Here is a 142,213-nt window from a genome sequence, read left to right as displayed (position 1 = left end):
AGCCCTCTGATCCTGTATGTTTGTCCTTGAGAAGCAGATCAGAGCAGCTGAGCAGATTCACACGTCGTATTTCAGACATGGTATTTTGGATGTTTCAATGTATGTGGACAGGAATTGTACCATTCTCTTGCCTAACTGCTCTGTTATCTGTCAGCAGTTCCTGCATGGATCTAGCTGGCAGATTGACTATGCATCTCTCTCTTTCCTTTGTACTCTCTTTGTATATGGAGGTTTTGATAAAAATAACAGAACTAAAATAAATATGTTTGATGTAACATCATGTTCTAGTCAGTTAAGGTATCTTTATATTTTGTTTTAATGTAATTTTAGATAGTTAATTTAGAAAAGTGTGCCAGATTGGAGGGGATGCCTTTTCTGTTTGGAAGTTTTGAGAAAGAAAAAATGTAAAAGATGAGTGAAAATCAGCACTGTAAAGAGCGACCTTCTCGCAGCACTGAACAAGTGCAAGGCTTTTCATTGCTGTAGCTGGTGGGATGCTAGTGTTCACAGTACATTATTTTAGCAGCTGTTTTTGACTTACATTTATTTTCAAGCCTAATATTGGTTCTGTATTTTTATGCTTTTTCTTCCATGTATCAATGTTCACTTAACTAAAATTGCTGAATTAATGAATTACAACATGATCCCCCCTCCACCCCTTTTTATAAAGAGATGTTGTTTTCTATCCTGCATTGGTGTTGTCAGAGGTGGCTGCAGAGTGGCTGATGCGATGGGATGCTTGAGGTGGCTGTGCCAGACCCCAGGTCCTGCCTGGGTGCACGTGCTGCATGCTTAGAGCAGTGATGTTCCAGTCTTAATGCACCCGCATTTGTCTTTATAGAGCAGGTGGTAAGATTGAGACAGTTGGTCCCAGTAATGGAAGTCCCCATGGGAGATTTTTGGCATGTTCTTCTCTTGCATTCATTCCATTTGTGTTTATAGTATAATATGATTTACACTTTTGGCCATTCAGCCTATCTTGTTATTGTCCAGCTCTCTTTAACTTCATGTCAGTGAAAAGTAATGTGGCTTCACTGTGTCCCATGCTACAACTTCAGATTATTGAAGGAAAACTGCCATAGCTTTTCCATAATAAAATGTTGGGGCAAGAGTTGGTGGCCAGCTAGCTAAGATGCCATAAACCCAGTGGTGGTGGAAGGCGCCTGTCAGTACCCTCCCCGTCCACAGAAAACAGGCAACACTGCCTGAGCCTCCACTGCCCCGAGCCCAAAGCAGCATGATGCTGGTAGCTGGTGTTTTTATACAATAACAACTTTTTGGACAAGGGGGGACTAAAGAGGCTTCTCACAGGCCAAGCCTCACACTCTCCACTGATGTGTCCTTGCTGTAGGAGCCCAGGCTGGGAGACTTTGCCTCGCGGTGCTGCCTGCAGCCTGTACGGTCTCCAGAGAGGTTTGGGAGTGCGAGAGCTACGTGGGGCGAGTTGTCCTGGGCAAGGGGCAAGGCTGTGGGACTTGGGGTGGTGGCGCGGCATGGTTCTGACCCTCCTTCTGCACTGGGAGCTGTCAGCAGAGCACCCAGGCAGGGAGGGAGGCGGAGGGGAAACAGGGCTGACGCTGCGGAGCTGCAGCAGCCAGCAGCCGGCGGCATGTGGGTGAGGACAGTGGGTGCCTGCAGCTCCTGCACTTCTGGGAGGCGCTCACAAGCTGCCGGCACTGCCAGAGTCTGCAGGACATGGCATGGGAGCCTCGGTGCGGTACAAAGTCCTTTGGGCTCACCCAAGAGAAGGCCTCAGGGCCAGATCCCTGCTCGAGGACCTGCAGAGAGCCCCTTGTGGCATCGGTGCCTGCAGCACAAAGTGGTGAGAGCTGCAGCCAGGAGCACCAGGGGCTGCTATGTGCTTGGCAGAGCTCTGCACTGCTTTAAGGCCTTTGCATGCCTCATTTACCTCCGAGGTGTGAGGGAGCAGCCCAAGCTACACATCAATTTTTTTTAAGAGCATATACTGAAGACATAATTGTGATGGAGAGCATAGAAGTGCACAGGCCCTGTTAAAGAGCGCTGATATGAAAGTGTTTCAGAGCAGGCACGGGCACAGGAGCTGTGCAAGAAGACTGTGGTGCTTGTGGGAATCTTGCATGAGCACGATGCCTATTACAGCAGAGCATTGCTTGCTTTTCTCACGGTATATTTTGACAAAGAAATCTGTACTTGATTGTTTTGCTTTATTTTAAACTTGTGGTTGATATAAACACATTATAGCTTCTGTTTTATTTCTTCTGTGATTGGAGCAAGAAGACTTCTCAATAAAATATATATATATTTTTTTCTTTCAAAGTTGTTTTTATTATTGCCTTTTCCATATCAATTGCGTTACTCATTCCATGTGGTGCTGACATATGAGGGCCTCAGTGCATTGTCTTTGTGTGAGACAGTGTATCTCCACTGCTGCCTGGCAAGGAACAATGCAAAAACTTAAACCATAGATTCACAGTGTCAGAGACGGAAAAGTCTATGGTCAGATCACTACTGCTAGACAGTACTTCATCAGTACAGTTGTTCCCCACTAAATATCCCTGTTACACACCAGCTACCTGAAGCTCACACCATTGCAAAGAAAGGGAGGCAGCAAGCCCCTTGTAGCAAACAGTATTGTCTGCAGGAATTGTTTTCCTGTTATTTCCTACAGAAACTTTGTATTTACAGCTAGTTGCAGGGAAAGCAAGCAGGTATCCTGGAAACTCCTGCCCCCTTTGGCCAGGCAGTCCTGGCTGCAGCACTCAGTTATTTTGATCAAAGTAATCACCCACCCATCATCTGAGAAAAAAACAGCTGGTATGAAGGCATTAAAGCCTGGGCTGGTGTTCAGGTGCATGGGAAAGGCTTGATAGCTGGGGGGAAATGGAGGAGCTCTCACCTTATGGTGCTTCTGGCCAGAGACATCACCCCCCAGCAGCAGCATGATGTGACCATGAGAGCAGGTAAGGCCAGCAGCTCTGCTCCGCTGTCTTTCTCATGGTTCAGACTTGGTGCCTGGGGTAGTTGGGTGGGTGAACCTGGATTAAGGCTGAGCTGTTTCCTCTGTGACTTCCTGGTGCTGGATTTTCATTGTGGCTTTTTCTGTAATTATGGATTAAAACATAAGCATCAGGTTTGCAGAGATGCAGGAAGGTAGTCAATGTGTTTATCAAAAATTTACAAGCAGGTCTTTTACTAGCTTCTAGTAAAGTTTGATTAGAAAAGAAAACTGTTAATTCCTGGAATATTTTTAGCTCATGTAGAAAGCAAGACTCGTAGCCGACTGTTGCATTGGGTATGTTTGCTCTCCTTGTAGTTGTTTTGCTCTCCCTGAAGAGAAGGTTACTGAGGCTTGAAATGTGGTAAGTGTAAACTGTGGGGAAAAGATGTGTGAAATGAGAGTTATGTTTGTGCAGGTTTGTGTGGAGGAGCGAACAAACACTTATTGATATAGGAAAGCATGAAAGACTGCTTAAATCAGAAGTTGGGTATCTGCCGACTTAGTGGTCCTGGGAGCAGAAAGACTGGCATTTGTGCAGTTTGAGGATGTATGTTACGCTAGAATTTGTTCAAATACTGATTGTTATCGTGAGTTCTATTTATGTTACAGTGTTCAAATAAATCTCAGTCTAACTAAGACACACCTCTTTTAGCTGGGAGACAACGTCTCTTTCTGCCTCCCTGGGGGGTGCTTGAGGAGGGGAATGTGCTGCCTGCAGGGTGTTGTGCTGTGACTGTATTATCTCGAGTCAGATGTATCATCCTTTTACTTTACAAGGCTCTGCTCTGTATAACAAATGGGGGCTGAAATTCAGGTCTATTTTGTGTACCCCTTGTGCGTGAATGCTTTCAGTGACATTAGGACTGGGCAGAACATGCTGTGTGCTGAATGCTGGTGGTGGAAAGAAATGCCTGAAGTTAGGGCAGAACTTCAGATCTATGCTGATCCCTGAATGCGCTTCATTTTAGGCTCCCATTGTCAACTCGGAGACGAATCTGTCTATTCAAGAGGCTGAGAACGAGACTTGGTGATGCTTGGGTCTCGCACAGCAGTGCATCTATCATGCCTGTGTGTTGTCCTCCATAGAAAACTGCTTCTAACTTGTTTGAGGGTTGCAGCCGCTAACCTGGGATGACAAGGGTGCTCAGGCTTGCTAACAGCCTGCTCTGGGCTTGTCCGAAGTATGAATCTTGCATAAAGTAAAATATCATCCTCCTGTGACTCAATTTATCCTCCCAATAATGTTTATCTTGTTTGATCCAGCATTCTTTCTGTTGAGTATTGCCTGTTAATTGAGTTTCTGGCTTTCAGTTTGTAGTTAAATTTTAAACAAATACAGTTTTCTTTTATGCTATACAAAAGTCATAATCTATCCCACAATTAATTTTTTATGTCACTGGCAGTCTGTGTTCTGCTTTGACCCCTTCTGGGGAATGCGTGGCTGGAAAGAGCAGCTGAGCAATTAGGGAGGATTTCTTCTCCTGGAGAAGAGCAGATACCAGCCTGGTGTGTCTGATGTGGAGCTCTATTAATATTGTGCAGGATGGGGAGGTGATGTGCCCCAGCTGCTCTGTCAGCCTAGTGACAGTGTCTGGAAGGGAAAATGCTTTCTGTGTTTACCTGCTCCTGGTCCTAGTGCAGCGCTGCTGCCCCCCAGGCAGGGTTTAATAGCAGTTCCTGTCAAAGCCCTCCTCTGTTTTGGTGGTGTTCAGCTTTAACTAGGACATGTGCTGATGCAGCCTGAAGCTGCAAAATGTCACCTGTCTGTCTTCACACTTCTGACTGAGGATCAGATGTCCTAGAGGAGTGGTAAAGAGCTGGTTTTTTTTTTTTTTTTTTTTTTTTTTTTTTTTTTTTTCCACAATTGGGAAGGATGTTTATGCTCCAACCTTGTAAAGCAAAGGGTGTCTTGCTTCATGTGGCCACACAAAGCATAGCCTGAGAGAGATGTACAGAGCACAAACAGGGAGCTAGTAATGTCCTGAGATGATGAACAGAACAGGAAGTGGGAAAGAAATGGTTCCTTTCCTTTCAGACACTTTTGTGGAAAAGACATCCATCAAGGATAAGTGAATAATCTCCTAGCTCAGTCTGAGTGAGCCTTGAGCCATGGGAGGGCACGCGGATGTGGGAAGTGCTGCTCTGCTCGCCCTGCTCCTGCCTCCCGCCTGAGCAACTGCACTTGCCTGGGCATCACTTGTCCCCGAGGAGCTTGGAGGAGCACGCTGCCCTGCAGACACGTTGTGTGCAGGCAGGAAAGGGTTTGTGGGTTGTGAGCACATCCACGGGCAGCATCAGAAACACCCTTTCCTCCTGCCCCAGTAATGTTACAAAGAAAATGCTGCGTGGTGTTTCAGTGGCTGCTGCTTTCTCAGTGAGCCGTGCTGGATGACCCTTAGGAAGGATGCACACACACGTAATTAAAGCCAATCTCCACTCCAAGGCCAGAGCTGTGTTTGGAAACCATTATTCCCTGACGCACAGTCTCTTTTTTCCATTCCAGCTAAGCAATGCCCAGCCAAGCCCTGTACATGCTGCAACTGCCCTGCTGCAGAGAAAGTCCTCCATTCATTGAAGTAGGGGAAAAAGTCTTCCAGGATCTTTTGCAAGTGCTTTAGAAGTCTATTTTGCAAGAGCTCAGACTTTTTATTTCCTAGCTGACTCCACCTGAGCCATGCTACCGCTTTGATAGTCCAGAGGTGATCCAAGCTACTTTTGAATACCCCTCTCAGGAGGGGAGCAGGGGGTCTGGCTGGCTCCTCCACTCATTTGAGACCTCTCGCCCCATGTGTGGGGCCCAGGGGCTCTGCAGCGTGCAGCTTCCCCGAGCAGAGCCACACAGGGCGAGCTGCAGGTCGACCTGTCAGGGTGGCCGGCTGTGCTGCGGAAGCCTCCCAGCCTTTGGAAAATGAGAGCTTTGTTCCAAGACCTTCCCGGCGGAGGCTGGAATCTCCTCTGGACCGGCCGTCTGCCACAAGAATGCTGTCTCCATTGCTGGCATGGGGTCTGCTGCACCCCTGGCTCTGGGGCACAGGAGGTGCCAGTGACCGCCAGAGCCCGCAGGAGGCCTGGCCCTGTCTCCTCGTGGTGCATTGGCGTGATGGATCTGTCTGCTCCTGCCAGCGCAGGGGCATCAGCGTTCTGCTGCACAGTGGGTGCTGCTTGCAGCCTGCCAAGATCTGGAGAGCCGCAAGCAATCAGCAAACAGTCCCGCTTTTCTGCAGAAATGTGCACAGCCTGGAAATTTGCTGGTGTCGGTAACGTTTTTGCTTTAGAGACAAACAGGAGACAGTTGCCAAGTCATTTCTCTGGCAAGGAGACGGAGGAAAGCCAGGATGTGGCTGGATGGAGCCATACCTGGTGGCAGCCAGCATGGGCTAGGGCTTCTGGCCGTCTGCGGGACCCGGCTCTCCACTCCTGCCTATACGCGCAGGGAGCCGCTTGGTTTGAGACCCTCTGTGGTTGCGCTGCATGCCTCGGACCCAGTTTACAGAAGAAATATCTGCTGGGAGCAATAGACAGCAGCATGTGATGGCTGTGAGTCACGTTGCACAAAGTAACCTCAGTGGTGTGCTCTGCCCTGATCCAGCATGTGTCTAGGGAGGATGCTCTAACCTGCCTGTCCCAACTTCACCCATGAACCTCAGATCACCCTAGGGCGTGCAACTCCCCGCTTTTGTGTGAGGAAGCCAAGTGGCCCTATCATGAAGTGCTTCCTAAACAGTAGCATGTGCCCTGATAAAGTGCTCTGGCTGTCCCTGTTGCTGGCAGGGTCCCTGCCAAGGTGGTGTCCCTCATGGGGCTGCCGTCAGCAACAGCCCTGTCCTGCATTATGCAGCACTGAAATGCTGACCTTTCCTCTAGGCTCTTGTCCATACAAATCCAAGTTTATGGGCCCTGATGGCCAAAATGGGATGTTCTGAGACCTCAGTCCACGTGTCAGACAAGTGCCACAGAACAGGTACTGATGGGCCATTTGTGTCTCAGCGAGGAGTGTTTCACAAGTAATAAGAAAGGAAGATAACAAAACCAGATGCATTGACAGAGGTTTTCTGGGTGCTTGTGCCCTTGTTTGGGTTCCCCTTGCTGGTCCTACACCACTGCCAGGAATCCTAAATGTGAAGGTACCTCGATACAGTCACTAAAAGTATTCTGTTTAGTTCAGCTTGGGGAACATTTTACTGTTTGCAACCTATGCCTTTGAGTTTCACTATCTTTGACTTTCGCCACACTCTTATGTTATTACTGTGGTTGACAGATTAATTTGCTAGAAGGGGTGGTGCTGTGTATTAATGAATTATAGCCCCAGCAGGATTGTAGAGAGCAAGTCTCCACTGTTTCTTGAAAAGAAATGGAGAGATTGGGGCATTTGTCTTTGGCAGGCAGGCAAGCACGTGCACAGGCTCTCACGTACAGTGCTCATAACTACATTAAACTACACAAAGAATGAACTACAATACCTTTAACCAAAGCAAATGATGCCTTTAAACCAGCTGTCCTCCAGGGTGGGTGATCACACCCAGCCCAGATGGTCTCTTTAGTTGTTGCACAGCAGGGGTAAATCATGGCTTTGGAAAAGACTGAGCTTGTTTGTGGAAGGTCCAAGGTAATTTAGTATGTGGCCATATGTGATTTAAAGTGGGCTTAAATCAGGGAGTAACAGTTAATCTCAAGCCTTGTTTCTGAGGGTAAAACTGAGATGAATGCTAGGCTTTTTTGGTTTTGAGGGTCATTAATTTTGGCAATGGTGTCTAATACGATGCACATCAAGAGGGATGGATCTGCAGACCCAAGTTTGATTTGCTTTTTAAGTCAAAGCCATGGGTTTATTTGCTGGGCAAGATGCTCTGTACCAAATGCAATCCCATTACTTAGGGTTTCCCAGACTGCTGCCAGGAAACTCTGTGGGTTGCTCTAAGGGGGTGCTCACATTCCTGGGAGATGTTAGGACATGGAAACTACCCTCACAGAAGCCGTAAAGGGGTGTAGTGAGGCAGGGTGAGGGGCAGTGCTGCCGGAGCAGCACAGAGCGTGCGTGGTGCTGAGGGTTGTGTTGTTCCCACCACCCTGGGGCATGGGCTCAGCTGAGCACCTGTGGGGATGGAACCTTCTTAGCATCCGGTGGTGTGGGGCTGGGGCCGTGGGGCTGCTGCCGGCCTGGGTCTGAGAGAGGCATGCCGTGACTGTGGGCAGCCAAGATGGCATGTGTAAGGTTTCATGTTAAATGGTCTCAATAAAATGTTAATACTAGGCTAAATGTTTATAAAAGTGTCTCCCCCTGAGTTAATACCTGCCAGAGAGCTGAGGCATAATTATGGGTGATACTACTTTAATTATTAAACATTGTGCTGCCCAGCTGAATTACTGTAGCCCCTAACCGCCTTCTCCAGAGTGTTTACAATTTCTTCACCATTTCATATTCTTCCCTCTCACTCACCCTAAATGTTTATTTAATAATCCTGAAAGACCTTTTAAGCTTCCTGGGTTTAATGTTTGCTAAACACCCTGTCACTTCCATTTCTATTGATAATTCCCGGGCTGCTGTGGAGCAGTGGGGACTCTGCTCGGCCTGAGGGCCTCTGCTGCAGGCTGGGGGCAGCCTCTGGCCCTGCGGCCTCCACCCCCGGGGGCTGGAGAGCCCTGCTCCTTCCCTGGGAGCAGGGCCAAGGGGGGCAGGGGGCGGGGCGGGGGGTGCTGGAAGCAGCCACACCAGCCCTGGGTCAGCAGCTCCGAGCTGCCCTGAGAGGTTCAGTGGGGAGGGAGAAGAGGCGAAGGTCCCAGTGCAGACATCAGTGGGCAGCCTCGCATAAGGGCTGTGCATGGAGCACCAGGGTACGGAGCTGCTGGCTGGATAATCTTGCTTTAGCAGCACATTACCTCAGTCTCTAAACTCTCTTTGGGCTCCGGCAGTATTGGTTTCAGCAAATTCATTTTCCTTCACAAAAGCTTTTGGTTACTTTGGGATTAGGGACTGTTAGAGTTCATTGTTTTTCTGAGCTGCCTTGTTTTGCTGTACTGTTTAGACGCCTGGTCTGTAGGAACTTAATCTCCCTTCTCCAGCGGTTCTGTTCTGTGAAAATCTGTTCTCTGCTCTGGTGCAAATTGTTGATGGGAGATAGCAGTGGGTCTTTCTGCTTCTATTTAACATGTCAGCAGAGAAAGACATCTGCTTGCAATTACGTGTAGAGCCTTGCTGAAGGATTGGCGTGGTAGATTTTAAAAGATAATAGGAAATCTTTATCAATTCATAATTCCTTGTGTCACACAAAGGAACATATTTCATTTAAAATATTCATCTTTTTATTTTATTTGTACAAAATTGAAGGACAAACCATGAGATTGATATCAAGGGAAAATGCTGTGTGCTCTGTGAAGAGCCAGCCTTGTGTTTCCCCCGCAAAAGCCCCGCAGAGCTGGAGAGAGCGGACCTGGGCTGCGGGAGCTCTGTGATGGCCTGCCGAGGCGCATTTAGAAACGTTTTGCTGCTTACAAGCACAGCTTTACAGCGTGCTCAAACGTGTAAACTGTCCCCAACACAGCGCTCAAAGCACTGCAATCTCCTAAAAGGGGCGAATGGCTGCAGGAGAGCTTCTGGGGTTCAGTACCTCTCCCAAGCCAGCGAGCAGCCCCTGCTGCACAGCCCGAGTGGTGCGGGACCAAAACTGTGCCTTCTCGCCTCTCCTGGCCCCACAGCTGGTGCTGGTGGCAGGGATGGATGGATGGACAGACACCTGGGGCAGCTGTGGGGAACATGCCCGGGGAGCAGAGATCGAAGCTGGGAATGCAGAGTGGGCATCCTACATCCAGCAGCATTGCGGGAGGCTCACCCCCAGCCTCCTCCGTCCTCCTGTGGTGTGGTGGGAGCCGCTGCTGGAGTGCAGCGAGGGGCTGCTCCCCCGGGGCTGCTCCTGGCCAGCTGTGAGCCACTGGCAGAGCGCTGTCAGCACAGCTATTCTTGGCCTTCCTTGGCTGATTCATTAGCCCCCTGGGAGTCTGCTGTAATATCCTCTGTGATTAAGGGTCTCTGGGCATGTTCAACACCATTAAAGATACAAGAAAATAATAATAATGATCTGCACTCAGGAATGCTCCTGAGTGGATTCAGAATTGCATTCACTGCCTTCTGGCTAAGAAAGCTACTCATGCTTCAGCTCTAGCAGATTAGCAAGAGCTGGATCCCCTGGCTTGGGGAGCTTTCTGTGCTTTCTCCTCCATGCAGCACCACCACCTATTCCCCACAGTGTGTTCCTCTACTCGCACATAGATTCTCATCTTTGGGGAAAGGTGGAGGGATGTGTGGGAGGTGGAGGGATGTCTCACAGCTTCTCTCTGTGACAGTGGGGAAGAGACAAATGCCATTGCCAGGAGATACCATGAGGTCCAGGCCCTGGCATCTGGTCTCCTTGTTGATGTGCAAATGCCCTCCCTGTTCCCAGTGCATTCAGACAACAAACATGAGGCTGCCCCTGGGCCAGATTTTGAAGAGTCTAATTTTTTGGGGCACAATGGGAAATTCTGAGGCAACAGGCAAAAGTGCAAATTTAGAGCTGTGGGCCAGTCCATTACATTGTCCCATTTTGGGGGACAGCAGCAGCTCAGGCTGAGGCTACTGGCACAGGGGCAGGAGCCTCTGGTGTGTCCCCTTGGCCCTGTTGGTATGTGACACAGGCTGCCAGGCTCCCTGTGCCGAGGATGTTCACTTCTTGCAGTGGAGGAACAGTCTGGTTTCATTTTAAGCTCCCACATGTTGGTCATGTTACCAACATTTCTTTCTACTGAAGCAAATTCAAAACATCTATTTTTCTTTAAGGTCTCAGACGTGAGATGTGGAGAAGCTCATGTCTGTACAGCTCGTGACCACAATGTAGAGCAGCCCTGTCCTGGCTGGGGTGTGCTGTGGCATCCTGCCTGATCCCACCACCTCCCCTCTGGCTCGTGCATGGGGTCTGTGGGACCGAGCATGCTGGGGTGGGGTGGGCATGCCTGGGTGCACCCTGACCTCAGCTGGGACCCCTGCCCTGGGTGCGGAGGCAAGATGGACGTGTCCCCAGCAGTCCCCTCCAGCTGCAGCTGTCTAAATCCCCACCTGCCTGTAAACCAGGGCCTTGGAGCTTGGCTCCCGAGTAGGCGCCAAGGCTGTGTAATCAAACTGCATGGGGAAGATGATGCTGAGGGGAGACCCAGCCCTAAAGCAGGTTCATGTGGTCTTGCCAGCTGATGGCTGCAGGACTCTTAAATAAATGTATTTCCTGTCTGTTTCCTTCTGTCTTTGATCACGGTGAGGCAGAGAAGAAGCTCATAAAATCTTTCTGCCTGGATGGGATTAGTGGGAACTGCCTTTCTGTGCTCTTCCAAGGCCTCTCACCAGGCAGCTTGACTGCTCACCCAATTCCTGGCTGTCCCATATCATTCTGCAGAGCAATCAGGAAACTTGTGCCTCCAACCCAAGTCAGAAACCAGATTTCACTTTGGTCTTAGTGGAGTCTTGGGCATTTGGGCTTAGAAAGTAAAGCCTAGCTTGTTCCACCTTTGTGCTGGGCTGTAATGTTGTAGGATGGTGATGCAAGATCCAGGAAATCTCCTCCTCGACATCCATGCAGACCCATCTGCAGCCAGTTCATCAGGTTTCACACGCACGGATGTGCTGTTAAACTGCTGGCCCAGATGTGTGGAGTAATGGAAATTCAAAGCATTTTTCATGGGCCCATTGGAAGATCATTATTGAGCAATTAGTTTTTGCTAAGTGCTTGGCCATGGGGCTACTCTATTTCCCCTTCCCTACAGAAAGGCAGCAGTGAGCGTGCACAGCCCCATCTTGCTGTGCTCTCAGGAAAGCTCCAGACTGTGCTGGAGAAGCAGCTTCTGCATTATTTCAGGAGGTGTAAGTTTTGCTCTACTGTTTGATCTTGATACCACCAACGCAGCACTGGATCCCTTTAGTTTCTTGCTGCTCAGCTGAGCAGTCACTGAAAAGCCGAGCAGGCTTTAATGTTCAAAGGGACTGTGAACTCCTTCCTGCACCACTTACACTCAAGTGCTCAGCTGGCAGGGCTTCCTTCAGGACACAGCTACATTTGGGCAGGTTTTTATTTTTTTTATTATCACATAAAGACAGGAAAACCAGGAGTGGAAGCAGACAATTCTTTGCAAAGCCCAGCCTTGCTGCTTAACCCCTTGCCCGCTCCTGCAGTCTTGCCAAGGCTGTGCTCCTTCTGACCGCTCCCATGGGATGAGGCTGCTGGGCTCTGCTCACCCTGGGTGAAATGGGGCGTTGGGTACAGGCAGCCGTGAGGCCTGGGGCAATGTGCCTGGGGAAGGCATGGGCTGGCATGCTTGCTAGTGGTCTCCTGCTGGCTTAGTGCATTAGATTACGCAGGATTGAGTTTGATTTCTTCCCCCCTCCTTGGATTTTTAGTAGCTGACAGTTGTTACCAGCGTGAGGTACTAACTTTTTATTTTGAATGCATGAGTTCAGGCTTGTTAATCACTTCCAAATGCCCTCCATCTAAAGGCTATATTGTTTCAGTATTCAGCCACTAATTTTTTGAAATCTCTGAAATAAGACACTGCTCTCAAACATGTGCCGGAGAGTTGTTCCTTTCCGCTGTATTTTAAAAATATACATGTGGTTTAATTCAACAAGAGGACTGGAGGGGACATTTTTCCACCAGTTCCCTCCTCCCCTTTTTCTTTAGAGTTGTCTCTGCCAAACCACCAGGCTCTGTGCCAACAGCAGCCCCTTGGATGATCCCAAATGCATCTGGAGGTGAAAAAGAGTGCTTCCAGTGAAGCCCGGAGTTGCTGTCTTACAATATGTGACTTGATGTGCCCTGGGGGCTGTTCAGTCACCTGCTGGCTGAGGACAAATGCCACCAGTGCTGGGATGCAGATGGCAAAGAGGAAAAAGGTCTTTGGATGGGGTAGGGCTTCTCAGCTCAAGAGCCCCGCAGGCTGCCTGGCTGAGGCAGAATCAGCTGGACTGTGCCCAGGGCAGGGCAGGTTCTCTCAAGCCTCTGGGACCTGAGATGAGCAGTGACAGCACAGCTGGGCAGGCGGATGCCTTTCCTCGCAGGAAAGAGCTGACGTTGTTCTCTTTTCTCTGTTGCTGCTGTTGCACAGGGATAAAGCCAATGAAAGGAAAGTCCCTACCCAAGGGCATCACAATGCAGATGCTGGCTGCTGGTTTTGGAAAGACAGCAAATGCTGTGAAACTAGGTGAGAAATGACAGTGCCTTTTGGAGAGATCTCACAGCTCAGGAAGACACTGGAAACCACTGATCTGTCAAAACAATGGGTACCATGATTCAGAAAGCAAAGTGCAGGGAGGGTTTCTGCCAGCCCTAAAGCTCTTAAAGAGCTTGGTTGTGTCTGGGCTCAAGGTTCCCAATTTATTTCTGTGACTGAAGTTGCTTTTATGCTCCCTAGCTTTGGTAGGACTCTTGGATAGAACTTGGTGCTCAGTCTGATCTAGCTGAGCTGCTTTAAACTCAGCTGTTTCAAGAGCTGCTGGCTGGGCTGCATGCCTGCTCAGTGCTGATGGACCCTCCCGAAGTTGGCCCTTTGGGAGGATGCTCCTTTGCTAGTGGCTCTGCTTCGGGCAGATGTGCCAGGTGGCCAGACCTGTGCTGAGCTGGACAGCTGGTGGTGCTCCCAGAAATGCAGTTTAACAGCTTGAGTGGCTGCTGCTGGGGGGCATGCCCAGGACAGAAAGGGTGTGCCAGTTTCTCCATGAGTCACTGTTGTGGTTTAAGTCACTGATAACTCTCACAACCCCCCTCAAAGGCAACGAGCAGAGGAGAGAGCTGCTTTCGAGCAGCGTTTTGTGCGGTTGCTCAGGATCAGCTTCAGGATCAACTTCAGGAGCCAGAATAAGCGACCCCCTTTTACCAGAAGAACACCGAGCGAGGGGACAAGCGGCCCTGTGCGGGCACGGGGTGGGTCCGGCGCTCTGCGTCCCGGGGACGCTGCGACACCGGGTGCCGGCGCCCAGCCCGGAGCCGTTTGCGGCGCTGCCGGGGGCGCTGGGAGCGGGGCCGGGCCCCGCAGCATGGGCGGCTGCTGCCACCTGGCGGGGGCAGAGAGGAGAGGGCGGCTGCTTGCTGGTGGCGATCTGCGTTCGAACGGTGCCACTCCAAGTCAAGCAAAGGGTTAATACGAAAATCTCTGCGTCCGCTCATGAGAAGTGACCCCTGCGGGACCCTCCCAGAGACGCAGCTATCTTGTCTCCATGTTCTAGGAGACGCTACTTATCCCGAGCCTGACAGTTTGCTGCTGTCTCCAGACACTTCCCCGGCAGCTGGTTTTTGTTATCATCACTATATGGTACCTCATCTGATCTCACAAACTTGGCATGATAAGCTACTGAGAGACTGAAGGGGTATCACATAGCGTCCCCACCAGGTTGGAGAGGAGTTATTGAGCTGGGTGTCAGCATGGGAGGCTAACACAGCTCCTCTGTGCATAGCACTGGCTTATACCAGGTTTATGGTATAGCAGGCTTATGTCCCAGTGAATGGGAAACATCTGCAGGAAAAGCTTTTTATCCCTCTTGCAGCACTAGGGGTGCACAGGGTTGTGCAGCTCATTTATGAGGATTTTTGGAGCTGGCTTGGTGCAGCTCAGCTGGTGAACTCTGAGTGGTCCCCAGGAAGGAGGCTGGATTTGCACAGCTCCTTCCCTCTGCCCTGCCGCCCAGCTTCCAGAAAAAAACTCCAGTTTGGTGGAGAGTTAGCACAGACCAAACATCTCTAAACTCTTTGGGATCTGCCCTGCTGCAGGGATTCAGCCTGAGCATTCCAACTGCATCCTCTGAGCTCTGTCCATTGCTACTTCTCTGGTCTTTCTCAATAGCAAGTCCTGCTAGACCCATCTCTACCTGGAAAGGAAGGCTCATTGCCATGTGTTTGCAGTCAGACTTGCTTTTAAGCTGCAGAGAGCAGCAAAGGGAGAGGATTTCCCATCCACATGCCCAGGGGCTGTAGCTGGAAAGGCCTCTGCTGTTCAAGTGAAAGCTGAATGCAAGCTGAGGGAAAACAGATGGTTTCAAGATCAAGCCCATCACGTGAATGAGAAGCCAAACTGTTGATGGATAGGGCAGCATTTAGCTCAGGCATGGAGCCAAATATAATGTTGTCCTCCCTAAAGTGCAGGGTTGCTGATGACCGAGAACACAAACCCTTGTTCAGGTCCAGAGCAGTCCAGCTATAAAGAGAGCAGAACCCAGCTGGGGTGTGTGCTGGCCCTTTGCATTCCAGCTTGACTGCAGCACCTGTTACAGCACACTCCTGATGAACATTTTATGCTGCAGTCAAGTGCTAGCAGCTGGTGTTGGACCACATGAGGGTGATTTTTAGCTGCCCAGCTATGGCACCTTGACTCACCACAGGTCACCCTGCGGTGAGCTCTCAGCAGCAGCACACAGTGTGCAGCAGGCACAGGGCCTTGCAGGCATCAGGGTTCAAAGCTTCTTGTGGGCTATGCAAACTGAAGGGAACTGAAGGTGCCGCATGGTTACAGCAGCCTGTAGGTGGACACTGCAGACTTCTGCAGGCAAAGGAAAGGGCTGAGTGCATCGTGTCTATGCTCAAGATGCAAATGTGAGTAGGCACTGTGACCAGCTGGGCCCTTCTGGCTCCAGGCTGCTGAGTAGTCACTGTATTGCTGCACCAAGGCCCTGGCTTATACAGTGGCCTTTAAGAACAGGGAAAATGGCTCTATTTGGATGAACGCTGGATGTTGCACTTGGGACATACCATGCAGCAACGAATCCTTCAAGTGTTGCTGCAGAGAGGCTGCTGTGAAAGCACAGAGAGAGGAGAATGATTCCAAGAAGAGTAATTGCTTAATTCAATGCAGAGCCTGGCTGTCTTCCCACTGCCCACATGCCAAAGTAATTATTGGGCACAAGGCTGTCTTCAGCACATGCCCAGCTGTGGCAGAGTGTGCGAGAGGCAGGCAGTGTTGATTGGGAGGGAAGTGCCTGAACAGCAGCACACCTCATTTACAAGAGCAAAGGGGACTGCGGCAGGTTGTAACGGGCCTGGCAGTTACAGTGGTGGAAACCTTGGGCTGGAATGGAGCTGCAGGGAAGCAGAGGTGCATTGAACCTCCTCTTGCATGGCGGTGGTACGTGGTGACAGATGCACAAATTGGGCAGCATGGCTGTGGCATGGAGCTAGGACTTGTGCTTGCTCAGCGGTGCGCTTCACCCCCAGCCACAGAAAATCTGTAAGAGGAAATTGGATTTAAAATGGTTCTGCATGGCTCCAGGGAGAAGTCCAGGAATGGAGGAAGGCTGAGGGAGGGCTCACTCATCACCAGCTCATTAAACGCGGAAACCCAAGCCCCAGGAGCCCTGTGCTCTGAGGCAGCCCTCTGCAATGGGTCATCTGTACAAGCGCCTCTGCAGTGATGATTGTGCAGTTGTGAATGCACATGTGCTGTGCCTCGAATCCATGCGCAAATGGGAACGTTTTGATTATTTTTAGTCTTTCTTAAAAAGTATGCCCTATTTTCACCCTGGAGGACCAAATCTGAGGTATTATTTACTTTTGGATATAGAAATGCTTTGTTTCTGTAAGGTCTCTTGACAGAATTCTGTTTACATTTGCATTTTTCATCTATAACTCAGTATGTGCGTCATACAGAGAAAGTGAGCTTTCCGCTTGAGAATGTGCGTGGCCTGGGGCAGGGATGTCCCTCAGCAGACTTACTGTGGCCTGGAGGGGATGACAGTGGGCTGGGAGCTCAGTGGAGAACAGGCCTGGCAGAGAGGATTGACAGCGGTGCTGGCTGCAGTCCTTGTGTCCTGCTGGGGCAGAAGGGTGCACAGCAGGGCAAAGGCACAGCATGTACCCAGTGGTTTTCCTCATGTGCTTTCTCCCAGCAATGCCAGCATCCTGCCCCGGAGAGTTATTCAGCCGGGGAGTTGCCTTCTGCTAAGGATGTCCCATGTGCCCCCGTGAGCACCCTCCCCTTGTGCTGTCACCGTGTGGAGCTGCTTGCGTTTGGAAGAGGGACGGAGCTGTGTCACCCTCTGGGTCTCTGCTGCCTCCCTGCTCCCCAGTGCCCCGATCTGCATGTTAATGTGCTCTTTGTGGGGTGAATTCAGAAAAGCCACAGTTGCACTTGTGTATCCAAAATAACATATGGGCAGGCAGTTGATGTCTCAATCCATTTCCAAGGCTCACTACAATAAGCACTTAACTTTACCCATGCCCAGATGTGTGTGCATTTTATGTGCTGTGCATAAAAAGGCAGAAATTGCACAGGGTGGAATGTGTTGGAATTGGCACTTTGGAAAATGCACACTCTGCTGGAATGTGCTAACATCCAGCTCACACAGAAGGGCAATTAACTCTATTTATGTTCATGAGACTGAATCTAAAACTGGCTTCAGAAAGCAGCTCACTCACATTAAAGGGCTTTATAATCATTATGCTAAAGTATTTCTTTTGAAAACATTTTCAGTTTCTTAAACAGTTAGGATATTTATAAAATATGGCATCAATTACTACATATTTTTTTTATTCACACTGATTATACAACCTATAATTATACTTAAGCCTCTTATTTGTATATCATGGCAGCATTAAGAAAAGCTCTGTGATTTGTCTGCATGTTATTCTTTCCAGATAGCAGAGGGCTGCAGTCTCTCCCCTCCTTTAGAGAATTAACGTAGTTATGTTGCCCAAACAACAGTGCTCCAGGTGTCTGCTCCCCCAGCCAGCTCTGCACAGAACATACGGGCTGAGGCTTGCCATTTGTTGTGACAGGTAACATTCGGCTTTATGCTATTTGGACTCCAAACACTGTGTTTACAGCCAGCTTTTCACAGTAATTTACTCACAGGAAAACATTTTCCTGGATCCCTTTTGCTCGCTGTAGTACAGTCAGGAATAATAATTGGAATAATTAAACTCTTGTGATCTGTCATTAATAAAGGCAGCGTCCACCCTGCTGGTGCAGAGCTGGGGTCCCGGGGCTTGGTGCTCCTGTAGACCCCATGTCGCTGGGGTCCCACAAACCCTCAGGGGTCTCAAATGCGAGTCAGGGATGGTAAAAGTATCTCAGCTGCTGAAGTCTCACTGGTGATCACCTGGAGCCTCCCCGTTGTGAGTGGCTGAAAGTAAAAACCCTGCTTGAATTAGGAAAACCAAATGAGTGTAGGATTGGGCCAGACGGTGGTCTCCGCTCGGGTGGGTGCCGCAGGGGATCTGTCCCCGTAGCTGTGCTGTACAGCACTGCACTGTTTTGGGTAAGCTAGCACTTCCCCAGAACACTGTGGTATATGAACACACTAATGACTTAAAAGTCATAAGGGTTTTTATGTTTATGTTTATGACTTAAAAGTCATAAGGGTTTTTATGTTTAACCAAGGATTGTGGAAAGGAGGCAAAGGAGTGTCTATTTGCCTCACCCTGGTTCTCACCACGTTTTTCCTGTATGCATGTATGGCAGTGTAGGGGTTAAGAAAATGGAGCGCTGAAATTTCAGTGCACAGAGCAACTCCCTTGCAGTGGATGTACACAGCTTTCCTTGTTACGCTTGAGAGATGAGCAACAATAGACAATGAGTCAAAGTGGGGAGCTCAGGAGAAAAGCTGCTGAGAATTACTGGTGTGGCTGGGAGAGCGAAGCCCTCCTATAACAGAACATTGTTCCCCTGGCTATAAATCTCAACTGAAATATGAACACCAGACTTCCAAGGACTTCCCAAAGCTGGAGCGTGCATCATCAATTATCAAACCCAACGTGCCCTGCACAGAATCCTATTTATCACCTTTATGCTGAGGCATGGGATCCCCATCCTGCAGGGCTGGGATGGGAGGTGGGCAAGTCAGGGCCAAACAACAGGAAGGGCTGGTGCTGCCTGGACTCAAGCTTGCTGCTGGGATTTCCCTTCCAGTGGCAGAGGGAGATGAGTGAATAACAGACCAAAGGAAACCAAACGTTATCTTTGCTCTTTTCCCCCACAATAAGAAGCCATGCAGTGTGTTTGGTCCCCCAGATTGCTGGTGAAAGTTTTCAGTGCATAATCCTCACTCTGTAGCTGTTTACAGTCGGCAGCACAGTGACCATTCCCAGGTGGCAGTCTGGAATTTGTACTGTGCTGGCAAGTTACAAGCTATTGTTTCTCTCCTTGATAGAATGGCTATGTAAGTCCCAGCACAGCATGGGCTATGGATTTTCTTGTTCTGTTTATGACTGTAAAATTTTGCATTGTTTCTGCTGACCTCTCTGTGCTTGAAATGCTTTTCTGCTCTTGTGAAACTTTTGCTTGTCTTCTCAGAAAATTTGCAAGGTTGTACAGTGGGAGATCTAAAACCCATTTTAATTTCTTTCCACCATGTTTTCCTGAGTGATTGTTCTGTTCTCGGTGATGAAATGCTCAGTCTGATAACTGATAAACAGTGGGAGCAGACAGACTGGTCCAACTGAGAGCTTGCCTCTCTCCCCAAATCCCTACAGTGTATTTCCCAACCCACAATGGATCCTTGGACAGGGAAGACAAGACAGCAGCACACACAATATGAAGGAGGGTCACTGTTTGTCTGCAGATACCAAAATGTCTTAAGTTCAGTCTCAGAGAAGCACTGTTGTCTTCCTGAGTGGTAACAAACATTTGATCTGCTCCTCCCTTCAGCTTTGGGAGGGAATTCAAACAGAATTCCCCACAGAACACCTTACTTTACAGATAAGAGGAGCTCCTCCTGCAGTACCTGTGCTGAGAAAAAACTGGCTGGGAATGCTGTTGTTCCTGCACGCCAGGCCTGTCAGGGGTCCCGGAGCTCGGAAACACTTCCCCCATCCCGGCAGGGTGCTGGCCAGCTGGGAGCAGGGGTCTGGTTGCAGGTGAGCTGCTGGGGAATGGGCAGCACGCGGCTGGTAAAACAGCCCTAAGACAGCACACATGAAACCCTCTGCTTTATGCATGTCCCCTCCAGAATGCAGTTTTCCCTTTTTAAGGCATGCGGAAGGAAGTATCTTTTAACAGTGGGAAAACATGAGCCTCAGCACGAGCAGCAAAATGTGCTTTACCCTTAATTACACCGCAGCTGTTGAGTCAACCCCCTTATGCAGCTGGGGCTCGGCGGCTCGCACCTCCGGCCGGAACCCCCGAGTCCCAAATCCAGCCGCCCTCCTGCATCTCCCTCCTCATCTCCCCTTAGCCTCTGGTGCCTCCTGCCGACCAGGCTGCGCCGCGGGCTGCCGGCCTTAAACCCCACTCAGCCTCGCCGCGCCCCGCTCCTCCCTGACCCCCGCGCGTGGGGCGCTGCCGCCGGGGAGCGCCGGGGGCGTGCGGTGCCGCGGGGCGAGCCCCGGCCCCGTGCCCTGGGAGCCCGCGGGGTGGCGCGGTTCGCCCACGGACGCGCGGGCGCTTCCCGCGTGGCTGCCGGGCGGCGGCGGAGGCTGCCCCGCGCGGCCGGTGGGTGCGCTCCCGCGGGGAGCCGAGAGCGTCCTCGCGCCGGCCTGGCAGAACCGCGGGGCTTCTGCGGCTGTGTCTTCCTCAGCTCGGGGTCTTGATTTTAGTAAAAGTATTTTTGTTTTTAATTGCAGCTCTTGAGAGAATCTCGGCGAGGTTCAGCTCCCCTTAGTACTGCATGTTTTAAGAGTAAGTCAGAATGCGAGAAGCGGCTCTTTGCGAGTCCTCTGCCCAGATAATAATGTGTAAAATGATTTATGCGGAGAGCATCGTGGTGCTGGTGAGAAATTGCTTCTGAATTTTGCACATCTCCTGTTTTGCAGTATCAGGTGCAGCAGTCAAAAGCTTCCATTCTGGTCCAATTAGGATGGCACCTCTATGTGGCATAACCAGTCTGGGCACACAAGCTGCTGGTTTATTCATTTCACTAATTGCTTGTGTCTGTTGCAGCTTTTCATACAAAAAAAGAAGGGGAGGGGGGCGGCAGAAAATTTAGAAATTGATAACTTCATGTTGGAAGGAATGGAGATGAGAATACTTTTAATTTGCAATTTGCAATCTAATAAAAAATTAGGAAGGAACAAAAAATAATGGAAGGTCAGCTGGTTTTATTTAACGCTTAAAAGAGAATCCAAGTTGGTTATTTTCTGCAGTATGGCTTTAAGTGCTAATCACATGATAATTGAAGACCTCCCCATCACAGACCAAGGGTGAGGATGATGCTGCCTGCCCTGGGGGTCCCTGGTGAAGCAGCGCTGGGCTGTGGGTGTACAGCATGTGGGGAGAAGAGCGTGCAAAGGAAGAGGAGTGGTGGCACCTGCCTGGTGCTGGCATCCAGGTGCCTGCCCCAAATAGCAGGATGCTAAACAGGGAAACCTGGCGCTTTGGGAAGAGAGGGTGCTTCAACAAGGGACATGTCTCACCTGCAGGTCCAGGAGCAGCTTGTGGTGGTGATTTAGGTGCCTGGGACTAACGTAAAGGGATAGTGAGCTGCTTTATGGTTTCCATTTCCCTTAGAAGTAAAAGAAATGACTGTGCTGTCTGAGTCTGTGGGTTTCTGCTTTCTGCTGTTATGAGAATGTGCTGCAGTGGGTGCCCTGAGCTGGAGGTGGGGCCTGTGTCCCAGTGGGCTGCTTCTGTGAGCACCCAGCCCATCAGAGTCTGGCAGTGGGGGATGCCTGGGGATGGGCTGGGGGCAGTGGTCCCACAGGTGTGTGCTGAGAAATCCCTGCAGGAGCTCAACTGCAGTGTGCAAGTCCAGTGCCCAGCTCCTGCAAAGGCTCTTGCCTTCACCGTGGGACATAATGACAAATAGTTTGTGCTCAAGGCCACTACATTGTGGTGCTGGCTGGGCTCCTTGGAGTGGTCTCCAGCACCTCTCCAGAGCTGGGCAGAATCATCAGCACGAAGCTGGACGTGCAGCCTGGGCAACATTCCCAGGCATCCGTGCCCCTCTGGCATCCCTTGGGGCAGCCACGCATGCAGACAATAAAAAAATGCTTGCTGTGTGGGCATAGTGTACCAAGCTAAGACCCTGAGAAAAAGGGAGGGCAGCCCCTGAGACGTGTTGTGATTTTGATCCTTATTTAGCTCCATGTGTTGTTTTTTCCTCACCCTGTCTCTGATATGAATGTGCTCTTAATCTCCTTTGTAGAGAACAGGCTATCATACCAAAATTCATTAAGTTATGGAGCCTGGAGCAAGGCTTAATGATAATTTAAATTAGGAACCTGAGTTGTGGCAGTGTAACACTAGAGTGAATGCTATAATTAGGAAGGCAGCAATTTCCTTGTGACCTTTTATTTTTAAAGTGTTTTAAATGGACCAGTCTCATCTCCAAAGCACCCTCCCTCTGTTAGAAGTTTCTTTCTAATGTGGGTCATGCCTCTGCTCTTTGCAGGTGGCACAGTACAGAATCTGCATTTTGTTTTTCAAAGTTAAAGTGTCTTTGAAATATGATTTTGCATCTAATGCAGAATGTAATAAAAAGACTTTAAAGAGCTGCTGACGCCTCCTGGAAAACTGAAAAACATTCTGTTTGAGAAACAATTCTGCCGGGCTGTCTTATCTGCTGTTCCCTTTGCTCATTTTTGATAGCAAGGGGCACTATAAATATACATACTTATACATAAAAATGAGAAACCTTGGCAACCAAATGGAAGGTTAGTTGTTTTCTCGTGTTCATTTACTATGGGCAGGGGGGTGAGGGGAGGTGTAGTTCATCAGTTGGTATTTCATTTTTACAGCGCCGGACTGACGCTGCGGCTGTTTGAGTGTTGGCTGGTGCATCTGAGAGGCAATCATGTACCACCGAAATATTACTCCCTAGACTTATTTAGCCCTCTAAAAATAGTGGTAGTGGTTTCTGGGTGCTCTCAGAGGGTCGGTGGGGCAGCAGGAGGTGCTGGCAGCAGGATCTGCCATGTGGATGCGGTGACAGGGCGCACAGCCGAGCTTTGCAGCCTCCCCAGGGAGGTGCCGTGAGTCCGGTGCTGTGAGGCTGTGGGTGGGCAGCCCGGGGCTCCCCTGCTGTCCCCGTGTTGCAATGTCAGCATTACCTGCTGGGTGCTAGCTGGGGATGCCCTGCGGGAGCCCAGTGCATGGGCCCGTGGATCACACCCCTGTGCCACGTCCCAGACCTGCAATGATTCTTGTAGCCCTAGCTACACAACACAAGGCACTGCCTAGGGGAACTGATAGAATTGTTATCACCTGTGAGACCTTAAATTAAACCTGACAAAGAGCAGAATCTCTGCTGCAAAGATTTCCTTGTATTGTTTCCAAATGACTGGACAAAATAACTTGCCTGATCCCTTTCCTTCAGATAGCTCTTGCGAAGAAATGCAATAGGCAGAGCAAGGTTTTTGCCCAAGATGCTATTTCAGAAGCCCAGCAGATTTTGCTGATCTCAGTGCTAGAACAACAAATAGGAAACTTCAGGCAGCACGAGGAAGCCTGGCTTGTCTCTCTCTGTCACATTGGTGTGACCTGAGAATTGAAACTTGCACTGCTGCAAGTCATTGAAGCGCTCCTTTGTTGTGAAGTTTTCCAGTAAGTTTCCCAGACAAATTATGCACCTGCCATGTTCTCAGGAGAAAACATTTTTTACCTTTGCCATCAATCATTGAGAAAAATGAGAGTTATTTTGGCACCAAAATACTATGCCCCCATCTGAAACTGCATCTTGTTCATGCTGTCATAAATAGGAAAACTTAAAATTCGGAATATGGACAGATACTACCATCAAGTGTTGCAAGATGTATTTTCCTCCTACTGGTAGTTTTCAAACCAAGAGCCCTGCTACATGAATTCTTCCGTGCACTAGGAGCAAGCTGTGGAAAAGGCAAGTTTGGACAAAGGACAAATTGTTTCCAGCTCACGTCTGCAAGGACTGCAACAAGCTGGTGAAATGTGAGCAGCTGTGTAACAGTGCAGGGATCAGCCCTGCTGCAGGCTGGGTAGTGCAGGCTTGTGGAAAATACTCCTTTCCAGGAGGTCAAAGCAAGCAGTTGCCTAGTAAACAAGGAGAGCCAATTTAAAGTCGAGGGTTAATTGGGAAGCTGATATGAAACAGGTCTCCAGAATACTTAGGAGGATCAGTGTGAGATGGAAAGAATCACAGACGCTGTTTATGTGTAAGTGCAGCTCTGAGATGCCTCTCAAAACAGTTAGGATTCATTTTAGTAAGCTTGGGGTAGATATGGATTCCAGACATCTTGTTCAATATTAAGACATACATTTTTTGTCGTGCTGCACTCGTGCCTTGATATTCCTTGAAACTGTGAAGTGATGTACAGGTACATAGTTCACATAGCAATCCATCCATGCGGAGGGTGAGTGGGCTCAGAGATCTGCACGCTATCATTCCCCTGTCACCAACTGATGGTGGTATAATTAGAAAAGTCATTAATCCTTGCTCAGTAGTGCCAGAAACTATTTATAGCAAGGCAGACAAACAGTACCCTACAATACTGGGCTAGGGTGGGTATGGAAATGACTCCTGGTGCCATACATAATGGCAGTACACAAGTCGGAGGAAAGAATTTGTTTCTGGGAGGGCAATTCCCATTCCAGCCATACGCAGAGAGGTGCGGACTGTCTGCAGTGACCATGGTGTTGCTCTCTGTCCTTGCCGCACTTTGGACATCCTGTGTGATGCTGCCATCCTAGCTTTGTGGTCCCGGTCCTGCCTGCCGGGCCCCGCTGCTGTGGGGACCCTCCAGCAGCCAGCACAGCACGTGAGGTTGGAGCAGGTCTCTGTCAAGGAGCAATCATGAATCGACTCAACCCTTCTTTTCCTCAGTGTCCCTGGGGAAAAGCTCTGAAACCAAGCAAAAAAGCCCTTATGATAAATTAGCAGAGACAAACAGTATCTGACAGCCCCTTGTTGCTAATGAGGCACTGGGACTGGGCTGGCTCTCTGCTGGTGAGTGTTCGCATCCTGTCCGCGAGCTGGAGAGCACTGGTCAGAACTTTGAACTGCGTGGCTGCTGTCCTGGGGAGGGCTGGGGAGCTGGCAGCACGCAGCCACCTCTGCTCGTGCTCGGGGCTGGGGAGCCCTGCATCTCCCCACGTCTCCTTGTGCTGGCCCAGCCACTGCAAGCTCTTCTGGATGCTTTGGCAGGTCAAGGGCTGTAAGTCTCCCTTCCTCCTGTGCTGGGCACTCCAGCAACAGCCGTGTCTGTTCCACTGTGTTACCACTGCCTAACTCTGCATGAATGCTAGCAGTGTGGGCAGAGACTGGCCTCTGTGTCTCTAAGGCAGAGGAAAACTGGGGCGTTAGCATTGTTTAGTGAGCTACAGGCCAAGCAAGGCTCTTATTGACAGGCTCCTGAGCTTCTGCTCCACCTGGGGTAAGGTCCACGTTTTTCCTGTGCAGGAGTTGACACTTCTGATGGGCTTTCTGCTCGGGCTGGACGATCTCCTACTGCCTGCCTCTGCTGGGCCAGCCCTTGGCTGCTCAGCCGGTGGCTCCCAGCACAATGGCAGATTTTGTGCTACCCTTGTAAAAGGGGTGGGAGAAGCTCCAAACTTTCTGATGCAGCAAAAAGAGGGTGCAGAGAAGGACTACTGGGTGGTACGCAGTGCGTGAGCAGCTACAGAGCTTGCAAAGAGGTAAAATTTGCTGCGAAGCTGAGAGTTGCAGGCAGCTGCAAGAGTGGGTGTTGGCAAGGCACGCGGGGAGCCTGCGCTGTCGTGCTGGGGTCAGCTGAGGTGGCAGCATTCAGAGAAATGCTCCTGTTGTCAGCTAAAACACTTCAGTGGGTTTTGCCTAGTGAGGCACAAATTGCATGTCTGTGTGCTGGCAGTCAGGCACTGGGGAGACCACAGGGGAAATATGTTTGTCTGGGCTCGCTGCATCTTCTGGGCTTTGCTGTGAGGATTTCTCACAAGAAAGCGTAAAATTATTTTTGCCGGTGAGATTAGTGGACCAAGGCTGTATGTGCTCAGAGAGGATCTGAATCCCTCGCAGAGGCTTTGGGGCAGCTGTGTCACCCTGCCACAGCTCACACCCAGCACTGGGGTGCCAGCAGCAGTGGGCAAGGAGCAGTTGGAAAGAGGGTAGACACTGCCTCATGACTGCTGGAAGTCCCCAGTGCTGGCTTTGGCTCACAAAAGCAGTGTTCATGCTTTGCATCTTACATCTGGTTTGCCTGGATGATAAAAGTGACCTCGGAAATTGCATTTCCAAATATCTTCCCCTGTCTGTGCAGAATGGCATTGTTCCCAGTGTTTCAGGCTGGGGCTGCTGGGGGCTCTTTGTTTAAACTCCCTGGGTGCTGCAATTCTTATGCACAGAGCTAGAGATGTACTGTCAGAGTCTGGGCTCCTGGAAGGCGGATGCAGTTCAGCCTTTTGTTATCCCCCTGGATTAAAGATGGTGGCTGAAGATGAGCTAACAAAATCAAAGTAATCTATCTAGGGATATCCCGCAGGCATGTTTAACTGTGGGATGGAGCCAGGGTCAGCTGCTAGTTAGGTTGTTTCAAATAGCATGAGCTGGCAGAAGGGCCCACAAGCCTCAATGAAAAAGCACATAGTACTTTAAACGTGTTTACCAAACTTTGTTTTGCAAAAGGCCTTGCTGCTGCCTGTTCTGGTTTCTGTGCTGAACGTCAGGGAAGGAGAAGTCTAAAGGGCTTCGTGCCTCAGAAAAGAATTTGCATCACTGCTGTCTTGCAGCAGTGGGGACGGTGTGGCTGCCAGGAGGTTGCTGGCCCCTGCTCCATGCCCGGGCTGGGGCTGCAGGATCTGTCCCCAAGCAGTGCTCCATGAGCAGTGCTGCTTTGTGCTCTGCATGGGTGTGTGATCTCTGCTCTGACCAGAAGTGGGAACTGGAGAGGAGTGGTGGCAGTGACTGAGGCTGCTCTGAGTGCTGCAGCTCTCACCTGCCCGCAGCCCCTGGCACTGCTGGCAAACCGAGAGTGGGGGTTGTGGGCAGTGCTGTCATGTCCTGTCTCATTGCAGATGAGTTCCCAGTTCAGGCAGAGAGTTCTGCTGCAAGGACGTTTAATAAACAATGCTCAGGTGACCGTGCCTTTGCCTACAGTTTCCTTTCTCCTTCTCCTTTCCCCCCATGCCTTCTAGCTCAGAAGATGGAACGCAGATAACACAGCACAGCCCAAAGGAGGGAAGGGAAACAGCGAGCGCCGAGAGGAGCAGCAGATGCTGCTGCATTGCACAGTAGAGCATCATCTCTCCTGTCTCCAGAACTCACTCTGAGTCTACAGAGCGATGTCTGTAGTGTTAGTGGTGTTCCAGGGGAAAGCCTGGAACTGTCCTATGGACAGCAGAACATTTGCCACATGTCAATTGTTTTACTGGAATGAGAGAGGAAGTCAATTTTTTTAAAGTGCAAAGTACAGCTACTTCCAGCAATTCCCCCTCTGTCTGACAAGGTGACCTCCACCTTACCAGCCCTGGTTATGATGTGCTTGGGCAGATTCCAGAGTGTCCTTTGACATGCTCTGCTGTGTAGGCATTGAGCTGTGAATGCACACATGAGCTGGGCCAGGCTGGGCCTTCTGGAAAAAAATGGGTATTAATTTTACTTTGACTATTTCCTTTCCATCCAGTGCCTTTGCCGTGCCCCTTGACCTGTGCAGCAACTGCTAATTAACAAAATGGCTTTGAAGAGAGCTGGCTTCCATCTTTCCCCCCTTGGGGAAAGAGGGGAGAGCTGAGCATGTGCACTGGGGGCAATCGGCAGTCCCGCAGTGCCTAGTTCTTGTTTGCCCTCTGGCCACGCTGTGCCATGAGTCCCACTTCCTCGCTCACCACCATGCTAATGTGTGGTCTTAGCACAAAGGAGAAGCAAAGCAATGGTTTGCTCTCCTGGGCAGAAAGCAACGTGGGGCTGTGCTTACAACTGTGACAAAAATCTTGTTTATTTCTGGAGATTTTTGTAATTATTCACTGAGCTGTGTAGTGCCTTGGGAGCTGGATGTCACAGCAAGGCAGTACATCAGTAGCAGACAGTCAGACCCAGGGATTCTTTAGGAAAAATCTGGTTTCTGTTCTTTGCCAGGTCACAAGTCTGGCAGCAGCACCAAAGCAGGGGATGTTGGGTACCCAAAATGTGCTTGCGGTGGTGCTGAGCGCACTGAGGCTGGTGGTGCTGGGCTTTTGGGTCAGCCACGCTCCGGCAACCCCTGGTCTGTGTGTGAACAGGAGCTGCTTGCAAGAGCTCAGGTTCAAGCTGTGCATGCTGGCAAGCGGTCTGCCCATGCAGCAGTGCTGGTGGCATGTGCATCTCAAGAAGTCAGTCCAGTAACCTCCTTCCCAGGCAGGCAGCCTGGTGAGCTTGCTCATCTGTCTTGGTCTCCTTTTTCCTGCAGGCACTGCAGGAGAGAGCGCAGCCTGCTCAGAGCCCATCCAGGCAGGAAGGGGCCCTGACCTGGACTCTGCTTTGTTCTGTGGCTGCAGTTGCCTCTCCCTCCTTGGAGAACGAGATGTTAAGGAGATTTTGAGAGCAATCAAACCCTTTAGCTTCACTACTGTTAATCAATCACAGCTGCTGCTTTACTGCTCCATATTTTGATGCATTTCAGGTTGTTCCATAATTAGCAGCCCAGTTCAGGGCCAGTAAACACATTTCAAAGCTCTAGCAGGGTGCTGGGATGGAGCAGAGGCTTGAATTTTCCAGTGCTGCACTTCAGACAAAGCCAGGGCTGTCCAAGTCTATCAGGGAGAGCTGTGGGGAGTTATGCCTTTGTGCTTGGCACAAAGGAGGGCAGTAAAACATTACTCAGACTTCCCATTATTTTCTGCAATGGGAATTTTGCTGGGAAGCATTTCTATTTGGGGAGCCTTGAAGCGTACCACCCCTGAGCTGAGCTGAGCCAGTGCCACGGGGACGCTGCCAGGCTCTGGGAGAGCATTTGGGACACTGTAGCCCCAGGGGAGGGAATGGCCCCACACAGTGCAGGAGCCAGGGCAGCTGCTCTCCATGGCTTATTTCAGGGCTCTTACCCCTGGTCCTGTGCTATGGTTTCTGCTCTGCTCCCTCTGGGCTGGCTCGCTGTTTCCCCAGCTGCACTTGTTTTTCAGTACAGCAATGCATCACAGTGCCTTGGGGGCTGCTGCTGGATGCTGGTGCCTGGCTTCTTCCAGCAGCAGCCTTGTGCCCCTTTCTGCAAAGTGGGCAGCCTCGCTGGGTGCTTCCCGAGTCTGGGATTCACAAGCAAACCTGAAGAAAGGCCATTAGCGCTCCTTGACAGATGAGGGAACGTGCTGGGTGTTGGGAGGGTGCATCCTGAACAATTTCAAAAGAGTTATTATTTTGTAAGTTATTTCTAACGTTTTTTGTGCTGATGCTGCCATTAAAAGAGAGCATATGAGGCTCCTGGGAATTAAGTAATCCTTTAAAAAAAAAAAAAAAAAAAGAGGAAAAGGTTTAAGAAATATCTCTCCCCTGGATGGCAGGTGCATGTGTATCACTGCAAATATTGTCTGATCTGCCTTTCTTAGCACTGTAGTATCTGAGGCTCCAGGTGGCAGCTCTGAGGAGTTTGTGTCAGTTTTGGAGACTTAGATGCATGGCTTAAACCCCTAACTGTTAAGGAGCATTTGCAGCTAAAAAGCCAAGCAGGATCATGAGGCATCACAGCTTGATCAGTTCGTAAAACTACTGCCAGGCAGATTAAGCTGGAAATAGAAAAATTGCTGGTGAGGTCCTTTGGGTGATTTAAAGACCATTTTACCACCAAGGTGAGTGTTCCAGACACCCAGTAGCAAAAGTGCAGCAGTGTGGCTCAGCTACTTTGTGCGAGCAAAATCCCTGAGACCTTCTAAAAAGTGTGGTTAATAGAAACAAAACAAACTAAATCATCTTGCTTCTTAAAGGCACCACCTTACTGAGACCAGCAGTTACACAGAATCACAGAATGTTAGGGATTGGAAGGGACCTTGAAAGATCACCCAGTCCAGTCCCCCTGCCGGAGCAGGAACACCTAGATCCTTTCACACAGGAACACATCCAGGTGGGTTTTGAATGTCCCAAGAGAAGGAGACTCCACCCCAACCCCCCAGGGCAGCCTGTATCACTGTTTTGTCACCCTCACTGTGAAAAAGTTTCTTCTCACATTTAAGTGGAACCTCCTATGTTCCAGCTTGTGCCCATTGCCCCTTGTCCTATCGTTGGATGTCACTGAGAAGAGCCTGGCTCTGTCCTTACAGCTTCATCCTTACAGCTTCACTGCAGGAGCCCAGGCATGCTCATGCCCCATGTACCGCTCAGACCTGGCAGTTGCTCTCTTCTGTATGCAATATATGCTTTCTGGCAAGAAATATTACTTAAGATACAAGATTTTTATCCAGCTCTGGCAAAGGTGCTAGACAGCAGAGTTCTGTCGTGCGGAATGGCAGAGGTCTGTAATCTCTTTGATTAGCCAAATGTTCACAAAGGGAACAAAGCATGCTCATTTTTACCTGGCTTTGGAAGTGGAGGCATAAAGAAGCCTGTGTCAGCATGCAGGACAAATGGATGTGCCGAAGCTCCTCCAGGCCCTCTGCTGCCTTGAGCAGCTCAGGCCTTTGAGGGACTCAGCATGTCGGTCACTGCTAGGGCGTGTTCCAGGAATAGGGCAGGCAGAGCAGAGCCATGTTAGCTGCCTTTCTCCTGGTTGTCTGCATGTGCATCATGGGCTGTAAATATCACCTACCAAGGCTGGGAGCAGAACTCTGCCCCATCACATTCTCATTTCCTAGTTTGCAAGTGCTAAGGAATTGCCCTGACATGAGCCAACGATGCCATCAGATCAGGGTGATTCAGCTCGTCACCTATGCTGAACAAACCCCATTAATTATGGGGCTTTCAGAGCTCTTCATCTTTCTTCTGTCACTCCATAAAAATTCTGTTCTTCAGACCTTATTTCTACTGCTGCCTTTCCTCCTTGTCACGTCCAGGTGCCCTTCCTACAGAGTAACAGGTGGGATGGTAGCTGGGGGTTAACTCAAAGAGAAATTGGACTGCAGTGGAAAGAGGTGGACAAACAAATGTGGGCACTGTTCTGTCCTGCAGTGGCAAGCGCTGCAGAGGGGGACGTGGGAGGGCAACATCTGCATTGGTGACACCAACATGTGGGTTTGACAAGATGTAGCAGTCTTGTACGGTGCTGAGGAATGAACTTGTACCACTACTTCGCTACATACATCCTCTAAAACCAAATGGGCTAGCATGTCTCTGTCCCACCTTAGTGAGTTTTTCTGTCTTGATGAGCTGGCAAAAAATGTTTTCAACTTTTTGGGTGTTTCATGCAGAAATGAGCAGTCACAGTGCTCTGAGTGTCACTGTAACATTGTTGTGTATTTGAGGAGTTCTGATTTTAAATACAAATCAAAATAGCAAGAGATTTCTGTTATTTTTAAAGTGTATTTTCTAAGTCTCCAAATTAATTGGCCTGTGAAATACAAAAGGAATTATCAGGCATCAAAGAGAATATTTATGAGCTGCTGAGAAGGCAGAGGGATAAACAGCAGTTTGAGGACTTCCCTTAGCTTTCTGATCCTCTCCCAGATCTTGTGCAAGATGGTCTCTGGTCTCAGACGGGCAAAGCTATGGGGAGGGACTGTGAGCATTCAGAGACGCCAGTGCTGCTGGTCACCTGTGAGGCACCTCTGTGGGCTCGGGCACTGTTCCTGGGTCCCATCACACAGGCTCCCTGCAGTGTGTGGGGTCGGTTCCTTGCCGATGCTGCAGCTGCTTCAGCTGGAGAAGCTCCCATGCTGGTAAATGAGGGGCCTGCCAAGTCAGCCAGGTGGGAACAGAAACCCTCCATGGTACCCAGCCAGTCCTCAGCATCCTTTCTCCTTAGGAGCAGAAAGGAGGAAGGTGAGACAATGTCACCTCTGAGGTTTTGCATCGGCAGAAGGAAGCTGCATGGGTTGTGCTTGTGTATGCCTTGGTGTCCAGGTGTTTCAGCCTGAGCTGTGAAGTGCATTTGCCTGTAGGATGTTGTGCACAAAAGAATGAAAGTCCACTTTCCTTTTTAGATTACTTGGTTTCAGAGAGAGGAGATCTGCTTTAAGCCTGGCTGTGCATTACAGACCCCTGGGCTTGTGTGCTTGTGTGCATGGTGCTGCATTAGGAATGGTCTCCTCGTTGCAGATGGTTTGTAGGGCTCTGCAACCCCTTGGTTTCTCCTTCCCTTCTTTGTTGCCTTGCCCTCCTCTACCCCTGGCATTCCATGGTTTCTGCATCCCATCCGTCCTGCCCAAGGGAAACCCTGGGTTGGAGATGAACCCAGGCCATTCCCCCTGTTACCTGCTCACCTCTAGTTACTGCTTGGAGAAAGCTGCTCCTGCCCTTCATCTCTGTGCACGGTGCTCGTGGTACCCCAGTGCTATGCATGGCAGGGGCCTGTGGTGCAAGGTGTGTTTGCTGCATAAACCCGGGGTACTAAAGTAAGTGCATCATCTGCAAAACTGTGAATCTGGAATTAAATGTTTCCCCTGGAGCCTGCGATATCCTTCACAGCCTCTGCCCTGCAAATCAGATTTGCACATCCTTATATTCTCATAGTAAGGAAAATCCCTCCCAGGTGCTTTGATTTAGGCTGTACCACGTGAAGTTGGGCAGCTCTGCCTCTCCCTGACCTGCCAAGCTTGCCCCAAGACCAGGGCCTGCCTTGGACTGTGGAAATTGGTTCTGGGGAAGCTCCTGATGATAGTAGGAGCTGGATCCGGAGGGAGGCTGCTGAGGCCAGTGCAGCCTTGCAGAGCACCACAGAGCCAATCGCTGCTGCTAGGGGTGGAGCTGGAGCTCCAGCAGATGATCGCCGAGTGCCTTTCCAGCACAGTTGGTCTGGACGGCTGAGAGATCTGGTCGTGGGGAGAGGAGAGCTGTAATTGCAACTCCAGTGTGCTCCTTCCCCAGCAGCATCGCTGGAGCAGCGGCGATATCCTCTGTGCGCCAGCCCCACCAGCAACGCGAAGGTACTGCCCCCTCCCTCCCGGCTTGTGTGCTGCTTGTTGCTCGAATCTGTGTCGATTAGAGTTGGAGGAAAGTTTATTGGGAAATCAGAGCTGTGTGATAACAGTGCTTGTGGGAGAGCAGTGGGAGGTGATGCGCTGCGCTGCTGGGATGAGGTGCCAGGTGCAGGAGGCGGCTGGGGTGGTTTCGGTGCTGCAGGCGCCGCTGCCACAGCAGAGCCTGTGCTCAGGGTCCAGCCTGGCACCGGCTGCGCTGCCCTCGTGCCGCGGTGGGAGGTCAGAGGTGGCTGGCGCACAGTGTACTCGTGATTCAGATGCCTGCCGGGTGTCAGGATGCTTTCCTGCTGGTGGTTTTAGTGAACGCGGCATCTACCTGTTAGCAGGCGGCCAAACCCAAGTGGGCCCCTTGGCGAGGGCTGCCCCAGTGAGGCAGCTCGGAAACTTGGGGTGCTTTTACTGAATGGTCTTTGTGCAGTATTTCCCACAGCCCTGCTTGGGAAAGCAAGCTCCTCGGGCTGCAGATGAAAGTGTGAATATCTGCAGATGCAGGAAAACAGCTTATTCTCTCTGCTGCTTGTGAAGTTTGGAGAACTTCCCAAGCCAGCCCCACTTAGAGAGCAAAAGTGGGTTTCCAGGGAGGTAGCTTGGGGCTGGGGCTGCTGACCCTGGGGTAGTCCTGAACAGGCTCATTGCAGCAGCCCACAGGGAAAGCTGCTGCAAACTTGTGCTGGTGGCTGCTGCTGGAGAAGGGGCTCGATCTGCGTCCCCTGGGGCTGGCTGACTGCATGTGTCGCACCAGGGTTGTCCATAGGTCCGAGAGTCTGAGCTCTGGCTGTCCCTCATGCAGCATGAGCCAGGTGCCTGCTGTCTGGGGCTACCTGGAAGATCCTTTGTAATGGCTCCTGAGATGTCTGAATTGCTGGTGATCCCTATCCATTGACTAGTAATACCCGACCTGAGCAGTGCTTGTCAGCTCCTGATGGGAACGTGCCCGATCGCTGCCCTTCAGGCAGCCACATGCTCCTTTTGCCCTCCTCTGGTGCTGGAGTGACCTTAGTGTGCGTCATTGGGTGCAGAACAAGGTTTGTGAAGCCTTGAGTAGACAGTAAAAAATAACCAGTTTGCATTTTCTGCATGAGGTTGTGCTGTTGGCTCTCGTATGAGCACGTGCTATCCATCTGCAAAACACAAACAATCATCCCTGAAATGTGAGAGGGGAACATGGTGGAGCCATGGGGCAAAGCGGAGTTGGAGTGGGGTGGCAGGGGGTGCTGGGCAGAGGGGGACCCACTTCAGGCTCTTGTCATTGCACGGGAAAGGGATGGTGATGGGTGTCTCCTGTGGCTTCCCTGGTACTGTCCTGTGGGGTGGGAGTGGCAGTGACTTGATATAAACAATTTTGTAAGAGATATTTTGATAAAGGTTGCTAAACAGTGACTCATCTACTGTAGGAAGGGGCAGAGCAGGAGCTTTTTAGGGTAAAAAACCAAAAGGGTCTTCCCTCCCCATTTTGTCAGAAACAGTGATGGCAGGACTTTTTTTTCTTTCTTTCTTTCTTTTTTTTTTTCTTTTTTTTTTTTTTTCAGGAGAGTAGACCTGTTGATCAGAAACCTCCTAATCCCAGTGACCCTGCACCTGCTCTGGTGCCTTCTGCATCTCTTTCCCTGGGGAGGATACTGCCTTCCTGTCACATTCCTGGGTGGGACTGTGTTCTAAAAGCTGTCTTGATTTCCCCTCATCCCAACTGATTTTTTCTGACCAGTCTTAGTCACTTCTGAGTCACTCCAAATAATTAACCCTTGTCCCTAGGTAGCGGTTAGCCCTGCATTTCTGTGTGTACCCGGCCAACCTGGGCATGCATGTTTCAGAAGTCACTTTACTTTGGTCTGTGCTGCCCTGTTTTAACTTTCCTCATAATTCCCTTGTGCTTTGCTGCCCTGCTCTGCTCACTGTGCTGGAATCACAAAAAGTGCAGAACAGTTTGAGCACCGCATCTCCACTTCCTCAGGTGTGCTACAGAGCACATACAGCCCGGCAGGTTTCCCTAGCTATTCATGGCGTTGCTAACTAACCCTTCCTGAAAAGGTGTCATCTGTGTGTGTGGAGGCGTATTTGCCAGGATCCATTTTACTTGCTGCTTCCAGTTTGCAGCAGGATTGCCGCAGGGATGATCCTTGCTGTCTTAGGACCTTGCCACCGCGGGCAGCGCTGCCCTCTGGGTGGCTGCGCAGTCCTGTCCCAAGTGGTGCCCTCTCTCCATGCCCAGAGATTTAGGTGGGAGCATGAATGGCTGGGCTAGCCCAGTTATGGATTTGTCAACTCCCCGTGCAGCGGAATTGCTGTGGGGCCTGAGGTGTCCAGGCAAGGCCAGCACTGCTGGGGGCTTGTCCTGGCTGTGCGAGACCACCCGCGTAGCCTTGGGGCTGGGTGTTGTGCGTTATCTGGGTTGAGCTCCTACGGAGAAGGGTGGGACTTGAAACCCAGAACTGTCTTGAGAGATGAAAAGTGGGCCAATTTCTAGGCCAAAACCTGCCCGCTGACATTCCAAGGGTGGATTTGGGTACAGAAATACATAAACGTCAAGGGTCCAATCTCCCTCCACTGCTCAGGTACCATCCTCTGATGGATGCAGAGGCAGTTGTCTTCCTGACAGCAACATATGGAAGTTTTATTATTCCTTACAATGTGTGAAAAACGCCCTTTGCTGAAAAGTACAGAAGTCATATAGTGCAGAAGAGTCTGTCCCATGAATAGTAGCAGTTTCAGGAAACAAGGGAAAGGTTTACCCCCAGGCCGTGCCACCTTCCCCTCCATAGTGAACATTTGCTGTGTGTGCATCCACTAAAGGAAGGTTTAACGGAGCTAGGCATTGCTGTGTTGGTTTTGCAGCTGTGACCTTCAGGCAGCTTGGGCATGAGACTGGAGAGATGCTGGCTTAATGGGATGCTGCATATTTGCCCCTTCCTTTAAGTTCTTTTAAATGCTCAGGTGATGTGGCACCTGAGGGCTGCTGAAAGCCCCTTGCACCCTGGCCAGGATGCAGCATACACCGATGCCCAAAGGCTGTCTTGCTTCTTTCTGCAGCATACTTGAGCAATTTGGATAAGCAGGTGCTTTTCTGTAGGCAGATGTGGGTAAGTTTAAAAAGTCGAGAGGAATTTATGCTGGGCTGTGGCGTTTGTAGAAGTTGTGCATAGGAAAAAAAAGGATTTTCTAGAGGTCAGTAACACTCTGCTCTCTGCTCATGCCTACTCAGCCTGGCTCTTGCAGGAGAGCATTTGGGTCTTTGCGTTTCTGGTCACCTTGCAACAGATGCACGCAGTGATTTCTGTACTCACTGCCTTTGCTCTTTGTTCTGCTGACAGCAGCATTTCTCCTAAGCTCAGAGGTGTGAATGCTTCTACCTGCCATCACCTTCTGCTCCTGCCAAGCAGGAAGATGGCATTATGCAGGGGCTGGGGGGGGGGCATGCCATTCGCATTGTGTTTTATTAATTAGAAAGAAATAAAGTTGCAGAGAGATCAGATTTTGAGAAAGACCCTGAGTTCCAAAATGCTCCCAGAGGATAGATCCCTAATTGCTCTCTAATTGCATTAGGGTTTAATTTGTTTTTGTTTTTACTGTAATGTTCCCATTTTTCTCGACAGTTTGTTTTGTTCCATTAACTAGAAATGGCTGGAGATGAATATTCTCAATATTAAAACTTGCCTGTTGTGCAATGCTTGACAGCCTTTGTGCTGGCAGGAGATGCCAACGCTCAGCCCGGTCTGGCTGTCAGACTGTGTGTAGGGTGAATTCACGCATGCAGCGCAGCATTCGCCCCGTGGCAGTATTTTGCCCATGTGTGCAAGGTTCAGTCCTAGGAATTTTTGAAAGACTTGGCAGATCTGGTGACCCACAGGGTCAAGGACATGTCGTTCCCCAGGGAGACAGGATCCTGGTGAGCCATCCATCTGACCTGCTGGGGCCACGCGTCCCCCGCTCATCCCCACGTGGAGTAGCGATGGATGCAGGGCCTGGGGCTGGTTACCAAAACGATGCTGGTGCCAGGTCCCACGAGGGATGTGCAGGTGGGTGTGTGGTAGGTGAGGAGGGCCCCCACGGCAGAGTGAAGCCTCCCACTAAGGGATGCAGGGTCCAGCCCTGTCCCCCCCGGTGTCTGCAGGGTGAGGAAAGGCAGGAGTTCGGCACTGCTGGTGGCACTGCTGGTGCTGCTGGCGGTGGTCGTTATCCGCCTTCCAGCGGGCTTATCCGCCCTGCGGGGCTGGCAGGCAGCAGCACTTCAAAGGGCTCCTTTGATCCATGCCACTTGTGCAGGGAGGGAGAGCCTGGATATGCCAGTGGAGAGCTGCAGACAGGGCCTTCAGGAACCTGATTTGGAAAGAGGTAGGGAAGAAGAGTATCACTCTCTTTAATTCCAAAGCATAAATATGTTTATCTTGACTTGTTAAGGGAGAAATGGGGTAGAAGATGCGGTTAAGCTTGGACCTGCTTTTTGCCATTATGCGTTTATTGGTGAAACAAATTCTTAAGGCAGGAGAGTGTTAATAAACCTTTCAGGTGTACCAGCTTCTGCACTTGAGGCCCAGGAGGTGCCGCTCGCCTCCCCTTTTGGTCTACTTGCTTATAGATCACATATGCATTGGTGTGCCCCTGACCTGGGCCCTGGCTGCCTGGGAGCTGGGTGCGAGGGAGCTGCACGTGTGGCTCGTGAAAAGCGATATCAATGCTGGGAGGCACAGGGAGCTGCAGTGTGAACTTGAAGCTGCTCCTAAATTTGATCCAGCCACTTAAAAACAGTGGGTGGACTCGGTGGCAAAGTGAGACATTGGTATTTAAAGCTGTCTTGAAGGGTACAGCTACAGACACGACACACAGCAGCTAGCTGCTAATATTCAGCAGGCACTGGTTTCAAAATTACATAAAGAAAATGGGAAAAACTCTGAACGCTGGATCTTCAGCACCCGGAGCAGCTTGTCAGAAACCCCAGGAATGGGATGGAATTGAACACCCACTGCTTTTGAAGCCGTAAATTAATCAGTTAAACCCCCTGTTGTACAGGATGCTGTGCAAGCTCCTCTATTATTTGAAATATAATAAGCACATATGAGCTGACAGTGTTAGTAAGAGAGGCACAACCTCGCCTGGCCTCTCTGAGCTGGTGTACTGCGCTCAGGCTGGTGTGGGTGCAGCACATCAGGGCTGCCCATTGCCCTGTGCCTTGAAATGTCGGCTTTGCTCCAGGGTGTGTGCATGCACTTGTGCCCTCTTTGCAAGCCAGCAGAAGACTAGAGCAGTTGGTGTTTTTTTTCCTTCCGACCATGCAAAAAATGTCAAAATGTTGGTGTAAAATTGTGCAACCCAGTTCGTGGGATGGCAGATCTGCTTCCTGGTCTGGTTTTACATCACAGGGTGCTGGCATTTTCCACATACATGGTCACTGCCCCTATGAATTTTGCAGAGCTCTTGGCTTCAGTGGCAGCACGTGCCATTGGCAGCCAGTGCCTGGCTTGACTTAAAATGAAAACTAATTAATCAGTTTTGTATTTTCTACCTTACAATGTCACCGATGAAAGCATCAAGATGATAACTGGATCCAACTGTTCATTTGAAAATATTGAGCAATTATACAAGTTTATGACAGTTTTAGTTTTTGCCACCAGAGGTACTTCATGATACTTCTAATTGTAGGAATAATTAATCCACCCAGTTTCCAAAGGCTTGGCTGTAGTGCACAGGGCATGGTAGGGGCAGGAGCCACACAGAGTCTGGGGGTCTGTTACCTGTTGTATTCTCCTTATAACTGACAGGCACTCTCACTACCATTTCAACCCAACGTGCATTTTAGGCTTTCAGGTTTCCAAGCTGAGCGAGTTTTATTGCTGCTCTGCTGAGGGGTCACGGGGCTGCTTCATGTCACCCGTGGCTGTTTATGCAGGTCATGTTGAACCCCACTGCATGCAGCCTTCCCAGGAGTAAACCACGATTTAAGGAGTGTTTCATTCTGCAGCCCTGACTGTGCCAGATGAGGCTTTGCTTTGGGAAGCTGGTGTTACCTCATGGATGCTTTCCTGTTTCTCAGAAATCTGCTGCTGCCAGGTCTTGACCTCTCAGTTTCTGGTTTGTGTCTTTACTGCAGAATGTCTCTTTAGTCTGCTCTTTTGGCGAAGGCTGCACCTTTTTAGAGCTGTTGGACCTGTGTGTGTAACACAAAGGCAGTTGTATCCCTCCATCCCCCAGACCTCATGGATTTTTTGGTTTTGCAGAACACATGAAAAGCCCTTTCAGCCTTATTTTATTTTGCCACAGAAGAAAGCTGATGGCCATGACTGAAGGAGAACTTACAGCCCCCACCTTGAAAACTGAAGTTCTGTGAAGCACATCCACCTGGTTTAATGCCTTTCTGTTGTTTCTCAGTACCACAGGGGATGGCTGATAAATCCTTCAGTAATAGGAGTCCTCAGACTATGCAGAGAGAGGGAGACCTTTCCAACCCCTGGTATCAGCTCCGTTTCTGGATGGAGCAGGCAATGCCCAGCCTGGAGCCTGCCTGACTCTGGTCATTCTGCAACAGAAGTTTAATTTCTCACTGACAAAAATAGAATAGTTTGCATTTCTGGAGACCCTTTCACATGAGGAACTGGAGTAATACAATGGGCATTGATTAACCATTTCTCATTGCTCATCTGGTGATGAGGGAGAGAATAGTTTTTTTTTTTTTTTTTTTTTTTTTTTTTTAAATTATTATTTTTTTCTTCCAGAGGGGAAAATGTAGCATGAATTATCTGAGTGGCTTGCTGAAATGCTACCAAATACAAGGCAGGTCTGAAGTCCAGCTTGCTTCTGTTCTCTGTGGATGAGCATGTGAGATGTTCCTGCTTCTTAAAAGAATGCACAAATGCAAACAAAATAATTTTTTTTAGAATCAAAGATAGACAAAGAAAAAGAAAGAGCTGTAGGAGGGATGTAAATGCTTTATGTTTTACTTGAGATAAAGCTCGTTGCTGTTTGCTGTTGCATGCAAAGTTAATTGACAGATTACATGATAATATGAAGAAGTTTAATGAAATCTGCTGATACCCTTTAGAGGATGTGGAATTTGGAAGTGCAATTAATTTAGGCCAGAAGTTTAGCTGCTCCATGCTAACTAGGGGACCGAGATGCACAGCATTTGCATTCCTGGTGTCTGGTTTCTAAATCACTTCATTGATTATGAAAAGCTCTGCTATAGCAAGGGAGCTGTAGCTGAAGGGAATGGAGTCCATCAGTCATTATGAGAGTGGAGGGTTTCAGCCAGTGCTGCATGGCTACCTCAGGGAGGCTTGGGCTCTTATAAATCCTCTTGCCCGCAAAAGTGGCCTGACCTGTCCCCATGCCCTGCAACAGCCAGCACAATAAAACACACTGAGGCTACATGCTGTCTGGCGTGGCGTGGCACCGCAGAGCCGTCGGTTCCTAGAGCAGCGGAAGGATGCGCTCACGCACGCTGGGGTGTGCAAACAGAAGGGCAGCTGCTGACCCTTGCTGTGCCAGGTGGTCGGACGTGGGCAGTCACGGGAGGCTGGGTCCACGTGGGGTCCCTCAGTTCTGCAGCTCTGGCTGGCAAATATCAGCTGTCACGGACGGGTGGGGGAACCAGCCCAGGGAGGGGAGAGGAGCTCAGTCCACCCATCGGATGAGAGCCAGGGGAACTGGGAGCATCTCTGCTTGTGCTGTCACTAATTTTGTTAACCTGTGCTGGACAGGGAGCTTTTAGTGCCGTTGGGAAACAAGCGGTGACATTAAACTGATTTGGGGGTTGGTGCTGTTGAGACTGAAGCTGTTTTCTGTAAGAGGTGCTTTAGTTTAGTCAGTGAGGCCAACATATGCAGACTTTTATCAGGGAATCCAGTATTAAAATAATCCTCATCAGTGATGGACAGATTTGTTCTCCAAAGGATTCTCCTAAGCTCATTGCCACCTTACATGGCTTTGCCTCTTGGGTTTCTGAGCTGAAACTGATGGGGACTGACAAGCCCTGATTATGCAAAGTACCAGAGGCTATGAGCTGCAGGCACGGGATTCAGCTTCACTCGCTTCCCACTGTTTTGTACGTTATTAGGGAGCCACGGCAAAAAGTAGGTCCTGCTTATCCAAAAATAAAGGTGGCATCTTCATGGCAATCGCTGCAGAACGCTGCACATGTGAGCTGCTTGGGGGCTTCTCTGCCGGCGTGGCTCCGTGCTGAGGCACAGCCCCGACACCCAGGGCTGGGCAGCCCAAACCCACGCCCCGGGGCTGGGCAGCCTGGCAGCGCCAGCTGCCCTCCGGGGAGGCGCAGAGCCTATTTATGCATCTTTTCCTGAGAAACCATCGTCTCCATGGCAACCATGAGCATCACATGGTAGCCCTGGCTCTGCAGCATGCCATCCCGCCAGGCGCCTCGCTGCGCCCGCGCGCTGCTGGCCCCACGACGCCCGCGATGCCGGAGGGGTTGCGGTCCCCTGGGGGGCCAGGGCAGTGACTGCGCTGCTGCCTGCAGCACTGCTTGGAGCAGCCAGAAATGCAGCCCTGGGTGGTGGCAGAGGGGGGTCAGAAGGGAAAGGAGCCAGGGCTTTGTGCCAGGCTGTGTTGGAGCAGGGTTCGTCCCCCTGGTGGGGCTTGGCCAGGGCTTCCTCAAGGGGAATCTGTGTCTGCGGAGAGGTGCCAGGTCCAGGAGGTGCCTGGTTTCCTGCATCCTGGTGCGAGTCCTCTCCCCTGCCATCTGGCTGCATCAGCCCCTTCACCCTCAGAGCAAAGCCCCTGCCAGAGCCTGCTTTAGCCCTTCTTCTGAGAACGTTTCTGGGTTGCCAAGGGCTGAGCTGTGCCACTGGGCTGCTCTGGGGCAAGTGCCAAAGTCTTGTCCTTGAAGTGTGCAGGACACAGAATGAATGGCCTGAGACACAAAATGTGATTGCTCTTAGTTCTGTCCCTACAAACTTTAGTAAATCAGCCACAATATATCAATCTCTTTTTTAAAGATATTTTTATTCAAGTCAGCACGTTTGCAATTAAATCCTGCCACACCATGTAGTGTGAATAATCAAACTAATTCATGTGTATAACTGGATACACACATTTGTAGGGAAGGGATGGTGTCGCTCTCAAAACTGCAGTGTATCTCCCTTTAAACTTGGCAGCATCCTACCTCCGTCACCCCCTGCGGCAATTCATGGCACGGAGGGCTTGCTCTCTGCTGCATGCACAGGTCTTTCCTTTGCTCTCTAAGTCTGCGTTCCTGTAGTTTCTTTGTCTCACCCTTTGTTCCCACCTCAGGCAGGCAGTAGGTCAAAGAGGCACTGGCTGGATTTTACTGCTGCTCAGGAGCTTGCATCTCTGCTGTTCGCTCCCACAGGTGCTGAGCGTTGCCTTTGCTGCTTTTCTGCCTGGAAGGCATCGCCCACAACCTGTGGCTCCCCCCGGCCAGAGGGCACGGCCTGGCAGCTCCCAGGCTCCGTGCAAGGATGTCTTCACCATCTGCTGAGAGGATGCTGCTGCTGTCGTTCAGCTGCCCCTTTCTTTGTCCTGGCAGATGTCGAGGTGGGTCCCAGCAAGGAGCTGCTGGGAGAAGTCATGCAGAACTGGGTGTGTGGGGTGCTCAGGCTGGGACCCCTGTCTACACCGTGAATCCATCTCCTCCGTTTTGCTCTGCTCAGCCTTTCCTCTCTGTTTTGACACATGCAGCAGACACGTGCAGGATTTCTCCTGCTCCCCAGCTCATGCCACACACAATCTTGTTCTGATTTTCAAAGCTCCAATAAAGCGTGTCAAAATGCATCAAAGGCTGAATGCAGAAGTGAAGCAAATTGACTCTGGAGAGGATTTCAGGGGAGGGGAGTAGGGAGATGGTGGATGAACCCAGAGCCGAGAAAGAACTGCAGGGAAGTTGAAGCGTGGCAGAGATGTGGGCAGATGTGCAGCACAGTTTGAGGGACTCAGAGCGTCTTTCGTTTGGCAGGAGAACAGGGCAAGCTGAAAGTGGCATGCATGTCCTCCAGGATGTGGCTCATACTGGGCTGCTGCTGGATAGGGACATGCTGCTGTCACTGCCAGGATGTGTGGTTTTCCAGGTGCCCACATCCCACTTCTGCTGGGGCTGCAGAGTAGCACAGGCTGGTTCAGGTGCTCATACAGGCAGAGGCTGCAGATCCCCCTGCACTGAGCCTGTGGCCATGAAATCGAGAATCTTGCCCCAGGCTCAGGGTGGGCTGCAGGTCCCATGGTAGCAGTGGGATGGGAAATCCCATCCTGCCTGCTGCTCTTCGCTGGGGCAAGCCAGCAGCAGGGGCTGCTGCGAGCTGCCTGCTCCCCCTGCCCGCTCCCTCGGTGGCCATCGGTGCACTCTGTGCTGGAGCTGCTGTGGTCTGCAATGCCCAGAGCACTCCTGTCTTGGGGTGATAAGAGCCTAGGGAGAATTGAACTCATGGAACGGGCTCAACCATCCATTGTGCCGATAGTGCTGTGAAATAAGGCACTTCAAAAGGCAGTATTTTGCATTTATTCAGATGCCTTGTAAGCGCAGTGACACAGTTGCTGAAAGCACATTAATTATTAGCAAAGACTTTTTTTTTTTTTTAATTCCAATACAAATTAAACAACTGAAGATAACAGGAAGTGTTACACGAGATGTTAATCCATGGGAGAGTGACAGCAGCAAAAGCCACAAATCATAACATGAAAATCAGGGCATTTAATTTTTGGCTTCTTTGCATTTGGCATTCATGCACATGCTCAATTGTCACTTTTCTAGTTCTTCAGTACAGAGGTTTCAGAAGCTGTTAATTCTGGGAAAGGTGATTAAAGCCCTTGAGAGTAAATTGGATAAAGGACCATAATTTTTTTCCCCCTCTTGACTGCAAGAAGCCAAGTTGCCGAATTTAGTGCTTTATTGCATAGCATTCCTTGTCCTTGGTTGCACATATGAAAAATGATCCTGTGCAGAAATTCGTTGTGCATAGCACCAAGCAGGTGATCAAACAGCACCTTGGTGGCCGGGCTCAGAACAAGGCATTCCCTCACATCCAGCACAGGATGGTTGTGCCCCACTTCTCCAGTGGGCACAGCGCAAAATGCGCCGCTGTGTGCTGAACACGACGGGTGGACCAAACCCATGGGACTGACGCGCTCCCAAGTCACTAATATGTGCTGCTTAGTTGATGATGCAAAACAGGCCCTTAGGTCTGTGGGGCCGCATCGCAGGGAAGGAGAGGCAGGATGCATGGGGCTGGCAGGTCTGCGGTCGCAGCAGCCCAGGGAGCAACCTCTTTGATGTTTGCCTGTAACTTCTGTATGTATACCTGAGGCGTGTGTTGTAAAGTTTAGGCAGCAGTTACCCAGGGATTTGGCTCTGATCTCAGATTTAGCTCCTTTATTTGCTGTCTCCATTTAACATGTCCCCCTCTGAGCCGTTGTTCTAAGTGCCGTGGGAGCTGCCAGTGCGGGCACTTGAAGGCAGAGCATTTGGAAAGCTGCAAGCCGTCTGCTTTTGACAACAGACTAGTTAGGCTGAAGATGGTGCTGCATTTTCAAACTCCCTGCCCTGAAGTGATGTGAAGTCGTCTGCAGCTTTTTGGGTTTATCATGTTTTTCTGCTTATTGTTGTTGAAATATGGAAAATAATTGACAGTAAAAATTACCAAGGGTAGTCTGTGAAGGGATATAAAAGGCAGAACTTGGTATCAGAAAAAACATCTTATTCATGTTTAAGAGCTGGAATATGGGCCAGTTACTCTGGAACATTTGCTACCATTTGTGAAATTGCTGTTATTAAAAGAGCTTTTTTTTTCCTACTCTGATGAGCTCATTGCTCAAAAAGGGGGTAAAACATTTGATAACGGGGTGTGCAATAATAAAAATAGAAGCAGCTTGCTGGGGGAAGATTGCCTGAGAGGAGATCACAAAAATATTTATCAGAAAAATGAGGGAAGTATTTGCTAGGAGTGACTGCAGATTGTTCTTTGGCCCCTGTGCTGCAAGAGACGAGCTGAGAGCTGCCACAGCAGCAAGGGACAGCTGCAGCTCGGGGCTTCCAGCTGGCTCTCTGGGCATGGGCAGCAGTGGTCTCGCTGTCCCAGCTGGGTCTGCAGAAGCTCTTATTGCATGTTCACTTCCATTGTTCTCCTTTGTGACAGGCACACATTCAGCAAATGTCTGTGGCTGGTGCAACGCACCTCCTTAAGGAACGAATTCGGCTTTGAGTATGTCTCTGATGTCAATATGTGGATTGCTCTCCTCTAAAATTTAGTGCAACTTAGTTAGCATCTTTCTAGCTATTGCCAGAAACTGGAGTCCGCCCCATCAAATTGACTTTCATTAAGCTGTTATAGTCACTGAAACTGCTGAGAAGAATCGTCACCATATGGCACAAGGTATTCAAAATGAAGTCTCTTATGACAGTTTGCCTCTTCTGGAGGCGCTGAGCTGACATGTGCAGAGGTTACTGATCAGAAGCGGGGAGGAGGGACTCCAACACTATAGTGCCAATGTGAGAGGAAATAATAAATCATAAACCCACTTCAAGAAGAGGAGGAGAGGTGGGCGAGGTGATCAGTGTTTGCGGTGGGGGCACCACTGCTCCTGTCTCTACCAGGGGAAGATGCAAAGAGTTTTGGATACGTAGACCTTGGCTGTGCAGTCCAAGTGCTTCCACTTGGCTGAGTTGTTGAGTCCGGCTGGTGGGGGTGCGAATCACACATTAATTCCTCAGCTCTCAGCAAGAAAAGCCTTTGAGAGTGAGCAGGGAACACATCCCTCCTTGCTCAGCGTCTGCACTTCTCCTCAAGTGTCTTGGAGGCGTGTGGTGCTTTGCAGCCCCAGACGGGCTGGAGGCTGCTGGTGCAGAAAAGCCTTGTTTCCACTCTGCCTTCTGACAGACAGGTTACGTAGTGAAGATCAGCCAGACTAGTCAGTTCTGGGAACTGCTAGGCACTTGTCGGCAGCAAGAGTTAAAATGGAATTAAGTGGTTAGAAATACTTAAATATTAATTGCTTATGAGCTCCCTTTATGACACTTGCAGGTGGAAGAAGTTAATAAATCACTGCTGGCATTGACCCACAAAAAAATAAAGCAGAGTGTATCTGACACAAGGCAAGAGGAGGGGAAGGAAAGGAGCTTTTCTCGAGCTTGAGAAAGTGCTGTTTTTAGGTCAGGTAGTGACACAACAAAGCTGTTTCCTTTTTCCCAAGGCTTCATGTCTGGAATCTGCCTTTTGCTGCAGATGGGAGCCCTTGCAGTTATGCACAGATGCCATCAGCAGGCCACCTGTGGTTACCTTGCTGCGGTTATGGCATCGCTGTAGGAATCCCTTTGTAGGAAGGAGACGGGTCCCTCTTGGCTCTTGCATTGTTGCAGGCTCTACACAGGCTCCCAGGGAATACCAGCCCTGGGCCCCACAACGGGTGGGGTACCCTGGTTTACATGGCATAGAGTGGTGTGTCTTCATCCATCTGCTTCACTGCATATTACCTTGATGCCCTTTTGATGTCCTGCTATAGCATGTTATCCTAGAAGGGAGAATATAACAGTACAGGAAAAAAAATATTAAAGAAAAAAGAAAAAAAGGCAAAGAATCCAGCTAGCAGCCACCAAACATAAAAGCTTTATTCTGAGCGAGCAGCTTGCACCAGCCAAATTTAATGTCAGTCCTCAGAAAGGCACTCTGGGCAGTAAAGCTGTGTGAGAGCTCTCTAGCAGCAGAGAGGCAATTAAGAGGCATAGTGAGAAAGGAATGGGATTTTTGCATTTCTATTATATTTATTTGGGACAGGTCAAAGTCTGTCTGGTACTTGAGTTTAAACTTGTTCTCAGGCTGTCTGCGTTTTTGTGGTAGCTTTGCAAGGGTGATTTATACACATGGGTGCTGGCAGCGGAATGCTCGTGTGAATGCTTGGGTATAGACCTAGGATCTGTTATCAGATCAATGCTTGGGTATAGACCTAGGATCTGTTATCAGATCATGTAGGGCTAAGCTAATACTGAACAGCTTTTGATTTAATCTGATTTTTGCAATGAGAGTTTATACTGTGAGCATTGTGAACTGCATGCAGATGAAAATGATATTACATGCCTCTATCTTGGATGCTGGATTAAGATTTAATGAGATTCTTTGGTTTGTTTTGTGTCAATCTGTTATATTTTAGAGTTTTTGTTTGTTTGTTTGTTTTTTCTTTTTCATTTTATTTTGCCTTTGATGCAATTTTGCAACACTTCTTGTACTCCTAAAAGGATCTTTTGGTGTCTTTGAAAGTTTCTCAGTACAGCAGTTCTCTAGACAGAGTAAATGAAGATTAAACCCAGGTAGAGAACAAGGGAAAACAAGCAAGTGATTTGCAGAATCAGAGCGTGAGGGCACTAGCAGAAGAGCTCTGTGGTTTATATCTTTTGTCTGGTAGATCACGAACATCAAAGTGAACCTTTTTCGTGGGGCTGGGGGTGAGAGGCAGGCTGAGACCCTCTGGTGTCTGTTCAGCTGATTGTTTTTATAAAACACCCATAGCACATACCTTAATGCTCCTGAGATTGCAGTGTGTGCAGGTTGTGGTGCAGCCCACCTGCACTGGGGCTGGCAGCAGCCGAGCCCACCGAGCTTCCTTTCCCCTGTCATGACCCCGCACGGCTGGCCCCAGCATCCCCACATCTCTGGCACATCTCTCAACCCAGTGGCTCTTCTGCTAGTGATGTATCATAACCTGATTATTTCCATGATGCTTTTCTTCCCAATCAGTGGAATAAACGCTATAAAAACGAATTATCAGTCTTCATTGTGCCTGGGTTTGTTATGATTGTGAATTAATAGAGGTTTTATCTTGGCATTAGTTAGAAAGCACTGCCCTCTGTTTCACTCTTCAATTGTACAGTTTTTTTTATTTTGTTTTGTTTTAAATATCCTGTATGGGAAGTTACATCTGGTGGTTTTTGCTTTGCCTCAGTTCAGTCTTTCATAAGCATCAACCTTCCTGATATGCACTGTGGTTATCAGTTCCGAGTTTGATACCTGCAATTGCTCGCATGACAAGGCAGCAGGTGTGAACAGAGAACTAAAGTATTCCTATGAATCAGATCACTCACCAAGCTCTTTTTGTAAGTGCAAGTGTCCTCACTGGAATCTGGGGGGAATGCACAAATATTTAAACAGCTGCTTGGGAACAGCACAGCCCGCTAAACCACCTAAGCGATTTCGTTCTGTGTCTAAATTGAGAAATACAGCAGAGTGTCTAAATTGACAAATGCAGCAGAGCACCCTTCCAGCTTGAAAACATCTTCGTCCAGTTTGTAATATCTGCATTTATTTATCTATTATTTTTAAAGGCTGACGAACTGCAGCGCTTCTTGTTTCATTGATGACAACTCCTGGCTAATCACTTCTGACCTCGGTCTGTTTCTGCACCACCTTGCAGACAGGGCAGAGGACAGCACTACTCTGATACACCTACACAGTTCAAAGCAGGAGCCCGCGGGTGTGCAGGGTGCTGGAAGGAGCAGGTGGTGGTGCTGGCAGGGCTAGGACCGTGTGTTCGCTGTAGGCTGCCTGTGTGAAAATCTTGGGGACTCAAACTTGTGGTTCTTGTGACAAGAGCCCCTCAACTCAGGCGTTGCTTAGCCCATGTCTCCTTAGGGGTCTTCATCAAATACAACTGTCCTGTTCTACCCGTGTTTTGGAACTAAATCTGTATGTTGTCTCTTCTCTTTGTTGCTGTGAACAGATGAAATCATCTGACATTGACCAGGAATTATTCACTGAAAGTTACTGCAAAGTGTGCAGCGCACAGCTAATATCCGAGTCCCAGCGCGTGGCCCATTACGAGGTAGGATGCTCTTTGTTAATCAGTCTGTTGGGTTGTAACTCCTCCATCGATGCCTCTTTCAGTTACGTGTTTTACAGGGTGGCTTTGGCTACTGTATTCCCAGTAAGCAAGTTACATGAGCATTTAAAATTCCTCTTTGAAAACTCAAAATTCAAAAGACTACTTTTGTTGGTGGTGCATTATTCTGTGAACAATGTTACTGCAACGTTGTCTGCTGCATGCATTTTTTTTGTCCTGCCTAAATCCACAGTCAGGCTACAATTTGACCTCTAATAAAATATAGTTTTCAAATAAATGTAGCTAGCAAGGAGATCACTTAAGAGTTCAGCAAAACAAACTCAAGTTTTTATATTAAATGTGCTGCACTATGCTTGGCTGAATAGGAATCACTGATTGTGCAGAGAATAGATTAGTATTTCTGAATGTATTCAAGCACTTAAGAGGTAGGCAAGCAATAAACAATTAGAAAGGATATATCATTAGAGACATGTTAGAACAGCAATTAACAGCACTGCATATCTTCAAAACAAAATTAAATAAATTCATATTAAACAAGGGAGGAAACTCCTGAAGGATATGCTGCTGTGAAATCCTTCAAGAAAGGAAAGCAGCTGCCAACCACGCATCCGTCCTGGAGGCTGGGGACCCTGTGCTGTGGGGGCCGGCAGCAGCGCGGGCTAAGTCCCCAGGTTAGGCGCCGTCTCTGCAGTAGCCTGAAAGGAGAACAGGTTTTCTCCTTCATATTCAGATGAAGAGGAGGGTGCAGGGTCACTTTTTGTGGTGCACAAAGGATACCCGAGCAGGTGATCACCCTTTGCATGGTACGAATCCCAGGGGACCAGAGGGCTGGCCTTGGTGGCGCCGCAGGGCTGTGCTGTTGGTGGCATGTGCAAGGGGTCATTGATACAGGTTCAGTGTTCCCTGGAGGACTCTAAGAGAAAGAAGCGATGGATGCGGAGAGGACGACAGATTTCAGCATTTGCAGGGCCTAAGTGGCTGAGCTGCATTTTGCCCTTGCTTTTTAATATGCTAAACTAGGTGTGTCTGCAGCATTTCAACAGAACCAAACTGCTACGAGGCCTTGGAGATGAATTTTTCCTAAAATTTTGCTCTGAGTAGGTATAATAGGGTAGACACTTATCTCAGTATGGCCAGTGAAGACGTGCAGGAAGCTTAATCAATGTACTGTATCCAAGGATGCTGTGCTGTATTAATAAATAACAACAATAATGCACACTTATTTATAAGGCACTTTACATGTCTGTTTTGGCAAATTCCTTGAGACGTTTCCTGTAAATACTCCCTTGGCTGCCCTTTGTGCAGCACAGACCACAGCAGCCACTGCGAAGTCAAAGGCTGCATTTGTAGGGACACCTTCCAGATCCTGGTAAATGGGTGATGTGACTGCCAAATTCTGGTCTACAGGAGGCAGAAGCATTGCTGCAGAAATAGTAGTAGCGACGTGAGAGCAGTGGGGTACTCAGCCAATCTCTTTTCTTCTGTGTCTGTAATTGTAGGTATGAGCTGAATCATTAATTCGTAGCAGATGTTTTCAAAATGTGGAAAACAACACGTTTTTCTGTTGTATATTTCTAGCGCGAGGTGTTGTGCTCATTTGTCATCCCCTGTGAAATCCCAGCAGACGCCGTAGACGTTTGGCACAACAACGCCGTTATCCAACCGGGCTGCGTGGCGCAGAGCAGAGCGTGGGCACTGGAGGGATGGAAGAAGCCAGGGGGGACGGGACCGGCCCCTGCCTGGCCTGGCGTCTCCCCCATGGGAGGCTGGTGTGCCTCTGCCCTGCAGCGGTGCCTCTGCAGCAGCCTTTCGCTGTGGGACATGGCACTATGGAGCATTGGCTCCTGGTGCTGCCCCAGAGGGAACGTGCGTCCTGCTTGCATCCCAGTGCAAGGAAACCGTGGGCACAGCACGAGGTCTGCAGATCTGCTCTGAGGTTTTTGGGGAGGCGATGCTGCGTAAGGCGCATCTCCACAGGAAGATGTCACCAGGGCATGGGCAGAGCAGCGTTCTGGATGTTTCTCCCTATGCTGTCAATGCGTGCAGCATTTCCCTGCTGTGGCTTGGTGTGGCACTGAACCTCCTGGGGAGGCTCTGTGGGCTCCCTGTGCTTTGGCTGCAAAACCAAACTGGCAATCTTTCTGCAGCTCCAGTCTCTTTTCCAATGCAAGCTGGATGTGGTTCTGAGAGATCTGAGCAAATAATGCGTAGTGAATCATTTATTGGATGAACTTAGCCTTTTTTTTTATTCAGACACTGGACAAGCTGTCTGTGATTTCCCCACATATATTAATAATGGAAAATTATTGGAGAATAATTTCTGCAAATAATTCTTGCTCCGACACTGTTTCATGAGCAGTTTGTTCCGAGGATCTGCTACATGAATGGAGAAGGCCATTCTTCCTGCTAGACACTTGAGTCATAAGGCTTTTCCCTGGACAGATGGGCAAACTGAGTTTATAGTGAGAATATTCACTTCTGTAATGTCAGGATTCACAACATGACCATTCTTTTACAAAACTCTGTTGGTGAAGGTATGAGAGCTCCATGCTGCCCACAACTGCCAGCCCTTGCCACAGGGAAAAATGCAGCACTTCAGACGGCAAAACCCTGCCGTCAGCATGTGCCCAGCTTCATACAGGTGCCTCAGCGCTGCCGGAGGGCTCCAGCCTTGCTTGGGGAGCTGCACGGGGACCCTGGGCCCGGGGCTGCTCCCCTCTGCTGCCCCTGGTGCTGGCACATGCTGGGAGCAGGGGGGAGGCACCTTCTGGAGCTGCAAAGCTGGAGTCCGAGGCTCGAGGGCTGTGTGGGTAACGCATCCTCCTCTGTGTTTGTACAGTCCCACAGCACCGTGACTGAGCCGGAGCTGGGAGAGTTGGGGAATTCATCCCCTGGCTCCTCATCACAGCCAAGGGAGGCCTGCAGCCTTTGTGCCAGGCGGTGAAATCTTGGCTCCTTTGTGCATGCAAAGTAAGATGTCCCTCTGTAAGAAAAGAGAGGGAAATGGTGTATGAAAGGGGGATGTTTTTATCTTGCCAAACAGGAATAGTCAGTTCCAATTGCTGTCTCGTCTCCTTCCCCAAATCATCAACCAATAACTCTTCTTTTCTGCTGCAAGACTTTGCCAGGAATAAGAAATAATTTGATGTCAGTTGTGCAGTATTAAGCAGTATTATTTCCAAGGGCAAGCATAGTGGAAAAATGACAAAAGAATCAGAGTATTTGCAGCATATTTTTGCTACCAACTTGACATACAGCAAAATACTGCCCTTATTTTATGTGCTTTGTGCAACTCTGTCTGGAGGCTGAGGAGGGTCAGGGGCAAGGGGCAAGGCCCTGGGCATTGCCTTAGGGTTCCTGCGGGGCCGGGCAGAGCACACCTTCCTGCTCTGTCTTTGGCTGCACAGACAGTGTGCGTCTTCCAACACAACTTTGAAATGAGAGGACTGATTTTTGTTTTTAAGCGGGAAAAGAGCAGTGACCCAGTGTCTTCACCTTAGCACAGAGCCCTTTGCGAGGAGGTGGGGGCCGATGGAAAGGCTGGTATTCAGGCTTGTGTCACAGCAGCGTGGAATCAGCTCCTGTGGCTTTTATCAGTAAAGCATTGCTATTCCAATGCCTTTCACCCTTCAAAAGCATTGCAGAGAAACAACGGGGGCTGTTGCCCTGTGAACAGAAGCCCCTGCAGCTGCGTGACCACTTCAGCAGTGGATCAATACACTCAGCAACCGCTGTTATCCCTCTGCAAGGGAAAGAGCGTCGGAGACATCAGAGAAGGTCAGCGGGCAGCAATGGTTGTGGAAGTGGCCTGTGCCAAGCAGAGGAGAGGGGGGGAAATAAGATGTGGTTTACTTGCTGAAATTGCATTGAAAACCTGTGTTCCAGAGAGGATTTAGGTATTTCTGCATGCTTCTGGAGTGGCAGGCCTCTCTCCTGGATAAAGTCTTGATTACCCATAATTTAACACCCTCTACCAGCCCTGTCTTTGAGAGAGGGCTGTAGCAGTCACTTTGGTGTGCTGCTCTGTAAGTTAGAAAGATAAGGTTTCTTAGTTAGTTCTGAATCCTCATTGCTGTATAGAAGTATTCACAGCCATTAGAAAGATGGTACAATTTATTTTCAAGTTTCTCCGTGAAAATCCTGCAGGAAAATTACCAAATATGCAAAGCTGCTTTCAGATTCCACCTTGAGCTGCATATTCATCACCACATTTGCTCCTTAAGCTGCTATAACACTTTTCTTCATTGTAATCTTTATTGCTTCAGGTGTTCAGATGGTACTTTACTTTTTCATTTAAAATGAAGAAATACACCAGGTTTGAAGGAAGAGAAGCCCAGGAAAGTGTCATGTGGATCTGCTGTTATTGTCTCACCTTGTGAAATGAAGGACTGATGCTTAAATGCTCGCTGTGTAGCCTGAGAGGCAGGGGGAGGGCAGAGGCAAAGTGTATTAAAATTCAAATGCCGAGCAAACTCCAGAGAACAAATACAGTGCTGTGCCCTTTGGCTCATCTCCGGGAGCCGAGTGTTCTTTGGAATTTCTCACCCTGTCACAGTGGGCGAAGCAGGCGAGCGGTATCGACAGCCCCATCAATACTCTGTCTGCACAGGCTGGAGTGGTGCTCAAGTTAATCTGCTTCCAGTTGGGCTGTCCTGCTCTGGGAAACTTTGCATAAAATGATGGCTTGTCAGGAGGAATATAATAAACATTGTTTACCATTGGCACATCAGTGCTTTAAGGATCAAAATGTGTGTGCTCAGAGAAGCAATCTTGCATCTGAAATATTAATGCAGTGAAGGAGCATGTATTCCAGTTAACAAAATAAATGCTGCACCAGAACACAAGGAGCTGGAATATTCTGTGTTTGATGTGAGCTCCCCACATGAGATGCTACAGGCATTTCCAGGATTGAGGAGCAGAAAGGACACATTTCAGGGGAAGTGAAACTACGCAGGGCTCTGGTCTGTCAAGGTGTCTGTTGGTGTTGGTTGGGTGCTGCTGAAGGGAATGCTAGCATTGCTAGCTGGTCTGTTGTGCCATAGCACTTACCTGCAAAGTTTGTTTTGCCTTAGTGAGAAAAACGTGCAAATACTTCAGAGGATGAAGGAGGAGGGGACATGTCCTGTTGTTCCTACGTCCGTCCCACCAACTGCTGAGAATTTGCCTTGCTGCGTTGTATGCACAGTATATAGTTTCAAGTGGCTGCTCAAACTTAACAGCAGATTATTCTGCTGATTGTACTTGTGTTTGGTAGAACCTCAGCTTGGGAAACAAAGTCCAGACTAAAGAAAGCTTCTAATGTGTGTGTGTGGTTTGGTTGCAAAGATGATGTAGCTGCCATTCTGTTTTTTGTATATGCACATACAGACCTTTGCAAATTGCCTTGGTATCTACTTTGTGTTGTGCCATTTACCAGCAGCAAGTAAAATATGTTGAGGTAAATGCGACCTCACAGCATATATGAAAGATATATGTGGGTGTCAGTTTTTATGGCGAGATTGCTGTGATTCCGCTTCCCTTTTCTGCATACAGTAAGTACATACTCACCAGGGCAGTATTAGCTACTGGAGCAGTGTGCTCCAGGAAACCAATTTAAATTAAACTGGTATTTTACAAGGCTCCATATTGCTATACTGTTGTAAACATTAATGGCCAAGCATTATTTTTAATGCACTCTCAGTGTCCAAACCTATTGCTAAATAGCAGCAGCAGCAGAACAGATAAAGACTTCTCATGCAGCTCCCTTCCAAGGTTCTGTCTGTACAGAGTCCCTTTTCTGGCTAAAAATAGCTGAAGTTTGTTAGACTACTCTCTGAGCGGTGGTAAAACCCACCAGGGATGAGATCCATCCTGGGGCTGGAGGTAATGGAGAGGCACAAGGGATGCCCCATCAAGCCACGGAGGCTCCTGGGCTGGAAGTGAGGGCACCTTGCTCAACTGCATGAGTGGGATGAGCCCCCGGCCACGCCGTCCCTGGGGAAAAGTCTCTCTTTCCTGCGGCAGCCCCTTTGCGCTGATGCACAGGAAGGCATTTGTTTGTTCCAGATATTGATTCCTGCTTTTCTTTAATATTTTAAACTCAAAGCTGTGTTTGGATTTGGATTCCAGGTGTTTGAAAGCAGAGTCTTTAGTTGTCTTTGTGTGTTGTGACAAAATCCGCCCACGCACTGCACTGGGGCTGAGCAGGTTCTCAGAAGCGAGTTGCACTGACATACTTTAAAAGTGATTTGTTTCAAACACATAGAGATAGAATGAGAACAGCCAAGCATTGCCGCTGTTTGCTGCTTTGCAGCACTGTGCTGGGTAAATTTCATGATGAGATGTATCTGAGTTAACTCTTCTGGTGCTGTTTCCCACTTGTGTCAGGACCATAACAGTGAGGTTAATGCAGCCATAAGCACTCTGAGTACCTGTGGCCGACCAGCCTGAGCTGAGAAACCTGGGCTTGAGCTGCTTGAAATTGATCTGTTTCTGTCAGGGGGAACCTGACGTCTCTGCATGGCTTGGCTCAAGGCAGCAGAGCAGACCCATGGCTGTGGCGAGGGCACCCACCCATGGCACCTCTGTACCCATCCCTGGCACAGCTCTGGGGTAAAAGCATGTTGTGGCAGGGACACGTGAGGAAGTGCTGTTCTACAAGTTTAAAAGGTTTTAAATGCCACAAAGACCTTGATAAAAGGCTTGTGTACAGCTGGGAAGCTGGTTGCCAGCAAACAGCAAAGGTCAAGCTTGCTGCACAAAGCTTGCCTCAGGTTCCTGCCCTGCTCACGCTCTCCCAGCTCCCCTTTCCCTGGGCACATTTGCAGGGATGTGCACTGCTTGTAAAAAAAATTCCAGAACACCAACAGAAAAGTAAATGCAGAGTTGTGTTAGCCTGAATGTACAGTTCACCTGCGTCCTGGAGAAGTGATGAGGGACTCTCAGCGTGTCTGGGGGAGAAGTGGAGCTGGCGGCAGCCACGGGGGCTCAGGGTGGATGAGGGAGCAGTGCCGAGCTGTGCTGCCCCGTACTCTGTGAGCAGCAGCTGGGAGCAGGCAATGATTGTTCTCTCTGCAGGGCACACTGCGGTCGGTGTGCAAGACCAGATACTTTGGCTACAGTTGAAATCGGTATAGGAGGTGGTGAAGTTAAAGATGAAATGGTGATTCCTGAGACAGAAAATTCATGCCTTACCGTTCCGCTGGCCTGCAGCTATCACACAGGAGCCTGCAGAGCTGAGCCTAGGTCCTGGTTGAATGGGGAGTTGTAGGATGGCAGGGCTGGGACTTCCAGCTATGGAATAAATCCTGTTAGCAAGAGAGCATCACACAGCCCTGGAGCCTGTGCTGACCTTGCTGCACAGGGCATGGTGTGACCCCCCAGGTTTGCCTGTGGGTTGGAGACTACACCAAGGGGAGAAACCCAAGGGCAGCATTTTCTCTGCCATTGAACAAGATCAGTCCAGGAACCCTTCTCTCAGACTCTGCGGCTCCTTCTAGGTTTGGTGTCCAGGTAAGGGGGAAGGTGGTCCCAGTGCCAGTTCCGGGCTCCTCAGGAAACGCGCTGCAGTGATGGGTGCTGATCCAGGGCCACACTCAAAGGAGCCTTGGGTGGGTGGTACTTTTCTCTTGTGAAGGTGGCTGTAGCAACAACAATGTTGATTTTAATTAAACTTGCCAGGCTTGGGCTGGACATTTTGACCTTGTTTGATTGCAGAGCTGAGCAGAGCGGAAGACAAAGCAGCCCCTTTATTCCCTTACAAGTCACCAGCTTTGGGTGCAGCAGGTTACCACTATTTGTTTTACTTGGAGCATCTGAAGTCTTTTTTTTTGTTGTTGTTCCATTTTTAAAGTTGCAGAATAAAGAATAGGAGATGATGCTGGGGCCTGTGAAATGGTCCCCATGGCCCGTAGCAAGGACTGCTCTTGGAATGCGTCAGAGCCCCCAGGCTAGGGAATTCTTAGGACTAAACAGGCAGGGAATCATGGATGTAGAGAAAATGGAAAGGGCCAATGGTTGCTTGGGTGAATAGATCAGCAGTTAATTATCTTTATGTGTGAGCAAATTAATGCATAAACTGGTAATGTGTCTACCTGTTGCTTTAAAGAAGCCAGCTTCCTAGCAGTGTAAATCCAGTTGTATGTAATTGGGAATTACAGACACATGTCTGTGTGCTCAGAAAGTAACAAGTATGAGTAGACACATTTTAAAAAATTAACTCGGGAAAAGGGGGAGTGGATAGAAATGACCATAAATTATAAATGAGGCTTTGCAAAAATTACAAAGAGAGAAAAAGGACATTGGCACCCAGCAGCGTCTGGAATAACAGACGGAGTTTGTCTCTGCAACGAACAACAGGGATCTTGACAATAGTGTTTGCTCGTTGTGTGGGTAGGAGAGGCAAAAAAAGGAAGGCGTTTTCTGAAAATACTTCTGTCCTCTATTTTAAAAAAGCAGAGGATGTTGTTATATCACAGAATGAGGGAGAAATTGGTTCCGTTCCAGTAGGAATTGGAAAATTTGTTAAACAATGATTATGAAATCTAGGATGTTGCTTTTTTGAAACACCAAGTCCTGTCATTTGCAAACCAGTGCTCGGAAGGAGCTGGCCATGCACCCAGCATCATCACCACTGGCCTTCGTCAGGCCTTGGGAAGTGCAGGGAGCTCCTGACAGGTGATGGGGGTCAGAGCCCCTCCGGCCTTGACTGGGGGGCTCTGGAGGGGGCTGCACAGGGTGGTTTCAGGCAGACAGTGTGACTGGCCTTCTGCATGAGGTGTAGGGAACTGGGTCTAGCCAAAATAACTTTATCTCTTTTGATGAGATTACAAGTAGGGCACATACAGATAATAAAGCTGATGCAATCATATGACAGCATGTTTTGTGGCAATTTAATTAAGAAACTGCCAGCATACAAAAAAGATCGACACAGTACACACTAAAAGGATTAAAATCCAACTAACAGTCTTCTAGAAAAGAATTTATTACAAGCTAAGTGAAGCCACAGCCATTAGCATTGCCATTACAGTTCCTTTTCCTATTTCCTGCTCATCTCTGCCTGTGCCTGACGCACTGCGTGTCCCCGGCAAAAGGGGGTCTGGTGGCTTTGGCTCGAGAGCAGGGCACAGAGGAGGGGGGAGCAAGGAAGGAAAGGCAGGCTGACTGAAAACATGATGCTGTGAGCGGAAGAGTGAAAAAGCAGATGATGAACAGAACTGTGGAGAATAGAGAAATCGGATCAGAAACAATCACAGCGTGAGGAAAGCAGAGCAGTTGGTTTGAAGCTGGTGAGGTGGCTGGGGTAAGGGAAGAAGTCCCTTGCAAGATGGTGAAATATTTCAGACTGTCAGGTCAGCTAAAATCAGCAGTGCAAAGTGGGAACAGACCATGGGGCTGCTGCAGGCTGTTGGGCTGGGGCTGCCGGGAGCCTCCTGCACCCCCTGCCAGACTGCAGGAAGGAGGTGCCACTGTGGGTGCTGCCCAGCCCAGCTAACCCCCAGCTAACGCCTCTTCCAGAGGCTTCTGGCCCGGTAGAGGGAGAGGTGCCTCGGTCCTTCCCAAGGACATTGCTGTTGCTGGTAAATGTACAAAAAAAGCTCCTAAATTACTGCAGCAGTGAGCAAATCCTCCATAAGCCAGCACTTTCAATTCTCATCCCTTTCTGTCCTAGCTCCAGAGGCAGAAATCATCTGCTCTGTCCGAAAACAGCCTCGCCTGCAGCTCACAGCGTCCTGCCAGCTGCTGTCCTTCCCACAGAGCCCTGATTGTCTGCTCTCGCCTCCCTGCTGCACGCTCTGGACAGAACTGTGCTGCAAAACTTGATTTATGCAAAATCAAATCGCATTTCATAGTGCAACTTAGCTTTGCTTTGTTCTTTTCTGTGTTAGGGTTGCATTGCTGGGATGCTGGTGCCTCAGCCATAGTCCTTGGTATTAGAATAGATTTGATATAGGTAGAAATGATCTGTTTACTTTTATTGATGAGTCTTCTAACAATAGCATGAGCTTACAATGCAGAAGCCTGCAGTTGCTATGTGAAAACTGCCTTTCTGAGCTACCCCCACGTCACACAGAGAGGGTTGTTTTTAAAGCATGTAGTATTAAGCTAGACTTCTTCCCTGCTATAGGAGTTGTTTCCAGACACCAGAGACAGAATTCAAGTGAAAGTGCCTTTGGCATAACACTTTGTAAAGCTACAAAAGAAATATTCACAGGCAGAGAAACACTCTCTTAGTGCACCCTAGGATAAGCTGTGGTGGCTATTGATGAGCAAGCAGACACCTTCAAAGGCGGTGTTCTTGTTCCAGACCACGGAGTTACAGCTGTGACAAAATTTTGTCTTTTTTAAGGCTCATGGGCACTGTGAGAGGGATCAAAACAGGAGCTGTGTGAGCCCTGATCCCATTTATCCTGGTTTTGTGGTTCCTGTGTGCGGCTGTTCCTTTGGCCCATTCCTCACGTCCCTGCACTCGGATGGCAAGTGAGCAGCGCCTGGCCCAGCCCGTGCCACAAGCTGTCCTGCCACAAGCGGCCGTGGAGCACTGCGGAGCATTGCTGCCGCTGCCAGCGCTCACCTTCCCTGTGCATCGCGGCCGCGGTGGGTGTCGGTGGCTTTGTGGAGAGAAGATAACCAGCAGGGCTGTTTGCGAGCAGCACACCAAGAACAATGACTTCTCTCTGGCTGTGGTGTTAGGATGATAAATACACATGTAAATGTGGGAAAGACCAGAGATAAAATGGTTTGACAAATGGCTGGGCTACCTCTGCTTCCTTAGAGGGAATGAGATACTCGCTACTTACTGCAAAAGCTGGGGATAATTCTGAGCTCTGCTTTTATAACCATAGGATAATAAGGCTGCACAGGGAGCTGTGTAGTTTGAAATTATGCCAAACATAAGTTATTCCTTTTCCTTAGCATTCTTAAGTCCAAACAAATGCATAAATAAAGTAAGGGGTGTTTTACAAATGGCTGAAGCTTTGTTGCCTTTTACTGCTGACATTCAGACATCATGTATTGCACGGGTGAGTGCCACAGAAAAGAACATTAGGAATGATTACTGTTAAAATATTTTCATATTTAAAAGGTAAAAAACAAACAAACAACAAAAAACCACACCCAAACCAAAACACAGAAAAACTTCGTAACCTATAAATTCCACAAACTGTAGCTACATACAAGTAAACATCATGAAGTGCAGGATTAGCCCAACACAAGGGAAGAACCTTGTGTGTGCGGGAAGGATGCTCTGAGGCTGGCTGGACGCTCCAAGGTCTGCAGGTGGCCACGTTGCCCTCCTGGCCCATCCAGCTCTAGCACACGATGCCTCGGGGCCAGGCGGGTGAAGGAGCCCTGTGCCCGCAGTTTGTCCCTGTCCTTGCCCCAGGCTGACCAAAGCCAGCCGGGTGCAGGCACGGGGGCACGGAGCTCTATGAGGAGAAACCAGACAAGAAAACATCGAGGCAAGAAGTAGGAGCAGCACCAGATAGCGGGGCTGATATTCCATGACTGTCCTTTGCCTTTCAAACATTTATGTTGTTATTTCTTAATTATGCAATCGCTCTCTGGACTGCTAATCACTGGTAGCGGAAGCTTTTGGGGTTTCCTGTGCTAAGCTCTGATAGCAGCAGGTTCAGAGAGAGCTTGAGGTCTGTCAGGGAAAAATTGTATTTTCTAAATGCATACAGGAAATGGAATTAGGGAAAGATATTTGCCATTATTTATCTTGACTGATTTGCTCCATTAAAAAAAATTATTGCGTAGTCACATTTATGCATACAAATTTAGCTCTGTGCAAATTTAGCTACACGTTCACACCACAGGAAAAAGAATGTTCCAGTACATGCTAATGATAATTTAATATTTTAAAATTGCAAATCTGTGACCTGAAATTGTAATATTATGGTGCCATTGTTCCATGAGGCAATCAAAAATGGAGATTCTGAGAAAACATTTGCATAATAATAGCTGCTGTGCATGTCTGGGCCCTGGATGCATGTGTTTAGTAGTTACAGGCTATTTTCCCCTTATATCTACTGGAAGGCGAGAGCTCTGACTGCGAGGTAGTGCTTTTGAAGGTGCGTGTCTGTGCTCCTGCTACAGGAGCTTTTACATCTTCCTTTGCAGGCTGACAACTTCAGGGATGGCTCTGCCGGTTGGTGTGACCAGGGCATCGCTCCTGCTGGTATGCTCTGGCTGTGCCCAATGCGGCGCTGGTGCTGGAGGGTGATGCGGAGCCAGCCCCAGCTGCTTCTGAGGAAAGCAGGAGATTTCATATAATGCACAATTATCTGATAATTTACCCATGGGAGAAATTTCTTACAAACCTTTGGCAGGTATCAGTTGGCTTACTTCCTAGAGTGAGGTTTTATTCCCTTTATGTATATTATTCTTCGGGAAGTGTAAGAACTGTGGGTTTCTGTCTGTGTGTATGCATCTAATCCCATATGATGCCATCCTGTCTTCTCCTGAAGCTTAATAACCCTGATCTTTTCAATCTCTCCTGGTGTGGAAATGGTCTGATAACAAACACTGCTCTTCTCTTGCCTCTTTATTTCCTCTGTGCCTTCGGGGAGCTGTAGGAAGCAGGACTTCACACAGCGTGGGGTGAAGATGGACCATTTCTCCTGCTAATAGCAGGTTCCCTAACGTCCCTACAGCTCAGTTCAGCTTGGGGGAGACCTCTGTGAAAGCTCCTGGAAACCTACATGAGATGTAGGTGTTCCTCACCTGGGTCTTTTCCGCCTTTTTTCATCCCATGCTGGATACACATCTCAAGGGGATGTGAAGTCTTAATGCAGTTTGGTTTTGTATGCAGTGCAGTAAAGCATCTTGCTTTTTTGTAACTTTATTTCTTGCTTTCTCTTTTTCTTTCTTTTTCCAGAGTCGGAAACATGCCAGCAAAGTTCGCCTCTATTACATGCTTCACCCCATAGATGGAGGCTGTCCAGCTAAAAAGCTCCGATCAGAAAATGTGGGTATAATTTGAGTCCCTGTTTACTCAACTGCTTTGTGAATCATTGACTCTGTGCATTTTTTTTTCTGTAACAGCTACAGATAATCAAGTACCCAGAGGTAACATTTAGATTAGCTGAAATGCTAAGTAACTGGAAATAATTTTCAATAAACTGTACAAGAAATATTATGCACGTCAGCAACGGTAATTGCATTTTTAGTTATTTGAATGCTTTTTCACTACAGATATCCAGCATTTATTTAGTTTAACAAAGACCAAACTACCTGTAATGGCCTGGTTTTTGCTGGTGAGTGACTGTGCAAAAGTCAGAAAGGGTAAATTGCTGCAGGGAGGCTTATGGCTGGGTGTTCGGGAGGCTGGAGGCTGCTCCTCAGTGGCTCTGGCCGAGGCTTTAGAGCTGCTGTGCTCGAAGCCAGCAGCTTTTCATATGCAACTGCAAAACTTACTGTTTGGCCAGCACTTTGGGTGCAGTGCAGTGTGTTCTAGGCCTTAAGGGGAGGACTGTGCCTTGGACCCTGTGCCCCCTGCTCGGACTCAGCTCCAGGTGTCCCTGCCATCCCTGTGCCATGATGCAGCTGGAAACCACAGCATGACCAGAAAGGTCACCTGAGACTGAAGTGACCTCCACAGGTCTCCTCTGACCTGATTTTTTCAATGAGTCAATGAAAACGGAATGCTGCAGCTGAAAGACTCCTCGTGGAGGCTTTGCGATCAGTCTGCAGTTTAAAAAATGCAATTGGTTCTTCAGCTGCATTCAAATAAACAAACAGACGTGAGGCAATCAGACCCGCTCACAGCCATTTGTCGGGCAATAAAGGCAGACTACATTTATAAGTGAATGATTCTCAGTGAATTATTCATTCAGCTCTTTCCCATATTCTCAGGCCTGTGTGAGAGCTTCTGCTGAGATTCCAGCAGATAGTATCCAAGCCATTTCAGATCTATGCGACTGTGGCTGTGGCTTAATGCTATCAATATTTAGGGAGATATCTTCTAATTAAAGGAAGAAGCCTGCGAGTGCTGCCAAAGGGATCTGAAAGCTCCTTCACACAGTAATTAAAATTTTAGTAGAACTTTTATGTTGCACACAGGGTAATTGCAGATGCAATCTACCCCATAACAACAGAATCTCACACTATTTTTATCAAATTATTAATTATATGATGTTAAAGATAGAGTGGACATGCACATATAGACTTGGAACATAATTCTTTAATGAGCTTCATTACATCAAACAAGAAACCCCAGGCCTGCATGTGCACCTTAGCACATGGATATGGTGGACAGAGAGAACCAAACAGACCTTAAGTCAAAGCTGAATGAATTTCCATTTCTTTTATGAAAGGGCACAGCGAGGACTAAGGTAATTCTATGTTTCCTGGTGCTTGATTGTGCCAAGGGCAGCCCTTAACAGGGCATGAATTGAATAAGTCCTTATGAAACAGGTGAATGATATGCTATGCAAGACCTACATTCTGAAATTACTTATATTATAGAAATGTAGCAGGGAAAATCTGCCAACATCTACAGCACAGTATTTGCAAAGTAGCCCTATTGCTGATCAGCTATTATCCAAGCTTTTAGTGTTTAAATAGAACAGAAATATTTAGGACATCTCTGAGGCAGCATGATAACATCATTACTGTGTACGGAATGCAGCTGTATTGCCAAATTCAGATATCTAGCAACATTAGTCAAGCCATGGCATACTGACTTTAATGAATATTAGAAATAATTATTGCAAACCAATTAAATTTCCACAACTAAAAAGGGAGTATTAGCCTTCTTTCATCAAAAACTGTACTGTTACATGATTGTATGGCATATCTTTAGTATCCTTTTGGCCACAAAACAAAAATACTTTGTCAAATGACAATGGGAAGGAAAAGTTTCTGCAGTTGTAGATACTCGATGAAATAGTTTGAGAGACAGCATTTTCTACCTGGCCTCTCAATGGGGTGAAGGGTTCTATCTACTATTATTTGAGGAGTACAAAAATATTCTGCATTCCTAAGACACCCATTATACTTGCAAAATAAGAAGACCTAGACATACAATTAGTTTTGCACTGGGTGACATCCTAATTGTTGGGCTATTCATTATTATTTTATTTTATTTATTTATTTATTTATTTATTTGTGGGGAGAAGGGACAAATCTCATGTCTTTGGTGTACTGAGTGATGGTTGACATTTCATTTTAAATTTCCATTTAGCATTTCAGCTGAAAGCAATCTGAGGAAGTCACAGCTTGTGTCAGGGTCACTCTGAAATTAGGAGTCATATCCTCAAGTCTCAGAATTAGTTTAGTCAGTCTGATTCTTTAATTAGAATTAGTCAGGCTTTTCTCACTTGAAAAAAAACAACAAAGTAGGACCCCACTTATAATCAGGGCAAACATGATGAAACTTTCTGATATGCTTGGAAATGAGCTCTTTGGGCTGGGAGGAAAGCCTTCCAATTCTTTCTAGCCCTCTTTGTACTGTAAGATGGTGGAGTTGCTTTAACCATCATCTTCCTTCTGGCACATGTGCTTGTGTTGCGAAACGCATCCCTCACTTCATCTAGGATTGGCTTTTTTCAGTGAATGTATAGGTCTTAAGATGTTCCTTAAAGCCTGTTTCGGATTTAGATTGCCATAAATTGGTACTTGCTCTTTGCTTGTACCACAAGAAGAGCAGGCAAGTGGTCTAAACTTCACACAGAGCATTGTGGAAATAGCACTTTAACAGCAGCACCTTCTTCATGCACAGACAATTAACTCAAATTTAAAAGACACTTTGCAGTGCCTTGAGTGGAATGTTTTATATTGCTGTATTTCAAGGGTTTGTATAATCTCTTCTTCTTAATAAAAACTAGTAAACGAAGACAGCAGATTTGCATCTACGGATTAAAAATCCACACTTTTCTTGAGGATTGCTTAAGCAACATCCAGTAAAGGACTGCAACTGCCTGGCCCTGTGTGAGGATTATGCCTTTTAGTGGCTTGTTAACAGGCATCTGAATAACTGACGTTAATTCTGTTGGATGTACAAGATTTGCTTTGAAATTTATAATATTACAAAGAGAAGCTCTATGAATTAAGCTGGCCTGTGCTGCTGCAGAGTGGGGGGGAGAAGAGGAGCAATGTCAGCGCTGGGAAACAGATACTTGATCTCCGAGGCTGTGCATGTTGTGCTGTGCTTCAGCCGATGTGAGGTCATTAGCCCTGTCACTGGTACATCTTTGCAAAGGTTAGAGAGAAGGGATTGCTTGGAGAAAACTGCAAAAACAAACTAGAAAAAAATCCTTACACATTGGCTCAGCTTATGTAGCATGAGGCTAGAGTTGCTGCTCTGGGTTTTATGGAAACTAAATTGAGATGTTTTCAGCTTTAGGTTGAGCAGGGCAAGGCGTGCAGTGGGAAGGGACCCAGGGGTGCTGCGGGGTGTGGGGGGCTCCTGTCCTGGTTCAGGCTGGCTGGGCTGCTAGCAGCTCTGGCCCCTGCATGATCTGGCCGACAAGCAACGTTGTTTTACTGGTTGGCTGCACAATCCTATCAACGCGGTGTCATTCAATGGGTGACAAAAGACACCGGGGTCAGGTTCCCCCCAGCCCATCTGTTTACAGGTAAAACAGCCGCTGACAAAGCACCAAGGCGTAATTACCCTTCAGGGCTGGGTCCAGCCTCTGGGCAACATAGTGCAGAGTCCAAGGAAGGTGATGCTGTGACAAATGCTGCAAGTGTGGGTACCTAAGGGCTCTCCAAACGTCTCGATACTGGTAACGAAGAACAGTATTTAGGGTGTGAAAAATGGCTGGTTGTTAGAGCAAGGGTCTGTTTGTGTTTTAGGCAGAGCCTGGCTCTTGAACTGATCAGGAAATTAGGGCTACTGCTCTTCAGGCGAATGCCTGAATGTCTGGTGGTGAAATCCTCACCCAGGCTTTGAGATGCTCATCCAGAAACATCAGTGAGCTTGGATAAGATGTGTAGTGATCTAGGATAAATGTGTAGTGGATTGGTTTAATTGTGAACCTGGGGGGTCTGATGGTCATTTGAAGGCTTTTCTTTTCTTTTTTTTTTTTTTTTTTTTTTTTTAGATCTATCTGAAAGTAGGTTGGGAAGAAAAAAAATCACGGAAGAGCAGAGCAAGCAGAAGAAGGGACCCTAGTGCGTAAACACTGAAGTGTATCAGGTTTTCAAACGAGCTCTGTTGGAGCCTCTTTATATGTTACCACCGCTGATGATCAATAGAGTCTGGGAATTTTTCCTCGGCTCTTAACTTTCAAGTGATTTCTCTTTGAAGACATAAAATATGTTGAGAGAATCCTATTTAAAAGAAGTGCAAATTACACCCAGGACAGTACTTATCACCTCTTGAGATTTCTCCCTAAGGTTTAAGTTGATTTATAGTTAATAACAACAACAAAAAAGCAATGAAAATCAGTCCTCCTTCTAATTGTTCTTATTTCTTGGGAGAAGACGACCTTAAACAGTGGGTTGGGTGCCACTGCACAGTTTGCCGTTCCAGGTCTTGCAGTGCCTGTATCCTGCTCCCCAGCTGCTGGGGGGCTCAGAGGGCACCTCTGGTGCGTGACTCAGGGTCACTGCATGTGGTGCTGCTTTGTGTGGGGGTTGTGTGGGGCAGGGGCGAGTGTGCCTGGTGCTCTGGGGCACAGTCCGTGTGAGCTGAGGACATGCCTGGAGGAGCCGGCTGGACACTGGTGAGAATGTGCTGGTGGTGGCAGCGCTACTGGGGCTCTGGCGGTGCTGCGTGTGACCTGGGAAGTCTGGGCTAGAACTGTCTCAACATTTGCATGGGGGAGTTGAAAAGCTGGGACCTTCATTCTCTGTCCAAACAGAAGGATGAAATTTGATAAAGGGGAACTGGATTTTTGAGTGCAGTTTTGCTGTGTGGCCAGCACTGGGCTAAACAGGGTGCCCCAGTAAACGCTTGAGCTGTCTTCTATCTTTGCACGTGGATGAATTGCAAAATGCATTTGCAACTCGTGAAGTGGTGGTGAAGTGAAGATTGCAGCTTCTAAAGCAGACTGTTTTCTGTTTTGACAATATACCAGCAGTTGGAAGAATATTTTTGTTTGTTTATTTGTTTTTTAAAAAAGAATAAAAAAGTACATGACTGCCTGCAGATGGCTTGTCCCTGGAGGCAGTCTTGCCATGGCATGGGGCCTCCTGCCCGAAGAATGAACCAGGATGCTAACTGCATGCATACAGCAGGTCATTTCCCAGCTTTGGAAAGATCTTGCTCTTCACAGAGCAGTATTTTCAAAAGTGATCATTTAGAAACTGTGCTAGGCAACCAACCTGCCATACTGCGATCTTCTGAAAAGTGAGGCCATGCATATATGGTCCTAAATGCAATCCATATTTCCTTTATGGAATGGATTGAATAATTAATTGTGACTAATGGTGCAAATGCGCCTCTTTCCCCTGCTTAACAGTTCCTTGTACGGTTACCCTTGTATCTGCGGATACTGTTTGTTCGCAAACATTTGCTGGCAGCAGCGTTAATGATATTTTGCTGACAGCCTTCAGCTGCAACTGCTTCTTCTCACAGGGTGTGCTAAGAGCGATAGGTCTCAGCTCAGCTACATGGCTGACGAGAGACATGCCGGCTCTTATTCTTTCAAGAATAACTTTAGTGAGTGATAGAGACAATGTTCTCATTAAACCGGGGTTTATTTGTAAAAATAAAAATGAAGTGACTGGTAACTGTGAAGAACGAGCCCTACCTAGTTCACTGCAGCTGAGAGAACCTCTTGCTGGGACTGAAATGCAGTCACGTTCTTGAAGTTTTAAAACTTCTGGTCATCTATTAGCTGACATCCAGAAGCTTGCAAAGGGACACAGCCTTCGCACTGAGATGCTTCATTGTGTGGATACCCACGGAGTCTCGGGGAGAAATGGAGCAGGAGACCCTTGGAAATCACGTCCTCAACATAACCTGGAGTCCTCCCCTGCTTCCCTGTGGCTGCCTGGTGGGCTGATGCACCTGTTTTTTGTGTTTTTTGTCTCCATCCAGGGCAGTGATGGTGACACAGTGGATAAGAACAAATGCTGCACACTATGTAACATGTCCTTTACCTCAGCAGTGGTGGCTGAATCGCATTACCAAGGGAAAATCCATGCCAAAAGGTTAAAACTGTTGCTAGGTGAGCCGCCGGCACTGAAGGCCGCAGGTAGGTGTGAGGCACTGGGGCCGGAGCGGGCTGGGGCAGCACACGGGCACCTTGTTTGTGCCCCTCTTGTAACAACCTTTAAGAATTGCTGATGCTCGTCATTGTCTGTTTTGTTCACATAGATTAGTGGTTTATCAGCCAGCCTTTCTGTGAGAGCCCTATATCTGGTTCCGTGTCTCTGAAATGTTTTGCTCTGTGGAAGACAGTATCTCTGCTGGGCACAAATAGCCAAGCCTCGCTTTAATTATCAAAAGTTATTTGACAGCTCAACTAATACACTTAATAAACCTTTCCTGTTACTGTACAGGGCAGAATCCCATTTGCTTTTACCTCAGAGGGAAACGTAGTCTTTAAAAATGTTTTGGATCGATTGTCTTTTGATTTTTGCCCAGACAGGTATTCACGCTTTCCTCCACAGTGATTCCAATAATGTGAGCCTATTAACTTTCACATTTAAAATGTCAAATGTTTGAATCAGATAATTTAACCATCTTAATGTTTGCTTAACCATAAAGTCCCTGCAAAACACTAGCATACTGTAAAACAAAACTTCCTCTGGGGCTGTCAGGGCAGAGGACACTTGAACAATGTATTCCTCATGCTGAACAGGCAGCACCATTGTGCTGTAGCCCTGCAGACAGATGTCTGTATTTCATTGTTAGTATTGGTGGTGCTTCTTTTAGAACAATATAAATTTTGCTGGGCACTTTATATCCTACCTAACAAGATGTGCATAAATCTTAGAAATGACTAAATAAGGTTTTTTTGGCTGCCTGTGTGTTTTTGATGTTGTGTTTAACTTTACAGACTGATGATGCTGATGCATATCATTTGTCCTCTATCAGTATTGGACTGGGAAATGCTATTGCCTTTCTCTGAGCGTATACAGGGACTTGCATTAGATTGTGGCTTGCTTGTTTTAGCTAACAAGGACATTCTCAGAAGCCTCGTTAAGTGAAGGTGTGGCAGCGTCCCGTGCCGACATTGCTGAGATGCACCTGAGAACTTTGCTGGTCCTTTGGGCATGTGGCTGTGGAACCCATGGCAGCCAGCGCAGTGGGATTGGCACCTCTGCAAATGAAGTCAGAGATGTGCATGGACAGGCAATGTGTAGATGAGACAAATCGTACAGTCTGCTTCACTACAGACCTCTGAAGCAGCACGGGACTGGCTTAAAGTAGGGTCTCTGAATCCTGGCAGTGACCAGCTGTGCTATGCTGCTGTTAGGTACAGGGGCTGCAGGGCTGTGTCAAAGCATGACTTTCAAAGAACGGCAGCTTTGCATTGTGTTTTTATCTATTTTTTTAATCATTTGGATCAGCCTCACTAAGTGATCTGCACCACATGCTCTGTGAGTAATGGGCTCTTCAGCTGCAGTAATCACTAGGAAAGACTAACTTGAGGACTCATCAAGTCTCCCAGATACTTGATCTGATGAAGCTGAGCCACAGGAATATGTTAATAAGCGCCTTCTTGCTCTCCAGCAGTTCTCAGAAATGTGCACGTTGGACACAGCATTTCTCTGGGTTTCCTGTAGTGTTCCTCAGCATTCTTCCACTTGAATGCCATCCTGCTCCCTCCCGGCTGGCACAGCTGGCGAGGCTGCAGTCTCAGACAGCTCCAGAGGCTGCGCGGGAGCAGAGGACTAGCTGTGCTGAATTCAGTACAGACTTAGTACTGAGGGTTACCAGCACTTTTCTTCCCCAACTCCATAGGAGGCCCCTCCAGAGGCTCTTCTACATTGTCATTAAAGCTGTGATTGCCAGACGGCCTGGGAACATTTGGCATTGGCTCTGACACCAATATTTCTTAACTTGCATTTGCTATCAAACAGAAGTGAGAAAGGCTCTAGAGAAATATTTCAACTCTCATAATCTTTTCATTCATTCAAAAAAAAAAAAGCTTAAAATATTCTGAAAGTTTCTCGAGTGCTTTTATTATGGCTGAGATTAAACATATACAGTTAATCTAAGGAAGTACTTTAGTGGTATAAGGCAAGTAAAAATGGGTAAAAACCTTCAGGTTGCAATATGTGATTTGCAGCCCTGCACAAAAATGTATTCTGCTACCCTAAGTTATTGTGAAACTCTGAATTGATCATTTGCTTAATTAGGGCATCTGTTTGTAAAGGGAGAAATGAATTTGTGAAATTCTTTGCACAGCCATCTTTCTAGAAGTCATTTCATCCACACAGACATACAGATGCTTTTGTGGAGCATAATGACAAAATGAGTTTAGGGGAAAAAATGAAGACTAATGAATGCAGTTGAAACTGCAGGGAAAATTCAGAAAGAATTCTAGAGCTGTTTGAAGAGCAGTGTTTTCCAATTAAAAAAAAAAAAAAAAAGAAAGAAAGAAAAAGAAGAAAAAAAAGCATTGGAGAATATGTATTCCTCTCCATGAAAGTGAAAAATTTGAAAAATATCTGCAACTGGAGCTCCATTCCCAGTCACAGTTCCTGGAAGCAGTGGCATCAGCCCTGAAGCACTCTGTGCCACAAAATGCCATGGGACCTGTGGTGATGGCCTGGGGCTGGAAATCCTCTGCAGCTTCACCTCTGCAGAGCGGCTTCTCTCCAAGTACAGCCCCATGGCTCCCTCCCCGCATCACATCCGGGTCCCTCAGGAAAGCACTTGTCCTGGTGAGCAGCGTGGTGCCAGAGCAGTGCTGAGCGCATTCAGGAGCATTTCAGGGGCTCTCTGAGGAGCTCCCATGCTGCAAGGTGAAATGTTTGTCTCATCTCTACTGAACTAGTACACAACACACTTCTTCAGCATCACCATGGAGGCTGCATAAATCCTGAACTTGGGGCAATCTGTGCCCTGTGCAGATGGAGCAGTCAGTGCAAGGCCTTAGCACTGTTGTGCCCGGTGCAGGAGCTGTTCCATTGCCCTCATGTTCCTACCAGGGAATCCAGAGGCACTTTCTGATTCCCTTATGCTGGAGTATTCTTCATGCTGGCTTTGGGAAAGGTTGCAGACCTGTTCTACAGACACATGCTGCATGCACTGATCACTGCAGTCTGCTTCTGAACAAACCCCTTTTTAATATTCTGTGTTTTCTGTCTCACCAGTCCCATAGAAAATTAGATTTATTCACAGCCTCTTTATGGGGCTACACCTTCCCTGTCTATTTTATCATCCTAATGAAATACAGATCTCCAGTTTCTCTGCTGGTGCTTTCAGAAGAGGGAGGAGTGCCTTAGCGGTAAGGTTTTTCACAATAGGAAAGCGATCTCTCATCACTACTGCAAAATATTGGTGATGATTTTCTGTTGCTTCTGCTGTACAAGGTTGTAGCCCTCAGAGGCTTTATGTCACCACTATTTCTGATGAATTTCTCCAATCATTTCCAACATCTTCCATCAGCTTGCATCCAGTCACCAGGTTGAGTTATAAAGAACTGCGGGGGAAGAATAGCTGCTACCTTCATTTATCCAAGTGCGGGTGCCTGCAGTGCCCCTTTGTTGTGGCTCAGTTGCTTTCTCCTTCTCGTGCTCCGTTCCTGGAGAGTGGCAATGATGACAAGTTGGGTGCCATTTAAGTACAGCTATGAATAAAAAGCTTTGCATGCAAGAAATAAGTCAAACATTAGTTCATTGCCAGAGTGCTAAATTGTTTCTAACTTTGTGTTTTGCTTCATGCAGCAAAGTAAGACTTTCTCACTTCCCTCCCACAGCAAAGGAGAATGTAAGGCAGACTGTCGTGAGCTGTTTAGCATTTTGAAGTACTTGAAATAGTCAAACTTGCAGCTTTTATGTTTGTGTTAGGACAGAGCAACGTTTTTAACATTTGACGTCTTGTGAGTGTTTATTATTAATTTTCATGTTGCTGCTCAGGGAATGATGATGTTTCCTGTTTTCTAGTAGCTATGTGCTGAATAACAAAATGATAAATCCATGTTTGTGGGGAAGTCAACTTTCATCTGTTTCTCTTCAGGAGGATTTGGAAGACACACGATGTTTTCATTAGCTGTCAGACTGAGTTCAGCGTGCCTTAGGACTGCTTGTAGTTGTAAACTGCCCCTGAGGAACATGGCTTTACGAGAAAATGCTTTGTGTTGTGAGAGCTGAGAAGAAAACCCTGCCGTGCCGGAGCATGCGGGTGATGCAGGCACTGGGTCCATGTGAGGCTGGAGGGCTTGGGGGTACCAGCACAATCCCCGCAGCAGCAGCGTGTGTCCCGCGGACACCCTCCCTCCTGCTCTGCACTCGGGTGAGCACCAACAGCATCGGGACAGGCCTGGATGCACAGCCATGGTGCCGGCTGTCTGGCTGGCAGCCGAGCAGCATGGCATGCTGCTGTCTTATTTCCTTAGCGAGCAGGAGACTTAACTCCTGTGGACACCACCAGCTCTGCGGAGTGAAGAGCTTCCCCTCTGGTTCCCATGGCTCCCCTCTGGCAGCAGCTAACATGTAAACAGGGATAAGGCTGAGCAAAGGATCCCTTGGATTTAACTTTGTAGCCTGGGGCCTGGCAAGTGGCACGTTGAATACATCACAGAGCTCCCGGAGCAATAGCTGTCTGTTCCGGCAGTGCCAGAAGCCTCTGCATCTCTGGTTGTGGCCGCTCCTGTGGCCAAGGACAGAGGCAGGAGCAGGACAACGGTTCCTGGCGAGGTGCGGACTGTTGCTGGGGCAGGCGCAGGCCGTGCGTGTGAAATAAATCCAGGCGCAACGAGCAGGCGGTTGGCTAGACAGCAGAACAAGTAGAATAAACATCTTCAGCAGGAATCAATTAGGCAGTCACTTTATTAACTAATGCCCAAAAGAGCTCATTTTGCTAGCGCTGTGCAGAGCGTGGGTCACGTCAGCAGAAGTGAGAAAATTCTTCTTCAGGTGTTTCTCCAAAAGAGACATGGATGGGAGGATGACAGTGCCTCAGAACCAGCAATAATCTGGGCAGAGAACATCTGATACATTGGCAGGTGTCATCAAAACAATAGAGGCTTATAAAGCCCTGGAAATGGATAAGGCTGTAAGTAACATGATAAGTAAGATATGATTTCCTTGAGGAAGGTTAACAGATGTGCAAACCCGAGCAGGTAAACAGAAGGCTTACAGCATTGTGAACTCTCTGGAGCTGTGGAGACAAGTGCAGTGGGCTTGGGTCATAATTATGTGTCTAAATAGAGGTTTGTTGTGTGTTTTTGTATTCCAATGCCATCCAAATTTTATTCTACTTGAAGCTGTTTTCCCATGGTTTTGTGATTTATACTGTACAAAGTAGGAAACTTATGGCAAACAAGGTGCAGCTCCATTATGTGAGAACCTGTCACCCTTTTTTCTTTTGATGTTATTTGGATCACATTTGTTATCCCAGACAGCCCTGTGGTGAATCTGAGGAGAAATGGGACTAAATTAAGGTCATGGATTGCTGCATTTGTCACCTCATAATACGAAAACCTTTGAATGAGGGGTCTGAATGCCGAGTATCTTTGTCCATCTGTTACACTGAAATTATTACAGTTTTCCCTGTTCTTTCCAATACCAAATACACTAAAAAATAAGAATCCTGAGATATTATAAATCTGTTTCTCTATCTTGAGAAGCTGATGGCTTTGCATGTTTTCTTTATTCTCCACTGGCAGTTTTTCCTGGAAGTAGCAACTTAAGCAGGAGAAATTCAGTAGATTCAGTCACAACAACGAGATGTATAACTGCAATTTTTAATTTTTATTTTATATTTTATTTTATTTACATTTTATTTATATTTAATGAGAAATGGTAGATTTCCAAGCAGTACCATCTGGAATATCTGGTGGGACACTGTAACCACTGCTGATTATTCCCGGCATCTAGTGCAGGATCTGCTTCAGGGTCTGGGGCTATTGCCTGTGGACAGCTAACCGCCTGAGTGTTCCCTTCTGCAGAAACTGCTCTGGGCTCCCTCAAGCAGCCGCACACGGATCGTCCCCCCGTGGTGTCCTCGCCGCACCAGCGCAGGGACTCGGACCGGTACTGCCAGCTGTGCGCCGCCTGGTTCAACAACCCCATGATGGCCCAGCAGCACTACGACGGCAAGAAGCACAAGAAGAACGCGGCCAGAGCCGACCTGCTGGAGCAGCTGGGGAAGACCCTGGACCTTGGCGAGCTGAGAGGTGAGGGAAAGGGGAGAGCAGGGGGCCGCTGCTGCCATCTGAGTTTGATGCTGCTGAGAGAACATCTCTGCTGAGATGGTGCTCTGCGGTTCAGTGGTATTATTTAGAAGTTTTCTAGTTTTTTTCTTTTGCCTCTCCCTAAAGTAGTCTCATCTGTTAGTACATCTGTCCTTGAGCAAGTGTTGCATGATCCCTCCGAGCCTAGAGGAAATGAGGGCCGAGCGCTCAGCCCGGCTGGGAGCCCAGGAGCGGGGCTGCTCCACTACTGCAGGCAGAGCCCACCCCTGCCGCAGGGAGAGGGAGCACACGGTGTCTGCTGTGACTTGGTCAGTGTGTGTTGAAACTCTGCAGCACCCTGGGCCAGCAGTCCAAGGGAAGTATTTATTGTTTGCTATTGGTGTGTTAAACAGAAATTTTCTGTGTTCCTGCCGAAGGGACAGTGGCTCTCTGGACTGGTCCAGGCAGCGAGCGATCTGAGCCCTCCTCGGCTGTCTTGCCTGCTGCTGGTACACTGTGTTGGTGGCAGACAGACGCTGGTCATTAGCTCACTTAAACTTGCGTGTGTTTATGGAGATGTGCTAATTTAAACCACCTGAGGATGTGGCCTCACACTGAACTCTGAACAAAGCTCCTTTTTAATATAGAGATATAATTACAGGAGAGTAGGTAAGGACCTCCATTTGAAAGAATGTTCTCTGTGGTCTCCAATTATAATCCTGCAAGTACACAGTATGTTTGACTGAAATGGGCTGAGGAAAAAGTACAGGTTTGATTTTTGATTTTCAAAACCATATGGAAAAGAATTAACATTTTAAGATACCTTTTTTTTTTTTTTTTTTTTCCTTGCTAAAGGAAATAATTCCCCTTTAAATACCAATGGCTATGCAGTATGTTGTGCATTTCTTGATCTCCAGTAAACCTTGTAATGGTTATCCAGATCCTTCGTGTGCTACCCGGTGTGACTCACAATGCCGTAAATGATTCATGTGGCTGAGTCACTGCCCGGTGCTGAAAATACACAGGGAAATAAAACCTGGGACAGTAACATGGAAGTGCTTAGTACTCCGAACTCTGCCAAGCTCAGGAGTGGCTGAAGATGTCATTAACTGTAAACAAATCAACGGCAAAGTGTTTTATTCATTTAGCTCCTGCTTAGGAGGGTTGAAGTTGGAGGGCTCTGTGTCCTGCCAGCACCAGCAGGACCGTGCGGGATGTGAGCACCCGCAGTGCAGGCAGAGGTGAGCTCAGTAGTTAACTTTGGCAGATTGTGTCAAATATTACTTCAAGAAAAACGTTCAGAGTTACCAACGGCAGCCTGTCCTGGATCAGCCACTGAGACCTCGTTTGACCATTGATTTTGGTGTCCTGCAATTTGGTGTCTGCAGGACGTGGTTGGTGTCAGGGCTGTGTGCTCTCTGTTCCCTCTGCTTGTTTTGCAACCTTGGTGTTCACTAGAATGCAGACTCATTTCCTTTCCATGGCTTTCCCAACACAAGTTAAATATTAATTCTATTTTGACTACTGTGGGAGACTAATGTTTGATGCGTTGTGTAAGCCTGGAAAGAGCAGTGTCAGTTGAAGTACAACATTTCAGCAGCCTTTGATGCTTTGATAATGGCTATAATAAAATATTTATTGATAAATATGAATGTGTATTTGGAGAAATAAGAATAGAGTTATATTTTTGGACAAGTGATATTTATGGGAAACAAAAACATTGATTCTTCTTGCCAAGTGCTCATCCTGCAATTTTGAAATCTTACTTCTTTTCAGAAATGAGAAAAGGGAGGGAGGGAGCAAAAAGACGTCTCAATAACAGCACCATTTCTCTAGTGTGTTCCAAGGTCAAGCTACGATGCATGTGAGCATTCGGTCACGTAGTCTGAATGCTTTGGTGGGTGCTCTTCAGGGTGATGGAGAACAATGATTTTGTGTGAGATCTAGATAGCAGGGCAGGGTTGCATTACAGCTTAAAATTAAGTGCCATTACAGTGGTGCTGCAGAGTGCAGAGCAAAGGGAGCTGAACTACTGCAGCTCCTTTCAGGGTGCTGTGCCTTGGGTCTTGCCTTTCTGCTGGCTCTCTCTTGTGCCTGCCAATGAAACTTAAATTTTACAGAGTAATGGAGACAGATTTGGGGCCAGCCTGTAGATGGGATGCTATAAACCATGTGAACATGAGTCGTCTTCCCAGAGCACTTGGCACCTGGTGAACAAGAAAGGCACCAGTCCCCAGAGCCCAAACCAGTGCCTGTCAAGGGGATTGCACCATGAATCCCTAGAGTAAAATATAGCAACCTCTGCAGTAAAGCATAATTGGAATGGTTGCACAGGGTTATTGTCACCTATAGCCTCTGTATTCTCCATACAAAGGTAAATTGTCAGAGGTGCAGATGCTATCTTGAAAAATCAGGCAAAGAGCTGAGCTTTATTTTCCTTCATGGCTCGTAATTTCCTTGTATGCCTTATAAATACTTCTTGTACTGTGCTGTCGCTTTTGGTTAGTAAGAAATGATTTAACAAGTGCTCCCCTGGAATGTGTTTTAATGCATTTTATGCAGAATGACATTAATGACTTTAATTTTTAATATTTTATTTAATGGATATAAGAGTGCATTCAATTTTACATGCATGTCATGATTCAGAGGAGAGAATGCTGATATGTCATGAGGATGCAAAAGTAAATGTGAATATAGACAGAACACAGAATTTACTAACAAACTACTCTGGCTGGGACCACCTTGGCATTGCAGACTGCTGTCTGTAAGACATAGCTGGGGAATGGTTAGTGTATATCCTGTACGGCTAATTATGGTAAGCATAAACTGATCACATTTGATAATGTTGTACATTACTTCTTCTAAATGAAGTATTTGAACAATTTCTTTGAAGAAACAACACTGGAAATTCAAAGAGACTATTATATGGTACATTAAAGCTGTCCTTAAAGAACTCAGCAGCCCATGGTTAGAATCCCACAACTCTGGTATTTTAAGCTGAGCCCTTCAATTAAGGTTGAAATGCTCTGTTCAGATCTTCATGGAAGTGAATCAGTGCAAAGCAGAAACCTGACCACAGAGACTCTGAAATTCACAATTCCCTTTATTTCTAGGAGAACAGGACAGAAATTACTTTAGCATCAATGGTTTACTGTAATGCCAATGTATGTTTAATGTCAGTGATGTTAATACTGCCTGTGATGCCAAGGGAATTACTAGGATGTTAAAATACAAAAGAAGGGAGGAGAGAAGAAACCACTCTCTTACATTCAGGGTATTAAGGGAGACAACAGAATCAGGGGATTGGAAACACTTAGGCCTGCATTTATATGCTTAATTTATGTCAAGTCTTGCCCTACATAACAGCAATAGGAACACTCGGATTGCCATCTCTCTTTTTCAAGGATATCCAGGAGGGAAACAGGCATTTAATGTACATTCAGCCACACTCTGTCTTTTCAGTAAAAACATGTTAGATGAGGCACAGAAGTGACTTTCTGTAATTCTGCTTTGAAACCACTGTACTCTTTTCCCAAGGTGAAAGAATAATGGAGTTAAATGGTATGTACACAGCAGAGAGAAGAGAGCCTTATCCTTTCCCGGGCACTCTGGCACTCTGAGTTGTACTGACCCTTTGCGCCTTGTTGCCAAGTTTGCTCCGACTATAGAAACCAGAAATCGCTGGTGGCTTCTGATCCCTCCTGCAAAAAATAGATGTTGAATCCAGATAGTGGTCTCCTCATTTGCAGACAGAGAAATAATAAATAATAATAAAAGAGAAACAAATTGGATCTGCTATGCACCAAAGCCCTTGCAGGTGTGGAGAAACTTTCTCGACAATATAGTGTTCTTATGTGATTGCAAAAGTCATTAATGAATGGTTTGGGTGAATACCCGCCTAGAAAGGCAAAATCAGAACATTAGTGTGTAAATAATTACTTGATCTGTGATGTGTGAAGCAGGCTAATGTCCTTTCCAGAGGGAGGGAGGAGTGTACCAGGGCACTAGGAATAAATACTTCAGAAGTGGACCAAAATGAGCATCTTTCCAGGAAATACACAATGACACAAACCAAAAATAATATCGGTCATTTTGACCAGTCACCGGGCAGCAAGCTGTCTTGGGAAAAGGCCTTTTTCCTCTGCCTCTAATTCTGATTGTTGCCTGTCTGCTAGGTTACTATTTTTAGATTTTCAGTTTTTCAGAGAAGGCAAAGTCTTGATTTTGTTCTACTTCTGAGAACTGAGAATGCTCTCAGCCTTAAGTTAAATTATATTTTAATAATCATTAAATTACACTTCAGGGAAGGAAATTGTCAAATGACAAATTGGTTTTTATTTAGTGCAAGACTTTGAGAATAGTTTTTTTTGTGTTTCTCTGGGCATCACAGGTGCTTGTTTTTCTCATGCTTTGATGTATAGAGATTCCATCCTTAACCCTGAACTTCTTAACTCTGAAATTCCCCGTTCCTTGAGATACAACCAGGACAATTCACTTTATTAAAAGGTCTGAAACAACATGCAGTGGGAAGGATGGTATCAGAAGAAAAGCAATAATAACTCTCCCTATCTGAGTCTCAGTTGACAGCAAAAAAAAAAACAAACTTTGGTAGCAATGTAAAAGCTATTACAATTTTTAAATGAGCAATTTTTATTGTATGCATAAATCATCTCCCATCTCTTGCTTTTTTTTGCTGTTACACAACAGTTAGACACAGTTTGTAACTTGGGAATATCTCCAAAGAAAGGTGGCTCATCTCTTGTTATCATGTTCTTGTTTGCGTTGTGACTGCCCTGATAACGCTGCAGGGTCTCGTGGTCATGTTCTGTGCATTCATGCTCTTGAGGTGAATAAATGTCTTGTCTGCAGCGAATGTCTCAGAGCCTTGAGATTTGATCATAGGTAATAGACGAAGCACAGGCAAATTTTTGTTGATTCTTCATCTTGGATGTATTCCAGTGAATGTGCAGAGACTGTTTTTGTGACTTTGCTCATAAATTGTTTTGCAGCTTCTGTCTGAGATGTGCATGAATCTACTTAATTGTCTGGGTCTTTTTTGCCCTGCAGTCTGTGCCCAGACACAGAGCAGTGAATTAGCAGAGAAATGCTGCCTACTCGGAGTGCTTTTTCTGTGCACAAAATTGTGAGTGCTCCTCTTCAAGCTTAAGTTTCTTTCTCATGGGGCCAGCGGCCCCGTGTGGGAATGCAGCTTCCACCCTTTTGTGCCCCCCCCCCATATTCCTGGAGGTGTCTATGTGGTTTGATTCAGTGCTGCTGACACCAGTTGTCTCCTCTTTGCTGGCAGTAGATAAAGCTTGTATGCATGTTACTGGTGCACTTCGGTGGAGACCAGCACTTCCCTGTGCTGCCTGCTCTTGCATTAACTTGTATTAGCTCTCTGCAACTTACATTACAATAAAATAAAATGTGAGGTATTTACTTGGAAAATGACTTGTAGCTGTGGCCATATTAATAATAATAATAATAATAAAAAAGGAAAATGGAAAATAGCAGGTGCAGCTAAGAGATTTGCTGGATGTTAAAAATGAAAAACTAACAAAACCCAGACATGAAACAGATGAAAACAACCCCAAAAGTTCCTAATAACATTTCCACTGTGAGCCCACTGCAATGTCAGTTCGGTGGTGCTCAGCTGGCCAGCAGTGAGAGTAACGCCTTTATGAATAGTTGTTTGCATCCACAGAAGGCTAAAATTAGTAAAGCAAGGGCTGCTCTGTGGTCGGGGTGCAGACAGGTATTGCAGCCAACAGTAAATCTGTCAGGCAAACGAGCTCCTGGCTGCCAGCTTTTGGATGGCCCCCAGGCAACCCGTGCCAGGTTTGCAGCTCAACCTTCAGACACAGGCTGCTGGGTGCCGGCATTCTGGAGATCAGCTGATGTGCTCAGCAAATCCAGCCTCTCATTTCAGTGGATACATGTGAGTTGATCCTTTTGGGGGGAAAAAAAAAAAAAAAAAAAAAAGAAGAAGAAGAAAGGAGAAAACAAAAGCCCCTAAGTGGTCCGGCCTCTAAATGCAATGATGAGGAATAACACTCTGATCTGTGCATGCTACAAAAGAGCAGAGGAATAAATGAGACCTCAGTACTCATTAGTGTGAACAAAATTATGCTTTGTGAGAGTCGTGGGAGAGAGGTGCCTGCGATGGTGAGCTATGGGGACTGCGGTCTCCACAAGGGAGTTGCCTCTGACCCCTGCTTGGTTCTGCTCCCTCTGTGCCTTTTATAAATATTCCTTTAGGCTTCCCTAATGCTTGTGTACCCTGGACTGGAAAAGTAAATAGCAAGGTTACTGTAAGGAGAAAGTCTAGGAAACTGGAAATGAAACACTATATCTGAGTGCCTTCTAATTAATTAGATGCTAGCAGGAGGCAAGGGTTAATGCTCTTTTTTTTTTTTGGTAGTTTTTTTTCTTCAGACATCTTCATCCATTTGCACTTTTCTAGCTGCCATTTTGATTCAGAACAGTCTGTGGCACAGGCAGGATTGTGCCAGGGACCTGGAATGGAAGTCCTCTGACTGGCAGTGTCTTTCTCTCCTTCAGAGGACGAGGAGTCTCAGCACATTTCCGAAGGCAGATGCCTTTTGCAGTGCCAGTGACAGCCCCTGGCCTGTGGTGTGTGGGGCAGAAAGGCAGGGGGAAAGAGGAATAGCAAATTGCAACCGCTAAAGAGGAGGAGTAGGTCCCCAGCTGTGGTAACCACCCATGCATTTTTCTCACTGTTTTATTTTCCCCAAATGGTTCTCTGCAGGCAAGATAAGAATTACTTGGCTTTCCCCCTTGGTTTTCATAGATAAGGTGGTTTTTCTCCCTACATAGTCCTAAGCTTGCCCCTAGCCTACTTCAAAATGCTCAGCCGGTGCACAATTAACACTTCTGGCTTTTCTTGCAGGCCTGAAGCGCAGCTACACATGCAACATCTGCAACGTCACGCTGAACTCGATAGAGCAGTACCACGCGCACCTGAAGGGCTCCAAGCACCAGACCAAGTGGGTATCTCCCTGCTCCTGGGCCCTTCTGTCTGTGTCTACCTAGGTGAATAGGCAAATATATAAAATAATGCATTACTCTCCTCATCTGAGGTGCTGCCAGTGTTACACGTAGATGTTGGAGGCACCCACGGAGGGGGAGCTGTGGGCTGAGCCCAGGGGCTGCCGGGTGCCCCCCGAGGGCAGCGCAGTCTGCTCGCCATCTCCTGCCCATTGCGGCGTGAGGGCACGGAGGAAGGTTTGCTGTCTCTCCCTGCTGAAATGCTTGATTGGAACATATCAGAGTGTCTTGGGAACCCAAATATTTGCCCATCCCCACAAAACTGAACAGTGTGTATTGGTTTGGGATGGGCAAAGAACAAAGGGGCAGCAGTGAACCAAGAAGCTAACAACAGCTACTGTGATGCCATACCGAGTCGGGAGCCTCTTATGTGTGTTAAGCCTCAGCAGAGGCACTGGAAGCAAAATGGGCTCAGGTGTTTCCAACTGAAAATGTTTGTGCTGTGATTTAGAGCAATTACATACTACCCAAGTTTCTGAGTCTTATGGGAAATGTGCTCTGTCAATTAGGACAAATTATTAAAATGAAGTGATAGAGATATGTGGTACCAAAGAGTAGATTAACGAACTAATCTCTCTTAATACACTTACATGTGAGCTTTGGGAACCATTTCAGGCTGAAGTACCGAGGGTTGCCCAGATTAGAAGAGGGATATCAAAGGTGCATTAGTTACTGAAATACTACAGGTAGTTTTAAGTGCAGTCTGAATGATGAGGGAGGATGATCAAATCCGGCAATAAGTACTAATGTCTCATCTTGCTTAAGCTACCAAAGGACAATGTAGCCCTTCTCCTGCTAATGTTAGACCTTCAAAGATTCCCTGTAATATTCATGTTATCACTGCCCTGTTTATTCACAGTGTTTGAATGTCTTCCAGACATTACGCTTCCTGGACCTGAGCATGTAGTCATATTCAGGATCTTAATTAGCGGAAGGAACTGATGGCGTCAGATTTTCAAATGAGGTGTTGTTCTGCCTCCCTCTCTTTGCACAAGATGGATGGAGTGGAGGGAAAGGCAGCTGCTGAGTGGCTGTAATTGTTCTGGCAGCACCTCCCAGTCTGGATGGCTTTGCAGAGAAGAGGGCTGAGGCGAGGCAGTCAAGAGATGGCTGTAGGCTGTGCCACAAGTTTCCTCTGAGACTCTCAGTACTTCATTTCTTGCCTCCCTGTTCTCTTTTGGTATGTCCAACTGATGGCACATCCCCACTCCAGCAGGTTGCGCATGCAGGGACAGTGCCGATGGGATCAGTGTCAGTACCCGCCGCAACCAATTCCCGCTGCAGGAAAATAGAGCTGACAGCTCTTCCTGTTGGAAACCTGAAATGAGAGCAGCTGTGATGTGCTGCCGGGGCATGGAGCTGTAATTTATCCTTCCCCTGCCAGTCTTTCTGAGTTTGTATTATTATTGCTGTTGTTGGTGCTGCTCTTATTGCAAAGGAAAAAGGAGTTCATTTCAAATCATAGAAGCCTCGTGGTAAGGAGATAGGATTGTGCAGAAGAGATGTGCCAATTTTTTTTTAAGCATGGGTGGGTGCTGCTTTTTCTCCTTTTGTTTTTCAGTCACCTGCAATTAGTCACAAGAGTGACTCTTCCAGACCAGAATCACCGGGGCACTGGGTGAGCCATAGGAAAGCACCAGAGCATGATGTATGATGTACTGAACATCCCAGGATGGTGAGGACTGGGTTTGGCATCTGGGGGCTCCTGGTGCCTCCGCCCACCTCACTTGGATGGCAGCAAGCCACATGACAGTGCACAACTCCAGGGCCGAGGCACAGTGGAACTCCCAGATGGTCCCTGAGCTTTCTGGAGCTCTGAAAAAAACATGAATTATTGATAGGAAGGCCCATTCCTCTTTCATCTCCATGAGGATCAAGTCAGCCTGTGCAGGGAGCACCAGAGTGGCTCAAAGGCCCGCAGGACTTTTAAGGACCTCCTTCTTTCACAGATTAATAGTTTTATCAGTCTTTCTAAATTTAGTTTCTTACCATTCACTGGTAATGATTCAAATCTTGTCCCAAGAGATTTATGGGCATTCAGTTCAAGAGGAAACAAAGTAATAAATTCACACAAAAGTGTGTTACAAATGTAATAATGAAATGCCAATTAGAGACATTCGTCTGACCAATTTCTATGGGAAATTGCTCTGATTATTTTATTTCCTCTATCCATTGTTCATTCTTATACAATTTTCTTTGAGCCTAAGTATCTGAGTACTGCACAGCTCTCTCCAGCTCCTATAGGAAAGCACAGAAGCATGGGAGACAATAGATCGACAGCTTGGGTTTGTGCAAAACAAAAGCTCTTCCCACCCTGAAATTAGTGTGTAACCAGATTTTGCTCTCCTTGTTTAGAGGCGTTTTTGTGGCTTCATTGTCCTCTGTATGGGACTGAGGAAATAAGTTACCGTAACATTTTATCCTAAACCAGCACAGCCCCTGCTCCGGTTTAAGGGTTCTGTAAGAGCCATCTGTGCTGCTAAAGCAGCTGGACCAGGGGTGCAGCCCTGTGATGAGCCTGGGGTGTCTCGTGGCGCTGGTTCTTCCATTTGCTGCATGCACAGAGCGCGTACACAGTGCTGGTACGGGGCTGGCTCTGTGGGGTTATGGTAACAGCATGCAGTGAAAGAATTCAGAAAGGTAAAGCAGTTCTTACAGGCTGTGTTCCTGACTATAGAAGACGTCTATAGTGCAGACAAAGATGAAGAAATCTTCATTTCTAGTGCTATAAATGAATGTGTTCTGAAAACGGATTCTCCACTGTATCTTGGCCAATGTACTAGTGACAAAGGGGGCACCAGCCCTCTGCTGAGCCTTGCTTCCAATCCAAAGGGAGAGCAGAGCTGCACAAGCCCGGTAGATTTTGGCAGGGCTGCTTCTGTTTGTTTATGCCATGCTATCTGCAAATGATTACCTCTTCCATGCACAGAAAGCTCATTTTGAAATCCAGATGTGGCTCTTCTGCACTCATTTCCACTGCTGCCTTGTCCGTGAGCTTGGTTCTTGTGGGTGCAGGGGAAGCAAATGGCTCTGCACGTGTTTGCAAAGGAAGCCACATGCCTTGTCTAGTTTCTTGCCCACTGGTTTTTGCTATTCTCATTACTGTGGGTTAGTGTCAAGACTGTCCTCTTCCTTATAACCCAGATTGAAGCTAGTGCATTACAGTTGCCAAGGCAACAAAACATTTTACGTAGCTGTCATACTTAATATAATAAAAAAGGGGTCATAAAGTAGAAGGTTTTAGCTTTGGGACAGGTTACCAGGGAAGGTGATTGCAAGTTGGAAGCTGGTAGCACCCAACATATACCAGGCAGAAGAGTTTTCTGAGAAGCTGCTTTGGCAGAGAAGAACCTTTATGAGGACCAACTCAAGTAGTGGATATTTATTATAGCTCTCGAGAGCTCTCCAGAGGGCACCATACATCCAAGGCATTGCTGGAGTTGCTTTAAATAACACCCTGTACAGCAGCCCCTGGATGACTGCGCAGCAGGCTGTGCTGTTTGCACCTTCCCTTGTGTCTCAGCACGGGTGCTGCTGGTGCCAGAGCCCTGTCCGTGGGGCAGGAGGTCAGAGGCTGCTTTGCCCGTGGCTGACCTGCTCTTCCTTCAGTGGGGTCTGATGGGAGAGCTTTGCTGGCTGCTTACAGGAATGTTGGGGTTTCATCTGAATGATTCCTGCTGAATTTATTTGCATGACCAAAACATGGAAGAAATGTGGGGGAGAAAAATAGCTGAAAGAGTGTTGGCTATTATTTTGATGTTGAATAAAAGAAGCAGAAGGAGATAGCTAGTATTGAGCTAGTCCTTATCCCTCTGGCCAATCAAACGGCAAAGCAAGGTAATGTCTACTAGCTCCCCTTTTTTCTCCAGGGTGCAGATACTTTAAGGTGTATATGTGAAAAGGAAGCAAGAATGCATCCTTTTTATTAATATCATATAATAAAGTGAGGAATTTGGAGCCAGAGCCAGATACAGACGAATATTTCTTTTAAGACAACATAAATCTTAAAAAAACAGACTGGCATCCAGTCTGTTTACGTCAGGGGTCAGGCAGTGTTCATCTTTGCTCTGACGGAGTTGTGCGCTCACACAGAGCAGCTGAGCAGGAGCTGCAGGTTACTGGCGTACGGCGGTGGAGCTGCGGGCTGGGTGCTGCTCTGCGCTGGGAATGCAAGCACATGCTGCGCGGAAGCGGGGTTTGAAATGTGGCTGGACTCTGGAACATCTGCAGTGGGAAGGAGAGCTAAACCTTTAATTAGGGATTTATGAACTGTGCAGCGATGATTGAGTCATTGTTTGACTTGCTTTCCAGAAATAGATGTGCGATTTTTTTTAAATCCCCCCTTCTCCCTTCCGTCCCCCCCAAACGAGCAGAAAACAGCAGGAGGACGAGCGCAGCGTGAGGCGCTGGGCTGCGAGTGCCCGTCTCAGCTGGACCGCGGTCAGCACCAGCAGCTCGGTTTCTATGGGGACTGATGGCAACCGAAAAATGCGGCTTGTGAGGAGCCGTGCGAATGAGGTCACGTTATCTCTGAAACATTGGAAGAAAATCACATGCTGGCCTTGCTCCTTACTGTTTACAATAGGAAAGAAACAAAACTCTTCGCTCTTTTGTGGTTTATGTAAGCTGCAAAGATCTTCTAAAAGTCCTTTTCAACAAATAAGGGAGAATTAGAGTCCTAGTGGTTGTGAAAGGAGAGAGGCGATACTCAAGTTCTGGGGGCAAAGAAATGCTAGCACTGAATGTCAGCTTGCGGCTCTATGAAAAGCGCTTCCCTGCTTTTATTGGCGTGCACGGGTGGGGGAACTGGGGAGGGCGTGCTGTGCTGCTCGTGGCCTCCCGGAGAAGGCAGAGTGTCTGGGGAGGGAGCACTGCTGGGCCCGGCTGGAAGCGTTCCCTCAGGGCGAGGGGGGCGCGGGGGTCCCGTGGCTGCAGAGCAGAGCCCGGCCCCGCTCTGGTGCCCGTGCTGGCCCCTTGGGCTCACGCCCCGGTAAGCTGTTGGCAGCGGGAGCTGTGTGCTGCCCCCCACCATGCTGGCTGGCTGCAGGGAGCTGAGCGGGGCCCCGCGATTCGGAGCCTGGCTGCACCAGGATGGTGATTCCGGCATCCGCAGGGGGGAGGGTTGATCCTCTCGCCTTTATTTAGGTTCTTCAAACAGGCAGACCTCTCTGCCACATCTAGAATTTGCAAATGTATTCTGGTTCTCTCTAACCGCTCATTTACACATTCATAGATGCTAATACGCATCTAGGTTTCCCCTTCAAACTCCTGCTTTCTGATTAATTTTAGGATTTCTGCAGCGATGGGACCCGTTCCTGCAGCTGCCATCGGGGTAGGACTGATTCAGTGGGAATCTAAACATACTGGAGTGCAGTATTTGCTTAAAACGAATGTCGGAGGGTTGAGAATGGCCATGTTTACTCTGAGGTGTGAAGATCTTTCCTCACAGCCCTTTCCACAGTCGTTGGATTGTAAAGCCCAGATGATTAATGGCCTGCTGAGGAGCAAATGACAGCAGGCTTAGTGCCTGCGAGCATTTTTTTTTTCCTGATTCAGAACACAGATGTCTAATTGGAATAGGGTATTTATTAACATAAACTGCTTGGCTATTCAGAAATCGGAGCTAATCAAAACATTGTAAATATCATGCCTGGACAAATGTCACTCTTCACTGTGATTGCATTTCCATATTTTTTCCAATAACTAAAGAAAGTGTAAACAAATATTTACAGCCCGTTGTGGCTGACACATTCCTCGCTGTGGTGTCTGACGTGGCAAGCGTGCACGAAGAAGCAGCGCAGTTATGTCCTGTCTCGCCAGGCTGGGATAACATTTCCGATAAATTTCAGGAATTTCAGAAAATTATATGAAATACTTGAGTTGTATCATGTGCTTCACAACAAAGTAGAATGTGTTTTTTTCTTACCTTGATGACTGCAACTTTTATTGGTAGCAGTACCATTTTTCATGTGCTTTCTGTAATGTATAGTGGCTGCTGCCTAAAATATAAAGAATCCTTTGGAGTGATAATAACTCCTGAAGATGAATAGTTATAAAAGGTGGAGGGAATTGAAAGGCATTTTAATTTGTCATTATTTCAGTGATTCTGGAGAGCAGCTGAATAATTACACTGCCTATAAAGAGCAAGTGTGTAATACTTTCTCTCATTACAGGATTAAATTGTCTCCCTTTCCTTTAAAGTAAGTGAAAATAAAGATCTTTTTGATATCTGCTGTTTTGATCGTAATTTGAAAGCCACAGAATGGCTGGTGCAACTTTGTTTCATGCTGTCTGCTGTACAGATTAATAATTATTTTCATGTAAAGCATTAGCAGCCTGATTTCTCACAATGTAAATCTGGCCTAACCCATGGCTGCTGAATGAGAAACTCCTCGTTGGCCGAGAATGTGACAGCTCATAAACAAGGCAATTCTCTCAGGCTCTGCTGGTCTCTTAAATTGAGGATTCTAAGAAAGTGCCCTTTTTTCAAGTTGTTACAGCACTTTTCTTTCATAAAATCTATGCTTATGCTCTGTGCTTAAAATTTCAAATGTTTTAAGCAGAAAAAGTGTGCTTACATGTTTTTTTAAAACTGAGATTTCCTCATCTCTCACATTGAAAGAACCAAGGTGGTGGCATGGGGCAGGGTCCGGTGTGCTGGGCAGGGGCAGCAAGAGGCTCCCATGGCAGATGCAAGTGAGGGGCATGGAGACTTAGCCCCAAGCCAGAAATAACAAGGGTGAGAGTGACTTCTGCTCTGTTCCTGTGTTGCAGCCTGAAGAACCAGTAGTAGTTCATCAGTCAAAACAAGGAAAAGCACTGAGACTTCTTCTGCGGGGAGGAGCTGTGTAGCGAGAAGAGAGGATACTTTTCTTGGACAATGATCCTGTGGGGATTCGGTAATTAACATGTAACTAACCTTCGCTTTGGACAAATACATGGATTTTTTTTTTTTAATATTGTGGTGAGTTAAAATATTTCAATGGATTTTTTTACCCTTTCAAGATAATATTTATTCAGCACAAAGTCTAGAGTATGATAACTATCCTGTAAATACAACACCTAATCATCACTCATCGTCAGAGACAGTGGAAAGAAAATATTTTACTTTTTCATATTTATTCCTAGATTTCTTCTGAGAGTATAAACTTATTCTATTACATTATCCATGGTAGTGATGTAATCAGTCTTCAACCAGAAATAAACATGCTTTCTTCACCTTCTCCAGCATGGTTTGTGTCAACACATAGACAGCCAAAAATGAATCGCAGGGATTGTGTAACGGATGAATGTTTTCCTTTCCTCTTTGTCTTCAGAGAAACAAACAGTTCACTGAACAAAGAAAACTAAAATGAAAGAGTAGGATCCTTTTCCTGCTGGTAGGATTCCTAAAGGCTAGACGGAAGCCATCTGCTTTATCGACTTTGAATGCACAGCTAAAGCCTGGTGCGCATGGCGCAGCCCCTGCTGCACGCGCTTTGCCCGCTGCACCCGCGGGGAGGTAGTGGGGACGAGGCCGGCGTGGAGGCTGCGTTCAGGACACGGAGGCCAACCTGCGCCTGTCCCCAGAGCTGCCCTCGCTGCATGGGAGCTGGGGCTGCACCGGGGTGAGCGCAGCTGTGCGGCGAGCTTTGCGCTAAGGCAGGAGTCAGCCTTAGGAGCTGCACGCCTTGCAGACCCTTCAGGAACACCTCCTAGTGCCGGCTGCTCAGGAAAGCCCTCCAGGCCGGGCTCTGCTCCGCTGTGCGTGGCACCCTGGTCCGAGTGCTGCGCAGCCTGTGCCCCGTGGCAGGGACTGGCTCCTTGCTAACAGGGAGGAAAAAGCCTCAGAGTATTTGAAGGGGAAAAAAAATCAACAGCCTTGGATGTCCAAGAGGAACGCTGTGCAGATCCCAACTGGGTGCCAGTCTGTAGCACTTTGGTGCTCGTTGGTGAGGAGGGTGTGAATTCCTCCCTGGCTTTGGGGTGAGCTGATATGTAAAGAACTGAATCCACTGGAAATGAGGGAGCTCGCAATTAATTTAGGTTTTCTACTGCAGTCAGCAGGAGGAGACTGGATTTCTTACCTAGCCCATTGCAATGCAAAGAACTGTAAGAAACAAGATCAAATTTCAAGTAGGTCCTACAAGGAATGCAAAACAAACCTTGCTGTGGCCTGTGTTACACCAACTCGGTTAGTGCACTTTGCATGCAGCAAACCTATCTTGTGAATGCTGATAGAGATTAAGCACCACCTCTTTAAAGAGCAGTCTGGTTGGTTTATATGTGTAGTAGCACAATTCTTCTGAGACTGTGGCCGTTTCCCTGCTTCTGCATCTCTGAAATAACAGGCTCTGACATTTCCTTTTTGTGCCCACTCAACTAGAGGCTGTCTTGTGTCTTTGGAAGTGAGCAGTGATGTCTGTGGATCCATCAGTTCATTTAACAGAATTCCAGCATCTCATGGAAGAGCAGTGACCCGCCACTGCTGGTTCTGCATCGGGAAACTTCTAATTTAATCCACAACTCACCACAGTGGCCTGCAGGTTTGTGAATTTTCTGCCAAGTGAACAAATCATCCATAGGTGATTAATCTGTGTCCTCCATCTGCTTCTCTGCACATTAATAAACCAAAGCGAAGAAAAAGTGTATTGCTCTGCATTTTGGTGTTGAGCAGTGCTGTCTGTTTCAGATGAGAGACAGTTGGGCACGTCACTTGGAAACCTGCAGTTATGATGCAAATGTCATTGGTCTGTTTACAGTATTATTGCCATTGTTGTATGTTTGTAATATGGTCGCCTGTAAGTTAGTGAGCTCGGTAGCAGAGGACGCTGTAGGCACTGCTTGTCGCCTTAATTTTGGTCTCAGTTTGAGTGAAGCAACACCCAAAGGGATTGTACAGCAGAGCAGATCTGAGTGGCTGATGTGCAAGTAAAATCAAGGCAACGTCCATGTAAACTTATGCTCAACCATATTTGTGGCAAATGCAATATTTAAAGTCATTAAGTCACAAGGCAGCACATGCTAAGAAGTAATTGTCTTGAAATCAGCGCTGGTACCTGTAGGACTGTGTAGCTACAAGCAACTCTAGGTGTAACTGAGCCTGTGGGATGAAGCAAGAGCAGACTTCTCATGGAGGGGACCTTGTGATGCCGCATGAACAAGAAATAGTCTCACTGCTGCTGACAAGGTTCTGTTCTTCGTGCCTCTCCCCACTGTGGGAAGAAGTTCCTCTGCTGTGGCCTGCTGATCTGCACCGCTGCAGCCAGCTGCAGGGCGTTTCTGCTGCAGCCCTGTGACAGCTGCTGCAGGAAGCAGAGCCAGGGAAAGCTGCTCTGCTTTCCTTTCTTATGATTATGCTGTGCAACTGGCTTTTTAATTACTGTCTCATCTGGGACTCTGAAATCCCTCACTACCTCGCTACCAGGGTAACCTTTTAATGAAAACAAACCTATTTTTGTTGGTGAAAATGATTCTTATACCTTGAAAAGGTGATTAAAAGCCCAAACTCAACAGATTTATTTTGAGAAGACTCTTTGCAAATCTCTGGGAGAGAAGAAAAATAATTCTCCTAAATCAGGAAGAAAATCAATAGTAGATGTTGTTCCACAGAAGCCCGTGTTATTTTGCCTGCCAGCAATGAAGACTAAAGAGACCCCTACTAGTCTAAGAAGAGACTTTTTTGACTTTGCATTGTGGTTTTTTGTTTGTTTGTTGGTTGGTTTTTCCATATGAAATCCATTTGCAAATATACTTAATGTTCAGTGCTTTATTTTCATTTGGCATTAAATCAGAGGACGTGCTATGTGTGTATGACAGCTGGGCTAATTGACTTGACAGAATGGAGTGATCCATTGGTTATCTTCATAGCTGATTAACACAAAATTCATGCAGAATTTTAAATTTTGCCTAAATGTCTTTATCTGCTTTGAAAATCTTTCCTGTTATGTTTTGTTTGTGCTTAGTTTAGTTTAGCCTGAGTGGCTTAGTGGAAGATGTAGAGAAGCACCAGTCTTGTTTGAAATTAGTATTTAATGCTTGTTAAGCTCTCTCCCTGCTCAGCACGTGGTGAGCAGCAGCAGGTGGTGGCTTAGATCACATCACCCATGAGAACAGTGGGCACAGGCTCAGCTCTTGGCTCCTCAGCCCTTAGGAGTCAGGGGAGTGCCGAGGAGGTGCTGAGGTTTTCTGTAAATAAGTGCACGGGATGCTGTTACGTGCTTGAAGAATATCTTCTGCTTACAAAAGGGACAACTGAAGTAAGTTACAAATTCTTCTAGCTTACAGTCTGTCTGATGTGATTTTTTCCCTTCACTTCTTTGGATATAGTAGTCAGGAGAATGTCTAGTGGAGGAAAATGATTGTGTAACTGAAAGGGAGAGTGAGGACCCACAGAGTTCATCACAAAAACTTGTCCCTTCAGTGCTCTCACCTCTTCACTGACTCCTGCTGATTTCATGTTTTGTGTTTAAAACATATTGCAGGCGGAGTTGTTTGTGTGCCTCTATTTGCCTATGCCCGTGTATGTAATACTTGCATTGTTTTTGTGCGTGCTGCATTGCAGTTGCGTTGAGAGGCTCCCACACCTACAGCTTTCTCCTGTTAGAAAGCTTGTGGCATGCAGGGAGGTGCCTGCATGTCCGAGATGTCCCCTGCGCTGTGCCACTGGCCCGCACTTGGCAGCACACCGTGCTCCTCCAGCCAGCCGTGTCTCACGTCCTCTTCCTCGCTGGGGGATCCAAGCACAGCACAAGAACGAGCAGCACGAGGGACCTTTGCTCATCCTGCGGACAGCCTGGAGCTCAGCTCGCTGTGGAGCCAGCCCCTGGGAATGACCTGAGCATTTCTGCCTTCGGTCATTCAAAGGGGAGGGTCAGATGCATTGCAGAATCTAATTGTTTACTCTCTGGGGACAGTAAAAAGTACTACAGAAGCTCTATATGATTAATTTGTGCACTTGCATCAACGCCTTTCATGTGTGGAGGAGAATGGGTTGTTCACAGATGAGTAAGCATCTCCTTAGGTTTCATAGCTATGAGGCTGTTTCATTTGTTGTGTTCTGGGTAATAATATAAGACAGTGTTTCTAAAGCTAAGTGGCCTCTTTACAGAGAGACTGATGTACAGAAATAGGGCACATCGTTCAGGCATGTGCAGCCTGACTTGTTTGAGCCTCCTTCCCCCCAGATTCGTCTTGCAACACGTGCTCCTTCCTCCAGGTTGCACTTAGGCTGCTGCAGAGGCAATTTTGCCAGGAGAAAAAAGAATCCTCCAACTTTTGTGCTCAGGTAATCACTACAAGCTAATTGCAGCAAATTAATTACAGCACAAACACAATTTCTTTCCCTAGGCTTGTGTATAGACAGCTCTGCTTCTGCTGCAGTGAGCTGGGTTGAACTCAGACCCTACAGCCAGGGCACAAATCCTTTTCCCCTGCTGTCCTGCCCGGCCTGGAGGTGGTGGCTTGCCTGGTCTTAGAGAATGCCCGAAGGTGGAAGACCTGTATCTAATTTAGAAAAGCAACATTTTATGCCACTCTGGCAGCTTTGTGATAGATGGTTTGTCCTGAGACGCTGCAAGGGTGGTGCGAAGATAGGTGGGAGTGCAGGAGGAGAGGCACTGAAGACTGCAATGCCACATCCCACGCCACCACATCCCAGCGAGCAAGAGGCGTGCGAGGTGAGCGTGAGACACCCTGTCGCCCCCTCTGCTGCCCTGCTTCAGACCAGGGTAACCAGGGCAGCACAATATTTGCTTCTGTTGCCAGCGTTGTCCTGGCCCAGTCAATCAGGCTTTGGTCCCTAAATCCTTTTAATCTCTTGCTTTTCCTAAGTTCATTAGGCCTTCAAAGCAAGGCATACAAAGACAAATCTCCTAGTGGGAAGTCAGTGATCCCTACAGAAATGCCTCCAGATTGCATAGTCTTCTCTGATGTTGAGACTAGTATACCATCCCAGGCTTAAATGCTGTGTGCAGATATGTTTGAGAGCTTTGAAAATGGATACAGTGAAACCCTTGCATCCCTGAAGGTTAGTTTAAATTGAAGGGTGGAGACACTTGCTTATGATTTCTTCGTTAAAACGACACAGGCTGCATTTTTCATGCAGCACATCTTTACATTACAAAAGTTAATTTTGTTCTGATCAAAGTTCCCCAGCTTAAATTTCTGTGCAAGACAGTCTGTAAGGAAAGTACATCTCAATAATTGCCAGTCTGGTTATGTCTTGCCACACACAAATTTCTAAGGAGCCCGTGCTAACTGGAGCACTGCAGGCACTGGGTGGCAGCTGGAAGCGTGATTTTAAACACCAGAACTGTAAGCTCGTAGACGTGTTGCGTTTAAGTTTTGTAGCACGTACTAATATGCTTCTTCAGGCTCTGATGCAAGACTGCAGGTCATGTTTCAGAAGGCAAGACGCTACCTTTCTGTAGTGTTTTATGCGCAGACATATTACAGCACAAATAATACATGTTTTTTAACTGGCTTCTTGTGCTAAGGCAATAAAGCTCTATGGCAACAGTGTGTAAAGTGACTCTGCCCTGAGACACTCCACTTAATACAAAGAAATTAATCATGGGAGAAGAATACTCCTGGTACGTAAGTGGTACTTTCTTTGTTAAGTTCCTCTTGCATCAACTTAATTAGCAAGTCCTGACCTTTAAAACCACCTTCCATAATCTTCAAATTATTTATGCAAAAGTCTGCATTCCTCCTCCTGGCTATGCTAGTAGCTTGCCACACTTCTCTGGATTTCTCTGAGCTCCTGCAGCATGTGGCCAGCTGGAATTCCTCTCCCACCAGCGAGAAGTGATTGGGAACCTCCACCGCTGTTGTAGTGTGAGACAGGGAGGACCCAATTTGGCTGTTCGATATTCATGACATTAAGAAAGAGAGAGCAAATAGCCATTGACTTTCCAATGTGTTCCCCACTTATATTACTGCACTGAGCTTGATTTCAAGACCTGAGAATAAATTTTCTAGTCTAATTCCTATTTTCAGTGTCAGAATAGGGATGATGGAGCTATTCCTATTGACCTAGTGATGTTTATCTTTGCTATGTATGTTCTAGCTTTCAAGTGCTGGGGCAGGAGGCAGCTGCAGAACTCTTCAGGACTGAGCAATGTATTACACTTTTATATCTCTTTCTTACTTACTGCTTGTACCCTCAGTCACAGGAGAGCTAAAGCAAACTATAAAATTCCTTCTCTATATCATTTCCTCATTTTCCCAGCACCTTTGTGCATGTCATAATCCTGCCAGTACTACTCAAAATCATCTCTGAGTGCAGCTGGCTTGTACCCTTGCCAGGACCTCATTTCACATCCTTTAACAGAGGGGTTGCAGGCTGTGGCTTTGCTAAAGGCACAGGACTGAACATGAGCAGCTGAGGCTAAACAGTTGCCTTGGATGCCTCTCCGTGCCAGAGGACCGCCAAATGCGCCAGAGCCCTTCATCACCCCGGCCAGCCTCTCCTGGCTCCCCTCCCACACCCACAGCCCGCTGGTCCTGGAGTTGACCCCCACCTAGTCCTGGCCCCGTCTGGCTCCTGAGGGGCTGTGAGAGCTGGGCTGCTCCCCCAGGGCAGACGGGGTGGGAGCCACACTGAAGCGGTGCGGCAGTGATGGTAACAGCTTGCTTGCCTCGATGGCACGAACTGGATTTGCTGTGCCAAGGCTTGAAAGAGAACAGTTTAAGCAGCATCCCCTTCGTGGCCCACTGCTTGCTAATCGAGCCTCATGGTGTTCTCATAGATCTTTGACAATAGCCTTTGTCTAATATGTTTTTAATCAGTGTGTGCATTTCAATTTGCATATTAATAGCAAGGAGATGTTATTATATGCTGCTGTTGATGAGATGGTTGTCATGCCTAGCTTTCCAGTCTGAGGAAAGAAAGAAGCTGTGTCTATTGTATAAAAGATGAAATTGCACACATTTTAGGATCTACTATTCTCTGCCTCTATCTTTATTTATATCTGCTTTTTTTTTCTTTATAGCTCACATGGGTTCTCTCTCTCTTTCTCTCTCTCTTGCTCAACAAGCATAATTTAATAGGATTTTGTGTCTGTTGTGACAGGTCCAAGCTAACCTAAATATCACATTTTTCTGGACATTTTTGACTTGTCAAATGGCAAAAACTTGACCCAGCTTAGGAGCCTGTTTATTGCAGCTGACCACAGCAGAATATTTATATGCCAGCAATGAACAATGGCACTGCTCATTCTCTGGGTTTCTGCATTTCACATCTACCATAGGTGTAAGCTTCGAGCAGATGCCAGCTGCCTGGATGTGGTCTCAGAGCCACTGCTCATCCTCAGCCACTGCAGAGGCTGGAGCAGATCAGAGCTGGAGCTGTGCTCCGCTGCTCCCTAGCAGAGGTGCCGGGAGGAGCAAGACGAGTGGGGGCTCAAGGAACGTTGAAGAACAAGCCCTGAGTGCCAGTTCCTCATGCTGACTGTTTTCCAACTTCACGACACTGCAGGATAAGCAATGCTTTTGTCCCAGGTTCTCAGAATGATGAGGAGCTGAATGTTCTCAAGTGTGGCTAGGTGATTTAGGAGCTTGGCTCCATCTGCTTCCAGTTTGCATCCCCTGCTGTCAGCATTTAATCCCAAATCATCCCCAAGGCTTCCCTCCAGATCCTGGCACTAGGAGAGTGTTTATCTTGTTTTCTTTCTGCTTTTCCCATCCCCTTTCTCTCCCCTGCTGTGTCAGATGCACAGACCTCTCTCTGGCACAGCACAGACACAGGCTCTCTGTGGCTTTCAGATCTGGGAGGTGATTTTGTGTGTGCTGGTTTTGCTCTTCACCTTCCTTCCCTCGTGGCTCAGCAAGAAAAGGGCCTGAAGGCAAAAAGCCAAGAGATAAAGGAGAGAGATGAAAACAGAAACTAAAGAAATTGGAAGCAGAAGAAAAAAATCTGGAAGAAAAAACACATCCCCCTCCCAGCCTAACTCCTCTAATTGCTGTTGTAGCTCCCTGGCAGAGGAGTGGGGTGGAGGAAAAGCCAGCCTTTTTGGCCAGTGTGGGCTGAATGCCAGGGGCTCCTGCTGGTTACTGCTGGGGGGGGGTGTAGTAACTTTAAGCCCAGTCCAGTTTTAGCATCACTAAATTTTAAACATGCTCTCCTAATCTGAGATCAAAGCACACAGTCAGCAAAGGGCATCTGGAGGGAGAACAGGGCTGTATTTTTCATCCTTTCTCCTCTGCCAACAAAGCTGTCCCTGCTGAGGAGTGCCCTGCAAGGGGGTGCTGCAGCTCAGCACTGCGCTCCTGCAGCTGGAAATGGGTCCCTGCCCTCCCATGCCTGGCCCTGGAAGGAACAGCCAGGAGAAGGCAGGGAAAGCCACTGCCAGCCTCAGGAGCATCCCCATTTGCTGTGCAAAATGACAGCAGCAGGCACATGACTGAAGAGTGGAATAGGCACTACTCATGTAAACGCTGCATAAATATTGAGTGACAATATTTTGAAAGAGAAACCTCTCAGTGATCTGTGAGCAGGGAGGCAGTGCAGAATTAGGTGTTTTCAATCACACCAGCTCCACAAAAAAAGGAACCTGGCTGCTGATCTGAAATCAGCCTGCAGTTTCTGCAGCCACCCACTGCAGGCTGTATGGGACAAAAGGAGCAATATGAGATAGGAAAAAAAACCCTGTGAGCATTTGCTGTAGAGAAAGTGGCTGGAGTAATAAGACCAAGCAAAGGCGTGGGATGGATGTTTCACTCCAGAGCTTCAATCCATTAGTATAATCATGCTTGTTATCATAGTAAATGTAAATAACTGAATGAGTTCAAATTCAGTATTTGACAACACTGACTCTTTGTGAGTACACACTGAGTTCTTGTAGAAAGCCTTTATTTCATCAGACAGTCTAACAATATTTTAAACAGTCCTTTAGGCATTTAGTTAGGACCATATTCTGTGATTTTTCTTGTTCTCTGAAGCATAAAGCCTCTCACAAGTTCATGTTTTAAGTGATTGCTTGAATCAAAATACGTGGCAGTTTGGCAGCTTGCCTTTTACTGCATTGCTATAGCCTGCAATAATAGCAATAATGGTATGATGAAAATACAAAAAAAGCTGTTTTGCACCTTGTCAGCCAAAGGCAACAAATATCCAGGATAACCTTACTTTATTTTCCATTGGATGTGGTGGCCCTGAACCCTCAGTGGCATCCAAGACAGGCATCAGAGCCACAGTCTGTCCCACCACGCTAAGGAAGCATCCTTTTTAATTAGCACTGCTGGCAGGCTCCTGTCCTTGCAGAGCTGAGCACGGTGTCCTTCCTCACGGGCGTCCATCGTGGGTCTGGATCTCACAGGGGCTTTGCTCTCTGCGCAGATTTCTGCTCTGTGCCTCGGATCCCCACCAGGCAGGGCCAGTGCAATAGGGCAGAGCAGGACAGTCCCCACCACGTCTGGCAGGTGCTGGGCAGGTGCTGTTCCCTTTGCTAAAGCGAAATCCCCATCCTTCAGCGGCCCTGAGGTGCTTTGCAGGTGGGCTGTGGTGGAAAAGTGCTGCTCTGTGAGGTGAGATCAGCACCCTGGGGCTGGAAGGGGGTTTTCAAAGGCCTGGAGACAACCAGTATTCAGAAATAGATCAGAACAAGCATTTCCATCCAGAAAGGAAGAACTAGTAAAAGGTGGTTCAAAATAGAATCTTCTGTGATGTCCCACCCGCACATATTTTTAATGAGACTAGTGCTGGTCTTAACAGGCAAATGACCTAAATTCAGCCACAGCTCTGTACTATTGATTCAATAGCTTTCTTAATGAGGAAATTATTATCTTCATTGGGAAATATGGAATGCAGCAGGTGCATGGTGTTAAATAATGAACAGGGAACTTGGCTAGTGCCAGGAATGTGATGATGCCTTGCTGGGGATGAGGGGCCCTCGGATGGACCCTCTGCAAGGATGCTTCCTTTGTGTGTGGCCTTACAGAACACAAAGAGATGCTTGTGCTACTGGGTATTTTTATTCGGGCTGCCAGGCAGGGGCTCTTGATTCGTAAGGTGGCACTGTGCTTTCTTCCTTGACCCTGCCACTGAAAGCAGTTTGAGGCACAGACTGCACAGGTCTATGCCTTCAACTGCTTCCGCAGGCTTAAGCAGTGTGTACCTTTGGAAAGTCTGGCCTGAGCCCAGCTTAGAACACAGTTCTCTAAATCACCACAAGTCCTGTCACAACTGCTTCCCCCCACCCTGATATGAGTCACTTCCAAATACACCTTTAGTTCATTAATGCAGTGATGCATTAAAATGAATCTCCGTAAAACGACGATGCTGATGACAACAATTCCCACCCTCCACCCACCCTCTGCCCCAAGTCCTCAGGTTAATTTTTGCCTTGAATCTTGCAGATGGAAGCACCAATATTCTGCAAAATTGTGTCCAGATCCTGAGGGGAGCTGGGCACAGCCGAACAACTTCTGCACGCTGAGACCATGGGCTCCTGCAGGGGGAGGCCACCTGGAAGAGATGAGCTGTGCTGGGCTGCAGTGGCTCTAGTAGGGCACGGTCTGTCGGTGCTCACTGTGCAGTCCTGTATCAAGCCCTGAGGACTGCATCTGTGCTGGTGGTGCGCTGACTTTGGGATCTGCCGTCTGGAACAAGACCAAGCGGTAACTGAAAGACCACAAGGCTTTGCTTTAGCATTGATTGAATTAGATGGTGATTTGTGGTATGTTACTCCATAGAGTCAAGCAGGAAAAAGCAAAGGAAAATGGAGGACAAGTACGCTTTCTCAGCTGGCATAAACTAAAGCAAAGCGGCTTGTAGAGGAGACCAGAACTGCCACTGGGCTAAAGCCTTACAAAACAGAGCTAGAAAGCTAGATGACATGCTCTTTTCTAGTGATTTTACTCAGTGGGCAGTGAAGCACAGTTGATAAGCAGGGCAGTATAAATCAGCAAAGTGTCTGATACAGCCCAGCATGCACTGATGTGACCTGGAAAGCTCCGTAAGCCAAGCTATTAAATCATATGCACAAGAAAAGCAGTCAAGCGCTGCTTTACCAGTAGGAACCAGCATTTTGGTAAAACTCATCTTTATTTTGAATGTTGTCCTCAGCATTACATTGGTGGCCACTTAACAGTAAGTGCCTACAAGCTCTGAAAACAAGAAGGCAAAAAGGCTCTTTTGACCAAAGGCCTGTTGATTTCCTTCTCCAAATTACCTGGCTTCAGCCTGTTCCCTGCCTTTCCTGGCCAGGACTCCTCGGATGGTTTGTAGGAGAGAGCTCTGGTGGTGTGCAGGCATCCATGCACGTCTCGTCTCCAGCAGCAGTGCGGAGCCGCCTGCGTCCCCCTGGGCCGGCAGAGCCCTCCCCAGGCCTCATTCCTCACCGGCCTGGGCTCAGCTGGTGCCAGGAGAGGGACCAGCTGGCGATCACCCATGCCTGTGGCACCATGCTCGGCTGGGGAACAGGCTGCTGTGCAGAAAGCCTGCTCCCTCCCACTAATTTAAAACCCTGTGTGCACTTCTGCAGCAGGGATGCTTCCAAAGACCCAGCTGCCTTGCTAGCTCCAGGTCAGATCTGTCCATGCACTCACACAAGCTCAACCAGTAGCCAGCTAAAAATGCCCCGGTGATGGATGCAGAGCAAACCGCCAGGGAGCCGCTGCTCAGCACAGCACAGCCGTCAGCCCTGCCAGCCTCCCAGGGCCGGGGGGAGCCGGCATCACCCCAGCCCTGGTGGCGCGGCAGCACGGGTCGGTGCTGGCGGGGCAGGCACGGAGCCGCCTTTGAGATGCGGGTTTCTATTTGCAGGTGATGCTTTCTGACTACAATAATAGCAATAGTGACCGTGTTAGAGTTCTTGTTGACTTTCACCTTCATAATCAGCTCTATGTAATTTAGGATTAATTGTAGTGGTGATGATTTATGGATATAAGCAAATAAAGGTTTATAGCAAAATGCACTGCTTTTTTATTAGAGTATCCACTATAGTTAGAACATGGACAAGCTTTAGGGTGCACAGATTCTTCTTTGGGTCTGAAATGGAAACAACGAGCTTTAAACTAGACAGAGACTGGAAAAAAAATCAGCTTTAGTATAACATAATTACGGCAGCAAACTAGACAGGAGGAAAAAGGTAGTAAGCATCTGCAAAATTAGCTATTATAAATGTCATGTATTATTTCAAGTCTGGGATCTTTAAATAGTGTTAGAACCATCACCTAATTTCCCAGCACTTGAAATAAATTTATTGTTTTGCAATGGACAAAAAATGGAGCTGTCACTTGGCAGATGAGAATTACACACATTGTGATTTGCTTGTAGGGTGTTTTTGTACAATGCTCTCCATTGACATTCAGCGCATCGTGTGTTTTGTATGTGACAATGTCCAACCTGGTAATTTCTGTTCTGAGAACAGGATATTTGTGTATGTACCATTTCTGAAGTAAGCACAATCGTAGAGAAGTATTTCAAAAGGAATGTTAAAAATAAATAATTTGAAATCTGTTAGATTGTTTTTTTTGTTTGTTTGTTTTATTTTTAATTATTTTTTTTCTATTTTATTATTATTGTTATTTTTGAGGATGGGTTTCAGTTGCACATATTTCCTGCCAGCTAAATGCTGTCCACCTTCAATGTGCTCTGGAGTAAGGGGTTGCCTGTTTCCTTCACAGAGACGTGGCAGCCACCAGCCGTCCCCTCGCCCTCCTGCAAGCCTCTGGCGTAATCTGTGAGGCAGGGACCTGCCTCCTGTGGGAAGAGCAGCCAAAGCTGCCTTTCCTTTCTTGTGGCAGAGCCGTCATTCCCTATGCTTAAAATAGGCCCCCTGTATCACTTGGCTCTATCACAGCCGTGCTCCGCAAGGAGCATACAGGGGTGACACGGGGGTGGTGGCAGGGTGCAGTGCCAGGGACAGGGGGATGCACAGGGAATGGCCAGTGCCAGCTGCAGCCGGCTGCCCCGGCTGGCTCCGTCCAGGTCACCCAGAGATCGGCTGTGCTCATCGGCTGAGACACTTTCCCCTGGCACCTTCATACCCTGCTCTGCTCTGCATTCCCACCCACTCGGTGAGTGCTCCTTTTCTCCTGCCAGATTAGCAAAACAAAGCCTTCTGACCTCTGAACAATTAGATGCTAGCACAGGCCAAAAGAAAAGGAATTTGAAAAAGTATATTAATCTTTCAGCCCCAGTTCACCCCTTATTAACTGGACACACAGCACGGGCTCCGATACAACCTGTTCCTGCCAAAAGCATCTTTTTTTGGACCTGTTCACTCTGCTGGCGATTTAATATTCATGGGGCCCCTTTCACCATTTTGATGAACTCGGCAGCCATTCAGAGGACCAGCAGATGACAGCACAGTAATTTAGTGTGCACTTTCCCACAGGGGCTGCCGGCCTCGAGGCACCCCTTTGAAGCACCACTTGAGGGGCCGTCACTGTGAACCCCTGAGCACCGCTGCTTTGTGCTGCGCCATCGACCGTGCAGCTGGCCAGCTGCTGCACCGTGATTCTAGCGAGTATCTACTGTCCCCCCGCACCCTGCTTTTAGGGATTTAGCGCTTTTTTAACCTCCAAAGACAAAGGTAGTTTTGTGGTAACATCGCACATGGGAGCAGCTGAGGTCGGCAGTGTCAGAGAGTGACTTTCAGTTATGTTTGCAGCTGCAGCCTTGGCTCCTGCATGGGGAAAGAGGAGGAGCGGCTCTCATCTGTTGCTCCAGGCAGAGGACGAGCAGCCCACAGTGGCTGCCTGCATTGCACTCCGGGGGTGGCTGCATCACCGGCCAGCCATGCATCCCCTGTGTCTCACTGCTGGAAGGGGAGGAGGAGGAGGGAAGGGATAACAGGCCTCAGGAGATCACCCCTCACCCTCCCAGCGCTAAGGGCACCATGGCGAAATCGCAGAGACAACGATCCAAAAATCTGCTGACCTTCCCGGGAAAGCAGAGGTGATCACCTAGCCTGCACATTGCCTACCTCACTGTATGCTCTCAGACATTCCCATTTCTTTTATTTTCAGTGTTGTTTGATCAATTGCAATATCTGCTGCAGGGACTGTGCAGTGGAAATACAATTTTCCGCGGCATGCTTTCACATCTTTGCACTGTTTGCGCTGATACAAAGGCAAGGTGTGATGGATCTCATCTCCCACATACACCACTCTGGTTTTCAGAAAGGGCTTTGGCACTCAGCAGCCCCAGAGCTGTTACAGAGAAGGGACCAAGGCTTATTAAGTCATTTGGCCTTTTGGGAAAGATTTATTCCTATGACAGAGTGCAGATGACGCACCTCTGTCTGTGTCACTAACGAGCCCTGTACTCTGTCCTGGCATTTCTGTGGGCTCGATGTGCTGTAATTTCTGATGCTGCATCAGACAGTCAGCCTGGGCCATTAAATATCTCCTGGCTCTTTTCTTCTCAAACTTTACCTCATTTATCTTGGCCAGGTAATTCATCCTGCAGTTTCAATTGGACAGTGTTTTTTCACTTAATACTTTTCCTTTCTCATTTCCTTATAGACCAGCAGTGGCCACACATCAGGAGGTGCTGCAAACCCTGGCAGGCTGGGGATGTGGCCGTGCAATGAACGGCCCTGTGGAAATTCAGAGTATTGTTGGCAGTGCTTTCACATGCACCACACGGGCACTGGAGGTCATGGTCCTGAAGCTTCTGCACAGAATAGCACCATGCAGGGTGGTGATGAACAGGACAGGCTAAGGAGAAGAGCTTTTTGCCTGAAAAGATGCAGAATTGTTTCACTCGCTGCTATCCTGTCATCGTGCTCTTGCTTCTCCCCTACACTGGCCAGCTGGGGTGTTCTTGGTTGCTGCAAAACCAGTCATTAACCTCGTCCTGATGAAGGATCGCTCCACTTGTGAGCGCAGCTGGCCCCAGCTGTGTCAGGCTCGTTAGCTCCAGCACCGAGGGTGCCATAAAGGTGCTGAGCCCGCAGTCAGTCCTCAAGGCTGGCAGGTAGGGCTCTGGCTGTCAGCATGGGGTCTGTAGGGAAGGGGCCATGGATGTGGGGCTGGTTGGGGGGGAGGGTGTGGGGATGGTGGTGATGGGCTATGGGCATGGTCCCGGTCCCAACCACCCGCAGCAGGGCCTTGGCCAGGGCTCTGCACCCCTGGGAGCAGGGGATGGGCAGTGCCCCACTGGGGGGCGAGCAGGACAGCAAGAGGGCCTCTGGGAGGCGGCAGCAAGGCTGCGGGGCTTCATCCAGCCCCCTGCTTCTCACCCCACAGCGAGGCCCAGCTCCCAGCCCTGCATCCACAGGGGGATGAGCTGTGGGCACGGGCAGTCTGTGTGCCAGCCCAGCCTTGGCTCTGTGCTTGACGAGCTGGCCTGACAGTCCCAAGGCTTTATTAATAAGCCAGCAGCATGCACCTTCATCCTGCAGTCATTTTGCACTCAATACAAGCCATGCTCTAAATAGTTCATGAAGCGACTCCCAGGTCTGTGTACTAAATGTGAGGTGCTGCGGCCAAATGCTTTTAGGGCTGGAAGCAGTGAGTGACCCAGACCTGAGCGGTTTGGGCTGCGCAGCATTATGGCTTGGCAGCTACCTGGCTGGGAGCACTGATGGGGCTGGCGAGGGGCTCCTTGGGCTGAGAGGAGCCAGAAACCTGCTGGGGATTGTGGAGGAAGCAAAAGCCTGCAGGTCCTGAGCAGGTACCAATGCAAAGTCTGTGACTGCGCTGGAGAAAACAAAGCTTTGTGAGTAATTGGTTATTATTATTATCACTATTATTTTTTATTGGTTATTATTATTTTTATTGGTTATTATTTATATTTTTATTTATTTATTTATTTATTATTATTTATTTTATTTTTATTTATTTATTATTTATTATTTATATTTATATTATTATTGGTTATTATTGGTTATTATTATTTTTTATTGGTTATTATTATTATCACTATTATTTTTACTGTTTTTCTTATCTTTCTGATGTCCACAAACATCTTTGTGCTTGAACTGTTTTGCCTCATAATTTCTTAGCAATGTTTGCTCTTCACTTTATTCAGGGACTTGCTGCACTAAAGGTGAGGTAATTTGTACTGTGTTCAGTTAGGATTGTTAGTGAGGACAGAATGTTCTTTTATACATCAGCACAAGAGAATTTTCTCTAGCAGATGCTTTTGGCTGTCCTTTTTTTGTGGCAAACACTATTAAAACCAAGGCATCCTTGTATAAGTGTGGACAAAGGCATCCTGTGCTGTTGAAGCTGTGGGCTCTCAGCATGCAGGACTGTTCATAGTAGGGTCTGGAAGCCCTGCACTGCTCAGGGAGAGGCAACCCTGAGCATGTGAGATGAGCACCAGGGCTGTGCCAAGAACAGCACCAGGGAAGTGCCCAGGAGCAAACCCTGCCCCCGGCACAGGGGAGAACCTGCAGGGAGCAGTGGCTGTGGAATAATGTGCAAAATGTGGCCAGTGTCATTGCACAGAATAAACCACCTAGACATGTGCTTTCCAAGCTGTGAACCTGCTCAAGCTTTTGCTTCAAAACTGCAAAAAAATATTTTGCATATTCAACATTGCTTTAATAGTTGCAACAGTGTTTACAATTGTGATCAGCCAAAATCTCTGCCAGAAATGTTTTAACTGGCAGTTCTATAAAATCAGTTTCTGCTTTCATTACACAGGAGACAACCACAGGGTTCAGTAGGGACTCCTGCCATGGTCATAGCTGTGAGGAGAAATGCTCATTAACTTGCTCATCTCCCCTGAGCATGCACAACAGATTGTCTTCCAGGCACTAAGTTGGCACTGGCAATTCTGCTGGGCTTGTGCTGGAAAGACAGAATAAGCCATTTGGAAACTCCTGTATGGAACATTTATTAATTTGTCTGTCTCCACCACCAGTAAATGCACTGCAGAACTTCTGATAGAAACTGTGGCTCAGTTAGGAGAGTACAGCTGATAGCACCATGAGTTAAAATTGAGGATGAATTACAGATGGCTAGGGAAATCCTAACACAAGAAGAGGCAGGAGACATGATTACTTCCCGCTTCTAGCTCTAGAAGGTTAGTCTGTTCTGGGTGCCTCCTGCAGCACCTGCTGGAATGAGCCATGCTCGTGCTCTCCAGTGTGAGTAATGTTGTCTGTCTGCTATACTTCAGCTGCTTTAGCTTTGGCCAAATAAATCCAAATACCTCCTTTGTAAGATACAAGGACTGGTTAGCTGGAGCTATCCACTCTGCCTAACAGCCAGCTTTTCTAGTGTTAATTACCTCCTGCAATAAATTAACCTGGTGCTATTTGTGTAATAAGTCAGGTGAGAGCAATCCAGCCTTTTATAAAGGTGAGAGGGGGTGGTGTCTGAGGCTGACCAGATGAGAGCTCATTCCACTACCTCCTGAGGAGCCTCTGGAAGTGGTCACAGAAAGGAAGCCAGGGCTGCAGGATTAGCAAATCCTTGTACCTTGTTTGGAAAGGCACTTGAATTTGCAGTGACAAACCACACAACCTCTCCTGAGAATCTGTTTGGGGCTGCTTTGCTCTTTCCCTTAAAATGCTGTTTTTCCCTTGCCTAACCTGTGTTATCTTTGTCATGGATTGAATTAGTCTGAAATGCATGCGGAGAGTAGATGCTTTTTTTTTTTTTTCTTCATCCTTTTCTGTATTTGAGGATTTAGCACATCTCCTCTGCTTACCCTTCTCCAAATGGAATGGTCCCATTCAGTAGAACACAACGCTGTCAGAAGGGTGTAGACTTAAGGTGTGCTGCTCTGGTTACACGAACTGAAAATGTCCAATGCTGCATTCCTCCGCAACGTGTGTGCCAGCAGATGCACATGTATTTTGCCGGGGGAAAAAACATCTGAAGTGGCAAACCTGCACTTGTTTAAAATATTCTCCTTGCAGCTAATTTTTCCATGTCTGTTTCTCCTTCTGGCCTTTCCTCTGCAATTAGAAGTACTTTGCTGAGATGTCTTTAATGCTTGCTAAATTACCTCGTTTGTTTTGCTTTTGAAATGGATCTGTTTGCTAACACACACTGCTTATTGCTCTACAGTAGCAGGGGCTCTAGCTTTTGGCAGTTTTTTCAATGCTGTTTTTTTTTTACACAAGTGGATTCCTAAAAATACTTCCTTCATGTAGATAGTGCCTCTACTGTATGAATTCCGATTATGGATTTGATTAGGTGCCGGCACTGAAAGTTGCTGGTTGCATTTTCATTTGAATTGAGCTGGGCTGTAAGAAAGCTCCATTAATGCTTACTGGTTTCTAGGCATCGAAGTTTGCAAATCTGTCTAAAACTTGTCCATGCAGCAAAATGAGTTTCTGCAGCCTGGCTTGGTCTGCGCCTCTGCAATCCATTACAACTAATGCTCCCTGTCCCCCTGTAACTTCCAAATGTGTTTATCCTGCTGTGTGGAAAGCTGCTGCCTTTTGTTTTACTCTTATCAAGCCTGGTGCATCCTTTACAGATAAGTGGTCTGAAACTAATACCATATGGGTGCTAGCAGCACAGCCACCCCTGCTGGTAGGGAGTTGAGAGAAAAGGAAATGTGTGTGTTTTAATAAATGCTCCATGTCATGGGCAGAAACAGAGTTAGTTTGTCTTAAGAAGCTCCCCGTGGCTTAAGCACATATTAATGGCAGCCAAAAAAGTACAAAATCTCTGCTGCTGGACAGCAAATCCCAATGACACTTCTTGGTGGAGACACAGGCACACTCCTGGGGCCATGCTGCAGGCCTGCAGTGCCCTGTGTGCACACAGGTCCCCCCCGTGGGCTGGGGGACCGCGGGCTGGAAGGGGCTGTTTGCTTGGTGGGTGTGCAGCAGCAGTAACGTGGGGGAAGCAAATGCCAATCAGAAGCCAGTCACCCAGCAAGGTGGTGGAAAGTAGCTAGAGAGAACCCAGAAGAAGTACCTGGTATGTGACACTAAGGTTTATCTTTCTACTGTAGAAATTGAAGGCAAGAACATGAGTCTAAGATCCCTCAGGAAATAGCAGTAGGTATTTGTGTTGGTATGTATTCATTATCTGCCAGGCAGGTGTTCACTTCTGTAGCCTGGAAATATATTCCCTGACCACTAATGAACTTTAGCTGGTACCTGTAGCTTCCTCCCCAGTAGGGCCACGCAGTGCTGCAGTGCTGCTCTGCCACAGCACGCTGTGGAGCCGCTTGCCACCCTGCTGGGAAGCTGCAAAATCCCCTGGAAGGCATGGGTGCCCTCAGTGTGCTTGCTCTTGGCAGAGCATTTCTTGCACCTCATGCTGTTGGTGACCAGGGCTGGGTTTCTCCTCGTGCTGCCAGAATTTCAGGTAAAATGGCACAGATCCATGAGCTCTGCAATAATCTGCAGTTTTCCTTTCTGCCTCTGGTTACAGCGTGGCCTCATTTTGAAAGGTCTGAATAACTCTTTAGGCCCCCGGATACAACAGCAAATGATGATCCTTCCCTCCTTATTATATCTTTGGCAATAATTATTCTTCTTCTCCAAACATAGCATTTTCCTCTTTATGAGAATTTGTTCTCATTCTCATTTCCATCCAGAAAGCGCTGTTTTCTGTTTTATTTTTAATTGAAAGGCTGGAGGGCAAATGCAATTAAACTGTAGTGCGTGAACTGTAACTTGTAATGTTAAAAAAATCACCTTGCCATCTGCAAATTACTTGTTTTCTGATCTGGACTGCATTATAATTCCAAGTTTTGGCCCTCATGATCAGAACAAATAAGACCAAATCACAGGATTGAAGGGAAAAATAAATTTGCCTTTCTTATTTAAGGGAAACAAAGGTCTTCTGTGTGGGGTACAGCTCTGATCTGCAGCTTGTGGAAGTGATGCAAGGCTCCTGGCACAGCCACATGCTGAGCATCTGTGCTGTGGGGGGGGCTGCGGTTCACAACTGTGTGCTGCTGACCCTGGGAGAAATTGTTCCTGACCAGCAGTGAAAAATCCTTTGCTGTAGTACTTTGTGTCAGGTCAGTCTGTCTACTCACCATCTTTTCCTTCCTGCAACAGGGGAAGGCCCATTGCTTCTTGGGCAGTCACACACCACTTTAAATCTCAGTGCTCGCTACAACCCAGTATCCCTTAGAATAAAGCTCTCCCAAGGATGCCTGTGCTTTCTTTCCCATGCAAAACCTCACTCGCTCTTGCAGCGGAAGACTGAGGGCAACGGGGGACGATAGAGTGACCTGCCATTATTGCTAGTAGATAGGATCAATAATATGAAACATATCATCCTTCTTCATTTTCTCATCATGTTGAAATCAATACACTGTCTTGCCCAGAGGCCTCTTCTGAAGGCTGAGCTCATTCATTATTGCACACCACCTCCTGGATTTACACCAAATGTTCCATTTCTCTCATGTAAAAAATGGGCCACATGTCAGTGTTGCTGATAGCATCTTGGGCTCTGTAACCTCAGAGCAACTGCACCAAAATTATTCTATAAGGGTGTCTGCATGCATTAGTGATTTATCCAAGAAATCATGTACTCTCCTGTTATGACTCAGTCTGGTTGTTTGTCACTGCAGAAAGTGAGAAAAGTATGGCTGCCTCAGACTTAAATCATGCATGTCTATGAAAAAAGTGTGAAAGGGTAAGACATTTAAATAATAGTCACAGAGGAATAAAAGCTCAGTAAGTGCTGGAAAAAAGTGTACTTATTTAAGTTACTGCATCAAACTCTTGTTCAATAGGATGTACAGGATCTAGTGGGAGAGTTTCCTGTGGTGTAAGTCAGAACTACTGGACCAGTTTGTCAGGGACTAGAATGAGATAAGGCTCCCTTGGTGTCTGACTTGGCATGCAAGCCCCAGACACAGGCAACATCTGGGCATACGTAGAATAGAAAATGCAAATAATCAGATGTGCCCTTCTGTAGTGCCCGCCTTGCCATGTGTGGAAGCTCTCCCAGCTTCCTCACTGCTGTCTGAGCAAGCCGTTACACCTTCTGTTTAACAGTATTTAGCCCTTTTATACGTTACTAGTGGGAGAAGTGCATTTGTTAAATTTGGTATAATTTGAAGGGGGGAAACAAATTTATCCATGGTCCTTTTAAATCAAGAGGGTGAAAACTGCTTGTCTCACTTGGCTGTAATGTTATAGAATTTTGACACTGGAAGCTTCTGCTTTTATTAGCAACTGATTTTTTTTCACTGCTTTAATTATTCTTCACATGCAATGCTTCTGCAGGAACAGGCTCCTGCATTCTTGTCTCTCTCCCCATCATTCTCACATCTGCTTGGAAATGAGTTTATTCCCTGGAGAGATGTCTCTGGGCTATGGATGAAGTACAAAGCAGTGCACAGCTGATTCTGTGGGAGTGCAGAGACAAAGAAGCTTCTTGTCCATTACTTGTTCCTTCTGTTCACGCTTTGTGTGAGAGGAGGCCAGGACGCGCATCTCCAATGAGCTCCTCCCGGGCCTGATCTCAGGAGGGTTTGTGCCTGACAGCATCCAGACCCCCAAAATCATGGGTCAATCTTTGAATTAATTTCACACCAAGTGAAGTTTTGAGTTAACTTCACATCAAGTTAATTACAAATTACATAAAATTGTCCACAACAAAGGTTTAAGAACTATACTAATTTGAGGAGTCACCTGTTCAACAGATGCCATGAGGCCTGAAAAAGTCTCTCAGCTGAAGGTCTTGGAAGTGTAGCAGGAGAGGAGAAACCTAAGCACCAGGTTGCCTTTCCCAAGGGCTTGTCACAGCTTGAAGCTAAATGTCAGGCCATTCCGTTAGCACCATCTTTTTCTAATTCCTCTAGGTTATAAGAAGGTTTAATGAGAGCAAATTTCAAGAGCTTTTATAGCCTTATGATCTTGAGACCTTTCAAGCCATTGTACAATGAATCAGCTGCTAAGGATGTGCGGGGCAGTCCCTCTTCGGACCCCCTTTCGCTGGGGAAGTGTTTGAAGGTCTCTGCATGTACAACTGTGAAAGATCTACGTCTGCGATGTCTACACGTCTGTGTAAGATCTACGTCTGCTACAGCAGGCATGCCACTTTGCTGCAGCATGTACTATAGTGGTGCAAAACTGAAGGAAATGAATAAACTATACCATTTACCAACCTATTAAGCAAATTTTAAGGCATGATTTGGCTACCCAACCAGCAAAAAACAAGCTATAAGGAAATACAGCCTGAAACAACTGCCATACATTCACCTAGAATGGCAATATTAAAGATGAGTTTCTATTAATTTCCAGTGTATGGTTCTATCTTCCTAGGATACGTTTTTGCAAGTTTTTGTTTATTAGATGTCCCTTCTAAATTAATACTTGCAACATTTAAAGAATGTTTGAGTAGATTAAAAATAACCTGTTTCCAAATTGCCACCTGTTGCCAGGCTGCAGAAAGATTTCAAAGATGTTAGAAAAATTTGTCTGTCCATCCTGCTGGTGCCACTCTCTCCTGCTTCTATAGTTTATGCCATTTAATTTGTCATTAATGGCTTACTGGAAACACGGTGTTCATGTGTTGCCTATACTGGTTAAGTGGACTGCCTTTCAGAATGTTTATATTTCTACATGGGGCAAACGTAAGTAAAGTACAAACACTGTATGAAAAAGATACCCTAGTAGCAATATACTGAAATTCTTCCAAGACTACAGTTCAGAGCTAAAAGCTTTAAAAAGTCGTATAGGAAAACCAGAGTAGCTCCCCAGGGCCGTTTGCATCACTTCTGGTGTGTGTACTAAATGGTGATTGTATCAGAAGAGTCGCTTTTAAAGTTGGAAGCATTTCCTTCCATGGCACTGTTTAAGATCTAAAAGAAAGCCTTAAGGGTCTATATGGAGACCCAGAGCTTAGCCTGCAAGGAGGTGATGTGAAAGGTATATATATTCATTTAACAGACAGCAGAGTTCCTCCTGTCATTCCTAATAAGTGACTTTTCATTGTGGCCTACCTGTCTGCTGTTCACGATCAGGAAAGTATGTATTCATAGCACTTATTGTGCTGTCCTCCTAAACACACAAAAGCAGTTGTTAAAAATAAATTCTTTCAGCGTTATGCTCTACAATGTCCTTACACTACCTACAAAGCATGTGATTTTTACTAGCGGGGTTTGTATCTGTTTTAAGTAGGAAAGTATTACAAAAAAAAAAATCTTAAAAAAGCCAGTCTGAGGGGAAAAAAATCTTTTGAATATTATCCTATTATGTCTAATACCAGAAAAAAAAAATCAAAATTCTCCAGCGGAGTACAATGACCTGTTGTAACTTGTGTTTTTCTCTTGCAAGTGAGATTTTGGTTCTGTGTGAGGGTGAGGAGGGAGCTGTCAGCCCCGGCAAAGGCTTTGTGTGGGGAGGGAGTGCAGGAGGGAGGGGGCGAGACTGGCAGGGGGCTGTTTGCAGGGCCTGGGTGTTTGTAAAGCTTTGCAAACAAGGCACCCGTTCTGCAGGAAGGAACACTTACTGCTATGTATGGCAGTATGGCACCTCGTAAAGCGTGCCCAGCGTCACTGAAGGACTGCTGGCCCTTGAAGTCTGGAATTTCTGGGTGGAAAAGGGGCTGCCCCAGCTCCCCCGTCTCCTCGGTGCTGGGGGTGGGACTGGGTACTGGCGGCAGGCTTGGGGAGCCCAGGCCTCATGGCACAGCGTGAGTTCTGGCAGAAAGGAATCCAAAAGCATTGCTTGGGGTGGTCTGTTTGTGGTGGGTGCATCCCAGTATTGGTGCTGGGGGTTAGTCACTGCTAATTATGAATTGGTATCCTCCTGCTTAGTTATTTATATGCAACTGATGGTTTTTAATGCTGCAAAATTACTCCAAGTACACCAGCACCCGTGCTTTGTTTGCAGTGAAATACTGCTTTCTGGATGGCATCTACTCAAGTTTGTAGTCAATAAATACCTGACATACATGAAGGCAAACAAAACAATGTTCTCTGTTCTGTCCTCACAGAAATGAATTATGTGAATACTTATTGTTAACAAACTACAGAAAAATGATAGCCATGTTAGCCATAGTGAAGCAAATGATACAGGCAGAACTGTATTCCCTTGCATTCACTAAAGGTCTCCATCATAGTTACAGGGCTTGACTAGAATATAAATTGATGAATGAGCCACTGTTTTCAACTCAGTCTTAAACCATTTCATTCATCATGTCTTTCTAACTGTTTCTGGATGTAAGGGTGCACCCGAGCTGGGACAGGAGCCTCAGCTCCGCAGGGCACATGCAGGTGCCTGGGTGATTGCACAGCCCTGGCACTACTGCCTTTCCACGTATCTTCAGTTACTTGTAGGAGGCCTAAAAAAAAATACCTGCCATTGGCCGAAAGGCTGAAAACTTTTCTTGGGTATCCAGAGCTCCCCTGGAGGCTGGAGAAGTCCCTTCCCACCCTGGGGTGCTCAGCAGCCACTGCCCACAGCAGCCTTTCTGAACGCTGTTGGTGTGACGCCTGGATAGTCGGGGCTTTCATGCGAATGACAGCAGGAACAGTCCTTGAGATGGACCATCCATCCCGTTCCGATGGCTCCTGAGAATATGCTAATTTCCCAGTTAGTATCTGTGAATACTAATGCACCCTAATCAGCCAGGCTTCTGCTTCTGTCGTAACAGCCAAGTTTAGCAAAGGCGAAGATGAAACACTGCTCTATGAGCTGCATCTCAAGAGAACTGCTGCAGTAAATTCAGTTATATGTTCTTGTCCATGTGAAATGCAAATAACCTTCTTAGTGCTGTAGATCTTGATTATAATCTTCAGCCAAAAGGAGTCATGACTGTACTTTACTGTCCTGAAATCTGGAATTTGCTACTTGCTTTTTCCAACCTCTTACTGCCGTGTTTACATCAATAATATCTCCCTTACAGGGCGAAGCACTGTATGCCAAGGATAACAGATCTTGATTATCGCTACCAGAGATTTTAACAGCCTTGGCTTATTATAGATGCTGCTCTGCAGTTGGAGATATTCTGGAAAAAAAAAAATCTGTTGAGATCCAAATAATTTTCAAATGCACTACTGTGTTAAGTCCCCATTTGCTTCTTCTGGGACATGACATTTTGCTGCTGAAGTGAATAATAACAGTGCAAACATCAGGGATTAACTTGGTGATGGAATGCCACACGCATGTGAGCTGCAGTCACTGTGTTCCTTGTTCTGGAGGTCCTTGCTAGTGATGTGCCCAGGGAGGGGATTAATTAGCAAAACGATGGGCACAGGATAAAGAGTGGGATGGGAGAGAGATCCTCTGGGCTCCAGCTCTCAGTACAGTCTTGCTGGGCAACGCAAGTCAATCTCTGATTACTGACCTGCCCTGGTTTTGTCTGAATTTGTTGTAGGCAGTGGATTTATGTTTTTCTGGTATGCAGAATCACCCAGTTGTGCCACTGGTGCACAGTGTCGGGAAACTCCTTTTGGGATCCTGGGCCACTCAGTGCAGTGCTGCGATGTATCTGTCACCATCCTCCATCTGCACCTTGTCTTTGAGCATCTGTGTAGGATGTGGGGCTGTTCTCGTAGGTGTGCTGTGTATGCTGCCTTTCCCAAAGCCCTTCCCTAGTAACAGTTAATCTGCAAGAAAAAAAAAAGGAACACAAACTCCTAAGCCAAAAAAATAAATAAACAAACTAAAAGGTGGCAATTAAGTACACAAGGAAAAGCAGAAACAATAAAATCCAGACTGTTAAAGACGGGGTGATGCCTTATCACAGAGCTGCAGCCTGGAGTGGGAAATGGACTGAAATAAATATATGGAAGATAGAGGAGTTGCAGAATGAGGGTAAGAGGAGCTGTGCTCAGCCTGGGCTCCTGCCAGAGCTCAGGAGACAAACAAGGGTGAGCGGTGTCAACTCAGCAGCCACAAATGTGGCCAACCTCTCCAAACCGCTCAGTTCCTACTTGCAGGCAGGTGGGGAGAAGAGCAGAGATGAGGCATGCTGAGCACATTCATAATTCTGTCCTAGCTGCAGGAAGCAATACATCTTCAGCCTCAGTTGCCTCTGTGTGGCAGCATCAGCCCTGCTCTGCTGCTGCACCATTCTCCTCGTTCTGCCCTGGAGGCTGGGCCGTGCTTGTGGGGGTGTCTGTGCATTTAGACCATCGTGTGGCACGTCAGGCAGCCCCAGGCTGAGTCCCAGGCAGTGTCTCTTTCCCTGTGCCCCATGGAGCCATCCTGGGCACCGGTTGTTCGGTGCTCGCTCAGCCACCGGAGGGGTCCCGGGGATGGGAGCTGTGTGCTGTCCTGTGCCCTGAGCGAGCATCAGGGCTAAATTAGGTCATTCCTGGATAAAGGCCTTTTCTGATGGAGCAAAATACCTGGGGAGGGAAGTAATGTCGATTCAAGAATGCTAATTCTTGAGCCAGTTTGATCTCTTATACATTTCTTCTGTAATTACTATTAACCTTTCTTACTGTGACTCATTGCATGTGTTATCAACAAAAACTAAGTCCCCTGTCACAGTCTGTAGGCTGACATTGGTCTCAGTGTTTCCCCGCTGGCAATCTGCATCTTGTAGGGCTCTGTGTGGGGTCAGGAGCTGCCCGAGCAGCCTGTGCCCAGCTGCAGCCTCCAGGGAAAGGGGCTTCAGAAGCAGGACTGGGCCAGGAAGGCACTCAGACACTGTCAGATTTGGAGTCAAACAGAATAAAACTGATAGCTTTTAAAATTTCATGGTTGTGTTAATGTACTCAGTCAAGTGTAATTAGATGTAGAGAGACTCAACAGATTCATATAAATACTTTGTAAGAGCCTGTCAAATCTTCCAGGAAAATGAGACACCCCCCTAACAAATGAACAAACCTTTACAATCCTCAGCATCACCTCTTTCAAGAGCAGAGAGGAGGTGTGGGAAAGTGTCTGAAGGTCTTACGTGCCCTGGGCTTTAAATGCCAGGTGGGTGGCAGATGCTGTGCCTGCCTTTGCCCTGCCTGGCATTTAGCTTCACCCATGAAGGCTTTCTCATGCTTCAAAGCAAGGAAAGCACCTGTTTTTCTTTTTAAACTGTAACACAAATGCATATCTGCACAGGGGACTTGTTTCAGGTGTTGGATTTCTCAAAAATCTCTCTCAGCATTCATGCTGTCTTGACTTTCAGCAGGACTCAGACTGACACTATCACTGCAGCGGGGAGTTGGTATTCAGCAACAGTGAAGGAACCTGGTGCTTTGGTATCGCTAGTGCCTTACGTGATGCTATTGGGTTTTCACAGTCAATCTAATAGCAGTATTCAAAATAGTCTCTACAGAGTGAAAATGTGCCTTATCACAGACAGCAAAGCTTTGACAATGAAAGCATTTCAGAGAATAGGACAGGAAAAGAATCAATCTGAATCCTACACTTTTCTCATCACATGCCTTGAGCAGTAATAGGGAGGGAAAGGGATCAGAATTTTTGCTGTGCTCCTCCATCAGCAGCCGCTTTTCAGCAGGGAAACAAACTCAGACAAATTCTGTGGATCCCAGTAACACAAGAGCTTGTAACAGATGGAAAGCAAAGCCTCTCATCCAGAAATGGACCAACGAAAGCGTGCCCCTCTGGATAATTAAGAGAATTAACAGTACAAAAAAAAAGTTATTAACAGCTTTACATGTTGCAGTTACTGCAGTGCCAGTCACCTGGAAGTGTTAAAGCAATTCCTGCATCACAGAATAGCTGCAGGCCCTTGCAGCGTGCTTCTGCTTGCCATCAGTGTAAGGGAGGGAGTTTGCACTGCAGTAACCACACCTGGGCATGACAGGGAGAATGAATGTCTAGTAATAGCCCAGTACCAGCTGAAAGCTGGTGTCTCTTTGCTTAATGACCTACCTCTTCTGCCTCTCTGTATCTCCAAACGGTGCTTTTGGAAGTTTGGTTGTGCTGCCCTGGTCCCCTGTGTGGGTGCTGCTGAGACCTGGGTGCAGGGAGGGAGCAGCATGAAGCGTGTGGGTGCCGTGGGGCAGTGCAGCAGCTGGGGTGGCTTTTGCCTCTCTTTGGTGCCTGTCTGGGGAAGCCAATGTTTATGTATAACCTAAAAGAAAAGGCATTCCGCTAGTGTGAGCTATTTGGTAATAAAACAGGGAAAGGCACTGCAGCCAATAAAAGTAAATTAATAACTAGAGACAACAAAAACCCACTCCACTGACTGGCATAAAGCAATCCGTTGCTGAAGGAAGGAAAATGCAACAGTTTATGAGCAGATAAGTCAAGTCCGAGGGGAATGGGCCATAGTATTTGTAGGATATATGTAACCAGCATCCTTTTTCCCCAAACCTGGGTGGTTTATTACCTCTGGCACAGGCAGAGCTGTAAAGCAGTGTCCTGCTGAGACGAGGGATCATGTGAAGCAGTTTTGGAGCCCATCGGTCTAGGCTTTGAGCTTGTACTGGGTGAGCCTCTACTTCTTCCATAAATCCCTCATCTGCACAAGCAGTGGAGCAGAGGGAGAGCAAGAAGGGAGGAGGGTGCTGGGAGGGTCCAGGAGACAGGAGCCCACTGGGAAGGGACCTGCAAGTCCTGGGTGGGATGAGCACCCTCTCGTGCCCCCTGCTTGCTACTGGCGAGGGGCTGGCTCCCACCTCGCCTTTTGGTCGTACTGCTCGTGCAGCACAAATTGGGATGCTTAATTATTTCAATTGAGGTTAATTATGTTAGTCACTGCAGCAAATCTCCAGTTCATGCCATGCTTTCCACTTCATTTAATTCATTACCCCCTGTGAAATTCAGTAGATTCCTGCATAGAATTGCTCATTTAGCTCACATATGTCCCTTTCAACAGCAATCCTCCACACCTACCCCTTCTCTTCTTCTTGGTTTTTGCTCCTCTAAATGTTAATGGCTGGAAGTGACAAAGCTAGGGGGCACACGAGTGCCTGGGCCAAGGCAGGAGGTACCGGCGTTGTCCCAGCCTGCTGCTGGACCCTCTGCCAGGGCAGGTGGGCTTGTGGCACGACACTGTGTAATCTAGTTGAGCAGTCACTAATTCAGAGTCCCTAAGTCATCCCTTTTTCTCTTTGGTTCCTTGCATAGGCTCTGGACCCACAGGCCTATGACCTCTTCCACCTGCGAAGTCGGTGGCCGTGCTGTCCAGGCCTTTAACCACAGAACCCCCTCTCCCCCTGCCCACCCTGCATAAAGCAGTCCATCACGTGAAAAATTAGCCAGTTGTGCACCCCCTTGCACTGAGTCTTAAAGAGAAGTTCCTCACAGCTTAATGTATTGCTGTAATAATAATAAATGGGAGTGCTTAGAGTTTGGGGTGTTAAGTAGTTTTACTGTGCCTTCTATACTCGGCAGAGATATATATTAATAGCAGGAAGATTAATGCAAAGGCATGCTTTAAAACTGAAATGAATTTCATGCTTTAAAGTGAAATTCAAACTCAAAATAATACAAAACAAAAATCTGAAAATAAATACAGATTTTTTAAATGGCCAAGATGAAATTGCAGTGCAACAGGCATACACTGCTTCTGATAAAAGTCAGCCTCAAAAGCCTAAATGTGAGTCTTGGGATTACTCTTGTCAGCCAGAATTCTCAGCTCTGACTCAGATAATGCCGGCTGCACATTTAATCCTCCAGCGACAGCCTGAAGACCCACTGACATTGGGAAGGGCATTCAACAAGCTGCATCAGAAAGGCACAAAATGACTGCAATGATTATTCCAGAATTATTGTTAAACTGGTGCATGCTATCATTTGTTCAAGTACATTTATCATTTCCTGTGCTGAGAATCAAATTTAACATCTGACCACTCTAAAAGTGCTCACAGCAAACCTATTTTGGATAAATGAAAAAGGAAAAGTGAAAAGGGCACTGGAAAAGGCATATTTCTCTTTATAAGAGTTGCCAAAGCTGGAGGAACTGAAGGTTACAGCCTGGTTCCTTTCTTTTTCTTTTTAACCACCCCATGCCACTGCTTATAGAGTGTTGGTGGCAGTACTGTGAAGCTCAGCCATGCACAGAATTCCTTACAGGAATGGCTGTGTGGCATTCACCAGGCAGGGCTCCCTGTAAACACCAGATAACTTAATTTCTCAGTGCAGCAGTTGGTCCTGCCTAGGGGTAAAGAACAAGTTGGCTGGAGCAGTCACTTTCTGCTGGGTCACCCATGCATGTCCTTGTGGTCAGCTCTCCAGCGGGATCTAAAAGAGCTTGTGAGTAAATGCCCTTTATGACTCTCCTTTTTGTATAGGAAAAGGAAATGAGCACAGGACAGCTGGGGGGGGGGGGGGGGGGGAGGGCGCTAAGCTGCAGCATCTTCCTTAGAGTCCAGAAAATGGACATGGTGACTTACACACACACTCCCCCCAAAGGGAGGTCGGGGGGACCAGGACAGGGTTCCCTACCCTGGGAGCCCCAGCTCTTGGAGCGTAGTAGCCCCATAGTAAAGCACTTGGAGCCGTGTTTTACCTCTGTTCTCTGACCAGATTGCTGACAGGGTACATCACTGAAATTCAGCCCAATTGCCTAGCGCTACGTTCCGTCCTTCAGCATTGATCTAACTTATTTGTTTGTCTTTTCAGCTGTTAACATGGATGGTTGTTTGCATAACCATGCAAAGCGAACTCTATTCTTTCAAGAAGCTGTAAGACTAAAGCGTAATTGCCTGTGCTGCCAGCACTGCCAGGCCCACGTAACCAAAGGTTGCTCTGCCGGAGGAAGCCGTCAGCCTGGGTGCTTCCAGCGGTGCGTGGGGAGCCCCCGGGAGTCTGAAGGGCTTGAGGTGGGAGGCACGAGGCCCATCCTGCAGCACTCTGCATTTCGGGGCTGGGGCAGCACATGGGGTGGGCAGAAAGCTGCCTGCTCCGTGCTTTGTGTGTGGTTCTCCTCAGCTACACGTGTGAGCTGCAGGCAGGTGTGGGGATGAAGCACCAGGATCCTGCTGGGGAGCCTTTGGAAGCGGCCCTTGTTCCTCACTGAGCCCCCCCGACCTCTTCCTCTGACTGATGCCATTAAATGGCTGGAAATTAGCGCACGTTAATTCTGTCATTGCTAATTATTGATGGGAGGGGTTTGTATGCAGTCATGTAGCCCAAATGTCCAAATCATGTCTGCTGGAACGTGCAAAGGGGCAGTTAGACATTTTCCACCTGTTCAGCTATTTTGCGGCTTGGTGGGATGTTTCCTATTTTTAACTGCAGCTGCAGTTAAAAGAATGAACTTGTAAAGTCAGACATAAGGTAACCAGCAGAGGAAGTCATTTTTTAGATGCAGTTCCCTCTGTCTTTGATTTAGTACATGGTAAAGATTTTCTTCAGCATGATCCTTCTTAGGGTGCGTGATGGAAAACTGCAGTAATGGACAGGCACTTGTTCTCAGCTATCCATCTGATCATTAGCATTTTGTGATCATTAACCTTCACAAAATAAATTGCCTGCTTACAAAAAGATATTTCTTTGTTAATCATTAGCAGATCTTGCTCTGGATAGGGATATGAAAATTGGTCTACAGTTTTGCAAAGATGAATGCAAAATATGGGTGATTCTGAAACTGGAGGATGAAAAGAAAATCTGCCCCGGGTCAGGCTGGTGGAATTAAAGGAAATTGTTCCTGATTTGGACTGGTATTGAGGCTTAGAGACTTAAAGACATTCATGGGTGTTCCCTTGGGCTAGGAAATGAACAATCTTGTCATCTACAGGTGGAAGGAGTGATGTATTCCATGGGCATCCCAATTAGGGATTTGTATCAGCTGCCACGAGGCTGGGAGGAAGTTATTGCTGTTTGCAGATAAGGGTTCAGCCTCTCTCTTTTCTTACCTGCGAGTGTTTTTCCTCTGGCCAGGATTTTACAGGTGCTGCTTGAATGTTTTTGGTCCACACACAAATCCCTGCCTCTTCTGCTGTCTCACTTCACATGATCCAAGAGCAGGAACTCAGCCTGGGTGTGTGCCCAGATGTCATCCTTTGCTAGGAGCATGAAGGGGCATGTGAAACACTTCGGTTGTCACAAAATTAGATAGACATTTATTTGGGAATCTCTAGTACACAAAGCACTTTAATAATCATGCTCATCTAAAGGCTACATCAATAGAAAGAGCACTGCCTGTTCCCTATTGAATGCCAGTTAGTGGGGAATGCTGTTATTAACATTTAGCAGGAGCTCCAGGTCACCTTGATGTAATCGAGCTAACACACATTTTAATGGCTGTTTAATTAGATTTACCATAGGGAAGATGCCATGTAAGAAGGGTGCATTTCTGTTTTCAGTGCTTGAGATGGTGACTGGATTAAATAAAAACACAGAATACTGCAAGTAGCAGACAGGATGAATTCATCTTCCCTGTTTGGTACAACTTTTTATTCCGGTTTAGGTGGACGTGTCTGTTGTTACCCCTTTGCAAGTGCAGGGCTCCCTGAGGCGCTGGGCGGCTGCCCATACAGCCGTGGGACGATGCTGTTCTCAGATTGCAGCAAAACTTAAGGTCTTCCTTGGTGTGTGATTTGCTTTTAGGTGGCCACATCTTTTAGTACCTTGCTGCAGGGCACTTATTAAATCACTCATAGGGAGTGCACTCCTTGTGCTGTTAGCAGGACTGAAACAGGAGGAAGGGAATCTGTCTGGTTTCCAGCAGCAATTTCCCAGCATTATGGCAAACTGGGTCCTGTGTTAGAGAACAAATAGCTCATTTCCATCTTCCATCAATTCTGATACCTTCATGAGTCTATGAGAGACACCGAGGAGTGTTTTGTAAAACTGCCAGTTGTTCCTTCCTAGAAAATAAAGCATGGAAACATATTGCTATAAAAGATATGACACTTCTCTCAATGGATTTATTAAAAAGACCTCTAGAGTAAAGACTTATAAAATCTGATCAAGTCAGCAGTTCCAGCTGTGTAATTGAAATCCATTATTTTCTATTGAGTGCTGTGCAGGATTTCATTTTCTGTAGCATCAACAAATTCCTGTTCTGCCTACTACAGAACTACCAGGAGGTTCAGCAGAAAACAAGGTTGATCAGCAAATGCAAAGCATAAATCCCAGGAGAATGCTAAGGCATTTTTCTCAATTGCTTCCCATAAACACACACCTTTATCCTAATCTACACTATTTCTCAAATTATTGCATTTGCATAGGGTACTTCTACAGCTGCTATGGCGTCGCTGGAAAACGGAGACTGGGTGACAGTTTCTTTACCCGAGTTACACAATCTCTTCTCATCTGCTTCATTTTATGCCAATCTTATCTCTTTTACAGAAGTAGAATATCATAGTAACGATTTCACTGCCACAAAATCGAGAAGAGCTGTCCCACAAAATGCAACACATCTGTCTGTTGCAATGTGAAGCCTCTAGCGAACAAGCCCCGAGCCCCTGTGAGACAGAGCTGGCCCCATCCCTGTGTGCCACCACTTCTGCTCTCGGTCAAAGCCACTTGTGTGGTTCATGGCTGCTGTGTAGCTCAGTCCGTCCGTCCCAAGTGTTTGTCACTGTTGTTGCAATTATTTCTGGTGGATGTGGAGAATAACTGAGAGACTGATAGCAACTGTCCTAGCACTGTTAAATATTTATAATAAGTAGCTGCATATTCTGGGTCTAAAGGCATATTTTTATTTCCTCCCTTACCAAACAGTTATTTGTTGCCAATATAGAAAGTGAGATAAAAGAGTATTGAAAAGGAAGAAACAGCACTGTCTGTGTGGCCTGGAGCCATGGAAAAAGAGAGCAGGGTGCAGCTGTTGGCACGTCTGGAAGATGAGGCTTTCTGGGGCAAGCACCCACGGGTCCTGGCTTCCAGGATGCCTGTTCCTCTGGGGAGACCACTGCCTTTGCTCAAGGAGGTTTATTGCAACTTAAATCTGAAGTCCATACTAAACACCAGACAGTTTTGATAGTGAGGGTTTTTTAAATTGTAATTTTTAGACTTGTTTCTTATGTATGGATGTAGGCATTTGCTGCTCAATGAATTAATGCCAGGTGGCAGCGGCCGTGAGGCTCAGACCCTGTGAAGCAGGGAGCACAGGGTTATCACGCTTTTCCAAAACCTGCTCAGCAGGAAGGGCGCTGGAGGTTTGTGCCTGCTGTGTGCCCCAGGCCACCTCTGTGGCCCTCGCTGCCTGGCTTCCTGGCCGGCTGGCAGAGCACTGTGCCTTTCTCCCATCTTCTCTCCTTCCCGAGGTGGCTTTAGGCAAGCCAGTCATTTGTCCCTCTTATTATTTAAAGCTGGTCTATGCTGTTGGCCTCCTGCCCCTTCCTCCTGCAAATCATTTGCTTTTTCAGATGCTTTAGTATAAACTTACACCATATTATTTCATTTTTTGGTCCGTATCTCACTCTGAGAAGGAGAGGGATTACCTCATTCCCACTGCCTCAGAAATAAATCCTTATTATGGATTTGTACCTGGGGAGGAAGAAACTGATTTCCACTCCTAGCCAGTTCTGAACAGATATTTGAAGGGAATTGTTCAGTTCAGGTACATTTCACTTGCCTGAAAACCATAAAAAGTGCTTTTATTAGCTATGTGTTTGAGGTTGGGACTGTTTAGAAGATATTTATGGAAAAGATGTTATTGCAGAAAACTAGAACCTGGACATCAGATTTATGTTTTTATTTCAAGGTGGAGCAAAGGGGAAGGACCCAACATCCACTAAATGGAGAATATGGAGAATTGCTTGACAGAAGGCCACAACACTGAGACTCTAAGACACTTGGAGTCAGGATCCTTTTTATTTGTGTTTGTGCTTTATACTCTTCAGCTGCCAGCTTTGGAAGTAGCAAGTCACCTCACCTTCCCATTCGGTATCCAGCTGCTGGTAAAATTTTTATGAAAGGTCTTTAATCATGCATGAGGAATGACATCTCAGTGGCAGAGCTCATCTCATGGGTGTGGTACAGTTGTTTATTGCCCGATGCTTTGGGTACATAGGTTCTCTTCACACTGAGCCCTCTTCCCAACACCTGAACTCATCAGTAGGAGACAGGAGACTCTCTTTTGTACAGGCTGTGACATGGACAAGTCCAAAGGCATCCAGCTGAGCAGGTGCTCCTGTTCCAAAGCTGCGTAACCCCGTGGTATACCAGGTTCCCTCAGAAGGTGTCATGGGGCGGGTGGGGGCATCTCCTGTACCCCAGCTCGCTGCCACCAGCTGACCCAAGGGCTGCCTTGTCCTGGTCCGTTCTCCCCAGGCAGGATCTTGTGCTTCCCCCTGCCTGTCCCTCTGGGCTCGAAGCTGCCTATAGGCAGCCCCGTGCAGCACGTTCTCAGACATAGCCCTGGCTGCATCGAGACCATGGCTACTAGTCCCTGGGGTGGAGGTATTGCAGGCTGCTTCCACTGCATGAATCTGAGAGAAACTGGGAAAATAAACATCAGATTGAAGTGCCGAGTATGAAAGTGGTGGAGGAGCCTGGGCAGCACTGGAAGCCTGCAGCAGCTTTGAGGCAAGGCGCTTGAGCTGCCTAAAAACCCTTTCTGTGTCAGTAGCTGCTGGGGACCTGGGAGCCTGGGATGAGAGGCGTAGCATGTGCTTGCATGGTAATTAACTGCTTTGTCTCACATGGATTGATTTCAGAAGTTCACATCTTGTTCAGTGAGTCTTGCTGAACATTTTCTGTTGCTGCCTGATACTGCTTGTTGTATGGGCCTTGAGCATGAAGGGTAATTAAATAATAGCTGCAGCTGTCAGCGAGCTGTACGTTTCTGCTGGTCTCACACCGGGTTGATCTTCAGGCAGTGCATGTGTCTGGGGGCTGATCACCGCAGGCAAACATCGTGCATGACCGAAATGGGGCAAAGGAGATGGAGCAAAGAGAAGGTTTAGTGGTGTTCTGTGCTGAGTTCTCACTCTGCCCTCAGAGTGCCCAAAGACTGACACAAATGTAAAGAAGCACTCCCATCCCTATGTCTTTGTCAGACTTTACAAAATGCCAGCACAAGAAACGCATTCTCCCATCTGATCTCATCATTGGCGGGCAGATAAAGGCAGACTCTTCTCAGACTTCATTTTCAACGCAGCACATATGGTCCATGGATATGTGCCTGCAGGGATGGAGAAGCCCAGACACCAGCTGAGCTTCAGCCCTGATCCAGACTCTGGTGAGTCCATGGGCTGACAGCAGACAAGCAGGAAAGGTAGCAAAGAAAAGCAGTTTTCCACCTCCTGCATGCACAGCAGTACAGGGTGCACAGCCCTGGCCCCAGGCAGCCAGGAGACATCAGCTTGAGGATGTCCACGCGTGCTGCAGCACTGGTACTGTGGATATGTCCTTGGGCACGTAAAATCCTGTGCAATTGTCTCAGGACCTAAATCGTTATGACTTCATGCTGCCCAAAATCTATATAATTTTGTCACTTTCTAATAGCCCATGCATAAAAAAGCAAGCACAAGAAAATTGTAAAGATGTTTTAAAGGTAAAGTGAGTCCCAATCATACTTTTCTTCCCATAAAGCAGTTTAGACATAAAGAAGAAGATGGATTAAATTATGTTTGACTGACAGATTTAAATTGGGATTCCTTTCCACAGCCTCCACATCCATGCTCTAAATAGGAGACTTGGGATTAGGGCCATTAAATTACTTAGTTTATTGGAAAAATAAAGTATCGGGAACAGATGATGATGAAAAGAGATAAAAATGCAAACTGAAAGAGTGTTAAAAAATGATTAAGCTAAGGTAGCAAATGAAATAGAATGGCACTAAAACTAGATGACACAAGAAATTCTCTCAAAGTGGCAGTGTTGACGAGTCACTTAGGCTGTTAAAATACAGAGTTGTGCAGTCAAAGACAGATGAGATTGATATTGTCAAAGCCTGAAATGTTTTTTAGCCACTAGCAGAGCTGAAGGCCATGCCCTAAAGCAAGGTGCAATTAAAAAAGGAGAGAAACAAACTGCTTTGGGGTATTGTAAGTGTCAAAAGTTGCATGTCTTTTGTAATTACACAGCACAAAGAAACACTTTGCATGGCCAGGCAACTCCAGGAAAAGCAAAACCCCTTGGCTGGATGGCAATCCTTCAAAAGAACGTGCAGCAGAAACACCCGCACCCACTGCCAGCAGGGCTAGAACAGGGTTGGGGGAAATAAAATGTGTGCCATGGATGGAGCCGAACCTTTGGCTGTCCTTGTTGCAGGTGGAAGGCAGTAATATTCTCCTTTCCTTCTTTCCAGCTCCACGCACCAGTCCCAGGGAACACGCTCCCAACCACAGGAGTTTGCAAGATTGCTGTTATCAGCCCTAGCCCAGCCTCCCTGCTTAGCAGTGCCAGCACGCTGCCACCAAATCCGAGCAGAGGTATGTTTCTGTCTGCTGGCTCTGAATAACTTCTCTTCACCCTCTCTCAGTTTTTGCATCTGTATTGCCTCCCTCACTCTTTCCAGTAATTACATACAAGGCCATGGAAAGAGATCAAATTCTGCCGTCTCCTTTGAATCCTGGAAACTGCCTCTTTATGGTACCCTTGAGTCTCTTTAAAGGAAACAAATTAAAATGCTGCAGCCCAGATGATTGCAGGTAAAGCCGTACACCAGAGGACCTTGCAGTTTCCAAATAGCCCTCTATATGGCCAGTGAAACATTTCCAGGAGATTGATTTCATATCGGGTCTGGGGAAATTCCACAGCTCCAGAGATGATCCATCACCACCTGTCTGGAGAAGAATGATAAATTCTTCATCTCGTTCTCGAGCATCCATCGTGATTGCAGGAGGAGCAGCACTGCAAACTGTTTCCCCTGCACATGAAAAAAAGCCAGACTTAGGTCGAGGGAGCAGCTTTCAGACTTTCCGTTCCCTCCTGTCACGATTCATTTGAATCAGGCTGCTCTCCCAGCAACTTGTTTCCCATTGTGCAGCTATAGCCGTGATCTTTGGCGTAAATTGTTGCCTGCTTGCTTTTCAGCCTTTGCTTTAGATTAGTTACTATAATGAGTTGTCAATTCTGTAGAATAGCAGCATGCGTCCACTTGAGTGATATTTGTATGTCCTGGCTGACACTTGCAGCTTGGCTTGATGAGCTTCACTGGCCTCAGGAGCAGAATCTCTTTGGGTAACCACAAAACTCGGCTCTGTCCTTGCCCTCTTCCCAGCAGCTGGCTGGCAGCCGCCCGCAGCCCTGGGGACAACTTGGGTAGATGGTGTAAGAAAACATATTCTCTTACATAAAATCACCACTCTGGGTCCTGTTGCCATTGGCAGCCTAAGGGATATTTTGCGTAGATGCTAAAACACATTGTAAATTAGGAAAACAAAATAGAAACCAAACCAAAACACCATATTGTGCTAAGATCATTTCTCTTGATACCAAAAAAAGCTTCTCCGAATAAACCACTTCATTCATGGTTGCCCTTGCTTGGTTTTTATTTGAAGAAACTATTTTCTGCTTTCTCACAAATAATCTTTGTAGCCTTGCACTGTTGCCAGCAGCGGCCAGTCGTCCAGGCGGACCCCAGCAGGATGCAGCAGCCCAGCACCAGGGGATGCCCTGCGTGGGCCCAGGACAGGAGGAAGCACTGCACGGTGCAGCACAGCCCGGGATGGGAACAGGCTGAACCCACTGCATGTCCCCCAGCACAGGTCTCCTCAGGGAGCAAGGAGCTCCGCCGGTAAAGGGCACTGCCTGCTGATAGCTTCTTAATTGGGAGCGGTTGAGGCAAATTATAAAATTAAAAGAAATAGGGTGAGAATACAAATAAAAGCAGTCTCTGAGCTGGAACTGCTTTGCTGTGAATTTAAAGTGTCTAAACCTAGTCATGGTTGAGTGGAGCTATTCCGCTCAGCACTGGATTAACTCATCAGTAGAGAGTCCAGAATCTGATTTAATTTGAAAGACTACAAAATTATATTTCTCTGCTGATTTTCCAGGTGGCAGGATTAGATGTGGAGCTTTTAGTTTTCCACTACTTCCTTTTAACTTAATTTGACAGAAATGGCTTTTGGTACAAGACAATATTTGATGGGTGCTGCATCAGGGATAATGAAAATGTCAGACAAACGGCAAGGCGTAATTGGGGAATCTCGCTTTCCTCTATCTGGAAATGCTCTGGGTTTGACAAACCACGAAGAACGCCTTTCCTGGAAATAAACGCACAAAAATGCACAAACCAAGGAAATGCTCTGCTCTCGTGGGATGTCCAATAACCCACCCAAACAGCATCTCTGCCTGGGAAAAAAAAAAAAAAAAGGGAGGGGGCAAAGAAGATTTGCAGTGACACCTGGCAGATTTGGCATGTACAGAATCCTGAGAATGGGCAGGGCTTTCTACGGGTGGACAGTGGGGAGGACGGGTGGGAGCTGTGAGGGGTGGCCACTGCCCTTCCTCCTGGCTTTGCTGAGTAATGAGCACAGTTTGGGGCAGTCTGAGCTGGAAATAGGTGTGCTGCAGGGGGGACTGGTGGCAGTGATGGGGCTGGGTGTGAAGGGGAGGACCAGGAGGCTCTTGCCCCTGAAAAGGGAGCAGCCGGGGCAGCAGCAGCTTCGGCTGAGCTCTGTAAAGCTGAGGAAGGAGAAGTGAGTGGTGGTCCTGGAGTAGGCTCCTGCTATTTTCTGTTCCCAAAGAACTCGGGCTTTCTTTGATCCCTTTGATCAGTGGCTGCCTGGGTGAAGGTACTGCTCTGAGGGAGGTCTCTGCAGGGGCTGTTTTGGCTGGGTATATGTGTAGGTCCTGGGGGCTCCCACGGCTTTTTGTTTTCTGGGACATAGGAGGATTTGTAACGTGGCCTCCAAGCTGCAGGAGCTTGGGGACATCCCTGCCGTGGGGTGGACCCATGCAGTGCCAGAGGCTTTAAGAGCCAGGCTACTTGATTGCTCGTTAGCTTCCTCCCCTCAGTATGCACTCCCCTGAGTGCTAAAATGGTGAAATTTCTTTGGTTCAGGATAACAAGGAAAAGACCCAGGTCAATTGCTTGCTGTGCACAGTTCCTATAGCTCTCTCCTTGGTCTTACCGCCAGGTCCAAGCAGAATGGTTTGGCTGGGAAATGGTCTGTAAATTAGCAAGCAACTTGCTTCTGAGAGGAAGGTTTCTGATGATTCCCAAAACTGAGATTTTCTCCCCATAAATGTGAGTAGGTCTCAGTGTCCCTGATTAGCTTCTTGTCGTGAATTCCATCTGCCTGCCTGGGATCAACAAAGACCCCCCCAAAAAAACTCTGCACCAGGCACGCAGCCTACCATTTTCATGCTGTGCTTTGTTCATTAAAAGAAATAACAAAACAGGAAGCTCTTCCTTGTTCCAGTCAATTTCTTGGGCTTATTTGCCATGAAATGTCACCTTTTCAAATGAAAGAATGGAATTTATCACAATTAAGGGAGGCTTTGACATGTCCCTTTAAGTGAATCGAGGGTGCTTTTAATCCTGAATCCATGCAGGGTTTTGTTGATGCAACACAATTCCCTTGCAATTTACAATACCCATAAAACATGCACGTTCCTGGAGAGCTGTTGCATAATCTGCATTGCTTCCAGCAGTGCTGGCTGCGGAGCCAGCTAGTCCTTAGCCTGTGGGAGCTAAAGAAGCATGTTTACAATGTGTAAATGTACACACTGACGCAGAGCTGGGCGCAGCTGGCTGCTGGGCACTGGGTATCAATGCAGCATAGCTGCTTAGAGGGCACGCGATTACCCAGGGCCGTCCACGCAGCACTCAGCCAGCCACGGGACGAATGCTGAGCGTGTTGCTCCCCCAGGCAGAGAACACGGTGCAGATCAGCGTGCCTGGCTGTTGTTCTGTGCCTGCGCCTCCTCAGCACTCCTGGAGCAACCAGGGGCTGGGGAGGGCGTTGCTTCAGTAACTGGGGCTACAGCTGGATAGGGGGGCTCTGGGGACTAGCAGTGCCCTTCCCGCGGTTGAACCCTGACCAGGGCTGGGACCGGCGCTGCCAGGCATTGGGAAATTGTTCCCCTCCCTGCTCCCTGCTCTTGCCAAGGGCTGTGTTAGTTCAGGTGTTTGTTTGGCTTTCTGGCTTCTGTGCTGTTTTGGTAGACACTTCTCAGAATGGGAAAAGCAAAGCTAGCATGGAAACAAACAGAAAATTCCTTGCTCCTGGGTGATTATAAACTCCCTGCTAGCATTAAAGGTAACAAATACAAGCTGAGATAGCATCCGTGTAAGTCATTCCCTCTGCCTGAAATCTCATTTTTGACTGGTTCCATGTCTGCAGAGTGGCTAGGAGCAACTCCCTTGAATTACTGGAACTGTGCAGGGGCTGACACAGGGGCACAGGGACTGCAAAAGCTCGGGCATGTTCCTTGTCCTCGGGCTCATGTGGTGCTGGGGGTGCCGCGGGCAGCTCCACGATCCAGGCTCCCCAGACAACCAGGCAGGTTGTCTGGGGGCTCGTAACTAGCCCCGGGCTGGCCCTGCCCTTCTCCTCTGCCAGCTCCTTGTTAGTGGTGTCACGAGCCCCGTATCAGTGCCCAAGGAGCAGCAGAAGTGCTTGTCAGCGCCTCTTACCAGCTTCTTTGCAAGCCGGTTGGCGTGGAAGTGCGTTATTTCAGAGCGTGTGCTGTTAGCTGTGTGGGTTGTTCCTGCTGGCTCTGTGATGCTTTTCCTGTGGCGTGCCCGCGTCTCTTTAGCGATCTGAGTTACTTCAGCAAAAGGTTATTGCATGAAACACCACACAAAAATGTGTTGCACTTGCTGTTGCCATAGCACAGCTAGGAAACCTGGATCACTCTGCGGAAGTCGGTGAGTCACTGGGGTGAAGCATTTGTCCCAAATCCCCTTACCCTGGAAACCCTGTGGCATGCGTGACCTTTACAAAGCCAGGAGCACTTTCAGGGAGTTCCCAGGACCTGTAAGCGTGGCCTGGGTGACCCATGTCCGCCTTGCTCAGCTGTTATCTGGCATAAAGTGCTCTGGAAACCTTGAGGGCTACGAGGAGACCCCGCTTTCTGAATAATTTACAGTAAAAGTTCATGGTTAATGGTGGACTCGCTGCCGAGCCAGGCAGGGTCTGTGCCTTGCAAGGTGATGGGCTCAGCAGCAGCAGGTTTTAATGGACTGAAGCTGATTGGACTAATCTCTGAAGGCAAACCATTACTCCAGCACTGAGTACAGATATCTTAGAGCTTTCTTCCTGAGGGCATTGCTGCGATTTTCAACCACAGACTGCAACTGCAGTGGTGCCTTTACTAGGCAGGCATGCTGGAGCAGAGGAATTTTCCTCACTTCTCAATCCTGCCTGCCTCTTTCTCCCTAGAAAGGGAGCTGGAGGCAGCCACAGAGGCACTGAGTGGGAACACAGCTTTACCTCCAGGCTTTCCTTTATATAACCCATGTATTTCCCTTCACCCTGCTCAGTAGGTGAGTTGCGTATGTACTTGGATTGCTGGCACTCATTAAGAGCCTTTAGGCCCTCACTTGCAGAGCAAGCAGCACAGCTGGGCACGGTGTGCCGGGACTGGTGCTGAGGTCTCACCCTGGTGCTTGGCATCTTCTGCTCCAGGAGGACTCGTGGGCTGCGTCTCTGTGCGAGGCTGAGTCACACGTCATGGCTGCGAGGGCTGTGGTCTGCATGAAGTGCAGCCTGGAAAACCCTTGTCACAGGACTGGGAAGAAGGGTTTGTTTCTACACAAGCCTAACTTTCACTATGGTGACACCAACCAAAACAGCACGGTCCCCGGTACCTGAGGTGGGCAGCAGCGAAGCTCCGTGTCCCCTGGCGCATCCTTGGTGTGGCTCCCACGCTGGGCACAGCGCGAGATCTGCAGCTGCGTCACGCTGCAGAGCCAAGGCGTCATTGTGACTGCTGAGGTTAAACTCCATCGGCTAGGAGGCTTCTGCCTTCAGGTGCTGCTGAAGTGCTGCGGCTTCAGGTGCCAGGCTGAAGTCCCAGCAGCGCCAGAACTGTAGGCTTGAGTTACTCGGTTATGCTACAACATTCAGTTTTTAAGCTGTTTTTATTACAACTCGATCAGCAACTGCAGCCACAGGAGGGCGGCACCGCCGCAAGCTGTAAAAATGCTTTTTCCAGCTTGCCCAAACTGCTGGTTTTGTTAGAAACCAAAACTGCTTAAATGGAAGAAAGGGGGAGTCCTTAAATGCCTGTCCAGAGTACTCAGTATGCATATACAGGTTGTTTTACACAGAACGCACTTCTAAAAGGTACTGCTAAAACCAGCTGATTACTTTTTTGGCCACACTCTCCAGCATTTGCTGCAGCATTTGGGTTATTCCTGAAGTTTCACAGTGCTGTCAGGAGTCACCGAGCCCAGTAGTGTTGTCAGGAAGGCCCAGGAGAGGAGGGAATTAATTGGTTCTTAAGCCGGAAAATGCTCAGCTCCCGTTGTGCTAAACAAAGTGGCCAGAGCTCCTCATGCCAGCAGGCAACGTGGAGCAGAGCAGAGCCTTTGGGCACTGCCTGGCAGAGGGGCTGCTGCAGGGGCTCTGCAGATCACACGGAGGTGCTGGGGGGGGCACAAGGCTGCAGAAGTGATCATGCTGTGACCCACCCTTGTTGGCGCATAGAGGATGCGATGCTGTGCTGCTGACCTGTTTTTAGGAATTTGGTCTGCAGTTGGGTAAGGGACAGCATCACATCAGGATCCAATGCTGGATTTAGCATTGCTCCCTTTCCTGAAACACAAACTGCAGACTCTGACAGGAGGGTGCTGGATAGGTCGAGCTGTAGATGTTTCCCCCCCAAATTGCAGCAGTGCCGGGGACTGCTGGCAGAACAGAGGAGCATTTTGGACAGCCCTGAAAGCTCATGCAACCAGGAAGCGATGGTGTTCACAGACTGCTAATCGGTGTGCAAATGGTTGCATGCATTAGCACCACGGCTTATAAACAGCAGAGCATCCACAGCTCAGGAGGCTGATCTCTTGTTAAAATATTAAAACTTCCCTACAAGAGCTCTAGAAACCAGAATGGTGAGCCCAGTGCAGAGGTTTATTGCATTATTCCAAGGTGACTACATTTTACTAGCAGAGCAGTCCCTAGCTGCAAACCAGGAGAGGTTTATATCATTTCCTCTCCCTAGCAGCCTGCGTGGGCTGCATTAAAAGTATGACTTCCAGGGAAAAATGTTAATAAGTTTTCAAACTCTAAATCAGTTTTCGAGCATCAGAGGAAGGTCCAAAAGTCATGAAGTAATCCCACAGAGAACAGAGATCTGCTTCATTAGGTAGGCTGAAGGAGCTGGAAAGCTGGGGTGATTTAGGGTCTGTTTCTGGGACCTTGCCATGACCACAGACACTACAGGGGACTTGGGATACTCTGACTTATTTTTCGTATAAGAATGGAATCGTCAGTTTGTATCGTCAGTTCTAAATCTCTTGTGGAGGGGGAAAGGTTAAAATTGCTGCTTGTTTTGGTTACATGTTTGCAGCAGCTTGTAAAGTAAGTGACATAGAGAAGTGGGTCTCCTCTTTATGGCTGCCCCTTGCCCTGCAGTGTAGCAGTCCTGGTAGCAGGCAAAGGCAAGAGGACACCCTGGCAGAAGGAGCACTTCATGCAAAGTGCCCCTGCTTTATGTAAATAGTACAAGTGCTGTGAGAATGTGCAGTGGCCATTGTGCTCCTAGGCACTCAGTACTCAGCTGATGTTTAACCTGAATTCCTACTCAGGTAAATGGGATTTTGCCTGTGTAAGGGTAAGTCCAGGCTAGGACAGATTTGATGGTGTTTTAAACAGCTAAAGATAATTCTGGTTTGCTTAGTCAAAGCTCAGTCAGCAGTGGAGCAAGGGTATTATCTTCAAAGAAGTCTTGTTTGGTTGCTTAGACGAGACTTTCCAGATAAAGATCCCTGGGATGGATTAGTCATGGGGCTGTGGTCAGGAGGGGAACCAGCCCACGCCGGGGCAGTGGCGGCACTCGTGGCGCAGCCGGCAAGGGCACTGCGGTGCTCCGGCCGGGGACGGGCTCAGATCTCGTCTGTCCTTCAGAGCAACTCCTCAAGGCTAAACAAAGAGTGGGCGCGAAGCTAAAAGGGAGGTGGCATTTGGGAGTGGTTAAGTTGCAATCCTTGTTGACTTAGACAAATCCTGAAAACACAAGTACAAACTTGGAATTCCCTCAGAAATGAGGGTGTTGTTTTACTAGCTTTCCTCTGGCACTGGTGTCCATGGTCTCTTATCTGTCGTTAGTGGGAAGAGATCATGTTGTAAATGTAATTCCCAAAGGATGATAGTTAAGTAATCAGTTTAAAGGCCTGTTTGAACTGTTTCTGAAGGACTCGGATCTACAGATTGCACAATAGTTGCTGAGAACAGTGATGCAACAGATTAACATTTTGATCCTTCTGTGTGCTATTTTAGGACAAGTGCTCCTCTCAGTTCTCTAATTGTTTTAAATTTGTAGTAACCAAAACCTATTATGCCTTGCTCAAAGCAGAAGAGAGGTTAAAAATAGCCTGCAAACAGGTATTCAACATAATTCAACGCTGGGAAGCTATTAAAATATATTTGAACACTTTTTCAAGTTCAAGTGTTTTAGGATAGTAAAGCTGCTGACCCTATTCAGAATGAAAGGCTCTCCAAAGTAGCAGCAAAGCTGCATGACAGTCTGTGACAGCTGACCCCAGATTACCTCTGGGTTTTGTGACAAACCTGGGTGTTCTGAGGTGTCTCTGGGTCACCCTGCCCTGTGGTGAGGCTGGTGTGTGGCCCCTGCGCGGCGCCTTGAGGCACAGAGGAACAGTCCCTCCAGAAGAGGAGGAATCGGGTTCCTGGCCTCCGTGCCTTGCAGGGGGTCAGCAGAGAGGTGGCAGGGGCAAAGCTTTGGGCCCCCCACCGCCCGCTGCTGTGCTGCCACATGGAGCCACTCCACACTGACAGAGGATTAATGGGCTCTTCATTTAGCTCAATTACTGGGCATTCACCTGAGAAGCTGTAAAGAATAGAACACTAACTCTTACAATCAAATATTAAATTACACCTAATTTATTTACTTATGGCAGACCGCAAGCACTGCAATTGAGTGTGCAGAGGTTTGTAACACATGCACGTCTTGGGGATGATGGGTGCCCTCCACTGTGGGGTAGGAGGTCCTGACAGTGCAGCTAACCAGTGCCCAGCAGCTAACAAAGCCTGCTGTGATCCCACATGAGCTCCAGGGACACGTCCCAGGGCAGCGTGGCGTGTACCTGCACTGGGCAAGGGAGGCTCTGTGGCCACTCTGGAGCAGGAGAACCCCTCTGCTGCCAGAACCAGAGTGCAGCCTGAGTACTCCTGCATCAGCAGTGCAGCTGCTGTGTGCCTGGTAGACAGCTTGTTTTAGAGTTTCACTCTGTTGCATGCTTGCTCTTCTTTATCACATCCTTGATTTTTGCAGGGCATGTGGTCTGGATAAACATAAGATTGATATGAATTGCTGTGAGAAAGATGTATGGTAAATATATCAAATATTTTTTAAAGTTTAGCATTATGTGTTAGGAAAAAAATAGGCATCAGTTCATGTAGGTAGAACAGCAAACAGCAAACAGGCTGTTAAAATGCCTTAATCTGAGTATTAATTGCTTAGATGCATCTAGCTTCACGCTGGGCACCTTTCCTCCTAGGGAACAAACTCGGGGTAACACACTGCGTTTCTGCAGCGTGAGCGGCTGGGGACGGCTGGCGGAGGGCAGGAACCAGCAGCAAGCAGCAAAGCAGGGAGGGGGCCGTGCAGGGTGTGGAGGCAGGGGGGGGAATGTCCTAGAAGAAGTAGGGAGGGTTTATCTGCATTGCAGGTTGTGTGTGCGCAGTTTCCCTGAACTCGGAAGAGGCTGTGTAGGTTTGCAGAGCTCTGGACATGGCTCTGTCGCTTCCTGCTGCAGTTAGGAGGGATTTGAAGAGGCTGGGACAGCAACGTGCTCTCTGCGGTGGGGAGTTTGCTTTGGAGAGTGCAAGTGGGTTAAGCAATCCTTCCTGCTGGGCCACATGACTGCAAGATGCACACTGAAATTCAGCATCATGCGGGTCCTGATGCTGAGGCTCCATCCCCTTACAGAGGCCTCGTGATCTGTGCACAGGAGCACAGGAGCACAAGGGAGAGGCAGCATCCATGAGCTGGTCTGGGGGAGCTGCTCCCCATGTCCCTGGGCTCGGGGCTGCTTTACCCCGGTCACACACCTCACGGCAGGCACAGCTTCTCCAGGTGTATATTAGCAATGGGCTTTTGAGTTCTGCTGCAAGCAGATGCGAGACCTTGATTTCATCAGGTTACTTTATCCAAATTTTCTATTTTCCATATTTTTTAAAAAAGTGTGCATGAAGGACACTGAAATGCTACAGCAAGCAGAAAGTTATCTATATATTTTTGTCTCCAAGGAGTGCCTGTGGTTGTTGGGGGGAGTTTGTTAGAGGTAACGTGGGTCATTTTTTTTTCTCTCTGATCTGCAGATAATTAGTTTCACAAGGTAGATAATGCTTTCTTTGCTTTTGCTTTAAAAAGCTATTTTGTCTTGGCCAGTTAGCTAGGGAAAACCTGGTTCTTGGCTTTGATAAATCTCTCCAATGTCATAATGCGTTTTTGCATACTTTTTATTGCAGCTAGAATGCACAATATTTAGGGAAGAGGCTTATTGTTAGAATTGGGATAAAAACAGTGTATGTTTGGCAGTGTTTTCAGCATAATATATTCAAGGTTTTTACCTCGATACAAAAATCCTTCAACTTGCTTGGCCTTTTTCCATGGACTTCACTCGGGTCAAGATTTTGACGTCTTTGAATTCTGGGTTTGTACTTGAACTCTCACAGTCCTCTGTAGTCGTTCCGCAAATGGGCTCAAAAATGACACTCAGGCGAGGGTGGGTTGATGTAAATTGGAGCCTCCCAAAAATTCTGGCAGAGGGGCTGATTGCTCACTAGCATATCTGTGAAATGACAAATTGAGTCTTGTACTTTACAGTTCAGAGAGGGAGAGAAAACTGCGTCTAGATTTGAACCTTTTTTTTTTTTTTTCTTTTTTTTTTACCATTGAGACTGCCAGGTAAATTTTGCATAGAAACACAGCTGGAGAATATGTCCAAGCATAACATGACTTTTTTTTTTTTTTTTTCCTTTGGATTATACGAATCAGTTCAAATTCATGTATTCTGTATGTAGTCCCTTGTATGCATGGCAATGTCAAAGCAGCAGCATTGCATTCCTCTGCCCTGTGTGGTTTTTGCACTGGAGCTTTGTGAGCTGGTCATGTTAACGTGACTCAGAGCATCACCCATCTGTATTTGGTGACTCGGAACTGGGAGGAAGCGGGATTTTCCATGAGTGTGGTGAAAGCCCAAAGGATTACTTGGTTAAGGAGTCCGGACTTGCAGCAGGTGCAGGATGTGCCCTGCTAGCTGTGCCATGGGTGCCAACTGGGCGTACAGCTCAATGGAAATTAGGTGTTTTTTTTTCAAGACAGTGTCAGGAAAATATCCCCTAAATTAAGATTCTGGCCCTAGTTTAACTTTTACATTTTAGAAAAGCTATATGGCAACCATGTCATTTCCTGTTGGCTATGGTAATTTGGAGGCTTTTCTTCTTATAAACAGCCTTGTACATCACTCCAAAAGGGCCCTGTTGCATCACTTTGCTGCTCGTGAGGCGTTTGTGCTTTGAAATCCCCAGCCAGCCCTTTTCTGTGAAAAGCATACTAACCTAGCCATAAACTTCACCACATTACAGCTCTTCACTCACATTTAGAATGCTTTATAGCAGAGGTTTTTCTTGTGCAGCCGTAGATGAAATATGCTGTCTGTGCCTTTTTTCTGAGCACATGTCCACCCCGGTGCTGTCAGCCCTGGCACTGCGCTGGCTTTGCTGGGTTGGGCTGCAGAGGAGGTGAGGGCGTTGGCGTCACCCGTCCGGAGATGCTTTGTGCTTGCTTTGTGCTCAGCGTCTCTCCCATGGGTGCCGATTCCCCTGGGTGCACCCAGGCTGCTGAATCACTTGCTTGCAAAGGAGAGCTTGTACTTGTGGGTGACACAGACGTGAAGTTTAGCTGAACAGTCAATTTTTAACTTGCCCTGTTGCTCAATGGTCCGGAAGGGAAACTTGCCTGGGAGGTGTTGCTGTTGTCTGGAGCACCCTGTCCCTCCGCACAGACCCACGTGAGGTCTGGCCTAGCTCAGTTTGGACTCTGCTCACGCAATGTGTTTGGTTTCATCAGGTACCAGCAGGTCACAGTACCTGGTATTTGGACACTGGGCAACACCTCCTTTTCCTTCTGAACACAGCGGACAGGTTGAGGTGGATTTTGACTTGTTCCAACCCTGTCTTCCCATCACCAGGACTGCAAGAGAACTGCAAGAGCAGTTCTCGAGGGCACTGGAGAGGTGGGGACTGGTTTCTAATGGGGTCATGGACCACACCACTGCCTGCTGCAGCTGAGCTCCCCTTCACTCTGGGCGGTTTGTTTCCAGCACCCTACAAGCTGCTGGCTGCCTGTCCCCAGCCTGACCACCCAGAGATGGTGCTAGAAGGCTTCTGCTCATTTTCCTCCCTGCTTTTTGTGGCTTCTCCCCCAGTGCTGCTGTCTGGAGCCAGACTGGGTGGCTCGAGCTGAGGGTGCCCAGCTGCCCCTTGCCCCTGCTCCTGCCTGTGGTGCAGCACTAGAAAAGCCAGATAAAATTAGATATTCGGACGCATGTTCCTCAGGATGCTGGGGCAGAGGGACACCCAGTACAGCCAGTTTGACTCACAGAGAAGAATTAATGGAAACGCCCGGCTCCTGGAGGGAGGAAATACCTTGAACAGGCCTTTTCCTCTTTTTGTTACGTGGGGCAGGCTGACAATGGGCTCTGTGTCTGGCAGGAGCATTTCTGAGCTGTCTCATGAATGCAGCACACACGCTCGGACAGACACAGAGTCTGCAGCACCGAGCGCTCAGGAAGGGCCCGGCACAATGCGGACGACCCACCCTCGCACACCTGCCCTGCGGGGATCGTGCTGGGCTCGCAGAGCAAATCAAGCTGCTGCTTGGGCACAGGCATCCACCGCGGTCAGCACGGCCCTGAGAGCACCTGGGCTGCTGCGAGCACCGGGCTGGGGCGCGTTGTGCAGCCCCGACCAACAGCGGCGGGGAAAGCAGCACCATGAATGTGAGCGGCCGGCACGCAGTACTGGGCTGTTCGTTCTTCAGGCTCACTCACAAATGTTTCATAACGATGAATTGCAATTTATACCCAGCTCAGTGCACGATGCACTGCTGTTCATGAAGTACAAGCCTGCCAAAACAGAATGCAGGCTGAGGCCAAGGAAACTGCCTTTTTTAACTGTAAAATCAAATAAACATGTAACTCTTTGGTAAGTGACCTTCGCTTATCAGAAAAGCTTTATAAGGTGAACTTTATTTATTACTTGAGTTGATAATTTAAATGTAAGGAGGCAAGAGGAACTACAAACTCCCTAAGTCACAGGGCCTTATCAATCACATCATGCAAATGTTTGGAGCAGGAATGTCTGGGCGATAGTAGCATGTGCCAGCAGCAAATGCTTTAATTCACATTGCTTTGTCTGCCACAGTCATGACTTCCTTCAGATTCTCCTTCATAAGAAAAGAGACTTTCAGCCGATGATGCGTCACGGTGCCCCTGGCACAGTGCTGCTGGGCCGGGTGTGGGTGTCGGGCATGGGGGAGGCCGGTGCAGGAGCCCTCTGGGTGCCAGGCGCAGGGGCTGCCTCTGCCCAGGGGATGTGAGCAGGGCTGTCACCAGCTCTGCAAACTTCTCTGGACAGGTTCTAGATGTGTGGTTGAGTTGTACAGCATGTGGTGATAAATGTGGGGGCCACGGGTCCCGATGGTGGACAGTAACATCAGAAAGTCCAGACAAGGCTTTGACGCATCCCCCTGCCCCGCAGAGGTCGCTTTGCATTTCCAGCAGTGCCAGCACCCTGCTGTGTGAAGGGCTTGTCCTGCTGCTGGTCCCCTCTACCCAAGTGCCTGGGATGTTGAAGCAGCTCAGTCCTGCCCTTTTCCCAACGCAGCTCTTTTGGTGTGGGGATGCGTAGTTTGGGTACTGGGGCTGCTGGGTGAGACCGCGATAGCCCTGCCGCTGCGCCTGGCTTAGCAGGTGTGTTATGGAAAGTTGGAGTGCCCAGGACTGGGACAGGGAGGCAAGCATGGGCTGAGCAGAGAAATGGAAAGCAGTAGCATGGTGGAAAGATGGTTTGGTACACACTGTGGGTTTTTTTAGTCTCCTCTTGCAGCAGGGTTGTCTAAGCCTGTCCACCGCAGAGTATGCCATAACCCAAAGGCAGCTGGACGCTGGTGGCTGCATCACCCCGCAGGGTTTCTGTTTGGAGTGCTCACTGGACGAGGAATGGCTTTGATGGGAAAACCTCCTGGAGTGGGAGGAAAGAAGCACATCACAAAGCCCGGGGGTGGCTGGAGTGAGGTCAGCGGGCCCGGTTTGGCCTTTTTTGGAAACAGCCGATGTGAAATGCCCATCAGAAAGGTCTGGATCCAGCACGAAGCAGGACGGGTCCCAGCTCTCTCTGCTCTTCCTGGGGACGGGGATGGTGGCGTGTCACCTCCACTGCCCCATGGGTCTTGGTGGACGTGGCTGGGTGGGACGGTGCTGCTGGGGCCCTGCCGCAGCCCTCCCAGCCCCGCACCTCCAGCGCACACCCCAGGCTGCAGCCGCTCCTGCGTGGGGCCGGGGCCATGGGGGGGCTGGAGGCTGGGGGTGCTTCACTTCCAGACGTGGTGCTCCTGGGGAACTGCTGGATCCGCTTCATCACACTGTAAATAATTACAGTTATCCACTCGCTTAAGTAATTTAAAGGATTATTTCTAGTCTCTCTGATTTATAGGCATTTTGGAGTTTTAAGTGTAGGCAAAAATCAGAACTGAAGCTGGCCTATCGGTCTTCCAAACTCTTAACTTTGTTGTTTTGAACAGAGTCATGGGAACATTTTTTTCTTAAGTAGGAGGTTATTATAGGACACTTATTAATAACTAGTCTTGGGTATTTTTAAGTATTTTCAACATACTCTATCATGATAGTACAGCAGAAAGACTAAGTTTAATTCTGCTGCCCTGGTGCTCATAACTCACTTCTGTTTGTTTTGGCTCATTGGGACCTAAGTCCTAACACTGCTTTGCAGGAGTAGCGAGAGCCTGAGGACTGTACCACTTGCTGTTGTTTGGAGCTGCTCATTTTCTAAGAAAAATGAGCATAGGGCATTCTCATAGAGGAGAAACTAACAGCTGAGTTTGATTTACAATTAAATTTTGCCAGGTTTTTCTGGGAATGCCAGAGTCAGCATAGCACAGCCAAGAGTAAAACTCTGGTACTGCTGAACTGGATGGCAGAACTTCAGGGAAAACAAATGTTGTTGCAGACTAAGAACAGAGCCTGCAAATTGGCATTCTTGGTAATTAAGGAGAAGTGTAAGCAGTCTGCTCTTAAAACAGGATCTGTGTGAAATGACCAAAAGAGGATAAACCCACTCCTCCAGGAGAATTGAGCATTTCAGACAAGAGAAATTATATTTACGGTATAATTTATTAAATTTCAGATTGCCATATGCAATAAATTATAGTCAATATAATGATAGCATTGTCATAAAATATTACCATGAAGTACTTGTCTAATATCTATTGTAATTTATACAAATAAGAACGGTAATTATGATGTTTAGAAATTCAGTGTTAATGGGAAGTGAGCAAAATATTAAGGAACTTCACAGTAAATTCAGGGAAATATGTCATTATTATTGCTTTTGTGCAACAATTTATAATGCACGCATACTGCATGAGAAAGAAAAGGTACAGTCGCGTAGTGTCTCTAGAGCAAATGCATTCCCTGAAGGCTGAACTTATTGCACCCATACGGTGCACTTCAAAGCATTTTAACAAATGCAGAATGATAAATGATCAGTAGCTGATCAACCTCTAGGCTCTCCATTCTAGCAGACAACAGCGAGGCTTAGAAAGGTTTCAAACTTTAGGTAACAAGTTCAGGAAGGCAAAGCAAACACATGAAGTCAGTAAACGCTCAGTCCGTGAGCAGCACCCGCCGCGCGGTGCCGCGGGCTGGCTGGGGTGCGCTGTCCCCCCTCCGGGCACTGGCCTCAGGCTGCGGCGCTGCCGCGGGCAGTCCCGGTCCCGTCGGCCGTCTCCCAGCACCGTGCGTCCTGCCGGGGAGCTCACAGGGCAGCACAGCGTGCCGCCTGCGGCAGGAGGTGGCGATCAGTCTCGTCCCGAAACGTTCTCCTCCATTGCCGTTCCCTTCGTCAGCTCAGTGGACTTTGATGGAGTATTTCCGAAATTTCAGGAACTGGAGGAGCTTGTCTTTTCGCCTCTGCTTTAGTGCCATTAGTGCTCTTGTTTTCTCCTCCACGTCCTGGTCGGTGGCGAGGATGATCTTGGCTCTTTCCTCTGCCTTCTTGTCTCCAGAGTGTTTGAAGAGTTTCTGGAGTGACTCTTCATCGATGCTCTCAAAGATATTGGCCACAGCTTTCTTGCGCAGGGCTGTGTCGAAGCGGTAGCCATGGACCGAGGGGCTCACTCTCAGGGATGTGGACATGGCTGAGGCTGTGTTGCTTCTCCTTGCTTTCATCTACCTCGGATGCTCGGGGGTTTGCCTTCTGGGGCTGATCAGAGGGATCTGTGTGGTAGCTGTGCTGAAGACTGCTATTTAAAGGCAGGCTGAGAAAAAGCCGGAGAGCTCAAGTTACAGTGATGAGGTCACGCTGATGTCAACACTGAATAGTCATAGGCAAGTTAACATTTAAGTTGCCAACTTTCCTCTATTGTGCAGCCGAGTGTAAAAAATTGCTGTGATTCTGCTGTGAGTTTTTCTTTGACCTGGTGCAGAAGGGGATTCGTGCAACTTCCAGCTCCGCTGTGTGTCTTTGAGCTCGTATAGTTCAAGCTGCACGTGTGGCCTTTCATTGTGCTCAGAAAAGCTCTGCACTCAGAAAGCCTTGCTTGCTGCAACAGGCTCTTACACCTGATAAAAAGTTAATATTGAGAACTATTGCAATACTAACAAGAGGTTAGCTGTGAGCCTGTGCATGCAGATGTCTACTTGTCTGTATCCCAGCCAGACAGAAGGACAAGGCAGCAAAACCTGCTCAGGTCTACGTATGGGATGCTTTCAGACGCTTTCCAGATGGTACAGGTCACACTTAGTGCTCACAAAGCTGTGTTCTCAAAGTGGTAGGCAGTTCAGCAAAGGTAGCTAATCCATAAAGTCTTCTGCAGTGACTTTCCTGGGATGTTACAACCTGGAGCTGCCCAATTTGCACGGAGCGGGGCAGCAGGTGGCATCTCCCTGCCCCACGGTGCACATTGTGCCGCGGTAACAGCAGCAAGAGGATTGTTGCTGTGATCCTGTCTCCAGCTCGTCACTGGAAATCAAATACTTCAGTCTGCACCTCTGCTGTAAAGGAGTTTGTGTTCTCCACCTCTGCATCCCCAAGCCCCAGGGATGCCAAGCCGCCTCTCAATAGGACGAGCCTGGGCACGGCAGGCTGCGAAGGGCCGGCTCTGATGGCTGGAGTGTACTGCCAGGGTTAGAAATCTAACCTTGCGGAGGCCTGCACCCCACTAAATCTGGCCAG

The 142,213-nt window shown here is 47.7% G+C and overlaps 3 protein-coding genes across 3 annotated transcripts in view; 2 read left to right on the top strand and 1 right to left on the bottom strand.

Annotated features, from left to right (window-relative positions):
* The window catches only part of SFRP1 (secreted frizzled related protein 1), a 17,035-nt gene extending 16,343 nt beyond the window's left edge, over positions 1–692 (top strand). The window contains exon 3 of the mRNA XM_035345141.1: positions 1–692. This exon is cut by the window's left edge and continues 2,741 nt beyond it. The gene's annotated coding sequence lies outside the window, so the exon portion shown is untranslated.
* Positions 693–32,682: 31,990 nt separating this feature from the next.
* Positions 32,683–100,412, top strand: ZMAT4 (zinc finger matrin-type 4). Its single transcript, XM_035345146.1, has 7 exons — positions 32,683–32,839; positions 48,557–48,658; positions 61,536–61,625; positions 67,650–67,806; positions 73,678–73,905; positions 80,813–80,909; positions 87,745–100,412. Exons 2-7 carry the CDS (start codon positions 48,557–48,559, stop codon positions 87,758–87,760), a joined length of 690 nt encoding a protein of 229 aa, XP_035201037.1. The 5' UTR covers positions 32,683–32,839; the 3' UTR covers positions 87,761–100,412.
* Positions 100,413–140,132: 39,720 nt separating this feature from the next.
* TCIM (transcriptional and immune response regulator) lies at positions 140,133–141,270 on the bottom strand. Its single transcript, XM_035345198.1, has one exon. It carries the CDS (start codon positions 141,205–141,207, stop codon positions 140,887–140,889), a length of 321 nt encoding a protein of 106 aa, XP_035201089.1. The 5' UTR covers positions 141,208–141,270; the 3' UTR covers positions 140,133–140,886.
* Between the last annotated feature and the right edge of the window lie 943 nt (positions 141,271–142,213).

This window comes from Oxyura jamaicensis, chromosome 22, assembly GCF_011077185.1.
Source record: "Oxyura jamaicensis isolate SHBP4307 breed ruddy duck chromosome 22, BPBGC_Ojam_1.0, whole genome shotgun sequence".
NCBI lineage: Eukaryota > Metazoa > Chordata > Aves > Anseriformes > Anatidae > Oxyura > Oxyura jamaicensis.
Note: the sequence above shows the minus strand (reverse complement) of the source record. Positions and strands in the feature narration are given on the sequence as shown.

Excerpts from the sequence above, each read along its gene's own strand:
- ZMAT4 (XM_035345146.1), top strand. The coding sequence starts at position 48,557 with ATGAAATCATCTGACATTGACCAGGAATTATTCACTGAAAGTTACTGC. Across the intron at positions 48,659-61,535 it reads AGCGCGTGGCCCATTACGAG|AGTCGGAAACATGCCAGCAA; the intron begins GTAGGATGCTCT and ends TTCTTTTTCCAG. Across the intron at positions 61,626-67,649 it reads AAAAGCTCCGATCAGAAAAT|GGCAGTGATGGTGACACAGT; the intron begins GTGGGTATAATT and ends GTCTCCATCCAG.
- TCIM (XM_035345198.1), bottom strand. The coding sequence starts at position 141,207 with ATGAAAGCAAGGAGAAGCAACACAGCCTCAGCCATGTCCACATCCCTG.